This window comes from Globicephala melas, chromosome 17 (genome assembly GCF_963455315.2).
Source record: "Globicephala melas chromosome 17, mGloMel1.2, whole genome shotgun sequence".
Lineage (NCBI taxonomy): Eukaryota > Metazoa > Chordata > Mammalia > Artiodactyla > Delphinidae > Globicephala > Globicephala melas.
In genome coordinates this window covers 2,191,632-2,313,527 of record NC_083330.1, presented here as the reverse complement: position 1 = coordinate 2,313,527, position 121,896 = coordinate 2,191,632, and the positions used below count along the sequence as shown (strand labels likewise).

Here is a 121,896-nt window from a genome sequence, read left to right as displayed (position 1 = left end):
TCGCCTCCTCTCCCGGCGCCGCCCGAGGGGGTGGAAGCCGCCTGCCGTGGCGGACAGACAAGCGCCCACACGCCGCCGGGAACCGCTGAGCAGCACCAGCTCACTCGCCGGCCCAAGCTCCGGAAACAGCCGCCCCACGCGGGGAGGCGGGGGGGGGAGGGCGGTGGCGGCGGCGGCGGCTACGCGGCGGCTGCTCTCGCGGGATCTCTCTCTGCCTCCATGTTTTCGGGCTCCGTAGAGATCTCGCGTGGTTTGGGCTAGGGGCGGGGCGAGTCGAGGGGCGGAGTCGGATGGGGCGTCCCCGGGCCTTGTTGATTTCAGCGTCCTCGCGGCGGCCCTCGCGCCCGCGGCCGTCCGCGCATGCCCGGTCCCCGCCGGCTCGGAGGCCGCGGCGCTCGGGCTTCCCCAACCAGCGTCCGGGCTCCGCCCCTCCCCCCGGCGGCGGCGGCGGCGGCGGACGTGTTGTTTTGGCGGCGGCGCCGGCTGCCGCGGAGCCCGCCGAGTCCCAGCGCCTCACCTGCGCCCGCTGCGGCGGGCCCACCGACCGCCTCGCCACAGGTAAGGCAGTCGCCTCGGGCTGGGGGCGGGGTCGGGGGCCAAGGGGCCGGTAGGGCCGAAGGGGGCCGAGGGATTGAGGGAGTCAGGGGGTGGTCGGGGGCCGGGAGGGAGGGAGGTCTGGGCCGGGCGGCCGAGGGTTCGGGGGAGGCTGGGCCCGGGGTTGGAGGCGGGTCTGGGGCCTGGAGGTCGGAAGGGCCGCGGGGCCGGGGTCGGAGGCCGGGAGGTCGGAAGGGCCGAGGGGCCGGAGGTCGGGGCCGGCGGCTGAGGGTTCGAGGGGGCCTGGGTGCTGAAGGGAGGCTGGCGGCCGCGGGGTCCAAGGAGGTGGAAGGGCCGGGGGGCCGGGCCCGGGCCCCGCCGCCGCGACTTTGTTGTTGTCGGCTTCGGAGGAGGCGGACCTGCCCGCGGCGCCTCGCGCGGCTTCGGCGCTGCGGCTGGCGGGGCTCTCGGGGGCTGGAGCGGCGCCGCCTTTTCTCGTTTTCGGGTCTTGGTTGGGCGGTTACTGCTGTAGAGTGCGGGCTCGTCCACCGCCGGAGTAGAGGGGACCCAGGCGTGGAACCACACGGGGAGAAATTTTGCGAATCCAATTATTTTTTTGTTTGTTACCCGCTTCCAGAACTGTGTTTCCATCTGTCCTCTTCTTAAAATTTAGAGATCCTAACTGTGTTTTTTAAATTACACATTGGCATCCTTTGGGTACGGAGGAGGAAGTACGGTCTTCCCGATAGTTTTTGCTCTTAGTTTGTTATGTATCATTGTTGCAGAAGTACTATGTGCTCTTTAAGGAAACACAGCGCAGCCGCACAGTGACGAAGTGTGTCCTCCCGCCGCGCCGGCCTCCCACCCATCTCCCCCCCCACCCCCCGCTTACTGCCCAGGGGAACCAGTCTGCGAGTGTGGTGTTTAGCCATTAAGGATTTGTCTGTGCGTGTAATAAATACGGTTTAAAAACACAGTTGTCACGTTATTGTAAATCGACTATACTTCAATAAAACAAAAAGAATAAAATTGGGATCATATATAGTATATAGTTCTTATTGGCCAGTTCTACTCATGGTTGTTTCTCCATTTTATGACATACCTCATTCTTTTAAAAACATACAGAGCTCTGTTTTAATCGATGAACATTGTCGTCCATAGTTGTATAATCATTTAGCTTTTAGTTAGCTTTTAATAAGGTCTACAAACTAATGTTTTGAAACGTAATGTGGTAGAACTTTCAGAATGTCTGCCAGTTGGGGATAGTTACATATTAGGAAGTTGAGTAATATGTTTACATAGAGCTTAATGGTAGCTTTCAGGAGGCCTGGGTGACTTCATAATGCAGGTTACTAAAATACTTCATTTTTTGTTTTTTTAAGTGCATTTTTCAGAGTAAACTTAAATTCCATATGCTCAGTTGAAAACAGATTCAGTCTCTCAAATGTGAACTGGCCCCTGTGTGACGAAGAGGTAAAGGTAGGAGGCCAGTGGCCCGCAGGTTTGTGTCTCAGGCAGGTAAACGGTAGGGAGTAAGCTGTTAAGTGGAGGGATGAGAGCAGCTGCTTACTATTCAAGAGCACGGGGAACTAGGGGCTCTCTGCTACACTTGATATTTCTGCGTGCAGAACTGGAGGCTTCGTTGATCGAATCACCGCCTTGTATCTATTAAAAATGTGCTGTGCGTTCATCTTGGTGCTGGCTTCCAGGGAAAACAACTGAGTAAGGTCATCACAGAGAACCATCTGGTTCTCAACATGTATAGCCTGAAATCTGAGGCCCAGTCGTGTAGCATTTTATTATTCGGGAAACTGTTTAGAAGGAATAAAAAACATCCGTGGCCTTTTTAGTTATCCTTGCTGGTAGTGGAATGCGCTTTCTTATGTATTTCTCACAACATAGGTGGCAGTCTCTCCACTATATGAATTTTTAAATAGAGGCTCTGAGAGGTTAAACTGGTGAAGACCCCGCTGCCTTTTCAGTGGTGCTGACTGCATTAGACTCAGGCATGCTTCATGCTTCAGACCTGCATCCAAGAACCTGTTTTTTGCTCTTCTGTGCTGCCCCCCATTAATGAAAATTACCTCACAAAATTACCGAACTTAGAGTTTCCTTCTCTTTTTTGGCTTGGAAACGTTCCTTACAAATAGAGACATAAATATAATTGTATGTATTGAAAAATAATCTAAAGGATAATTAGTGTGAAACTCTAACAATATCTATTTATTTTTATTAATTTTTATTTTTGGCTGCTTTGGGTCTTTGTTGCTGTGCGCAGGCTTTCTCTAGTTGCGGCGAGTGGGGGCTACTCTTCGTTGCGGTGCGCAGGCTTTTCATTGCGGTGGCTTCTCTTGCTGCAGAGCACGGGCTCTAGGCACACGGGCTCAGTAGTTGTGGCACGTGGGCTCAGTAGTTGTGGCTTGCAGGCTTAATTGCTCCGCGGCATGTGAGATGTTCCCGGACCAGGGCTCGAACCCGTGTCCCCTGCACTGGCAGGTGGATTCTTAACCGCTGCGCCACCAGGGAAGTCCCTTTAATGATATCTTTTAGATGAGGTTTCTGATGGTGTATTATTAAAATATTGAATTCCTTGAGGTGATGCCATTAAGCAAGTAGATGGGGGATTGTGTTACTTTAGTTTTCAGTCACTCCATTTGATGCCATGCAAAATTTGGATGTCTTAGTGAATTGTAGCTCTTACAGATGCTTTTATTCCTTATAGACTAGTTTCATTTAGTATTTTTATGAACACCATTACACTCTTTGTAAACTAATATGATGAAAACAATACAAAGAGCATCCTAAAAAGATTAAAATTTGCTTATTTATTTTGGCCACCTAAAACTGCATCATGACAGGCAGTTTAATAGAGTGTATGTCATAATGTTATGGTTATTGATCTGTTTTGGTTTTCCAGCAGATGTGACAACTGTGTGGTTTAAAGAAATACAGCACGTACTGAAGTTAAAGTATGATCAGTTGTAATATGTATTTGAGAAGAAACCCACGTATAGGAAAATATTTGAGCTTTTTTTTCTTGGCATTTGTTAAGGATGGTAATTAGATTCACATTTAAATGGCATATCTGCCATCACTTGTCTCTTGGACAACTTACACTGGATGTGAGTGGGTTTTATAGTTGTGGGATACAAAAAAACAATTCAGCACTAGCAAGATGTCTTTAGAATACGTTAGGACTTCCAGCTGTTGGAGGATGGGGAATCCAATTCTGTGTGTGCATAGTCTCAAAAATTAATAAGAGAGATCTTATGGCTCACGGGGAGAAATACAGTTTTCCAGGTTAGCCTAAAAATTCTTTTGGGGCGGCATACATTTATGAGTAGCCGTCAATAAACTATTTAGGGCCTATGAATGGTAACAAAAGCGTCAGCTATGATCTAGAGTTTAAAATCTAGATGAGATTTAAAAGCTAAGTATGAAAGAACTCTTGTGGAATTGCCTAAAGGACCTGTTCCCTGATAGCTCTGTTTCTAGGGAGAAAATGGTTAAGATGCAAGAGAGGCCAAAGGAGAGGGGAGATAATCTGAGAGTTGGCCCTCAGAGTAGACAGAGGGAAAGGGGAGCCCTCAAAGAGTCAGCTCCGTGGTTGGAGGTCAAGGGAGATAAGAACTTAAAAGTTATAGTTCTTTGAGATACTGGAAAAAAGTCTAATTACGATTATTATCCTGTGGTAGCTGTGTCCTGCTGGGGGTTGAGTTGGAATAATTAACACTTTGCAGTAATGGGCGGGCTCTTGTAAACCTGTAATAACCACAGTGCAGTAAGTCAGTTCAGTGTATAACCTCAAGTGCAGTGAGCATCTGAGAGCTGTGGACTGTGAAGTGTCGTGAGGCCCTTGTCTTCCCTGTTCCTGCTACAGGCCAGCACCTTGGACTTACGTACAGGTGTTACCTGAGATACAGTTCCCGTCTCCCTTTTTTGGAGCTGTGTTTTCTCCTTTCTGGCCGCCTCAGGCCCCTGGATCCCCCTGTTCATTCCCTCTTTGCTGAGGTCCCAGTTTGCATCACCAGCTTCATTTTATTTCCAGAGCTTTAGACCTGCCTTCTGTTGTTTTCCTTGACAAACTCTTTAAAGTGCTGTCATTTTGTTATCTTGAATCAAATAGATTCAGAATTGAAGTGTTTTCCTTGCAAAGTTAATTCTTTTTCCTTCATTTACTTGTTTGTATTAATGATCCTCACATTTTCTTAGTCATCTAGACTCAAAATCAAAGGACACCTTTGACACTTGGCCCCTTCTTATAAATGATTTGTCATTTTATTGCATGTGGTTCCTGATTCTCCTGCCTCTTTTCCATTTTCCCAGCAGTTAAGTAGTTTTACTCCCTTTGCTTCAACTGCCATTAACCGGAGTCTACCCGAATCTCTAGGTTTTACCATCCCATCGTTTGCTGCTATCAAATTAACTGTACTAAATGCAGCCCTGATCATTTTTTTCCCCCTGCTTGCAAACAAAACAAAAGCCCAAAACTTACGGAGTGTTTCTTTTGACAGCCACTGTGCCGGGTGCTTTGTGTCATTTGGTCCTCGTAATAGTTTTATTTTGTAGGTACTATTATGCCACTTTACAGAGGAAGAAATTGAGAGTTCATGAGCCTGAGGGAGTTGCTAGTGGGTAGGTGAACTGGAGTTGGAATCCCAAGCATGTCTTCCAGTTTTGTGTTCTTGACCTTTGTGCCTGCAGCGCGTGGCTCCTGATCGACTCTGGAATACAGTCCTTGTTCTTCACCTTTGCCTTTTCAAAACTGCTTTACGTGGCCCCAGCGCTCCTCCTCCAATTGGTTCCTTGTTTTATTCAAACTTCTGGTTTCTTATGCATTTTCTTTCGGAGTTTCCTCCCTTTCCTGTCTCTGCTCTTTGAGGCCCTCCTTGTGGAAGGCTTACTGATGCGCTGTATTTCGCTAGGGCTCCTCTTCCCCGCCTGCGAGTAAGGTCTCCTCTCATTCATATTATAGTTGCTTAACCTTGTGATGAGAACTTTCTACTCTGAATTTGTTTTTGAGTACTCTTAACAGTTGTAATTGGATTAAAAAATGCTCGAAAACAGAAACCGTGTGTTGTGGACGCTCAGGAGATGGGTGTGAATGGATATGAAAATGATCTCTGGTCACCTGCCCTGTTAATGGCAATTTAAGTAGTATTTGACTTTAGTTGGTAGATGACACCCAATAGTTTATTGGAGTTTTTAATTTTGTGTATGTGACAACCAGATTTTCTTGTTGTAGGCTATCAAATGAGTTCAATTTTCAGATTCAGTTCTAGGTAATTATGATAAGTTGTTTTTTCTTAAAAATTCAGTTTTGTTTTTTCTGTATGCATGTGTCTGAGTTATTGACAATTGTACATATGTATAATATATGTATATAAATTCTTAAAATTAATGGTTTGACATTTGAATTCTTTTCGATGCGGTTAAATTAGACATATTGTCAAATGAACTACAATGTTCTCATAAACTTTTTGGCCTCACACCTTTCTCTGTGCTTATGTAGATACGGGCCTATCCTGCAGTGTCATTTATTCCTTTTTTGTGACACCAGGAAGCTCCAACGTTTTGGTCAGCTGAAATGCCCTCACACAGATTACACATAAGTCTGCTTCCTGAAGAGTTCATGTGAAATTTCAGATTATTTTGAATCTATCAAGGTTAATGGTTACCATGCAAAGGTTAAAATTTTATATTTCTCTTATATCTGCCTCTGCATTTTGTATTATAGTGTAAGTAATACAATATAAGTATTATATTAAGTAATTAGTTTCTGCTTTATCTTATAAAAATATAATCCTTTCTGTTAGGAGTTGCGAATGTAGGATATCTTGGTGATGGTGATGGGGGACACATTTGGGGTTTCTTTTTGGAATACTAAATGCATGATTATAAGAGTGAGATTGATTCTCAGACTAATTATTAGTCTTCCTGCTCTCAACTTCATAAAGGATTAAAGTAATCACAAATACTTCTCTAAAGATAAAAGTTGTAAGCAAGTTTAAAATAAATGATTTTGAAAATAGGTACTGCAGTCACATGGCTCAAGGTTTAAGTGCTGTGAGAAGTTTCTAGCCTGAAGATGACTCCTCAGGCTGCCCTTCTCCCCGCTGGGAGGTAGCCACTTATCTCTGGAATGATACAAAAGAAACTATTTGTATGCGAGTAAATTTGAATAAATACTCTTCTTCTTTCCAGTTAGGATGAGGGTCATTGCAACAGTTTCACTTGCATTTTTCACTGAGTGTTATCTCTAATATTCCATAACAGTAAAGAATTTCTTCATTCTTTAAAAAACTCTTTTTGCAGCCTCAAAGTATCTGCTATATATTGCTACATATGTAGATTGTATGTATTATCATTTATTTAACCTTATTCCCTACTGATGGACATTTAGATTGTTTCCAGTTTTATACTGTTATACCCATTGAGGCACCCGTTTGAAGGAAGAGAAATAAAAAGTAGATCTTTCTCTCTAGGGAAAAATAAAAATTGAAAACTGAAAAGGATGTTTCTTGGGGAATGAAATGGTTTCCTTTTCAGGCCTGATGATGACTGGTGAGAGAAGGACGGGCCATGTGAAGATGCTTGCTGGAGTCCCTGGTGACTGTGGGCGGAAGAGTAGGAATGGCAGTGGCAGTGGTGATTGGCCGCAGCTCCCAGGGCCAGTGTCCGCTCCGCGCGAGGCCACCTCTGCCTGCGGTTAGAAGTTCTGTACTTGGAAAGGGTTCTCCATATCTGGAAACTCGTCTCTGGGACTGTGGCCTGTAATAGTATATTTAACATAGGAAATCTGTTCAGGGAATGAACTAAGATCCTTGGGTGTCATCTAGAAGGAAATGTCATGGCCAATAATACAATATATTTTATGAGGTCATTGAATTTTTTACTGTAGTGTTATTGTATGTTCAGGTGTAAGATTTAAACTACTGAAATAAATGAAGTTTAACAAATTCCTCCATCAGCAAACCTCTGTCATCCACATCTGTTCCTCATGGGTTGTTTGGGTAATAATGGCTTTTTAACAGTGTGGTGTGAATCCTTTCAGACTTTATGTATAAACAGAAATAACATTCATGTATCTTAAAAATGTCAGTCAGAATCCTATTGAATAACAAGTCACGGTAAGAATAATGAAAAGTCAGAATTGAATGTGATAACAAGTGAATAAGGTGATGATGGGATGTCAGGTAAATAATGAATGCACTTTGATTCCTTCTGACCAAGGGTGCTATAAATACAGACTGTCATTGTATACAAGTGTAACAGCTGCTAAAGTTGTGTAGCTGGTCTATCAGGTTACTCCTAACAAGTCATTTAAGGTTTCCCAAGCTGTGCCTTTTTTTTGTTTGTTTTTTAAACATAGTAGATATGGCTTACTGAACAGGATGAGTTATCTTTTCTTTGTTATTTTTCAGTAATTCTGTCCTAAATATGGGATTTGAGTGTTTTTCTGATAGGCATCAAAAAATGAGTTTTTTAGGTGTTTGGTAGCTATGTCATTTCTCTTTATGCTGGTACTGTATATGCTGCCTGGGTCCACATGGCTCAGGTTTTTGTAACAAGGATTCGTTTGCACTGACTCATTTCTGAACACCTATGATTCTCGTTTGGTCACTTATACACAGTTTCCTGGCCATCGTAGAAATAATAGGTAAAAAGGTCATTTGTCTTTGTTCATCTCCAGATCCTGCCACATATAATAGCAGTAAGAACTCCTTGTAGAAAGACTAGAAAATATGGATAAAAAAGAAACAGATTGTCGGGAATGTAATCACCCGGGGTGAGTGTCCTCTAGTTAATTCTGAGAGATTTCTGTATTAATGAGAACACCAACTAGAAAAGCCCAGCTTTATACATCCTGCTGCCATATAAGGCAAATACATTTGGTGATAGAAGCATGGAAAATGTGAGTGCTTGAATTTTCTCTGACCTGGATGCTTTGCCAGGTGACCAAGGCTGTGGTAGGGCCTCAGCTTAGCATGTCAGGTGATTTGTGCATGAACGGCCAAGTGCCGAGTGGTTTAGCTGTTGGTGATGGGAGCCCCACGTGTGTCAGTAGGTGGGTTAGTATATCCACCTCTATTGCTGTTCCTGGTTTAATAATTCAGAGCTTTTATTCTGATTGTGTATCATTGTATTTTTGTAATCGTCTTTAAAATACTGGATCTTAAGTTTATTAGAAAGAAATATTTAGAAATACCATAGCTCAAAAACAAACACAAAATGAGCCTTTCTTTGTTTGACAGTATTTCGAAGGATGGTGTATTTTATCCCTGTGACCCTGTGAGTCCTGGTACTCTTAGTCTCCTGTTTGCATTCTAGTCTCTTTTTAAAAATTAATCAATTAATTAATTTATTTTTGGCTGCATTAGGTCTTTGTTGCTGCACGCGGGCTTTTCTTTAGTTGCAGCGAGCGGGGGCTGCTCTTCGTTGCGGTGCGCGGGCTTCTCATTACGGTGGCTTCTCTGGCTGTGGCGCATGGGCTCTAGGTGTGCCGGCTTCAGTAGTTGCAGCACAGGGGCTCAGTAGTTGTGACTCGCAGGCTCTAGAGCGCAGGCTCAGTAGTCGTGGCTCGCGGGCTTAGTTGCTCCGCGGCATGTGGCATCTTCCTGGACCAGACCTCGAACCCGTGTCCCCTGCATTGGCAGGTGGATTCTTAACCACTGTGCCACCAGGGAAGCCCCCTGCATTGTAGTCTCTTGATGACTAGAGTGGATTTTTAAATTCATGGTCACCTTGATACTCAAATATAAGAGCAGATTTTGGAACACATGAAGGTAGTTACTACAGTTTTAGTTTTAAGAAAAAGCCTGGCAGTGGTCTGTAGTGATTTAACATGTATTATAAATACCATTGTGAAAGAATTACTTCAGATACTTCTAAACCATTTTAATGGTTTAATGGACTTGACTTTTTTCCTACAAATAGAGTGATTTTGAACCTTTATTCTTTTATGAACCAGAGAAATTAGAAATGGCAAAAGAAAGATTTAGGCTTTTCTGCAGTGATTTATATAAATACCTGTATTGTAACTGTTCCTGAAATTGGTTTGATTCTGATGGAAAGGGAGAGATCACCATGGTCTTAAACTAGTTGAGCCACCTTATTGTTTATGGCAAAAAAGCTTTTTGTAAGCATTCTGTTTCTTGTTAAGGACTTGTTCAGCTGTCACTGTTTAATAATCCCTGGTTTTATTGTGCCTAGATAGTACATCCTGTATGTATTTGGGGCCACACCTGCATATGCACGTGCGCATGGACATCCGCGGCGCATGGCTCCAGGAGGCCCCATTCACACAGACACAGTGTGATTGCCATTCCCTGCGCTGCCTCAGGAAGTCTCCTGTGTGTGACGGATGCTCCCTGGAACGGTGCAGTACGAGATGCTAATATCTTGGTGCTTTAACATTTTCACACTTTTGTATAACTTTCCCTTCATTTAATCTTTACAACAGCCTTGTCAAAGAGTGTCTTGTGTGGTGAGTATCATTAGTCTCATTTTATAGATGCATGAACTGAGATTCAGAGTTAGTTCCTTTTCCTGAATCTGCTGAATCTGCTTTCTTTCCTGTGAAAGGATCTGCAGTCTTCAAGGACAGAGGGCTTGGTGCGAGAATAGACGTAGAACTCAGAGCCCATTCTGCCTCCTAAGGAAGTTAGGTCATCCCTTTGCTTGGAAGTGATACTATTGCACAGGGTTTTGTTAAGATTAAATGAATTAAAATGGCACCGCTTTACATGCAGTAAATGCTCAACTAATGAAAGTTGCACTAATGATAAAGGTAGTAATGCTTTATGAGTCACACACTGCTTTTCAAGTATCATGAGATCAGTCGTCACTCGGCAGAGCGAGGGACTCGCACAGCAGTAGTGTCCATTTAAAGGAGAGGCTAGCCTTGGGAGCGGCCTCGCGTCAGTATTGTGTGGGGGGTCAGGAGTAGCCAGGGAGCCGGGGCGCGGTCGCTGGGGAGCCACCTTAGGCTCGCTTGTCTTCCGTTCGTTTTTAGTGATAACACGCAAAGCACCACCTGTAGGGCAGTCTGTTTTTAAAAGGGTGCTCCCTCTTGAGGCCAACCTGGAATCATACTGCATTAAAGTTTGAGCAATTTTGAATCTGCTGCAAAAATCCTGACAAGTACCAACAGCTGAGAAAAGGTGCCAGCTCTCACGTACAGGGTCTTAACTCACGCTGAACTGAATTTCTGTCAGCCCTCAGAATGAATCTGTGCAGTGGCTTCCCACTGTCCTAAAAGTAAGGGCAGGAATCGAGCAGGGTTGAGCCCTAAGTGGTTTTGAGCTTAGGCACAGCTTCGCCCAGTGGTGTAGCATATTAGGGATGCTCGAGTTTTTTTGTGATACTGCTCCAGGGTTATAGGACTGGGCATACGTTTTCATTTATAAGAAAAAATGATTACATGCCTTAAGAATAACCAAATCAAGAAATTGATGGTTTTATTTGTTGCAGTGTTTCCAGTTAGTGCTTCAAATTGATTTTCAGGGTCATCTTTAAAGTCCTTTTATAGTCGTCTGCAGTATAGTCATTGTTGTTTCAGGGGACTTTAGGTTGTCTTGGTGTGGCCGTGCCTTGTCTGTAAGAGGAAATGACTTCCGTGTTCCGTCAGGACCACGAGCTCTCTTGCCGCCGATTATCCTTGTGATCTCTTATTTTGTTTCCTGTGTCTTGGTGAGTAGAATGGATTCAGGCCCCAAGTGTACAGATTTAATTCCCGGTGGAGCAGCATTTGGTTGTAGACTTCGGGCAGTGTGATAGACAGATAATGCCCTCTTCCCCAGGGTGTTCATGCTTTAATTCCTGGACCCTGTCAGTGTGTTACCCTGTATGGCTCAGGGGAATTAAGGTTGCTAATTAGCTGACTTTGATAGGGAGAGTGTCCTGTATTACTGTGATGGGCCCAGTGTGATCACAGGGTTCCTTAGAAGTGGAAGAAAAAGGCAGAGTGAGGACTCAGCCTGACGTGGCTGGCTTTGAAGATGGAGAAAAGGGTCATAAGCCAAAGAAAGCAGACGGACACTAGACTTTTGAAAATGCAAGAGTAACCCCCCTTAGAGCCTCCAGAAAGGAATGCAGCCCTGCCTGCACCCTGATCTTAGCCCAGTGAGACCTGTGTTAGACTCTGATCTCCGGGACTGTAATATAATGAACCTGTGTGGTTTTAGGCAGTTTCATTTGTGGTAATTTGTTAAGACAGTGATAGAAAATGTATACAGGTAATAATAACACATTGTGATCATTTGATTCCTTAGTGAAGTGATTGCTAAGCAACCCCTTCCCCCAACAAAATATTTAGATGACATTACAAAGCTGATAAAAAACTAGTACTGCTGTGTTTATTTTTATTAAAAAAATTTTTTTAAAGGCTTGATTTAGAGCGTTTATATTAGTGTCATTTTTATTTATTTATTTATTTTTGGCTTCGTTGCTGCGCTGGGGCTTTCTCCAGTTGCAGAGAGCGGGGGCTACTCTTTGTCGCGGTGCGCGGGCTCTAGGCGTGCGGGCTTCAGTAGTTGTGGCACACGGGCTCAGTAGTTGTGGCTCGTGGGCTCTGGAGTGCAGGCTCAGTAGTTGTGGCACGTGGGCTCAGTAGTTGTGGCTCGTGGGCTCTAGAGCGCAGGCTCAGTAGTTGTGAAGCATGGGCTTATTTGCTCCACGGCATGTGGGACCTTCCCGGACCAGGGCTCGAACCCGTGTCCACTGCATTGGCAGGCGGATTCTTAGCCACTGTGCCACCAGGGAAGTCCTACTGCTGTTTTTAAATGGGGGTGGTCTTGAGCCCTGCCAGGTGGGATTTTCTCTCATTTTTGTAGCATCCTGGAGATACCTCTTGAGTTTTTGGAGCTTCGTTCTGTTTTTAATGACAAAAGTGGTGTATTGGGTAGGTGAGTCAAAATGGTGTACAGATGGGAGAACCACAAGTATGAAGACTGTCTTGAAGTTAGTTGTAGTAATCTAGCTAAAATTGATAAGGATGGTAATAGAATGGAATTTTCACTGAGAGCGGTGGGAGTAATTGAAGCGAGTAGCTGCCCTGCAGGGTGAGGGCTGTGTAGAAGGCTTTGGGTGTATTGTGTTTGAAGTGATGGTGGGGACCCGTGGCCCTGTGAAATTAATCTAGTAATTTATTAAATGCACTGGAAAATTTGTACTGAAGAGGAGGGTGACTTTGAATCAGCAGAGCAAGAGAAAGGAGTGATACATACCTGCCCTCAAAAGCCTGAGGCAGTATGTTGGAGGAAGGCATGGACAAAATTAACAGCTGTTTAAGTCGCTTTTCTGGCAGATAGAAGCTGGGGTCCTTGTGAGTTTGCTACATGGAATCCTTCCAGTTTGGGGGAAGGAGTCTTATATTTGAAGAAGTTGTATATACTCTTTGTTCTCAGTAGGAAAGAAAGACTATCCCTCTGCATTCACTGTAAATAGACATAAGTAAATTTCTACCCTAGGCTCCCCTGCTGTAAAAAATGGAAAAATGACAGTAAGGTAGTTGGATAAGGTAAATTATTAGAGATTATTATTTTTGAAATTTTTTTTTTTTTTTTTTTGCGGTACGCGGGCCTCTCACTGCTGTGGCCTCTCCTGTTGCGGAGCAGGCTCCGGACGCGCAGGCTCAGTGGCCATGACTCACGGGCCCAGCCGCTCCGCGGCATGTGGGATCTTCCCAGACCGGGGCACGAACCCGTGTCCCCTGCATCGGCAGGCGGACTCTCAACCACTGCGCCACCAGGGAAGCCCGAAAATATTTTTGTTCTTCCAGAACACATATACCTCCCCACACAACACACATTAAAATAAAACCAAATGCTCTGTAGAAGCATAAGGATGTCTTTCTGGCTAGTCCTGCTCTTCTCTGGTGTTCAGTGTATCACATTTTTAGGGCACAGCAGCAACGTTTATATGGCTTATTTACCATTTTTTACTGTTGCTTTCTTCCAAAATTATTTTCTGCAAAATGAGTAATACAACAAATCCGTTGAATTCTTTAGGGCCTGTTTGTATATTTAGTTCTCCCTCTGTGTTCCTACAACTCTGGGACTGCATTTTCCAATAAATGTTTTTTGATGGTCTTGTCTTCTTTCGATTTGAAATGCCACTGGCTAGAAAAAGTAACCTTTACTATTGCTTATCTCTGGCATTTGTTTCAAGAATTTGGCTTTGCTGTTTCCCTGTTCCTTCATTCCTTTGTGGGTCTCTATTTTTAGGCTGCCTACCATGTCTACATGAAATTTAATGAGTTTTTCATTGGTTTTATTTTGTCCTTTTCCAGGTGTGCTAATAATTATTGAAGTCTATACAGGGGAAACAAGGGAACCAGAAAGATGTTGTGTTTCAGTTAACAAGCTCATGTTTAAGCTGACTCCCAGTAGCTGAGGCTGCCAGGCATCCTTCTGTCTAAGAGTGTGACCCAGTGATGGATCTCCTGAGAAGGAACTTTAATTAATTAATTAAGTTTTGGCTGTGTTGGGTCTTCGTTGCTGCGCCTGGGCTTTCTCTAGTTGCGGCGAGCGGGGGCTTCTCTTGTTGTGGAGCACGGGCTCTACGCCTGCGGGCTTCAGTAGTTGTGGCTCGTGGGCTCTAGAGCGCAGGCCCAGTAGTTGTGGTGCATGGGCTTCGTTGCTCTGCGGCCTGTGGGATCTTCCTGGACCAGGGCTCGAACCCGTGTCCCCTGCATTGGCAGGCAGATTCTTAGCCATGGCTCCCCCAGGAAAGTCCCCCTGAGCAAGAACTTTAAGACGGCAGAATTGGCGCCTGCTGCCCTCAGACTCCTAGTTGCTGTTGGCCGTCTAACTTCCCTTTGTGATCACGGTGGACAGCTCTCGTAGCACAGAAAAGCTGGTGACAAGTGTTTAACATTTTGCCAAGAAACTAAGATAAAACACAATCACATACTTGGAAGTTTTAAAAAAAAGGGGTGGTCATTGCAGGATATAGCAACTCACATCAGATCCATGGGACTGTGGGTGTTTTGGCTGGCATAGTATCAGGGTCTCGTGTATCCTCAGTTCATTTTACTGCCTGACTGTCTTTCGTTCTCTGATGGACCTGAATGTAGTCTTTCTGGTTTTCAGGTTTGTATGAGTCTAGTTCGTACAGGAAAGGAAAACCACACGGTACTTTGAACAGGGAAAGTTTAATGTGAAGAATTGTTAGCTGTAATGGGATTGGCTAGTAAGTAAAGAGAGCCCTAAAGAATATGGAAACGGTATGAGGAGCAGCCACTACTCCTGGGGCTGGGATTGAGCGCTCCAGGAAGAGGCCCGCCTGGCGCTGAGATCCAGGCCTTGTTGGGAGGGTGTCTGGCTCATTGGATGGCAGAGAAGTTGCTCTGGTGCCTCCTTGATGGAATTTTCTAGAAATCTGCTCTCTGGGGTATGAGGCAAAAATGCTAGAGAGGTGTTTCACCAGAGGCTGCCTTCCGCAAAGTGGCTAGGGGAGCCTCTGAGGGAGCCAGGTGCCGGGAACCCTCTTGCTCTGTGGGAGCCCGCCGAGACATGGCTACGCTGTCCAAGGTCAGGAGCCTGCAGGAGGAGTGAGGTGGAAAGCCCGGGCGAGGGGCTGAGAGGGACAGGAGGAGGGGCAGAGTAAGGGGGTGAAGACTTGTTCGTGGGACCTGTTCAGTCTGGGAAGAAGGTGGTACTGGCGGGTGTTAGCAAATTGTGGCCCGTGGGTTAAACTGGGCCTGCTGTCTGTTTTTGTGTAGCCTGCAAACTAAGAAGGGTGTTTACATTTTCAGATGGTTGGAAAAATACTAAGAGTACTGTTTCATGATGTGAAAATTCTATGTAATTCAGGTTTCGGGGGTCCATAAATAAAATTTCTGGGACATAGCCACACTATTTGATGTATAAGCTGTTTGTAGCTGTCTTTGCTCTGGAAGCACACAGTTCAGAAGTTGTGATGGAAACTATGGCTTGCAAATCCTAAAATACTTGCTCTCTGACCTTTTATAGAAAAAGTTAGCTCAAGGACTGGGGACACTGAAGGTTAAGTGTAGTGGTAGAAGGATCAGCAAATCAGATGCAAGATGTGCCTGGAGAATGAAATAAGGGTTCCCAGGGGCAGTGGGTGGGCAGGTCCTCAGACATGAGACAGTTGCTGTTGTTGGCGTTGTGGTGCTTGTTGAAGGTGCCCAGGATGATGGTGAGAGCTGGCGGCAGAGAACCTGCAGCTGAGGTGCCAGAGTCCCCACTGACACTGGGGGAGTGGACACCTCAGGGTCCTCAGTGTGCGGATGGGGAGATCAGTGTGCACAGATAGGAGAGTGGAGTGGGAGGTAGAAATGCACAATGTCTTCTGCACCTTTTCCAACAAGAGTGAAAAGCAGTCGCTGTCAATCTTCTAGGCCTTCTTAAACACGGAAGACTATGTATGTATATGTGTTTTCTCTAGCTTCTTATTTTTATATGTGTGTGTGTATATATACATGTATATGTGTACACATACACATATATATTTTATATGTATATATTTTAAACACGTATCATGAGTTCACATTGATTCCTCCAGTTCCATCCAGCTCACGAGATATATCCTCGCAGTCTTGCCCCAATCTTTCCATGCTTTGGTTTCCCTCAGAAACACCATAGGGTTTTTGAGATCTCATTGACAGTTGGCACCTAACATCCACAGTGTTTTATGTGTCTTTATTATATTTTATTGCTAGATTTCTATACATATGATGAATGTTTCTTGAAATGGAAACATGTTCTTTTGTGAGAGGACTAAGTAGATCTATATTAAATCATAAAAACAGCTGTTGAGCACATGGTGTGTGTTATGGAATGTCACAGGCAGTTTACGTAGATTATCCCATATATTTCTCACTAATCCTGAGGTAGTTATTATTATTAATATTGGGTTTACCATGTAGTAGCTGAGGCCTAGAGAGATGGATTATGTGTCCTGAGGCCGCATAGCTGGGAAGCTGTACAGTTAGGGTTCCGACACAGAACCCACACAGTATCCTATGAGCCTTTATCTAAGTATAATTTTTATTTTAAAAGAGCACTTTCTGTTAGAATATGATTCATAATGAACATACAACTTGATGTGAAGTTATGATTTGATATGCTAGTACTCATTCTACAAATGGTCCTTGTAAGGGTAGCAAAGAGTAAAGCGAAATTAAGTTACATTCCTGTTGATGTGGCTCCTGTCGAATTCTGACCAGAATCTCACGTTGCGGAGGGCTGTGACTCAGCACGTAACCTCCGTGCCTATCAGAGGTCCTGAGACTAGGTTATCAGTTTTTGTTTATTAAATGAGGAAATCATCAAGTAAAGTCTTTTTGTGCAAAACACTTAAAAATTAAAATATCCAAATGTAAGGTAATACTATTTGCTTTGAGTAACTTTTTGTTGAGGGAACGTGTAGTGTTTTAAATACGCTATGAATAAACATGATTTTACTCACCCATTTTGACTACTGTTTATAGTGTGAAGACCGGTCTAATTTCATTTTAAAATGAAACGGTTTCTTACATTACTAGAGACCTTTAGTTCTGTAAATTCATTTTAGCCAAGTTAAAAGTAAATTTTAAACATTTTTTCTGAAAATATGCTATTTAAGAGACTGATTTCCTTGAGCAGAGACTATCTGTGTGCACTGAAGCCATCCTTTGACATCCTTTCCTCAGTGTGCCTGTGTCGTGCTCATCTTGCCGGATTCGTGGTGAAGAAGTGTTCAGTGCAGGCTGGAGAGAGGTACTGAGCTATAGTTGTAAAAGCTTTTGCAAGCATTTTGATTGCTTAGTTTGGACAGTTTTCTGAAAATGAGATTTATTAACTAAAGGAACCACGGATGACAAATGAATCATTTGAACTTAAGGTGAAGCTCTTAGCACTCAATTCAGAGCCCATGTAGCATTGTTATGATTGTCTTAGGACGACAGTTCATCTCTCAGAACTTACTAAACTTTCTCTGGGTTGTGAGTAAAAATAAGGATAGAACTATTTGTCCCCATAAATGAAATGAAGCTATAGTATCAATGTGGTGTGTGTGTGTGTTTGCGTTTCTCAAGGGTCTCAGACCTGCATTTCTAGTCACTGTATTTCTGATAATGTGAATATTAGTAGTAGTGCATGACATAAGATCTATGAATAAGGCTGAAATATCTCTGTATTTAGGAAATCTAGAACAATTTACTCTTTCTCAGTTGGTTTTCTTCGTTCATATGGTGCAGGTAATACCACCTGTTCTGAAATACCCTAAGGTAATTATGATATCATGTGAGTTGGTACTGAAATATAACAAGGTGTTTCTGTTTTATGCAGCTTTTACTAGTGTCTGTCTGTAGATAAAGTGACCATCATGGACTTCAGAAAGATGCCATTTTATAGAACTACCATACGACCTAGCAATCCCACTACTGGGCATATACCCTGAGAAAACCATAATTCAAAGAGTCATGTACCACGATGTTCATTGCAGCTCTATTTACAATAGCCAGGGCATGGAAGCAACCTAAGTGTCCATCGACAGACGAATGGATAAAGAAGATGTGGCACATATACACAATGGAATATTACTCAGCCATAAAAAGAAACGAAATTGAGTTATTTGTAGTGAGGTGGATGGACCTAGAGTCTGTCATACAGAGTGAAGTAAGTCAGAAAGAGAAAAACAAATACTGTATGCTAACACATATATATGGAATCTAAGGAAGAAGAAGGAAAAAAAAGGTCATGAAGAACCTAGGGGCAAGACGGGAATAAAGACACAGACCTACTAGAGAACAGACTTGAGGATATGGGGAGGGGGAAGGGTAAGCTGTGACAAAGTGAGAGAGTGGCATGGACATATATACACTACCAAACATAAAATAGGTAGCTAGTGGGAAGCAGCCGCATAGCACAGGGAGATCAGCTCGGTGCTTTGTGACCACCTAGAGGGGTGGGATAGGGAGGGTGGGAGGGAGACGCAAGAGGGAGGGGGTATGGGGATATATGTATACGTATAGCTGATTCACTTTGTTATACAGCAGCAACTAACACACCATTGTAGAGCAATTACACTCCAATAAAGATGTTAAAAAAAAAAGATGCCATTTTATAATACTGGAAAACGGTAGTTAACCTACTTACATTCTTTATCTTTGCTTAGTCAAGTGCTTACTTAGACTTTTTGAAAGTTTTTAAAGGTGCCATCAAAATAATTTGATGTAATGACTGTGTGACAAGGCCAGTCTTTGCACTACACAGTGCGTTAATATATAGCAAGAACATCTTTGGCGTGAGCTCATCTTCGGGTTTATTTTATAACGAAATGTTGGAACAGATTAGTGGAAGGGAACAGATACAAATCATCTGAACTGATGAGTAGTTTCCAAACCATGTAGTTTTGCTTCGGAGTATTCTTTTATTTTTATTTGAATATTGTCCTGTGTGAATTCATAATTTTTCAAATAAGCCCCACTTTGAAAGCATGACCCAAGAGGAGCTGAAAATACGTATGCTTTTCTCTCATGCTTCCCCATCGATCTCATTACGTCCTAAGAACATTGTCACTTAACGGACTGAAAGCGGACAGCACAGCTGCCAGTTCAGTATTCTGACTTTTCCCGAGTTAGAGGAGGCAAACGACTTGCAGGCTGTGGCTCCTATGAGGATTGTAGTATAGCACTTCTTAATACTTCTTGAAAAATGGAAAGATGGCAAGTAAATATCCTCAAACCTGATGAGGTTATTCCCCGAGGACTGGTTTTGTTAGGTCACAGACACATGTGTATAGCGAGGGTGTTTGTGGTCTACGATTAGGGCTGTGCTCAGTGACCACGGGCTTGCGTGGCAGTGGTAGAGGTTTGACAAGGCCGTAGATTCTTTGAGTAAGAGGAGAGGAGAGACTTCTGGAGCTATATGAAGTTCTGTAATTTTCAAAATAAAAAAAATTCAGATTGAGTTGCTTCATATCTCTTCTTTTAAAAAAATGTGTATTTCTTTATCCCCTCATGTCCTGTACCTTGAACTCTTCAGCGAGCCACCACCTACTGCTTCTCTGTCCATCTGTGAGTTCATGCCGTTGTCCACTGTCCCAGGTGGGGAGGAGGGGAGAATTAGAAGAATGAGGGGCACTGTGGGGAAAGGCAGCAGGGGCAGCTCTGGAGTCGTGGGGCTGAGAAGGTAACTGAGAAGTCCACACCTGTGAATATAAGCGTCTTAGCACTTGCTGAATGTCAGAGTATCTAGTGTGGACGCTTGAACAGTGGCTTATCAGTTTGCCTTTCTTCCTGGCGCTCCAGCTTCAGGGTTCACACTCCCTCTAGAATCGTGTCTCACGGAGGCCGCTCGCTAGGTGATAACGGCGCCAGATTCCAGAACTGGTGCTTCCTTGTGTTCCCTCTTTGGTCTTCTGGATTGAAGAATGAAAGTTTGCAATGTGCATTGTGTCATAGAAGTGAAAGAAAATGAAGTATTTACTGGATTTGTGTATTACTAGGAGCTTTCTATGTAGCGTACTCTTTACTCTTCACAAATTGATGATGTGGTTATTATTTTTCCCATTTTATAGATAGGGAAACTGAAGATCACAGGTTAAACAGTTTGCCCGAGGCTGTACAGTCATTAAATGACATCAGATGCTTAATTTCCCTCGAATCCAGGGGTCCCCAGCCCCCGGGCTGCAGACCCGTTAGGAGGCGGACCGCACAGCAGGAGGTGAGAGGCGGGTAACCGAGCCAGCCTTTGTCTGCCGCTGCCCACCGCTCGCGCCCCCGCCCCCGCCGCCGTCCGTGGAAAAATTGTCTTCCATGAAACTGATCCCTGGTGCCCAAAAGGTTGGGGACCGCTGTTCTAATCCATTCTTTCTTTGGAACCAAGAGTACAAAAGGGAGGAAAAAAAGGAAATGAGAGGTTGAGGAGAGGGAAGGAGATCTGAAGTGAACATCTTTTCAGCTAAGAGAATGAAAGGTTCTTCGGAGTGAGAGGTCAGGAGCCTCTGGGTCAGCTGTTGTGTTTCAGGAGGGTCCACGGCTTGACAGACCGGATTTGCGTTGTGGCTCACCCCTGCCAGCTGTGAGCTTGTCTCGTGGTCTTTGAACTTTGTTCTCGTCAGTAAGATGAGGTTAGTGCTTCTTCGTAGGGATGCTGAAGAAACAGACTCCAGTGCCAGGTAGGTGGAGGTACACAGGGAATTGCATGTGTGTGTTATTAGTGGTAAAACAAGGGCAAGCTTTGCATTGTCCTTGGACGTGGAGTTAATTAGATGTTCTCAGCAGCTTTTGGCATGGAGTAGCGAACCTTGGCTCACCCTATTTTTTCTTTTTCTTCCTTTCATAACTCTCTATGTTTCCTCGTGTTTGTCTGTCATCATTGAGAAAGGTTCCCGTGCGGTTCTCTCTGTACTCAGAGCGGCCTTGGTCCATGACTCCCATGTCAAGATCCTTGAAGGCTTAAGGAAGAAAGAGCCTATGTTCGTGCCCTCCAGTAGTGTGTTCTCCTTTGTTTGGGTCACCAGTCTCCTTCCCCCAAAGCTGGGTGGGCTGCATCCCCACCTCTGCGGGGACAGGAGCACAAGGAGTGACTGCTGGCCACCGGTGCCAGGAAGGCAGGGGAGGGGTCAGCCTTCCGCCTGTTCTCTTCCTGCCCCGTGGCGTCTGTCTGCCACTGGCTTGCTTCCTGCCTCCTTTGACTTGGCTTTAACCTCCCATAAAACATCCCTGAGCTGCCTGAAAGACACCATGATGTTGAATGGAGCTGCCAGTAGTTCTTTCCCGCTGCCAGGTACATAAAGTCACAGACCTAATTTTGAAAGCGTAGGGCAAGCAGCTTTTGGAGCACTTGGAAATCATGTCAGGTGAGCTTATGTGAATGTGCCCTTTGCTCCTCCACCCTCAGGAGTGAAAACTGTTCTGAGGAGTAAGTACCGCAGCTTCCTTCTGGGACATAACTGCTTAAGCTGTTCAGTCCTTTATTCTGACACTTTGTCCTGTTCTACCTTTACCCTTTCTTCTTTTTCTTAGAATCCTTATTTTGCTTTTATTGTTTAATGCAGGACTTGAACACCCCTAAATTTTTTTTCCTTCTATGTTAGAGAAAATGGCAGGAGTGCGGCAGAAAAAATTGTGATTGAAGTAACAAATGCTGAGGCACAGACGCTCATTTCTAGATAACTAAAACTCAGTTGTATTCAATGCAGGTTTAACTGATGCCAAAATAGCAGGGAAATCAGAGCCCTGGGCTACCTTAGGAATCCGAGAATTAGCCTCTTCATTTCACAGGTGAGGAAGTGGTGTTCTGGAGGGTTGCCCAGAGCCATACAGCGAAGTTATCAATGGGATCAAGGCTACACCTTGGTCTCTTGACTTGTGTTTGGCACTTTTCCATGATCGAGATGGAATTATCTCAGAATTAACAACTGGCAAACACATTCCATGACCTAATGCTGTAATGGCTTTTTAAATACTGTTTGCTTTACTCATAAAAAATGAACTGAATTTCAAGGTAGGAGACGATTGTTGAATTATCAAAATATTCACTACAGATTTAACTTGCGAACTCCTCATATGTACATTGATTGTAATCAGTGTAAGTCTCACGGTCCAGTAGTCAGGGGATTGGTTACTTGGTGCATCTGTCTGATGGAATATCACGCCCCTGGATTTTGGAAGAATTTTTGATGGCATGAATAAATGCTTAAGACATTAACTGAATGTCTGAAATAATATATACAGTATAATACCAACATTATGTTAAAAAAATAAGAATATTGATGCTTAGAAAGTAAATAATAACAGTGACTCTTCAAAGGTTAGGCTTATCAATAATTTTTATTTTACTTGGTTTTCAGGTTTTCTGCAAATGCATGTACTACTTTTATAATCAAATCAGTGAATATTATAAAATGTAATTTATAATCATACATACAATTTATATGTACTATGTGATTCATTTTCACTCAGTTTTTCAGAACAATGTATATGATAAAATGACATCTTTGAAGCTCTGTAGTGTAAATTATTATTTATATTATGATCTCTTTTTTGTTCCGTGGTTTTTCTGCTGTAGACTTATTTTATTTGTTAAATGTATTTTTATTCCTTAGGAAACTATTCTCCATGTGTCTTTATTGTACTTCTTCTGGTCTAAATAAATATATATAGCTGTCTTCATTTTTACCTTGTCAGTTTTGTTCAAATAATGCAGATACGCAGTTTAGAAAGTTAAGTGATACTACGAGCCTTGCAGACAAAGCATAGCAGTTCCTGGCTTCACCTGTCCCCCCCAGGAGGCTCACACTCCAGAGGGAACTTAAAAAGGTAGCTTTTACGTCCTGCTACAGATGAAGGGATAACTCCCATACCCCCTTTACCTCCCTCTCATCCTCCCAGTGTGGTTAAATGACTATTCAAGTTAAATCAGCAATCATGTTTTCTGTTATGACTGTGTAAATATTGCCTTCCACAGACCAAATAATGTATTCGAATTCTAACAGTCCCTTTCTTTTATGGTTTTGGTTTTCCCTTAACATCCTGTTTGAGTCATTCAGTGCGCTTCTCATTGTCTGAAATCCTTCCCTGGCTTGCCCCGTCTGCAGGAGGAGGTCCAGGCTCCATGTGCTGTGGCCTGCGAGTTTGCCAGGCCCCTTGGTCCTTCTGGCCTCGGGAGCACTGCTTTCTGTCCCCGGGCTCACCTCTGCGGTGCTGTTTGCAGTGTTTGAGCGGGTGTGTTGCCCCTGTCCCTTCTACATCCCGAAATGCCTTTCCTGCTTTCTGCTGTCTCTGCTTCCCAGGCCTTCTTTAGGCAACTCGTGTGGTCCTTCCATCCCCTCCCCTGCCCCCACTGTGTCTGGTCTGGGTGCCCCCTAACACCTTGTGCAACTGCTGTGCCCTGTGCATCTGAGTTTGTAATTGTTTATGCCAGCTGCTTGCCACATGTGCTCTGGGGTCCTTGAGGTCTCCTAGGATCTTTTCAAGGGTCTGAGAGGTCAAGTACTGGGTTTTTCTACTATAACATCTGAAAACACCTAATGTTTTGCAAAACAGCAGGGCTTGTGGGAAAAATAGCGTTGGGGCATGCCACTCAAAGCCTGTGCAGCCAGCTTACCAGCAGAAACAATACCAATCCTAAGGAAATTTCTGGGACAGCTAAACCTCTGCTGGGGTTTGCAGCTGGCATCACAGCCAGTCAGTCCTTCACAGCCTTAAACCCTGGGGTTCATCGTCCTCCTTTGACATTCAGGCCCTGGAAGACCATTTGCTTATGGGTTATCATTTTATTTGCATATAGATGTCATTTTTATTAAAATTAAAAAATATGAACCTGGGTATAGCCTTCATTAGTCTGTTGTTTTAATTCAGGGAAAACGTCTTAGCATTTTTACATCTGCATCCACAGTCCCCCAGATCACTTGAAGACACTGTCCCATCATCTCATTGTCTTACATAGGAAGGTACTCTATTCTAAGCTTTTTGCTTGAAGTCTTTATGAGCTGCCACGGTATGCCTTTAGTGTGTGGAAGCTTGTGCCTTCCTGTCACTTCAGAACACGAACATGTATTGTAAACCACCACACCTTCATTATCTCCACGTCATTACCATGTATGCTGAACGTGTGAGCTCATTTGTGTTGAAGAAACATGCACTGCAGCAGGTTGTACCTCCTACTCCAGGAAGCCCTTCCTGACTTCCTCCCTCCTGCACAGCCTTTCAGCTTTCTGTTCAGATCGGTTTCTTTCCTACCAGACCAGAGAGAAAGGAGTCTGGGAAATCTGATTTTGCAGTTGGGCGCTACACCCTGTTGACAAAGGTGATGTTTTTTCCAGCCTTCTGAGTGCCTGGTCTGGTGCAGTAGATCTGAAACACAGATGCACTGCACTTTCTAAAATGGAAAAGTAATTTCCCTTGTTAATACCTGACTGACTCTGCTGCCTATAGTAGATGTTCCTAAACTAGAGTGGACTCCTGGGTCTCCAGGAACTCAGGAGCCTTCTAAAATTGTATGCAACACTTCTAATTTGTTCATTTTTTAATAGAGGGGAGTTTGTGATCAGACTCTCAAAAGGGTCCCCCCCAAAGAAATCACTGGCCTGCAGGCTGAAGTCTACCCAGCTCCGTGTAATTTCTCTGCTCTCTTGACTTAGGCTGAGCTGTTTCCTCAGCCTGTAAATTCCCTGACTCCCATTACTGTGTTGCACAGTCCATGCCCTTAGGAGAGCTTCCTTGATCCCCGGAGCCAGTTCCCTGTGGGCTCCGTGGGCTCCTTCAGCAGCGTCTGTCACGTGAGCTGTAGCTCCCCATCCTTTACGGACGGTTTCTCACTTGACAGTGGGCGTGCCAGGGCCTTCTTACCAGGCTTACGGTGGCGTTGGTGAGGCAGTACACAGATGGCGGCAAATGGCGGCAGTCCCTGCTCGCTTGGGTCTTCCCTTTGCCTTTCTCACTGAGAGTGTGAGCTCCCGTGTGGTGCGGTCCACGCGTGCGTTTTGCTGTGATGATTTTGGGTTAGAGTTAAGAAGGACCCGAGAAGGGTCAGGTCACTCTTCAGCCATAAAACAGAGCAGAAGGGAAATAATTCTTCAAGCTAGTAGATTACGGCGTTTCGGTAGAGCCGTCTGTAAAATGTCTCTGTGTAGTCAGAGTCGCTCTCGTCAGATCCTCAGCAAGTGCTGCCGGGGGTGGGGGTGGGGGGGATCTGACGGCAGCCGCCGCTGCCCAGCGTCGCCAGCTTTTCTGTCGTCTCGGGAAGACTTTGAGGACCCGCTGAGAAAGCTATAACCTGTGCTTAGAGGCCATGCTGTCAAAAACACCTCTAAATGGGGAATTCCCTGGCGGGCCAGCGGTAGGCCTCGAAGATCCCGCAAGCCTCACGGCGCGGCCCCAAATCCCACCACCCTTAAGTGCTGGAATTGCACCCCGCGCGGCGCGCGGTGCTGGAGCTGGAAAGGGTCTGTCCCCGTCCGCCTTCGTTGTGTGGCGGGCGCTCAGCTCGTGGGGAGGATGGCGCCGCGGGCCCTGGCCCTTTCCAAGGAGAGCGGGTGGGGACGTCGGAGCCAGCCATTTGTGTGTGTGAGCTTGAGCGCGCTAGGTAGGAGCGCGGCGCGAGTCTGCAGTGTTTCCCCTGCTTGGAGAGGAGGAGAGACAAGAGGGGCCCCCGGCAGTGGGGCAGGCCCTAGGGGCGCGGCCGCTCTGTCCGACTGCGGTCCGGCTGCGGTCCGGCTGCTCGCCTTCTCGCCAGTCAGGAGCGGACCAAGTGGGCTGTCAGAACTCTGGTTTTTGGCCATGTGGGTGTTTTTGTTTCTCGCTTTCCCTCTCGCCTGATTTATCAATTCAGAAATTAATTGATACATGAATTTGCTTATTAGCGCATTGAATAAAGCTTAAATTGTGTATTGAATAGTACTATTGAAATTCTTATTTTATCAAGTTGCACTTATGTTTCCGTTCAAAGATGCTGAGTTTGACTTGTTAGAAGTTCATTGTACCTACGTGTGTATAACGTATGTTCTAAGGCTTAACCTATTAAAGTTGTTAACAAAATTTGTGGTCTCATTTATCATGACAGGGTTTACCAAACACAACAATCTTAATATGTATATTTACCTATATGTATATATATTTATTTCTATACACACATTTTAAACATGTTCCATTTTGTATTCTGTGTTTAGGTAATCTATTCTTCTTTATGTTAACCTTTTGAATTTATGTGGTGCATTTAGGAATTGATAGTGGATGTTTAAGTTTAGGAACTTTAAATCCAGTACCTAGGCTTTCCACACTCTGAAGAAGGCCACGTGGCTCAGTGATGGAGGGGCGTGGTCTCTGGAATCCGGAAGGCCTGGGGCCACGCCCCAGCCGCGCCCCCTTCCAGAGCAGCCTGTCCACCATGGCAGCCACTGGCCACGTGGGGCTCTTCAGCACTTGGAGTGTGGCCAGTGTGACTGAATTTTTAATTGTATTTAATTTTAATTAATTTAGGTCTGGGTAGCCATGTGTGACTGTGGCTGCCATACTGGGCCTCACAGTATGAGGTGATTTAACTTAGTTCTGTGTCCCAGGTTTCCTGTCTGTACAGAGGAGATCAAACTTAAGCTGCCTTTTGTGGTGGTTATAAGAATAAATAAAACAATATATTTAAAGAGCTTAACTCTGTGCCTGGAACAGAATATGTCCTTGAGAAATGGTAGTTAGTTATAATGACTATTATATATTTAATAAGCTGGAATTACTTTCCTTTTGAGCATTCATTTAAACCTGTTTATTTTTATTCTTCCCTTTCAGGATTAATTTATTTTTGGAAATCAAGTGCAATATTAAAGGAAAACAAACCACACTACATTATTGGAAGCCATTTCTGCTAATTTTATTACATTTTAAAATTTATGGTTTGATTTGAATACTATCATGGGAGGAGCTGTGAGTGCTGGGGAAGATAATGATGACTTAATTGATAACTTAAAAGAAGCTCAGTATATCCGCACTGAAAGAGTGGAGCAAGCCTTCAGAGCGATTGATCGCGGAGATTACTATTTGGAAGGCTACCGAGACAATGCTTACAAAGACTTAGCCTGGAAGCATGGCAACATACACTTGTCAGCACCTTGCATTTATTCAGAAGTTATGGAAGCGTTGAAACTTCAACCAGGATTGTCTTTTCTTAACCTGGGAAGTGGAACCGGATATTTAAGTACAATGGTGGGCTTAATTTTAGGTAATTTAATTTTTGTAAAATTCTATTTTAAAAAGTAAGCTGAGTTTGTATTACTGTTTATGATTTATAGGGTTTGTAACTTTGTGTACAATGTATGTTTGAATGTATATTCTAAAAGTAGTTACCTTCCTTAAGTGTGGAAACACAAGGTCATAGTAGTAATCTTGCCTTATTTTCAGCCCTGACCCTGATAGTTAGCTTTGCGTTCAGTCCTAGACTTAAAAAGTTCTTGGAACTGTTTTTGAACCCCCAGCCATTGTCTGTACTTAGAATTGAACAGTCGGAAGGTGGGAAACTCAGGAGTATCATGTAATCTACTTCAGGTAAAGTGTCCTGACAGCTGGCATCCTGACAGCTGGCATAGAGAGTTTGATGGCTATCAGGCAGTGCCCCATGGTGAAGGGGATGGTGCTGTGCTCTTGTTAGGGTGCAGGAGTCTGTGGGGTATGGAGGGTGTGGCACTGTGGGGCAAAGCACAGGACCGGGGAGAGAAGTGTGTATGTCATTAAGTTTCAGCCATCTCGTTGAGTGTCTCTCTGCCAGGCCTTATTTCTGGAGCGAGTATGCAGCAGTGATCAAAAGGGACAAATGTCTCTGCCTTCAAGAAGCTTACTGGGTGCTTACTACGAGGGCTAGGCATTGCTGAAAGCACTTGACATACAGTAACTCATTTATGCTCCCAGTAACCCTGTGAAGTATGTATTGTCATGATTCCTGCGTATGTCGGTGAGTAAACCGAGGCACAGAGGTTCAGTAACTCGCCTAGGGTCACGTAGCTAGGAAATGACAGCTGGGGGATTGAGAAGGCGGGTGGACAAAGCATGCACGCAGGAGCGTCTGCTCTGAGACATTGTGATGTTGGATGGAGGATGAACAATCACGAGTGTCACTGAGCCGCTTAGTATACTGAGAACTGCTGTGTGACAAGCATTAAGGTAGAGCGTCAGGCCTATAACACGGACTCTTGCCCTTGGGTTGCAGACTGGCGGGAGTGGAGAGACAGGAAGATGCACGGTTCTCATCCCGTGTGCTGTGTGCCGTGGTTGGGTGTGTGCCCACGTTATAGGGATGAGACTGGTTTACAGACTACTCTACAGTGATGGGGATCATGGAAGGATTTTAAATAGAGAAATGGCTGTACTCTAGGAGGTCCTGGTGCGCTGAGGCAGTCCTGGTTTTTCCTGGTTATCCTAGCATCAATATTAATGATGTCCTTTTCTTTCCCAAAGTGTCCCAGTCTGCACGGTAAATTATGTGTTCACATCGTACGACTTTAGGCATTTTCAGGCCTGAAGTTCCCCTTTCCTAAACACTGACTAGCTCCATACTTGCTCTCCTAGTCGTGGAACCTGCAATCATTTCACTTTAAAAAAAAAAAAAAAAAAAAAAGCCCTTTCATCCCACAGCTGAGTCAGTTCCCGATACATAATAACTGGTCAAAAACGGTAACATTATTAATTTCTTCCAAGAAAGAAATTTAGCAGCTTACATTTGAATTTGGTGCTCTGCTGATCCTGAGATAGCAATTTTTCATCAGGTTGGGAATCCCAGAAACCTAGCACTTGTGTCATTAGCGCCTCTTTGAAAAAGGAATCTCTAGGGTTTGAGACGGTCTCCAAATCAAAGGAACTTAGCGGAGGGGGAGTAGGGAGAGCTGCTTTTCCAAAGCGGGAGCTGCCTTCCTTGAGCCAGTGCATTTCTTGACTAGCTGTGGCTGCTTAAGGCTCAAGTCCAGGCCTCACTCCACGTCCAAGCACCTGTTGTTCTGCCCTTCACTCTTCTAGCCGGTCAGCTGGCTCCTGCTGAGGGAGGGCAGTTTAGCCAAAGGCCTGGTGGGGGGAGAGCAGGGGTCCTAACTAGCTGCCTTACCAGCAGTGAGGTCACCCTCCTAAACTCCATTCCTTAGTACTTGTCTCCAAGAAATTAGATGACTGGGGCCGGATGCATTTGAAGGCCGACTGCAAACGTCATCATATCTTGAATGCTTCCTCCTCTATACCCGCGGGCATTGTGGGGAGACAGACCCTGGTTTGAGTGACCCACAGTGACGCCGCTTCCTCCTGTTAGCAGGCTCCAGGAGGTCGCGAGTCTTCGGTCACATGTGTGACCGCGCTGACGGGGCAGTATTCCAGCGTTTGTCTGTGTGTGGTCCTGCAGTCAAGACCAAGATAGAATACCTCTCCTTTTGCTGGTAAATAATTCATTTGATGAGAAAGATAAAGACATTTTAAAAAAGGAAAGGCAGAGAGAGCGGGGTCTGTAAGACTGTGATTACAGTTAATAAACCTTGGATCTCTCTAGCTTCTGAGGAAGCTAATCTTTTTTCCTCCTGCTCCCCTTTTTTGGTTTGTGTTTCTCCAGCATTTAATTAAAGTCAAGGAGGGGGATACATCCGTAAAAATCACTTAGAACCAGCTCCACGGGGGGCTGCTTCCGTGTTGCCTGTAATAATCTGAGAGCCGTGCGTCGGGCTTGGCCCAGTGCTTCGCAGTGGCCGTAGCAGCAGAAGCTGTCTCCTAGCTGCACTGCTCTAGCACCCTGGCCCTCAGCCCTGCTCTCCAGTCCCGAGACGGGCGGCGCGTGCTCCCTGTGGGCAGCACTCCTCGCCCGAGGACACGCTCCGTGTGATCCGGAGGCTCTGGGCCGCACCGGGAGGGCAGCGCGTCTGACGAGGCCCCTTGAGGGATCTCCCCTGGAGAGGGTGGGCTGCAGTCCTGAGAGCTCTCGTTCAGTGAGAGGTTAGGGTGATCCTGGCTGCAGGAAGTGTCTGTGATTCCACCACATTTGGAGCAGTTACTCATAAATGGAATTTAGTTTTGCCGCGCACTGAGGAAATGGACTGCTCCAGGTTCTAAATCATGCCTCCTTCTGACAACTTGTTTCGTTCCCAGTTGAAGATAAATTCTTGTTCCGCTCTCTTCTCCTTAGGAGTCTTCCTGGAGCAAAGGGTTTCCACACAGAATCTAGTCCTTAATTGACCCTCCTTTCAGTGCTGTCTTCTCCAGGGAAGCCCATTGAATAGGGTGCGGGAAAGAGGTCTCTCGTGTGTCCTCATTAAATATCAGAACCACGCAGGCACGTTACTCTGATCATCTTTCTGGTTCAGGTGGGGACGCTTCGTCTCCATTCTGGTCCTTTGTGCTGAGGGATTCACCCCCTCCCCTTATGTAACCCATAATATAAAACTTAGGTGTTGCTTATAAAACCTGTAACCTCGGGCTGAATGACTTTCTCAGTCTCTTGCCTAGGTCCTGAGTTAGCAGACGTGACTGTGGAGAGACTGCCAGAATCACCCAGCACTGCGTACGCCGCTGCCTCAGCTCTGCAGCCTTAGTTCCTACAGGTCACACGGTGGGCAGGCTTGCGTGTCTGATGGGAAGAGCACCGCCAGTGTACCTAAATGCCCTCACCTCCCAGGGGGCTGGTCAAGCTGTGCGTGGCCGTCATGTTTGGTCTCTGTGCTCTTTCTCTACCACAGGACATTAAGTGGTACTTACTTATTCAGCTACACTGACATTGCCTTTGACCTCAGACATTCATGTTTTCTCTCTCACTTTAGCCCTCTTCCTCACTTGGATGAAGTTCTAATTTACATGCCATAAAGTTCACCCATTTTAACTGTACAAGTCAGGGAGTTTAAGTCTGTTAGCAGAGTTGTACAAACATGACCATAATCCAGTTTGAGAGCACTTCCAGCACACATAAAGATCCCCTACCCCAGCCCCTGGCAGCCACTTAGCTACTTTCTGTCTCTGTAGGTTTGCCTTTTCTGTACCTTTCATGTCAGTGGAGTCATGCAGTCTGTGATCTTTTGTGTATGGTTTCTGTCCTTGACCGTTACATTTTCAGGGTTCATCTGTGCTGTAGCGTGTGTCAGTGGTCCATTCCTTCCAGTGGCTGAGTAATCCTCTGTCGTGTGGGTGTGCCACATTTTGTTTGTCCTTTCACCAGTTAACGCTGATTTTGAATGATGCTGATGTGAACATTCATGTACAGATCTTGGTGGAGACCTCCAGTTTCATTTCTCCTGGGTGGGTTCCTAGGAGTGAAATTGCTGGGCTGTATGGGGAGTTTATGTTTAACTTTCTAAGAACTTGCCGAACTGTTTTCTGGAGTGGCTTGCACCATTTTATATTCCCACCAACAGTACACGAGGTTCTAGTTTCTCCATAGCTGCACTGATGGTTTTTTTTTTTTTCTTTAATAGCCATCTTAGTGGGTATAAAGTGGTATCTTGTGGTTTTAGCTTGCACTTCCCTGATGCCTAATGATGTGGAGTATCTGTTCCTGTGCTTTTTGGTTATTCCTCTATTTTCTTTGGTGAAATGTCTATTCAGATCTTTTCTCCATTTTTAAATTAAATTGTTGCTGTACTTATTATTGAGTTGTAAGTGTTCTTTATATATTTTAGGTACAAGCCCTTTATCAGAAATAGGATTTTCAAATAATCGTTTCATATCTTTTTAAGCACCCCTTTTAGAAAACCCCCATGGCTCACTTCAGGCCTGAGAATGAGGGAGATCCAGAGTGGTCTTCTGCCTCATCTCCCCCATCTTTTTTGGTGAGACAAAACCCATTCTGCACGTTTCCAGGGTTCTCTCTAAGGTAGATTCTCTTCTCTTCTTCTCTGCATTAAGCCAAACCTCAGTTTTCCCTCTATATTTCTACCCTACTTCTTCTTTTTTAGGAGATTATTATTTTTTTTTTCTTTTTAAGAATTACAAAGACTGTCCTTGGTATGGGCTTTATTTTGGGCTCTGAGCAAATCTGTTTTGAAAAGAACCCTTGCGTTTAGGCCACTACCATTTTCTGAGATCAGTTAAGCTCCTTTACACCGTTACTTCTTAGCCCTGGTTGGGCTCCCGTGCATCTTTTTTCTGCCCATATGCCTTGCATTGAGTTGCTACCATTATTGTTTTCTTGGGGTTTTCCCCTCACTTCTGGTTGTGGAGCGGAAGTCATTACTGACAGCCATCTCCTTCATTGCTGCTCCTGTGGAAGTCCCCAGATGATTCTGTGTTTATGGGTGTTACTGCTGATTATTACAGGGCAGCTAATAGTAATAAAAATACAGTTTTAGGGAACAGTGCAAGCTGTAGAAATTTTACCAAGTTTTCATAGTAATTTCTTCTGGTTATATTTCTTCAAGCTCTTCTTCGAGGTTGAAAGGCACTTCCCTCGGTGCTGTGAAAAGTCTCAGGTGGGTCACTTTGCATCCTGAGTTTTTACCTTCAGGCTTAACGCTCCCCAGCCTGGATCGTCCATGCACCAAAACCAGTTGAACCGTATTTGCGAATTTGCCGACTTGCTGAAATGCGTCTGTAACCCTGATGTCAGTATCTGTCATTGGCGCACATGTGCGGGTGCCGGCGGGGGCGGGGTGGTGGTGGTGGGAGCTGCTCTGTGGGCGTGGCCCCAGCTGGCCTGGGTCGAGGGACGGTTCTGCTCCTGGTTTCAGCGTCTCAGAGCGGCGGCCAGAGGATCGAGTCACAGTGCGGTGCGAGCAGCTTGGGTGCTGGGCCCCTTTCTCCTGAAGCTCGCTTCTTGTGCAAAATAGAGAAAATAGACTCCACCAGGGTGAGTTTTTAGGACCGAACGTTATTATCTCTGTGAGGTACGTATGTATGTGTCTGTGTGCGTATTTCCCTAGTAGCCGTGGTGTAGCATTTGCTTCGTAAGTATTTTCTGGACTTTACAGAACATAAACGACCACAGACACCGTGTGCTGACTGTGTACTCCAGAACACTCCTCACCCTCTCTGAATTTGTGTCTCTGTGTGAAATGACTTGTGAATCTCCGTCTCCCGGCGACTCCCTCCGGAGCTGGCGCCCACGCCGTGTCTCTCCCTGGCAGTCTCCTCTAGGCTGAGCTGGGTGCCGGACTGAGCACCCGCGTCAGAGGCTCACCTGTGTCGCAGGGCTGCTCCTGGAAGCTGCCTTCACGTCGTCTGTGCGGGAGCTCCTGCAGCCTCAGCCCGTCCAGCCTCCCTCACCTTTGGTGCAAAGAATCTTCCCCCGGATTCTGCTGCTCTTTGCGTTGCCTTTACATACACTTCCTCTGTCCTTTTGTGGAAGCTTCTTTGGCTTCAGCCTATGGTGAAGGGTGGCTCTTCCTTCTGTCTTCAGGTCACCTCCCCAGGCAGAGGATTCCCAGGTTTCCAGCACCAGGTCTGTCTGCTGAGCTCTGGACACTCCGCATCCTCCAAGCTGGCCAACAAGCTGGATACTTGATTATGCGGTGCTTACTGCACGCCTCTTCTTCAGTGTGCACAAGATTCCCAAGTTCAGCCTGTCTCCAGCTCAAGTTGCCCTTCCTTACCCTCGCCCACACAAGACAGAGCAGCTCAAGTGGCTTATACCTCCTGTGTTTGCATTTTGGTGAAAGGTACTTTTTCCTACAAAAATTACTCAAGGCAGGGCCTGAACAGCAGTCTCTCTTCTCTGTCCTTAACTTTTATCTTGCGGGATAGGCAGTCTGTTCACAGGGTTAGAAACCTGAAAGAACCACCAGGCCCCTCACCTGTCTCCTCGCTTTGTCTCATCTTCCCACCTGAAGAGCAGTCAGCGCATGGAGCCCTGGGGACACCTCCGCTTCGGCACAGACTCGCAGGATGCTTAGAGGGTGGCAGTTGACTTGAAAGCAGAAGACCTTTCCTAGGTACATAAAGGAAAGTCTGTATTGCATTTTAGAAGATTTCTAGCAAACAGCTAAAATTAGTAAGAAATTTATTTTCAATGACATATACTTTTCTGTAAGATTCACTTCTGTACAATGCCTCATTCTGTGATAAAATAGATTTGACACATGAAGACGTGACAAATACACATTTTAATGCTTTGTATATATATCACTTGCCTCAGTCTTCCTTGTGAACCTTTTAAATTTGGGATGGTAGCTAAGTTTATGTACTTTATCATTCTCCCAAAGAGTATTTATTATACGTGCCATTGAGCCCGCTGCTGAGGATACAGCAGTGCAGAAGACACATCCCACACCCTTGAAATCGTGCACGTCGCTTCTGAACTAGCAATAGAAGCGTTGGGTCAGATTTATTGGCTGTTCTTCATTTAGTTCAGGAATTTTTATTGAGTATTGATGTGACTTGGTCACTGCACTGGCCCTGGAGTGTCTTCACAGGTGAATATGCAGTACAACAAAAGGGCTGATGAAATGGCTTCCGTGGAAAGTGAGTGCGTGAACAGTTGGATCAAGACCTACAGCTGTTCACGTTACCTTGTAAACCATGTCCTGTTCTGTCACAGTTGCACACACTCCTCAGTTTACTGACTGCTTTGGCGTAGTGTCTGGTGTAGGCGTGTGAGAGATGGTCGTAAACTACTCTGGCCACGTTAGACTTGGGTATTATCAGCCCACTGGGTGGAAGTACCTGAAGCAGCTGATGGTGACATGTGTTCTTGATATGTGGACATTTTAGACATAGTTTACTTAGGATCTTGGGGCCATGCTCCGTAACTGTTTAAACCGACACTTTCAGATTTCGTGTAAACATATTTTTAAGATTCACCTGTAGTAAAAGAAAACAGTACTTATATCCATAAGCTGAGAGAAGCCTGAGGGACTGGAACGTTCTGGTAAATTCCAAGGCTTGCTTCACGCGGCCTTTCCCAAACCTAGAGAGCAGAGAACAAGTCTCCAGTCTTAGGTATGTCCCACTAGCTAAAGAATTTTAAGCTTAACATGGCAAGATTCAGTAAATGTTTGACAGTGTCTTTTGTTAATATGCTTTGGTAACGTGATATAATAAGGCGCAGAACCATAAGAAAATATTTGTATCGTAAGTGGAAATGCATTCGATCAGTTTCTCTTATCTGGTTATCGGTTACTTAATCTTTTGCTGATCTCATTTTTTCTTCCCTTTTCTTCATCTACCTTTGCACTATTTTGTTTCTTGGCGTTATACCCCAGGGTGTTCACGGAAAGAAAGAATTAAACCTATTCTTGTCTGCTTTTCACCTGTTACCATCTCTGAATTCTTCTAAAGTTACTTGTAAATCTTCCCAAAGATGCCTACTTTATTCAACTAGAGTTAGTAATAAAATATCATTGTAACTTGTTTAAAGGTGTTTTTACATATACAGTTGGTCCTCTGTATCCACGGGTTCTGCATCTATGGATTCATCCACCGTGCATCAAGATATTGGGGGGGAAAAGTCCAGCAAGTCCCTAAAAGCAGAACTTGAATTTGTCACGTGCCGGCAACTATATACATAGCATTTACTCTGTATTTCCTATATGTAGCATTTATGTATTGGGTATTACAAGTAGTCAAGATGATTAGGGGAGGATGTACAGATGTGCAGGGTGCATGCGGTTACTACCATTTATATGAGGGACTTGAGTTGCACAGATTTTGGTATTTGCAGGGGGTGGTCCTGGAACCAACGCCCCCCCCCCCCCACCGCCCCAATACTGAAGGGTGACTTTTAATTCTCACTGAGAAACTTTATGCTAATTTCATGGAAACCGAATAACTGATTCACCTACTCCCTCTTGTGGTAAATATTTAGTTTTATCCCGATGCTTTTATTTGTAGTTATTAACTCTTGATTATCATTTTAGCAAGGAGAGCACAGATTTGAATAGTCCAAAGAGATTTAAAAAATCATTTAGATGGGCATGGCAATAATTAGGAGGGTGTAGCTAGGGTGCTCAACCCAAGCTGCCTTGTTAGGGTCACCTGCAGAGCCTGGGCCTCACCCTGAGAGATTCCCTCCCCCTGTTTACAGTTTAAATCAAATTAAATTTAATCGACTTTGAAATTTGATTTTAAAATTCACAGGTTATTCTAACATGGAGTCAGGGTAGAGAACCACCTATAAGCTGCAGTTTTGCTTCTACAGTTAATCAGTTCTGTATTCAAGGGGAGAGCATGTTATAATTTCTAATGATTTGTACCCATCTTGTACTTTATGGTGTGTGAAAGACTTTTACATAATTTACATGATTTTCCCACAGACCCATTCCATACAGTAGGAAAGACCTCACATGGTAAGTGACTGGTCTGATGATCCAGCTGTAGCAGGAGCCAGGATTGGAAATGAAGGCACTGGCCTTAATCCACCCGGTTTCTCAGCACCCTGCAGTGCTTCGGTCTCACACGGACTGCGCCTTGTTCATCTTCAGAGCTCCTCTGGTTATGTGCTGTGCACTGTGAGGTGCTTTTTGCTTGTGGCTGTTCCACGGATTAGTTCTCCGCACAGCACGGAGGACACCGGGCGTCCTGGGCGCTGTGCAGCTCTCAGGTGCCCGGGCCTGCACACCACGCTCAGTGCTTCAGAGGGGGCGTGGGGGTGCTGGGTGTCACACAGGGCCAGCAGCCATGTAGGTAAGAAGTAGAGGTGTTGATAGACACTTGATACCTAGACCTAATAATCAGCGACCTTTATGTATAAGCTCTCATTATTGACTAACTGGAAGATGATAAATAAGCTGGTTTAGGTCCAAATACTACAAAAGAAAAACAGTCTTTAGATTTTTTTGTTATATAGGAATTTTGTTATATTATTGCTCTTAATAAATGGACTTTTGCCAGCCTTAAAAATAATTTCTAATATAGGATACCTATGTTTTTCTAATACCTGTATTTGTCTTAATAAACTTTGACTTCTGTGTAAGTTTCTGTTTTCTCTTTAGTATTTAGCAATTAAAGATAGTGGTCAACTGTCAGTACTTTGGTTTTTTAAGAATTTATATGACAAAAGTTAAGCTTTTATTATTTCATAGAAAAATCTCTTCACATTGGCACATACAAAATAACACTGGCATCTGTTCAGCACAGTCAAATTAACATTTCATCTGTTAGATGGTGATAGGGAGTCTTAAGCTCTCGTCTTTTGGATGCCATTTCAGTTTTCTCCAGCAACAGTTTATACCTTTCTATTAGAATTATTGTACATTACTTATTTATTTGAAAATCTTGTACTTTTTTTTTAAATCTCTTTGACTAAGCTCATTATTTTTTGATCGAAAAAGTTATACATGCATGTGTTAAGACACACTTCAGACAATAGAGTGTAATGGTGAGAATGCCTCCTTCCCACCCCAGGCATCTTAGTCCCCTTCCCTAGAAGCAGCTGTGTATGCTTTTTTAGTTTTCTGTGTTTTATTCTTCCATTCTATTTAATAACAGGTGTCAAATGAGTTGTAATAAAGAGCATCGCGCTGCAATTTTATCATATGCTTGATGTGTTCTAGTTGTATATCACATTCTAAATAAATGAGATACTGGTGACATTGCCATTTAAGTTCTGCCTTCTATTAATGCATTCTTTTCAATTTATTTTTTTCAACATGTTAATTACTGTTCAGTTTATTAGTGATAATTAAAGATATATCTCCATGATATTTTAAAATTAAGCAGTTCCACCTGTTAAAAAATCATGAATGGTGTTTGTACTAGAAATTAATGATAGTATATCGTACATGTGTGTTTATGATACTATCAAACAAATCCATTGTATGTTAATGAAATTGTCTTTATTTTGTGTCAGGGTGATGTGAAAAACAACGTTAAGAAATTTTCTTAACAAACTTTGAACCTTATTTCCAAAAGGTGCCACTTTGCTTTTAGATATTGTATAAGCAGAAAGCAAGAAAAGGAAAATGAGACCAGTGGTGTCTTAAGTGACAAACAGCCTACGTAGTCCCTTTTGACTTAGAGCTCTTAAGTTCAGACGCCCTCTGTTACTAAGGCAGTCTGAAATATTGAGCAGAAGCCTTGATTTCTACATTCTCTACTTGCCGCCTTTATTATAGTGTTTATCCGTTCGGTCCTATTGGAAGCTTCAGCCCCAGCAATAGTGACCTTTTTTTATTGACCTCTCATCCATATAGCCCTCATTTTGTTTTCCAGATGGTTGATGAGTATAACTAGATTCCTAAAATGAAAAAAGTCTCCGTTATGTTTTACGTTCAGTGGATTACCTTAAAAGGGTAGAAGGAAAATTAGATTCATTTCCTAGAGCAATATTTTCCTTACTATGTATATAATGTTAAGTAACTGTAGTGTAATTTGAGTTTTTTTAAATGAGGAAAACTTTACTCAGTGTTTCCTAGCCTTTTTTGTTTCCTTACGGAAATTCAAGTTTTCAGAATAGTCAGATTCAATACTAAATTAAAAAGTGACGTTACTACGTGTACTTCTCTAAGTTTATTTTTTTTGTGCCATTTTCGTTTATTTTTTGAAAAAGGAAATTCTAGTTTTTGGCAGTTTGTCTTTGGTGATATTAAGGAATTACAAGAGATCTTAAAAGATATTGGATGGGTGTCCCAGTTAGCAGATGAAGACTAATGGTTTGACAGTAAGGAAACAAAAAATGAGAAGCAAAACATTTAAGATTTCATTGATCAGAATAACTTATTTAAAAAAGTATAAAGCATTTCAAAGGAAGGTAATGCTGTAAGTGTTGTGGTCAGATGGACCTTTTTATCTAATCTTTTTTTAATCTGAATACATTTTCCAAATAGAATCAGTTTTTTTAAAAATTAATCAAATGCAATAGAAATATAGTAGGTTTATCTGCTTTTGACCTGAAGATAGTATCTGAACATTTTGGTTTAATTTTTATAGTTAGGTAATTCCTAGATTACAAACCAGTATTTTCATGTGCCCCCCTGTACATTCAAAAATGTTAATTGAGGACTGATTTTTTTGTTATTTTAAAGTTCTTAGAGGTCGGTAGAACTCCAGTATATGTTGTATTTTTAATGGCATTCAGAAGGGGGCACATCCAGTTAAGTAGTTCCTAAGATACATACCAGATACAGAAAATAACACACACACACACTTTTTCCTGAGAGACCAATCTCAAAGTAAGACAGGAATATAACAAAAACGTAGAATGGAAAACCTGATTGGCTCAGTCTCAGAAGTTTGGGACGAATGAGATGACTAGCTCAGAACAGTGTGTTACTGTCCTGGGGTCGTGGGGCAGGCACAAGGCACAGTAGCCTTAGGAAATGGGAATCCTGTTGGTCACATTCTCGGCCAGTAGCAGGGTGGGGGAAGGAGCAGTCCCTAGATCGTTGCCCTGTACCTCGTTCCTGGACTGTCACTCATCCTTGGCTGTGTGCAAAAAGAAATGCCAAGTAAGCGGTGTAAAGTGGGCGGGAACAGGAGAGTCAAACCAGCTCCGCCCGGCGCCACACTCCCCTGGACAGTGGGAGCTCCAGAGGCAGAGGGTGTGGTCTCAGCCCTGGAAGTAGCATTCACTGGGTCGGGGGGTGCTGTGCGAGGCTTCTGTCATACCTGTGTCAGCCCGTGGATGCAGACGTTTGAGAATTACCAAATTCTTAACAAATGGTAAAGGAGAAGCTAAGGGTAATTAACTTAAACTTCATATAGAAATATGATTATCTCTTTGGCAGTATTGTCCTGACAGATAAGCTACACCCTGGAGAGAACTCTTTGTGACTTAGTTTTTTTTAAAGCGGTGTAAATAGGTTTCCATATAGCTTTTAAATCTGTGGCTAGCAGAGACATATTTCAAGCCCTCTTTAAATGCTCCTGTGATAGATAAATGAGCAGAAATTAAAAGAGCTCTATAAAGACATTCTTAATATTTTTTATAAATGCTGCTGCTACAATTGCAGGTCCTTTTGGAATAAATCATGGGATTGAGCTTCATTCAGATGTGGTGGAGTATGCCAAGGAAAAGCTGGAGAGCTTCATCAAAAATAGTGATAGCTTTGATAAGTAAGTATTCACACCTATAGTTCTGCTTCGAAAGCACTTGATAAGTAGACGCGTTGACATGTCTGTTCCTCACTACCGTTAGTTTGCTGATCCTGGGTTGTCAGTTGAGTGCAGGAACAGTCAGTGTGGTATAAAATGAGAGAAAAAATTAAGCTAGAAAACTGCTGTGATTTTTAGTCTGTGTACGTATATAGCGAATTACAAATCAATAACTTCTGTGTTTTAATTATATGCTACTGTCACTTTATTAGTGGGGTAATGTTCCATTCATCAAACATCATACAAGTACCTTTCCTGAAGATAGAATGTAACGATGTGCTTGGCATTAGAATACTTCTTGGGAACTGTGTTCACACCTTTGGGTTAGTAATTTACTAGTCTGCCCTCTTTGTTTGTAGCATAAGAGTGATACCTGTTAGAATATGGAGGACTTTCTTAAAAACATGAAGTTACTTAGTAATATAGCCAGAGGAAATTATCATCGAAGTATATTGATATATCCTGTGAGGGCTGTGTTTGAGAAATTTGCTTATAGAACCATTGTTTTGAACTCCTACTTTCCCTTAGAAGAAATACTGCACAGGCGTTGGCCCTTGCGTGGGCAAGGAAGTCTGTTTGCTGTGTGATGTCCCTAAAGTTCAGCAGTGGTAGTACTGTGGGGCAAAGGCTGCTTCTGCTGAAGTCCGTGAACTCCTGTGAAACTGGAAAATTTGGAGGGCGTTTATCTCTCTCAACTAGTCATATTTTCAAAGAGAGAAAGGCCTAAAACGGATAGGAATCAAGCTTAGAACCTAGTCCCTTTACTGTATAGCAGAGCTTTGGTCCAGGGTTCCAACCCAGCTTGTTGGGAGTGGGCCTCACTCAGCTCTGGCCTGGCCTGGCCTGGCCTTGCTTGGAGGTGGGGACCTGGGCTGGGGGTGGGTTCTGAGCTGAGGGCTGTTCCTAGGGTTCAGGCCTGGGGGACAGCGCTAAGAAGGAAGCAGGAGGGCATTTGAGGGTCTCCTGGAGCGTCTTCCCCCCTCTCCTCCCTTCTCTGCCCCTCCTCCCCTTCCTTCCCTGGCCCTTTTCTTTCCGTCCCCTTTGCCATGGCCAGTTTGTATGTGTCCCCTGGCAAGTGGCACTTGGTGGGTTGAAGAACAGAAAACCGAGGTGCCGCAGAGTCCGCAGTGCAGGAGGGAGTGTGACTGGGTACGGCTTTGGCTTTGTTCTGTGATCAAGCCAGTGGATCTGAGCAAGTCCCTTGAATTTTCTGCAGCAGTTTGCTGAACACAGTTCCTTATCTTATTTATAAAGAGTTAACATTTAATTCATGTTTTTGAATCATTTTTCAAATGCTTACCGTGTGGAATCGTATTCTGTTTCCAAGAGTAACATACTGTTTGACAGAAATAAAATAGTTTTGAGTTCAAGTTATTTGATAAGAAATTGAGTTTCAATGTTAGTATCCTTTTGTGTCTTCATCATTTCCGTCTGTCTTATAATTAGTGGTATGGTAAGTGCTTAAGATATGGGCATGGCTAGTTTTTATATTGGTTATTAGAACTATGGAACTTTGTTGAATTTATTGAATTTCTGTTGTTCTAAGTATTTGTTTTGATGTTGAAACTTAACATACACATAAGACCTTTTGAATACAAGTAAACTTGGAAAATATGATAGTAATATCACTAAAAGCAAATGTTTAAGGTCTATCTTAAGAACTGCTATATATTAGATAATATATTTCAGGTGTTAACACATAAAGGCACAGATAATTCACTTTTGGGTCATTAATCAGGCAGAACAAACTCAAGGAAGAACTTTGAATCATCGAAGTACCTCTTTACAATATCTGTGGAGTCAAGTTTCTTGCTGACAAGTGGGCATGGTCCTGGCAAACAGTAAAATATGTCAATTCTTTAAAGTATTTCTGTGTTGATGTAATTTAAATATTAAGTAATCTATAACACAGATAATTTTGAAGGTTTTATATATTTAAGTGTCTCAATTAAAATTTTTTTTTCTAAAATTGTTTTCATGTAATCGTAAGATGATCAAATGTCCTTGGCTTGTATTTCTTAAGTGTTGTTGTTACCGTGTTATACAGGTTTGTTATCCATAAAATGGTGAATCATCAAATATGGTGATATGACTGATCTAAATGTTTCTTTATAATTTTTAATGGTCTTGTTACTTTAGTTAATCAGACTTTATGATATGGTTGTTTCTGAAGTGTTACAACTTACTTTTAAAACAGATTCTTATATTAATAAACTATTCTGGAAAAAAAAAAGACAGTTCTGGAAATGTTATCTATTCTGGTTTTCAAGTCACTCCTGAAATAGTGGTTACGTACTTCAGATTATAAAGGTATCTTGCACATACAAGGGGTAGTAGGTACTGGGAAATGCTTCGTTTTGCACAAAGTCGTGAGTTGGGTGGAAGTTAAGTAATCAAAGTTGAGTCATTTAATGGGCTCCTTTAACATCATTTGGTTTTGGTGATAGAAATGATGAAGATGTAGTAGTTTTCTTCCTATCTTACTTGTGTTTTGATGATTTCTTTGATTTTTCTTGGCGTTTGTTGATAATATTCCTAGTTATTTTCAATTTTTAAATTTGAAAACCTTGCTTTGGAAAGTTATGTTTAAAATTCCGTTCCTAAGCAATTTTATTATATTTAATTGTGTACGGGTCATCAAAATACGTTTTAATTAATAAAATATAAAGTAACTCAGGAAAACAAATTGCTATTTATGTATTCCTTAGTACTTAGTATTGTTCCTTAGTACCAGGCTATCCTTGATTGTGTGTAACACGAAGACAGTAGAAAGCTAAAACCTAATACTTTTCCAATCTTATTTATCCTGTTGGTTTGGATCTTTTTTATCCTGTTGGTTTGGATCTTTTTTATCAGTTCCTTTTTCGAAAGTATTGTCATGTCACTTATGATTTAAACTGTATCTTTAAAGTTTTCTTATGTATATCTATTGGAGATCATAGTGAACTCCCAAACACAGTAGGCGGGAAAAGATTCAGTAAACTACTCAACATTAGATTATGTAATGTAAGATACATATTTAAAAAACAATATACAGATGTATGTTTCTGTGTGTGCTTTATAAAGCAAGCTTGGTTCCTGAGTCTTGAAAGTACTATTTCTTCTTTCAGAAAAAAGATCCTTAGTATAATGTATATACTTTTAAACTTTCTTTCTATGTCTTGGTTCTGTATCAGCAAATGAAATAATTTGGAGAGGCTACCCTGAATTTACTGTACTTGGAGATAGGAGGGAAGGGGGAGTTCTCTTGTGTGGTTTATTCCTTTGCTCTGCCTGTGGTATACCCACATGTACCGAAATTCCCTAATGAACTGACATTTGATTTCAAAGGTTCTCTAAAACACCGGCAAGCTTTTTCAGATGAAGGACCAGATAGTGGATGTATCTGGCTTCCTGGGCCAAGTGGGCTCTGTTGCAGCTGCTCAGCTGTGCCACTGCAGTGCAGAGGCCTCCTGGGACACCCTGTGGAGGGGTGGGCGAGGAGTTCTGGTACCACTTCATTGACAGAAACAAGTGCGGGCTGCGTTTGGCCTCTTGTCCGTGGTCTGCCGACTCCTGTTCTGCCCGTCACACACACGCTCCGCGACGTTTTTATCTTAGCCCAGTGGCTTTCGTGAGCGAAGGAGAAGTTTGGGGAAGGTGAGGTTATCTGAATCAGTGTTTGTGCAGGTAGAGTAAGCAAAATAATCTCTCCAGCTGTGTTTACTTGGAAGAGTAAGTCAGTTAAAGGAGCGTGAATTATAAACCTTTACCCTGTAAGTGCTTTGCAAGTAAGTGGTAATTGGTGTAGCATTTATTTACGGCTTCATTGATGTATTTGTATACGCTGTATACACGGAGCCGACTTGGCTCCCTAGAGGGCATGCTTTGGGGTGTGCCATTCCCTGTGAGACAATAGGTCCTGTCTCCTCTCCCCTCCAAGGAAGCTGTACCTGATTTTGGAAATACTCTACTGTCATTAGCCACATGAGTGCAGCGTAGCCTAATTGAAGATTTTCATTCTCTTTGAATGGGGGACTGTTGTTTCTACATAGTTTGTTGTAGAAATGAGTCATGAAGACAGTAATGAGATGATAAAAATAACAGCAGGTAATGTGTATTATCTGTTCCTTAAGTACCAAGTACCATTCTAAGTGCTGTACCCACAGTCCTAGAGGCAATATTGATGTCCACATTTCCCAGATGGGTAAACAGGGTTAGACAGTCCATAACTTCAGCTAGGCCAGTCTTTGTTTAGTTCTGATTTAGCTATGATGATGTAAAAACTGATTTATCAGGGGTAAGCTGTGCCAATGAATTACAGCCTAGCGACTTGGCCCCAGATACAAAAGTTGAAGCAGCACTTTTATTTCCATCATTTATTTATTTTTTCCAGATTAGAATTTAGGGACTGCTGTTAGCATGGTTACGTGCACTATAGCATTTTTATCAGAAAGCACACCTACCTGTTCATTAATGAGACTTACCTGTGGTATGGGTGATGGAGATGGGCAGGAGAGGAAGCATGTCCCTCAGGGTCAGTCAAGGTACACACTTTAAATTACCTTCAGAGCTAGTGTAGTTGTCTGCATTTTAGAAGAATTTGATTGATTTGTGGCAATGTCTAGTGTCCTAATTTTATTTTTAATTATAGACTCCTTTTCCACATTATATAGTTTGCATTGGAAAAAATTAAATGCTACTGTATTCTATGAGTTTATCACTAGAGCAGTCCTGCTTCATCTTTAAGAGAATTATGGCATACTTGAAGTAGTTTTGCTATCTTAGATATATAGTCAGTATTATTTCAAACTAGTTCTCGGATACTTGAACACTTTGGTATATTAATAATGTTCAGATGGTAGTTGTATGAGAGATATTATAGGTCGTAAACACAGTTTTTAATCATGACAAACATTGAAATGGTGGGACAGAAAAATGCTTAAAAATAGTCATCAGGGCTACCAGTTATGTATTTTAACATCGGTTAGAAATGGCATGGGTAAAAGTTTGATGGCTTCTAACACATTTTAGGAGAAGAAATTATTCTGGGAATAACATACTGTTTGACAGAAATAAAATAGTTTTTATCCCAAGTTACTTTATAAGAAATTATTGTTGAAATATATGAAGGCTCACTGTTACACGACGTACCTGTCACATTCCCTGTAAAATGTTTAGAGATTGTTTTTGGTCCTGTGGAGTCTCCTAAAGCTCTATTCAATGAGAAATCTGTGTGTTTACTCTTCACACTGTGCTTTAAATGATGCTTGAATTATTCTGGAATGAGTTTGATACAGTTGGAAGGGAAACCACTTGAAAAGGTAAAGTCTTTGATTTTTTAAATTTTTTAAATTCAGTAGCTTAATCCTTGGTTGTAGGAGTTTTTGAATGGTATAACTGTACTTGGAGATCAAGAGATTAACGTTTCCTTGGGTTTTCTTCCCAATGGAATGTTGTGAAGTTTGTTTTTTTTTTTTGCAGTATGCGGGCCTCTCTGTTGTGGCCTCTCCCTTTGCGGAGCACAGGCTCCAGACGCGCAGGCTCAGCGGCCATGGCTCACGGGCCCAGCCGCTCCGCGGCATGTGGGATCTTCCTGGACCGGGGCACGAACCTGTGTCCCATTGGCAGGCGGACTCTCAACCACTGCGCCACCAGGGAAGCCCTGAAGTTTTGTTTTAATGAAGTAGTCCTAGCTGTTAGGGTTCAAATGTATATTATGACAAAGTGTTTTAAGAAAAAGAAGTGTCTGTGATTCATTTGGCAGGTTGTTTTGGACGAAGTATGAGAACAAGATAGGATTCTTTCCTTTGTCCTTGAAGTCCTTTATTCCACGGGAATAATAGTCTGAAATTTCAATGATAGTGTCCTATGGCACATGATAAACTAGGTGTGCAAACTGTCAGCTCCCACTCCAACGGTGTATTGAAGGGGAATGTTGTTTTTTCTACTCTCAGTCAGCTCCTAGACCTAGACTATCCATCTAAGAGGGAAGCTGCAGGGCAAGGCTAGGTCACCCTGGTCTCCTAGCAGCTTATCAAAAGAATTATATGGGCAAGTTGGCAAGGTCCCTGCTGTGAATGGAATCGTCTGTCCATCTCGAGATGAAGATAATCCGGCATGCACCTGTAAAGAAAAGCACTGCTGAGGTAAGTGATTGGACTTCGGGTGCTAGTTTGGCCAAGCGCTCATGTCGTAAACCAAGCTATCTGTGCTCTCTCTTTTCCCACAAATGATTTTCCGTGCACATTTTATTTTAGTAAGGGCATGTCAAATAATTTTCCCTCTCGACGTAAGAGTCTAAAAAGCCATTAGATTTTCAGGTTTAAATCAATAAATAATTATAAGTCTAAAGTGGATGAATTTGTAGTTACTACATTTTAGAACTGTTTAACTTTTTTTTTTTTGTATACAGGTAACTAAGTTACCTAACTTGTTAGGAAGTATAATTTGGTGTAATATAGGAGTATAAGGTATCTGTATCTGGGAGATTTTGTTTTGGAAATTTTCTTCAAAGGATAAAAATGATTGCTACTTTTCACATTACTAACAGACATAGAATTTTAATGAGCTCCCCTAAATCAAGTATGAAAACTGGAAGAGAACACAAGAACCATACTTTTAGGATTAAAATGATAACCACGTAGGAAGTCTCCTTTTGGTAGGTCTCTTATCTTTCTTTTTTTTGTTTATTTTTGTTTTGCTGTTTTTTTTTTTTCCCCTTCTCAGGTTCCATTTGTGTGTGGTTGATGTGGAAAGGTGGAATTTGGATTTTTTTCTTTCACTATTTTTAAACCTAGATTTTATGTATAAATCTATAAATAATGTAGCACTATTTTATAATAAAGTGAAAACTTCTGGTTAGTTTATTACTACAGTCTTCCAGATTATACAGAATGGTATTTTTGTTGTATGTCCTTTGCCTATAGAGGTTTGTGGAAACTTGGGGAAGATGCAGCTTTCAGAATCTAGTTAAAGCTGAAGGAGGAAACTGTTCTCTTTATTTTCTTTTTTACACTGGAAGAATTAGTAGCAGTTGTAATTGACTCTAGCCACACGGTAGCTGTCATCCATGCCTCAAATCAGTCATTTGTTCTTCATACGTATACGAGTACATCCATAAACATTTGCCTGAAAAAGTTTAATCATAGACTTTTGAAAAAATATTATTAGTAGGATTTATATGAATTTATTTACTTGAAATGCTATTTTAAAAATGAGCCATAATTTCAGTATCAGAATACAGAATGTCTAAGTAAGATCCTCACTTCTGCCTCGTCAGAAATACTAACGCTCATCTCTAAATCCTTTATTAGGAAAGATAATCTATAACCCATTTGTGTATTTAAAAAAATAATGTTATAAGTACAGGCAGTTTGAGAGTTGTTTTGTTTTCTTTGATAGCGTGAAGGATTCGTGAATTATTGGTGAAGGTGAAGCCATAGCTCTAAGTGTAATGAACAGTACCCAGACGGAACGCTGTCTCTGCTAGACATGCTTCTTATAACTAGTAAATTACTATGCTAGGTGTTTTTGTGCCTACATTTAAAAACATTCACCTTTCTACCTGATGTGTCCTTGAAGCTTTACTATTTTGTGTCTAGAAATAGTCCAATCCTTCTACTCTTTTTGGAATGTTGTCTCAGGTTCAGTTAAACTTTAAATTTGAGTATGCTGGTAAAGGAAATTAATTTGTTAAATGAAAGTGTAAAGACCCATATGCATTTGTTAGAGGTATGTGGTCCATTTGCATTAGTAGAAGTTATTTATAAATTTAGAGGTCTAATTTTTCTCTATAATGATTCTTTGTAATATTCCCTAAGTGGAAGCAGTTATACTTGTTCAGATCTGCATTACAAGGGAAAAGACTTTCTTTCCTAGAATAAGGTGGCTTATTTAAGATCTTCAGGAAGGCCCCTAAAAAGTACCTTTCAGGGGCTTCCGTGGTGGCACAGTGGTTGGGAGTCCGCCTGCTGATGCGGGGGACGCGGGTTCGTGCCCTGGTCCGGGGGGATCCCACATGCCGCGGAGTGGCGGGGCCCGTGAGCCATGGCCGCTGGGCCTGCGCGTCCGGAGCCTGTGCTCCGCAACGGGAGAGGCCACAACAGTGAGAGGCCTGCGTACCTCAAAAAAAAAACAACAAAAAAGTACCTTTCAGTTAGAGGACAGTTGGTTTGGTTTATTCATTAAAGGCAAAAGTGTTTGTTTTGGTTTATTTTTACTGTTTGAGTTTTGCCTTTTTTTTAGCACTTGGGGAAAAAATCATGTATTTTGTAACATGAAGCTACAGTAACATATAGCTACAGCTATACAGTTATTTATAGTTATCCAATTTAGTAAAACAAGAACCATCATATTGATACAGAAGGTGCCATGGGCACATATTTTTTCTGTAACTGTTTCTGTGCAGGTTTCTCTTCTAGTCCTGGGGTTCTTGTGATTAACATATTTAGTTTGTCAAGTTTGGGTTCATCTTCAAAGTTGGTAGGTGGAACAGCTGACAAAACAATTGTTTCTTATGTTTCTCTCCTACTTAGTTAGTGTTTTTTGAGGCCCGTAATAGGTGATGGAGATACAATTAAAATTCAGAGGAAGTGTTCAAAGAGATATGAGGAAAACCAGGAGAATATTCCAAAGGGAAGTTTGTGTTAAGGGAAATATTTGAAGCTCCTGTTTACAGGTGATAGAGTTAGAAGGGTAGTTGTTCAGTGTTTTCAGTTTATGCGGCTGTTGAAGTATACACACACACACATACACATATACACACACACACACACATACATACGTACACATATACACACGCATATAAAGGAAATACTGAGATATTTTACATTTTCATACTGAATATTTGAGATCCTGTGTGATTTTTATCCTTTCAGCACATCTCAGTGTGGACGAGCCACACTTCAGGGGCTCGTATCCACACGTGGCTAGTGGCTGCCATCTTGGGTCGTGTGGTTTGCTTGTCCTGTCTCACCTTTCAGATCGCGGCTTAATCATTTCTCAGGGAGCCTTTCTCTCACTCCCCAGGGCTGTCCGTTTCCTTGCATCCTCAGTCTATTTATGGAGTCATATACCTTTAGAGCATTTGTCACACTTGTAAATTAATCTTCAGTTACTGAGATTGTTGTCTCTTCCACTAGATGCAGGCCTGAGTGTTTCCTGTTGTATTTCCAAGCCGACACACAACTGGTGCTCCAGAAACAGTATTTGGAATGAATTGTCCTAATCGCTAGTGTCAGGCCACTTGGCTAGAGTCACACATTTGATTTTAGAATCAGACACTAAACTCCTTCTAATTCATTTTGCTGGGATGAGAGTATATAAAAATATCACGAACATGAGAAGTGGTTTTAATTGTAAGTTGTTTACTTGTAATGGTGTTTTGCTAGATAATAGTTCTGTGAGCTTTCAAGTATTTTTAACTAGTAGGAAACTTTTAAACTATAAGCATATTTTTAAGTTGATTTAACAGACTTAATGGTAAAAGAGGTTTAATAATTCAGATTTTTAAATTTAAATTCCCTGCTCATGTTCATCCTGAAAATTTTAAGACTGGCTTAAATTATTATAAAATTAAGTTATTTAAAATGAAATTTTATAAGAATGGGATTTTTAGATTGAAAATACTGGTGTTTTTTCTTTTGAAAGGATGCTTATTTTGAGTTTGATGAGATGATTAAACCACGTGATCCACATTATTTAGTTATTTGAAAGCCAGATTGTAGACAAGCCTAGGTTGTGTTGAGTGTAAGAGAGGAATTAAACATTGTCCATTACATAGGTAAGTTCACACTTTTGTGTGTATTATGCAAGTAGAAAGAATGAGACCCGATTAAGGAGTTGGGTAAGATTTCGTTGTGTATCTCATATCTGAGCTGTGTCTCCAAGTGATGCTAGGCGTTTATCAAGAAGAGAGGGAGGGGCCTTTCAGTCAAAGGAACAGCACAGACACAGATACAGGAGACACTTTGTAATATTTCCTCTAAGTGATGAGAAGCCAACAGTTCAACCTGTGGCTGCAGTGCAGTGTGTGTGGGGTAGGGGGCAGAGCCAGGGAGTGAGTCTGGAAGTGGGGACATCCAGGTAGAACCGTAAGGAGCCCCACATGGCCCTCTAAGGGGCGTGGACCTGTGCTGAGCAGCCGTGCGGGAAGCGGTGGAGGGAGGGGAGAGCCAGAAGGCGTGAGCACCGAGGCGCAGGTGCCGCAGAAGGAGCGGTGGCGCGGGGCCGGCCCTGTGTGGAGCCCCGTGTGGAGAGGAGGGTGCAGGCTCTACACTGACCCTCGTGCCCCCAGCCCCTCCACCAAGGGGACAGGAAGTTGAGGACGGCATCATGCTGCGAAACTCTTCTTTAGATACCGATGACCATAGTGTGTCTGTACTTTAGTGAATTTTAATGGGAACTTACTGCGGAATAAGTCTGTTAATTACCAAAGGACAGGATACGTTTTACAAAATAAAAGTGATTATGATTCAGAGTCATTTTTCACCGCATGCCGAAACTTTTAATGTAAATTATTTCACCCTCAAATGATAGCCTGATTTTGCTGTGTGGTCAAATTGACATCAATCAACTTAAAAGTGAAAGGATATTTCATAAATTAATTAAAAAATATTACCGTACGTGTTTTATTAGTGAATTAGGCTTTTACTTATGTATTTTAGAGACCGTTTTCAGATTTGCCAGAACTTAAGGAATAAAGTAGAAGTCTAAATAGGATAGTTTGTAAAAGCATAACTCTGTATACAGCGAACCAACACTGTAACCAGGAACAGGCGGCCTGGATAAGATGCCTGTGCTTTGAAACCATCCATCTCTCTTCTTTTGTTGTGTAGGGAGATCATGGGGGCCAAAAAACACTTCATTCTGCTCTCTTTTCCAACCCTGTAACATAGTTCTGCCAAAATGTATTAGGAAAATCTCCCTACTCTTTAGTGATTGCAAGAGCATAGGGTAAGGGCACCGGTGTCTTCCTGACAAGCTTTGCCACTGTTAGCTGCAGCAAGGTGCCCGCAGTGGAGACTGCACAAGCCCTTCCATGTCCACTGGCCCCTGGCTTCTTTTGGAAAGAGCGGGGGGAGTGAAGCCTTTTCTCTCTTGTTTGACCTTTGGGATTCTCATCCTTATTGTATGTCCTTTGTGGGCATCGCAAGGTTGGTGTTGTGATGGCTTTTTCACTATATTCACCTTTTAAGCCTTAAGTAAGGTTTCAGTGTGGCAAAAAAAAAGGTTAATGTTTTGAAAAAATGTACACTGCATCACTGATAATAAAACAATATATTTGATCAGTGTTAAACTTCATAAATCTGATATTTCAGTCAAACTTTATAATATTTTATCCTTATAATTAATTTGATAACTTCACTATTTCAAGAAGCTAGACTCTGTTAATTTGTTTAGATCTGATCTTTTGCTTAATGAGGTAAAATGCCATCTGTTTTCCGTATAGATTCGAGTTCTGTGAGCCTGCATTTGTGGTTGGTAATTGTCTGCAGATAGCGTCAGACAGCCACCAGTATGACCGGGTCTACTGCGGGGCTGGAGTCCAGAAGGACCACGAACACTACATGAAGATACTGCTGAAAGTCGGGGGCATCCTTGTCATGCCTGTAGAAGACCAGGTAGCTTCCACTGTCCTTTCACTTGACGTAGGAGACGCACTTAGCGTAAGACGGGAAGCGTTACCTCAGTGAAAGGTACACTGTAAGTGTTAAGGAAGAAATAATTACTCTTCACAGATCTGTCTATAGAGGAGAACATTGAAACGGGCTCTTGACTATTAACCAAGGCAGGTGCGGAAAAGACCCGTTAACTAGGGTTAGGAGAGCCGCGCTGAGCTGCTCCCTGGTCCGGGTGAGGGGAGCGAGTGCCACTGAATGTGGTAACTGCTTCTAGCTGAACATATGAAAAGGAAATCCTGTTTGCGGTTTGGTTTGAACTGCTTAACTCCATTCCAGAAACGAGTAAATTTTTGGATCTTCTCTTAGTATACGTAGGCGCATTTGAAAGTATTTTTCACCTATTGTCTGCCTTTGGTTTGGAATTATTAGGTATAATAAGTGTATGAAATACTGATTTATTCAGAAAATGGGTGGCTCTTTTACTTTGAAATTTTATAAATATACATTGCAAAAAATATCTTTTATATTCATATTAACCTACATCTGAGATGTTTAAAACACCTTGTGCTTTGTAAGTAGAAGATCGATTGTCCAAGATGACTGGGACATAGTGTGGTCGTTTTGGAGTTTGTATATCTGAGGGTCCCCTAAGTTTACACATGTGATTTGCAGGTCAGAGGATTCACCATCACCATGTACTGTGTTTGTCAGTTATTAGAAAGAATATAAAGCATTCATTAAAACACATTCTTGGAAAAATGTTACTTGAATGCTTCCGGAGTGTTGAGACTCCCAGATTAATCGTCTTTTTCTGTTTTCCTTTAAAGAGACGTTTTTGAACATATAAAATATGGTTTCCCATTGGTATTTTATTGAATATTTATTATATACTATTGTACTAATGTAAAATGTAATAGGCTGATTGCTATAATATAAATTGAAGATGCTAATTCATCTTCCTTCAGTCATGTACTGAGCTAATATTTTTTCTCTAGAACTGATGGTGGGTATTTGCTGACTGGGTAGAACTTCTAATCCCCTTGTGACTAGTTACATATATCTGTGAAATGTCAAGTTGGGATTAGAATTAGAATCTGTATTTTATAACCACCATGGAAGATCATGAAGTTGATTCGTTGGTACAGTAATGAAAACGTCTTTTTACTAATACAACACTTTAACCAAACAACTGAACCTGTGTGAGACGTGTGTTTTGGGGGCCAGTGGCAGGTGTGGGTTAGAAGAGTACCCCTAGAAGCCCTCAGACCCCAGATACAACCTGCAAAGTCATGCCTTTTGCGCTCAAGTGTCTGTCTTGAACAGCAAGTATTTGTGATTCCTCCTGTATCATTTTATGGTAAATATTTAAACGAAAGTAATTTGCTTGCATTCAGATACAAGTGATTATATAGCAATCACTGCTGTTATTCTGTTAAAACAAAATTGTGACTGTAAGGTGATCACACTTCCAAGATAAAGCCGTTCTATTTCTTTTCTCCCTCTAAATAGTTAACACAAATTATGCGAACTGGACAAAACACTTGGGAAAGTAAAAACATCCTTGCTGTGTCATTTGCCCCACTGGTGCAGCCGAGCAAGAATGACAGTGGCAAACCGGACTCTGTGGGCCTCCGTAAGTAACCCCCGGGCCTTTCTGCCTGGACCGTGGCTTATGTTGCTCAGCAGCTGTGCTCGGGATTAATGGACTGTGTTAATTATGAAGAGTTAAGTAAATCATGCAGTAATACATTCCATGGATTTGCTTTTTTCAATGAAGCTCCTACCTTGCGCCAGACCCTGTTAGCTGCCTTCATGGAGGCATGAAAAGAAGGGGCAGGTCAATGAAGAGATGAGTTTGTTACTTACAGTTGTGACATGATTAATTACGGTAAATTTGTTGGCACCATTTTCCATACAGAGGGACAGCAGACACAAAAGCCTTTCTTTAGGCTGAAAAGAGCTTGCTCGTTCCAAGACCAGCAGTAACTTTCAGGGTCGCTGAAGCTCCTCGGCTGGGCTGCAGAGGACAGCTGATGGAGACTTTCCTTGTCCTCAAGGAGAGGGTCAGTGTTGATGGGGGTGGAGTTGTTTGAAGGTAGGAAAATGGTGGAGGAAAAAGAGGGCTCTCAAGTTTTACCCTGAGCCCCTCACTGAGTGATGGTACCGTTTATTGCTGTTTAGGACTGAGGGGTGAATAGCTTGGAAATCGGTGTAGGAAGATCAGAGACTTTTATTTTGGCTGGGCTTGAGTTTCCCATTAGGTAGGCATGTGGGTGTCACCCTGCTGCACGAGCTAGGAGGATGGGTGAGGAGGCGCTGGGACTGGGCCTGTGATCCACCAGCTCAGAGCTGGACCACGAGCAGAGGCAGGGCCGAGAAGTGGGGGGACAGCAGTGTGCGGTGTGCAAGACCGGACTTTGGAGAAGGCGGGAGCGCTGAGCTCCCTGAGGGCTGCCGAGACCCTGAGGAAGAGCGGTGAGCGCGGCCGTGGTTGGCCCAGCGTGTATCATGGCTTTGGAGACCAATAAGTAAAGTTCTTTGCCAAAAATGAGCTTTAGAACTTTACCATAGTAGACTTCTTGGTTTAATTTGCTTTCTAAATGAATTTATTTCATAGGAACCTGGGAGAGATTTCATTTTATTTTCAGGGTTATTTTACCCTCTTGCAACCCATGTGGTTTTGTGGTCTTTTGGGGTGTTTTTTTTTAATTGAATTTTATTTATTTACTTTTGGCTGCGTTGGGTCTTCGTTGCTGCGCGCGGGCTTTCTCGAGTTGTGTTGAGCGGGGACTACTCTTCCATGCGGTGTGCGGGCTTCTCATTGCGGTGGCTTCTCTTTGTTGCAGAGCACGGGCTCTAGGCGCGTGGGCGTTAGTAGTTGTAGCATGTGGGCTTAGTAGTTGTGGCATGCAGGCTCTAGAGCACAGGCTCAGTAGTTGCAGGCACGGGCTTAGTTGTTCCGCGGCATGTGGGATCTTCCCGAACCAGGGCTTGAACCCATGACCCCTGCATTGGCAGGAGGATTCTTAACCACTGTGCCACCAGGGAAGCCCTGGGGTGGTTTTGAGAATTAAATGAAGTAGTGTTTATAAAGTGCTTAGCAGGTAATAATGGCTTAGTAAAGAATAGTGTTGGGATTTGGGGAAGGTCAGTAAATTACACCTGTTTCCCCTGCTCAAGTTCTTAACAGTGGAGAGGTGGACTTGGGGACTAGGTAGCTAGGAATTGAAATGGAATACGATGTGTGGAGAATAAGAACACGTTCGCTTTTCTGTTAAAATAAGTTAAAATAGGTTTCTGTGTAGAGAACATTATTTCATTAATTATAGGGAATAAAAATGTGAAAGAATGTTAGCACAAAAAAACCCTAAAAAATACACGTGCAAATCCTTTGCCGAACGTATTTTGTAGCTATGAAATTGCTCATGTCAGCAGTTACTAAAATGTATTTATAACTTTTCCTCGGGTTCATCACAAATTTTTATTCAACTTAAAGTCATATTTCTTTTTCTTTCTTTGGTATAAGACATTATAAAAATAAATTTCACAGCAGGCCCTTTAGAAGGGGTGAAGGAAAAACTCTACACCAACTAAAGGAAAACTCTGTTTCCTTTATACACCACCTGCCGAATCCTCCTGTCGTCCAGACCTGTGGGTTCTCCTCCTTGAGCAATCCTGCAGTCCTCTGCGGACCCCAGCGAGCTAGACTGTGGTCTGGTGCAGTTGTGGTGCTCGCCGGTGCTAGCACAGACCCCGCAGGCTGCAGGCTCTGTCCTCCTCCAGCTTCTCACAGGCTGCTTGTGAATCAGGCCCCCATGACCCCTCCTAGAGTTCGATAATTTGCTGGAGCGGCTCCCAGAATGCAGGAGAACAGATTACTCATTAGATTAACTGGGGAACAGCCGGATGGGAGTGATGCCCAGGGCGGGGTGTGTGGGCGGATGCGGACGTCCACGCCCTCTCTGCGCGCACCACCCTCCCAGCACCTCCAGTTGTTCACCAGCCCAGAAGCTCCCCGAGCCCTTTCCATTAGGGCCTTTTATGGAGGTTCGATTGATTAAATCATCGACTCTCGGTGATTAACTCAACCTCTAGCCCCTTTCCTGTCTCTGGAGGGGTAGCCTGAAAGTTCCATTTCTCTAATCCCATGGTTGGTGTGCCCGACAGCCAGCCAAGCACCTTGAAGGGCTTAGTGAAAGTCACCCCGTAACATCAAGTCACGTGTGGTTGAAGGGAGCCTCTCATGAACACTAAAAAGCACTGCTTTTCACTTTGATGCTCTCATCACTTAGGAAATTCCACGTGTTTTAGGAGCTCTGTGTCAGGAAGGGGAAGCCAAATGTACATTTCTTATAAATCTCAGTATCACAGAGGTCAGGAGATTTCATGAACTGTTGAACTGCACCACACTGAGCCATATGAAGTTGCGGTTTTGTAGGTTAAAAATGGGGTTTGACCTAAATCCAGTGCCCTTTTCAGTCTTACTTAACAAATAAAAATGAAAGTGCTGACTGCTAGGTTCCTATAAAATCTACATAGAGACCACCTTTTGGGAAACAAATAGAGCTGACGTGTGTGTCAGAGATAACCTTCATTGTAGTTTTGGCCTGAAAGCTTCAATTCACAGTAAAATTTTATAGCAGTCAGGACTAGTGTTGTCTGTCTGGTCCATTGAATCCTTCTCGTGACTAGAAGCATTAGGAACAAGGAGGTTGCAGTACAGAAAATACTGGGATTTTTGAATAAGTAGGGCTGAGAATTGTCTAAAAGTGTTCGTATTATCAGAAAAACGTTTAAATGAGGCTCTTGTGGGTGCTACTTCAGGACCTGTGAGTGTTAGAAGCGACTGAATGGAGCCAGGTCTGAATCCTTTTCCAGTCCGGGTCCGTCGGTGCTTCTGCAGTCGGGCTGTCCCGGCGGTCGTCGTGGTGATCGTGTCCCTGGAGGAGCAGGCAGTGCTGGCAGAGGAGGAGGACAGTGGACGTGTTGGGAGAGCGCCCGGGGTGCGGGCGGGTCACACCCACAGGGACGCCCGAGAAGTCTAAGTACTCCTTCTCTTCTTTGTAGCTTCTGAAGCTCTGTCCCCGCTTGTTCTCTACCCCGCTTCCTGCAGTGGTCCCTTGACCTCCGGCCTCCCTCCCGCTGGCGCGCCCCGCGGGGGCCATCCTGGCCTTTGGGGCTGATGACCCCATGACTCCCGTCTGCAGCCGGGCCTTGCCCCCAGCCCGGCGCTGGAGGGACTGCCGCGGCTGGAAAGGGCCAGCACGTCGCGTGGCCTCTGGGCCCCGAGCACCTTGCCGGCCCCTCCCCGCTTGCCTCGCCCGGCACTGACTGGCTGCCCCATGTGAAAGGCCCACGGGGTGGCGGCAGCGCCCAGACCTCCATTTAGGACACACAGCGCGAGCAAAGCAAATCTTTATCTTCTCCTCCCCGAACTGTGCTTTCTCTTGGTCACGTGGGTAATCAGCGTTACATCTGCCTCGCCGCTCGGGCCAAAGACTCTGCGCCCAGTCCCCGTCCGTCCTGTCTTCACAGCAGAACTCAGGCTTGTCCCCTCTCTCCGCCCCAGCGTGGTCCTGTCTCATGCCGGCCCCTGGCACGCCCGCTCCTTCCCTTGCCAGCCGCCACCCCACAGAGGGGCCGGGCCGTGCTCTTCCATTTTGGGTTTCAGTAGAGAGTCTGAAGAAAAGGTTTTGTAGCAGGCCAGGAAGTATGTGCTAAGGGATCTTGGAATTGGTCTAAAATACCTCCTGCCTGGAGTTTTATGAAAGACCACATCTCCCGCTGCACGATGTGCCCAGCTTGTGACTGGGCAGAGCCCCGGGCACTAGGGCAGGAGGGAAGCACCCAGGACAGGATGTGTACCCTCAGGCCCTTTGTGGGGGGGGTGAGGAAGGGCCCCAGGCCTCTTTCCTACCCCCCGCCCCCAAGGGCTCACAGCTGAGGGCAAAGAGCGGCCACATACACATTCGGATAAGTGACATGATCACAGGAAGGTTGGGAAGGAGGTAGCTAAGAACAAGTACCAAAAGTAAGGGGAGAAGTGATGAAGGCTTTCTTGTGCTGTTGAACTGAGGAGGGCTGTGTTTTGTTTTGTTAGGTATTTGAGAAGAATCCTTGATAAGGGTTTTATTCCCACAGGGGTGGAAACTAGGAAGAACGGATTTCAGGTGGGGACCTGAGAATTTTCTTTGTCTGGGTGCAATGCACTGGAGGAGGCCACCAAGAGGGGCGTGTGGCGCTAGGTCTTAACACCTGCGCGCCGGTGGGAAGCAGGAGTGAAGCAGACAGGGCCTGTTCCGACTCTCCCCGTGCGCTAGATAGAAGCGAGCGTCAGCAGCTTAGGTCTGTGGTGTTTCGGGGCTGCTAAAGTGTGCGCCGTGATTTCTGGGGGCCCTTTACCTGTGAACCAGTTCTGCCTGTTGATTTACAGAAAGATGGAAACTGCGTGTGCATGCGTGTAACAGTCTAGAGCTCAGACTGAGGCAGCTGTTCAAACAGTGCCTTCATTTGAGGTTTTGAAACAGGTCCTTCACATACTTTTCAACATCAGAAAGTACAGAAGATGTGTAGGGTAAAAGCTCTTCTCTTCTTGTCCCCTAACTGCTTAATTCACGTGCGCTCCAGCCGTTGTAAGTTATTTATCCTCCCCGAGAGGGTTTATGCTCATACCTGGGGATGCGCACATGTCCGTACACACAGACTCCGGTGCCGTCCGCTGTCCTCAGTACTGCAGTGGTCTGGCACATAGTAGGCGCACTTCCTAAAATCTGTGTTAGATGAACGTCAGTTTTTTGTGTCCTGTCTCCTAATATTCACTAAGAAGTGAACAGTGTGTAACGTTTTACTTTTTATGTTTTCCGTGTGTTTTTAGCCCCCTGTGCTGTCAGGAATCTGCAGGACTTGGCTCGTATTTACATTCGCCGCACACTTAGAAATTTCATCAATGATGAGATGCAGGCCAAGGGCGTTCCTCAGAGGGCTCCGCCCAAAAGGAAAAGGAAGAGGGTCAAGCAGAGGATTAACACTTACGTCTTTGTGGGGAATCAGCTCATCCCTCAGCCTCTGGACAGCGAGGAGGAGGAGAAGATGGAAGAGGATAACGCGGGGGAGGAGACGGGCCGCGGCGCTGCCCGCGAGCAGGAGACGCCGCCCCAGAACTTGCTGAGGGAGAAGATCATGAGGCTCCCCCTGCCCGAGGCTCTAAAAGCGTACTTGACGTACTTTAGGGAGAAGTAACTTAGAGCAAGAAGGAAGAACGCCTACTGATAACTCCTTTAGTCTTGAAAATGTAGCATTGTTAGACGTTAAAAGAGAATTCTTTCTTTCATCAGAGTGAATTTTTAGTGGAAAAAGTATAACTTGTTTCTGTCTTGGTAATAAAAATGATGTATTCTGTGATTAAAAAGAATCCCTTTTATAAAATATATTTTTCTTTAAATCTTGTTAAAATTGCTGTTTTAACTTGGAGCGACTTCAAGAGTGGAATGTAACAGTAGTCAAGACTGGGTCCTTCAGACCCTCATCTGGTTCCTTACAGACTAGTAGTGGTGAGGGTTAGATTTAATCTTCCATAAGGGGAAATAATCAGGAAGCATATATGTAGTCTGATTCCAATTGCAGCCATTTGCATTTCCTCCATGAAACCTTTATCTAACAAGGAAATCAGAAGCTTTGTGTGTTGCAGTCACTATTGCTGAGTTGCTGTAGGTCTGTTCCGGGCAATGTATGAGTGCAATAACGATGCAGATACGGAGTAACGTAGCTTTAAAAAGCCTCCTTTCAGGGAGTTCAACAGCACTGCTACTCTTGCTCTTGAATCTGTTGCCAAGACATGGGGAAAACATCTGCTTCTCTCATAGAGATTTTAGGAGCATGTCAAGTGAATATTAAAGTAAAACGTATATACTTAATACAACTCTTAGTTTGGGTGGACCCTTTACATTTTCAGTATTTAAAAATGATGAGGTTATCTTACTCTGAAGTTTTAGAAGATAGTATATTTAGGACGGTTTTCCCTGTAGTCCACTGTATAAAGTATTTGCTTTAAGAGAGTCTGTTGTTCTACGCGACTGTTGATGGCTCATCGGTGAATCGGCCTGAGTGGGCTGGTCACAGGTGCACTTTAGCAAAGGAAACTCCTGGTTCATTGGCAGGTTCATCCTTGACAAGCAGGCTGCGCCAGCCTGCGTTTGCTTTGAAATTCATCTTTGTAGCATAGGAAGTAGTCACAGAAATTATATGTAGGTGACCTTTTCTTTGAAGATTCGGAATCATAGTGTCATCTTTGGGACCTACACCGGGCTCATTTAATTTCTTCCCATGTTTTTATTTCGTTCTTGTTTCTTGTGGTAAAGTGACAGTGATTTTCTTTTTTTGATTAATACCCCATACTACTGTATTCATTATTTGAATGTCAGTAGTGAGACAGGTGGTCAATGCCGTTATTAGTGTTTCTTTTCTTCCTACTGGGGCATGAAGAGTCATGCCTTGTTTAAGAATATACAGTGTAGCATATTTACTATCTAGTGTTCCGTGGATTATATATTTTTTAGAAGGGAAAATTTGAGAGTATCACTTATCACCACCAGCATCACTGTTACAACTGGTGAACAAGTATGCTTGAGGAAACGCAATCGATGTGTAGTGGAAGGATTATTATGTCTCTGCAAAGATTCAACCGTTAGATGAATGGTTTAAAAAAAATCTCAGCTCTGGTAATTCCACACATGTAAAAACAACTGTTTGAAATAGTCTAAGCATGAATCATCCCAGGTAAATCAGGATATTTTAGTAATGTGAAAGATAATTTCGTGGAAGCTGTTCGTTTTTTACCATTGACTGGGCTTGGGGGTATCTCCACAATTTTTCTTAGGCGATTACTAAGCTGTTATTGTTAAGAAATGCCCCATTCATTTCTAGCAAGGAAAAAAAAATAGTTTCATGCTATTGTCACGTTAGAAATGTTCCTTTTATTTTGAAATCAGTGTCCATTTTAGAAGTTTAATTTGGGGCTCCTGGTGCCCACATATTTTTTATCTAGCCGCCCCCCCACCAGCTTTGTTGTTTTCGGGGCAAGTGTTCAGATAACGTCAACACGACGTTTTCTTAAATCGTGGTGTTAACTATTCATGAGGGACGTTTTTGTTAAGGATATATTTGAAGATGGAGTTTTTCATAGCAGCTTTTATTCTGTTGGCTTTGGCAAAATGTACAGTAGCTTTTCATAATCATTGCCTATTTTTTGTCATTGAAATGTATCTTTTGTGTTTTTAAATGCATTTATTTCACAGTTGTGACTTTACTATTGACTTCAAATAAAGAAGTAGAAATAAAGAATGAAATTTTAAGCAAAAGCCCTTTTATCTATTAATGGGAATATATTAGAATGATTAAGAATATTTTGGGTGTTTATTTTTTAATGAATCATGTTATATTTGAGTGTGGATAATTGTGCTTTATAGGTGGAGAGGTAGCAAATAAAGATGAAGTAATTCAAAATGATGAGCAGTGTATTCATGGGAATTTACAGTGGGGTAATTATTTGTTTTGCGGAGAGAAAGTAGGCCTAGGGAGGGAGCACGACGACTTCCCCCCTCAGTCAGATTGCTGCTTGGAGATGGCTTGAAATAGCACCCAGGATCTGATAGAGCCCGAGAAACTGCCGGCAACACCATTAACTACCAGGAACATCGTTTAAATCTGTACTGCTTATTGGTCCATATATCTGGTTCTAGTACTAATAAAGAAAAATGTCATTAAGATAGCACACATAGTAGTTAAAATACAAAATGTGGAAGTGTTGGTTTCCAGCTGTTTGAGAGGACAAAAGTGAAGCAAAACCTGTTAATTTATGGGAAAACTTGGAAAATTATTTTAAATAGTTGCATATAATTAAGCATCGTTCTCCAGTGGCCTGCCTTTTTTCTCTTTCTAAATTTAGAAAATGTCAGTACACCTATGGATATATGCTGAATTATGGTATAGAATTGTCTGTATTTGGACATCTCATTTCCTTTTGACTGTTGCCACCGCTGAAGGGTGTAGGGTTTTAAAAAATTTATTTTTATGGGGCTTCCCTGGTGGCGCAGTGGTTGAGAGTCCGCCTGCCGATGCAGGGCACACGGGTTCGTGCCCTGGTCCGGGAAGATCCCACATGCCGCGGAGCGGCTGGGCCCCTGAGCCATGGCCGCTGAGCCTGCGCGTCCAGAGCCTGTGCTCCGCAACGGGAGAGGCCACAACAGTGAGAGGCCCGCGTACCGCAAAAAAACAAAACAACAACAACAAAAAATGTATTTTTATGAACTATTCAAGTAGATACGAAGGATATTTATAAGATGCTTGGAAAGTCCAAGGAATGAGTGTTCATGTGAGTACGAACCATGAGGCTTGACTGACAGCACTACCGTTCCTGTGTGTGCCCCTCTTCCCCGCTCATCCTAGCCCCCCTCTCAGGGTGCCCGTTTGTGACGGTCACACCTGGCTTTTTGCCGCGGTTTTACACATACGCTCGTATCTCCAGGCGGTATGAGTGGAATCACCCCTGTTCATTCCTGTGCACCTAGTTTTCACTGCACGTTGTCTTTCTGAGGCTGGTCCCTGTTGTCTGTGGTGATGCTAGATTCCCACATTCCCACTTTTTTGTTCATTATTTCTTCTTAACTCTTGGATCATCTCAATTTTCTTTTGCCTAAAGTACATCTTTTAAAATTTCTTTTGGTGAAAGACCCTGTGGTCTTAGTTTTGTCTGTCTGAAAAAAATTTATCTTCGTTCTTGAAAAATATGACTAATATAATTTTAGGATGACAGTATTTTTCTCTAAAACAATGGAGTTCTCTACATTCTGGCTTTCATTGTAGCTGTTGAGAAGTTCACTGATAGCCATTTCTCTGAAGGTTATCTTTTATCTCTGTTTTTACAGTTTTGTCCTGACATTGTTAATACTCTTGTCTTGGCATTGTTGATTTTCTGTAGTTTCATGTAATGTGCTAGGTGTTCATTTTTATCTTTAATCCTACCTGGTATTTGTTTTATAGGTGTGTGGACTGGCCTCTTTGATCAGCTCTGGAAATTCTTGGCCATTTTCTTTTCTTACAGACATTGCCTCAACTTTTTGCCTCTCAGCATTGGATTCTAAATAATTCACTCAAATATATCTTCCAACCACTAATTGTCTTCACTTGCTTTAAGTCTGCTGTTAAACCCTTACACTGAGTTTTAATGTCTGTTAAATTTTCTAGTTCTTAAAAAATTTTTTTTAAAATAATTTCCTGCTCTTTATTAATACGTTCAATTCGGTAAGCACACTGAACCTGTTTTCTATTCCATATCTGATTCCAGTATCTGAACTCTGTGGCGGGCTTCTGCTCAGGATGTCTCTGAGGGCTAGCTGTGACGACCCCGTTTCTCTTGTGCTTTGCGGGCTTTGACTGAGCTTGTGGAACTCTTATCTGTGAGGGTTTATTGGAGGCCAACTGGTCTTTGCCAGAAGCACTGCTGGCTCACGGCCTCTTTAAACTAAGTCCTGGGTTTAAGGGTTTCTCACCTCTCAGGGAGAGGGGCCTGAACATCCACGGGAAAGCTAACCTGGGGACGTTACATCTTTGGGGAGATTTTACTCCCTCCTCATAGCAAGTTTTGAAATAGGCAGTTTTCTCTGCGTTCTCTGGGGGAAGGAGGGGACAAGGTGGATTATTTCTGGTTCTCCTTAATGAACTTTATGCGGACGTGGAGATTCCAGTGAAGCCCTCCCCGGTTAGGAAAGGGCTTTTCCCCTTCTTCCTGTAAGCTTGCCGCCCCAAATCTGAAGTTAATGTCGCTAAGTTAAGCGAATACTCCCGCTGAATGAGACTCCGGTGTTCACGTACCTTGCTGGCTTCCCTTTTCACTTCGTTTTTGGACCCTTGTCTATGTCTTACTAACTTGCTCACTCAGCACACTGATGCCTTTAAAAAAAAAAGTTTCTAATGCTTTATCTAGCGCACACAGTTTTCTGCTGGAGTTTCCTAAGGCCTGCGAGGAAAGGTCCCACAGCCACGATGCGGCTGGCATTCATGTGCTCCTCTTGCAGTTCTTAGCCTTATACTCATGGAAGGTAACAGTAGGGTGTTTTTTTTCCATTGACTGTCAGGTTTTTAAAAGTAGAAAGTTTTTAGTCTTTCCTTCCAGAAAAATGCCCTACGAATACAATGTAATATTTATTATATTGAATATTTTGAACTGAAAACGACACACAAACCCGCATGTCTTGTCCAAGTTCTCCAAATTGCAAACATCACCAAGAGCATCGGAATCGTTAGCGGTGGGCCTGAAAGGACGAAGCTGGCTTTTTCGTTTATTGATATAGACAATAAGAGACACACGAACGATGTCAAGCATAGTTCAAGTTTATTTTAAAATCATTCTTGTTCATGGAGATTGAGTTTTTTCTTCTGATTTTTGTATTAAAAAACCCCCAAACCCCACATATTTAAAAGTTGGAACATTCTGCCAATAGAGGGCAGTGTTCACCTACAGTAGAATGTAAAGGAACGAAGAATTGCTGAGAGAAGGAGAATGAATCTGTTTCTTCTTTATACTCATAAGGTTGATAAAATTTGACAAAACGTTCTCCGCTCACTACCTCTGTCTCGCAGCGTGGTCATCTGGAGTTGCTGCCTAAATTAACCATCCAAGTTTCACTTTGTTTTTCTGTTTTGCATTTTTTAAAGTCCTATTTTAGGGATGAGATTTGTTTGAAAGTTTCAGTCTTTAAAGATAAAACCAAAACCTTAAATACCTGCTTACAGAGTGCCCAAAAAGTACACGTTGAACTGCAAGACATACTTGTGGCAGAAGTCTTGTTTCCAGCGGTGTCGCCGGGAGAGGGCCGCCCGCCCCCGGGCACCTAGAGGGTGAGAGGCGGGTCTGCAGCCGCCGGGGCGGCGGGTCCTGGAGGCTCATCGGTGCCACTTCACGTGCTCACACGCGTGACCGTGGGTGCGTCTGCTCCAGGGCCGGGCGTGGGCGCTAAACAGTGTTCAAGGAAGAAACCAGAAGCAGCTGGTGGGAATCTCTTATTAGTGCAGCGCTTTGGGTTTCAGGAGTGGAATAATACTGTTCGGAGTAGGGAGTATGTGCCCCCGGGTCAGCCAATTATTACTGCGCTCGCCCTTCAGGGTTTGGAAGTGTTACCGGATAAAAAGAAGAAAAGCTGTCCTGCGTGGATGCAATAAATAATGAACCAACGTGAGCTGCCGAAGCCCGGCCGGGGGCTGAGAGGCTGGGCTCACGGAAACAGTGGAGCGACGCGCCAAGAGGAGGTGCCTTGCCGGGCGGCTTTGGCGCTGACGGGCCCTCTTCCCCGCGGCGCACCCCGCCCCGCCTCCTGGCCCAGCCCCGCGCTCCTCCCCGCCCCCGCGCTCCCCCCCGCCCCCGCGGCGTGCGCCCCCGCCCCGCCGCGCCTCTGTCCCCCCAGGTCCCGCCCCCGCTCGGGTCGTCGGAGCAGGGTCCTCACTTTTCCGCAACCCCAGGCTTCGGCGCTTAGACTGGAAAGCGCGAGCCCTGAAGCGGTGAAAGGAACGGGTCTCCTAGCATCTTCCAGAACTTACCACAGAGAATTCCCATCTTCATTCCTTGGGTAATTTGCCTCCATAGAGTCCCAGTTTAACCCCTTTATCGTCGCCCCCCACCCCCAAATCTTCCCTACTCTGAATTGGGTGAAGCAGCCGCCCACGCCGCGTGCCCCCGCTCCCGGCTGGGCCTCCCCGTGCCCTGCGGTGGGCGTTGCTCCCGGGTACCCAGAGCAGCCGGGAGCGCGGGGCGGGGGCCCGGGCGAGCAGGCAGGTCGGCGCCCGGGAGACCACGCCGGAGTGGGCGGGCAGATGGGCCTGGGTGCTCACCCGCCGTCCTCGCCTTCTGTGTGGGGAGAGAAACCGCATCACTGAGCTGCCCTTCGGGTCGCACAGTGTGTGGCGTGCGCACCCTTCTCATCGTGGTGCTCAGGCTTTACGCCCCAAGAGGAGAAATGCCTCTAGGACGAGGCGGTTGGAAGGGCCCAGCGTCCCCGGTAAAGTGTCTGCCGGTCGTGGCGGGTGCGCGCGGGAGAGAGCCGCCTGCCCCGTTCGGGTGCATCCCTGGGCGGGTGAGTCTCACTCTCCCCGAGTGAGACTCCGGGGATTTTGAGCAAGAGGTAGGACGAGCAGCGCCGGGTCACTTTTCGTCATAATCGTGAAATGAGGATCTAGCTGGGTAATGAGAGTTCAAGCTGGTGGTGGTCGTTGCACATAAGCCCACTTATATTCGGCCCAGAGTAATTTTTGTTAAGCATCTTAATTTTATGTGCTCGTGAATACGAAAAACAGCCTTACTGGAAAAACCCACAAGACGCATTCTTGAGCCCGGGGCCGCTTCTCGTGTGGTGGCCAGAGGGCAGGGCGAGCGGGGCCTTTGGCCTTGAACCTTGCCTGTGTCGTGTTGCGGCGTCAGTTTCTGCAGAAGCCCCAGCGCCAGGCACAGGGCGGCCTGTCCGCCGCCCGTCAGGTGCCAAGGTCGGCGGTCGGCCCGTGCCGGACACCCTCTCCTGGAGGCCCTGAGCGGAAGGGAGAGGGCGTTGTCCTTGCAGCTGTGTAGAGCCTTCCTCGGCTGGAGAATGATGCCCAGTGGCTGGACCCTCAGGACCCCAGCCGGGCCCCCTGCGAGTTCCCAGCTTCCTGGGGTCTCGGTTTCTTAGTCTGTAAAATGGGGATGCTAGCGGTTTTCGCCTCCTGGCGTTATTCTCAGGTGACATGAGCTCGTGCGCGTTACACGCTTAGGAGAGGATCTGGTTCTGCCCAGCTGTATGGAAGGGTTTGCAGTGACTACTGTTTACGGCTCAGGGCATGAACTTTGGACTCATATACCCACAGGAAGCTGGCTGGCAGGGTCCTCTGAGGGGAGCGGGGGGGGGGGGCGCGAAAGACGACCTGCCCTTAGTAGAGTGATGGGCAGCGACTGACCTGCAGCTGGAGTCCTGGGGAGCGGGGACAGCCGGGGCCAGCCAGCTCCTGAGTGGGTGCTGCCCTCAGGGCTTGGGGCCCATTGATAATGAGCTGGCTGTAGTTTTCAAGAAAATATGGAAGTCAAAAGTGAAATTCCCTGATTTTTATTTTTTTGGCCAAGCGACGCGTCTTGCAGGTATGTTAGTTCCCCAACCAGGGATGGAACCTGGGCGCTAGGCAGTGAAAGCGTGGAGCCCTAACCACTGGACTGCCAGGAAGTTCCCTCCCTGACTTTTATTTTTATTTATTTATTCAAAAAAACATTTGTTTATTTATTTGGCTGCGCCAGGTCTTAATTGCGGCATACGGCATCTTCGTTTCTGCATGTGGGATCTAGTTCCCTGACCAGGGATCAAACCTGGGTCCCCTGCACTGAGAGCACAGAGTCTTACCCACTGGACCACCAGGGAAGTCCCCCTGACTTTTCAATATTAGCAGCTAATTACAGTTTTTCAAAGTGAAAGGCTCGACCACGTGTATTTGCAGGTTGCTTTCAGCCCAGAACCTTCAATTTTTGACCCCTATTGGAGACAGGGTATGAAAGCCGAGAGAAGTATATGCAAAGTCTGTTCAGATTGGTCCTCTACTTCTTTGGGGCCAAAAATCCTTGACATAGGATTACATTTTCATGCAAGCAATATCATGAAGGACCACAACTAACTGCTTAAGATGAAAATTCTGAAAAAGAAAAAGCAGATCTGCCTTTGAAAGCAAAAGAAAAAAGAGATAAATTGTTCTTCATCAAAATCAACAACTTTTGCACTTCAAAGGACACCATCAAAAAAGTAATAAGACAGAATGGGAGAAAAATTTCAAATCATATATGAGAACCCTTTTACCTCAACAATTTAAAAACCCACATAACCCAGTCAAAATTGAGCAAAGTATTTGAAGAGCTATTTTTTAAAAGAAGGTACACAAATGGCGAATAAAACCCATCTGGAGATGCTCAGCATCATTAGTAATTAATGAAATGCAAATCCAGAATGAGCTACAACTTTAACTCTTGAGAATGACAAAATAAAAATGTCAGACGATAACGTGTCAGCAAGGATGTGGAGAAACACTGCTGATGGAATTGTGAAGCAGAGCCCGTTGGAGGACAGCTTGGCAATTCCTCAAAACCTTAAACGTAGAATTACCGTATGACCCAGCAATTCTGGTCCAAGAAAAATGAAAACATGATACTGATTCTTCCAATCCAAGAACATGGTATATCTCTCCATCTGTTGGTGTCATCTTTGATTTCTTTCATCAATGTTTTCTTTAAAAAAATTAATTTATTAATTTTTGGCTGCGTTGGGTCTTTGTTGCTGTGCGCGGGCTTTCTCTAGTTGTGGCGAGCGGGGGCTACTCTTTGTTGCGGTCCGCGGGCTTCTCATTGCGGTGGCTTCTCTTGTTGCAGAGCACGGGCTCTAGGCGCTCGGGCTTCTCACTGTGGTGGCTTCTCTTGTTGTGGAGCACGGGCTCTAGGTGTGCGGGCTTCAGTAGTTGTGGCATGTGGGCTCAGTAGTTGTGGCTCGCGGGCTCTAGAGCGCAGGCTCAGTAGCTGTGGTACACGGGCTTAGTTGCTCCGCGGCATATGAGATCTCTCCGGACCAGGGCTCTAACTCGTGTCCCCTGCGTTGGCAGGCGGATTCTTAACCACTGCACCACCACGGAAGTCCCTTTAGCAGTATTTTTAAGTGGAGAATTGATCTATAAATAATTCCTGCCTACAGAGAATTTTCCAGTCTCTTTCCCTCTCTCCTTCCTCCAAATATTCATGGAGTGCCTATTTTATACTAATAGCTGAAAAAAAAAAAAAAAAAAAAGCTATATTTTGCTTCTTGGTCCTTCCCTCTGGCTCTTATACCAAAAATGGGAACATAGATAATAAAGAAAAAAAACCCCAACCCCCCAAATATATAGAGTGCAAATTCTGAGATGTCCTATGTAGGAAACTGTGCAGGGATGGAACATTGCCAGCAGGGGTGGGTGTGGGGAGAGCTTACTTAGAAGCATCAGGGCTGGCCTGCCTGAGAAGGGGGTTGAAACCTACAGAATGAGGAGACAGCCATTCAAAGAACTTCCAAGCAGAGGAGTGAAGTCTAAGGCTGAGTAGATTTTGGCTCTTAGAGAAGCTGAAAGAAGGGCAGTGGGGCTTCGTGGCTGGAAGGAGAGTGTCTCAAGACATCGAGTAGAGGAAGTGAGTAGAGGAGAACCTCCTTCAGCCAAGCCTGGGCAGGCGAGCAGCCCCTGGGCCTCTGTCCCTGGGAGCCAGGGCTTGGTGCTGGCAGGGTGCACCCAAAACCCGAACGTCTGCTCTCGTGGCCATCACCATCACGTGGCCATCACCATCACGTGGCCATCACCATCACGTGGCCATCACCATCACGTGGCCATCATGTGGCCATCACGAGGACCATCTTCTGTGGTCCCAGAAGATGCTTCCCCTCATCTCCTGCCCTAATGCCTCAAAACAAAAGGGGATGTTACCTCTCCAAAGGCTGCCGGGATTTATGGGAGATACTGGTGCTAACCCTGGAGCAGAGAGGCGATTTGAGCTGTAGGAACATGTAGGTAAGAGAGAACACAAATACGCTACCTTGTCACATCCCTCCATTCACAATAGCATGACAGCTATTCTCATTCATGCATAATCAATTTCCCAATCTCATTGATCATCCGTTTCCTTGATTCTCTTCATGAACCCATCCCTGGACTGGACATACTCATAAGTTAGCAAGGGATTTGCATCTTCCTCTTGAATTCACACACTCTACGTTTGTATATTTGTATGTCTAGACATAATGTGTGTGAAGTGTGATAACAGACTCTTTACGCTGGTAACTGTATAAACTTGGAATGCTTAATTAAAAATAGATTTACTTTTGTAAAAATATTTAATAAGGTTTAATTACATTTTTATAAGTAAAGATTTAATTTTAATACATTTGATTTAAAATTTGATAGATTATGATTTGCATTTCACTAGTTTAGATTAATATATTTTTTATTTTTCCAGCTTTATTGAGTATAATTGACAAAATTGTATATATTTAAAATGTACAATGTGATGATTTGATCTGTGAATACATTATAAAATGATTATCACAACCAAGTTAAATAACACATCATCACCTCACATAGTTACTCTTTTGTTTTGTTTTTGTGAGAATGCTTTAACTGTACTCGCTCAGCAAATTTCACATCGACAGTACTATAGTCACCATGGTGTACATTAGATCCTCAGAACCTCTTTTAACTGAAAGTTTGTACATTTTGACCAACAGCTCCCCATTTCCCCCACTCCCAAGGCTCTGGCAACTACCGTTTATTCTCTGATTCTGTGAGTTCAACTTTAGTTTAATTTTAGGGTTCCACATATAAGTGATACCACACAGTGTTTATCTTTCTCTATTGGGCTTATTTCATTTAGCACGAAGCCCTCCAGGTCATCCACGTTGCCAGTATCTTGGCTATTGTGAACAGTGCTGCAGTGGACCTGGGAGTGCAGGTAATCTCTTTGAGATACTGATTTTTTTTTTTTTTTTTTTTTTTTTTTTTTTTGCGGTACGCGGGCCTCTCACTGTTGTGGCCTCTCCTGTTGCGGAGCACAGGCTCTGGACGCGCAGGCTCAACGGCCATGGCTCACGGGCCCAGCCGCTCCGTGGCATGTGGGATCCTCCCGGACCGGGGCATGAACCTGTGTCCCCTGCATCGGCAGGCGGATTCCCAACCACTGCGCCACCAGGGAAGCCCCCTGAGATCCTGATTTTGTTTCCTTTGGAGATATACACAGAAGTGGGATGGCTGGTTCATACGGTAGTTCTATTTTTCATTTTTCTGAGGAACCTCCATACTGTTTTCCATAGTGACTGCACCAGTTTACATTCCACCAACAGTGCACACGGGTTCTCTTTTTCCCACATCCTTGCCAACGTTTGTCATCTCTTGTCTGTTTGTTAACAGCCATCCCATCCGAACAAGCGTGGTGATATCTTATTGTGGTTTTGAATTACATTTTCCTAATGACTAGTGATGTTGAGCATCTTTTCATCTCTCCGTTGGCCATTTGTATATCTTCTTTGGAAAAATATCTATTCAGGTCCTTTGCCCATTTTAAAATTAGATTATTTGGGGATTTTGTTATTGAGTTATATGAGTTCTTTATATATTTTGGGTATTAGCCAGGTATCAGATATATGATTTGCAGATATTTTCTCCCATTCTGTAGGTTGCTTTTTCATTTTGTGGATGATTTCCTTTGCTATGTAGAATTTTTCTAGTTTGATGTAGTCCTGTGTTTGCTTTTGTTGCCTTTGCTTTTGGGATCAAATCCAAAAAATCGCCAAGACCAATCTTAAGGAGCTTTTCCCCTGTGTTTTCTTCTAGGAGATTTAGGTCGCAGTTCTTACATTTAAATCTTTAATGTATGTTGAGTTAATTTTTGTGAGTGGTATAAATTAGTGATCCAATTTTATTCTTTTGTGGGTGGCTGTCCAGTTTTCCCAACACCATTAATTGAAGAGGTTATCTTTTCCCCATTGTGCATTCTTAGTGCCTTTGGCAAATATTAATTGACCGTATATGTGTGGGTTTAATAGTGGACTCTCTATTCAGTTCCATTGGTCTATGTGTCTTTTTAACGCCAGTATCATATTGTTTTGATTACTATAGCTTTGTAATGTAGCTTGTACTCAGAAAGTGTGATTTCTCCAGCTATGTTCTTCTTTCTGAGGATTGCTTTGTCTATTTTGGGGTATTTTGTGGTTCCATATGAATTTTAGGAGTTATAAATGTTTTTCTGTTCTCGTGAAAAATGCCGTTGTGTTTTAATAAAGATTGCGTTGCGCCTGTGTATCGCTTTGGATAGTATGGATATTTTAACAATACTAATTCTTCCAATCTGTGAACATGGGATATCTTTTCATTTGTTCGTGTCTTCAGTTTTTTTCATCATCATCTTATAGTTTTCAGCACACAGATTTTTTTACCTCCCTGGTTACATTTATTCCTAAGTATGTTATTGTTTTTGATGCAATTGTCAATGGGATTGATTTCCTAATTTCTCTTTCAGTTAGTTTGATGGAGTCTTTAGGGTTTTCTAAATCTAAGATTGTCATTTGCAAACAGAAACAATTTTACTTCTGCCTTTCTGATTTGGATGCCTTTTATTTTTTTTTCTTACCTAATTGCTCCGGCTAGGACTTCGAGTATTATGTTGATTAGAAATGGTAACAGTGGGAACTCTTGTCTTGTTCCTGATCTTAGAGGAAAAGCTTTCAGCTTTCACCACCAAGTCTGATATTAATCGTGGGCTTGCTATATATGGCTTTTATTATGTTGAGATATGTTCTTTCTAAACCCTCTTTGTTGAGAGTTTTTATCATGAAAAAATGTTGAATTTTGTCAAATGCTTTTTCTGCATCTATTGAGATAATAATTTGATTTTTATCTTTCATTCTCTTAATGTGGTGTATCACATTTATTGATTTGTGTATGTTGAACCGTTCTTGCATCCAAGGGATAAATCCCACTTGATTGTGGTGTATGATCCTTTCAATGTGCTGTTGAATTCAGTTTGCTGGTATTTTGTTGTGGATTTTTGCATGTATTTTTTGTCAGGGATATTGACCTGTGATTGTCTCTTCTCATACTATTCTTGTTATTGAGAGTAATGCTGGCCTTGTAAAATGAGTTTGGAAGTTTTCCTTCAGCTTAAAATTTTTGGAAGAGTTTGAGAAGGATTGAGGTTAATTTGTCTTTAAATGTTTGATGGTATTCACCATTGAAACCATCTGGTCCTGGACTTTTCTTTTTTGGGTGTTTTTGATCACTGACTCAATCTTCTTACTAGTTACAGATCTTCAGATTTTCCTTTTTTTTTGATCCAGTCTTGGTAGGTTGTACTTTTCTAGAAATTTATCCATTTCTTCTAGGTTATCCAGTGTGTTAGCATATAATTTTTCATAGTAGCCACTTATGAACCTTTGTATTTTTGTGCTATCAGTTGTTATGTCTCCTCTTTAATTTCTGATTTTAATTGAGTCTTCTTTTTTTCTTAGTCTACTTACAGATTTGTCAATTTTACCTGTCTGAAATCTAGCTCCTCCTTTCATTGATCTTTTTTACCGTTTTTCTAGTCTCCATATCATTTATTTCTGCTCTGATTTTTGTTATTTCCTTCCTTCTGCTAACTTCGGGCTTAGTTTGTTCTTCTTTTTCTAGTTCTTAGAAGTGTAAAACTAGATTGTTTATTTAAGGTCTTTCTTTTTTCTTATCGTGGGTGTTATGGCTATCAACTTCCCACTTAGAACTGCTTTTGCTGAATCCCATAAATTTTACTATGTTGTGTTTACATTTTCATTTGTTTCAAGATTTTTTTAAATTTCATTTTTGGTTTCTGTTTTGACCCATTGATTGTTCAGGAGTGTGCTGTTTAATTTCCACATATTTGTGAATTTTCCAGTTTTCCTCTTGTTATTAATGTATGCTTTCATCCCATTGTAGTTCAGAAAAGATATTTACCTGATATGATTTCAATCTTCTTAAATCTGTTAAGCCTTGCTTTGTGACTTAACATATGATCTATCCTGGAGAATGTTCCATGTGAGCTTGAGAAGAATGCGTATTCTGCTGTTGTTGGATGAAGTATTCTGTATATGTGTGTTAGGTCCATTTGGCTAATGTGTAGTCTAAGTTCAATACCCCTTATTTATTTTGTCTGAATGGTCTATCTATTGTTAAAAATGGGGTATTGAAGTCCCGTGTTATTATTACATTGCTGTCTATTTCTCCCTACAGATCTGTTAATATTTGTTTTATGTATTTGAGTGTACCAGTGTTGGGTAATATATATTTACAATTGTTATACTCTCTTGATGAATTGACCTCTTTATCGTTATATAATGACCTTCTCTGTTCTTGTTATAGTTTTTGACCTAAAGTTTATTTTGTCAGATATAAGTATAGCTACCCCTGCTGTCTTTTGGTTTCTATTTGTGTGGAATATCTTTTTCCACCTCTTTACTTTGAGCCTGTGTCCTTAAGGCTGAAGCAAGTCTCTTGTAGCAGTCTATAGTTGGGTCTCTCTCTTTTTCAAAAATATCCATTCAGCTACTCTGTGTCTTTTGGTTGGAGAATTTAATCCATTTACATTTAAAGTAATTATTGATAGGTAGGGACTCACTGTTATCATCTTGTTCATTGTTTTCTGGCTGTTTGGTGGTTCTTTTCTTTTTTTTCTACCTCTCTTGCTTTCTTCCTCATGATTTGATGATTTTCCGTAGTGGTGTGCTTTGATTCCTTTTTCTTTGTCTTGTGTGTATCTACTATAGGTTTTTTTGCCTTGTGGTTACCATAAGGCTTACATGAAACTTCTTGTAAATGTGACAGTCTCTTTTAAGCTGACGGCAGCTGAAGTTGTGCTCCTTTGGTGGGTCACGTTTTTCAGGTTTTTATGTTTCTTGTAGCCCTTGCTCTGCTGTCTGCGTATTTGATGCAGCAGTCACCTCTTTCATACTTGACAGACTGGTTTTGGTGTGGAAAGACCTTCACCTGTGCGTGGGTAAGAGGGTGTGGCTGGGTTGGAGTAGTGGTTCTGGCTCTGGGGATGCCTCTGTGTTAGGCTCTATGCAGCTCTGTCAGCTGGGGGCAGTGTTGGTGAAGATTGCAGGCCTTCTAGAGGACCAAGGCTGTGGGTGTCCACAGTGGTGCTGAGGGATGCTGGGGTCTTTAGTGGCAAAGCCTGCTGGGACCACCCGATATTTTTTTCTTCCATGGGGGATGTCGTGGCTGAGGGGATTTTTTTTGGTAATTGGTCCAGCTTGTGGTGGCCTTCATGGTAGTGATGTCACTGGTGTTGGATGTGTGGGTGCCCAGGCAGTAGCCGTGGAGCCGGGGTCTGGAGAGGGGGCACTTGTGGATCTGCAGCGGCTCCTGCGTCCGGGGTGCTGGCCAGCCTGCAGCAATGCTGGCTCGGGGAGCCCGAGATACCGGTGCAGAGCCATTGTCTGGGGTGCAGGTGGGCACAGAGCAAGCAGAGCAGGCTTTGGGGGCTGGGTGTGCACCGGGGTGAGGTTGCTGGCAGCTGTGCTCATGGGGCAGTGTAGCAGAGGCTCCTTTCGGTGGGGGGCATGGCAGCATCTCCCTCCCGGGGGGCCTGTGCATGTAACACTAGGGGTCCTCCACTAGGGAAGCTGCAGGAAATCTACAGCTGCCGTGCTCCCCAGTGGCAAAGGCTGCCCGGCCCCCACAGAGCAGGCCGTGGGCACCACAGGGGCACCTGCTGCTTGCCTGGTGTTGTTGGACCCCCTCTTCTTTGTTCCTCGCTGCCTCTGACGTCTCTGCTGAGCTGAGCTCCCCAGCAATCCTTTCTGTGCAGTTTTTCTCCTTCTTTTGCTCCACTGTGTTGCTGTAGGTTCTTAATTGAATTCTTTTTTGTTTGTTTGTTTTGTTTGTTTTTTTGCGGTACGCGGGACTCTCACTGCTGTGGCCTCTTCCGCTGCGGAGCACAGGTTCCGGACGCACAGGCTCAGCGGCCATGGCTCACGGGCCCAGCCACTCCGCGGCATGTGGGATCTTCCCGGACCGGGACACGAACCCGCGTCCCCTGCATCGGCAGGCGGACTCTCAACCACTGCGCCCCCAGGGAAGCCCCTTAATTGGATTCTTCAGCCCTCCTAAGGCTGTTTTCAATTGTGAATAGCTGTCTAATTGTTTTTTTGTGAGGGGAACAAGGCTGGTATCTCCTACTGTTTCATCTTGCTCAGTTTAGATTATTTTAGAAAAATAAACTTTGTCAAAATACATATGAAAATAATTTATTCAGTTTTTACATTTGATTTGGATTTTTATGAATATATATTCAAACAGCCTTTGGATACAATTATGTTTTAAAAATTCTTTAGATCTTTGAGAAATATTATAGTACATGCCAAGGAAGGGCTGGAAAAGAAGGTACAAAAATAGAGCTCAGAAAAGGGGAAAAAACAGCGGAAAAGTAGGATTTTAGAAGCAATCTGCTTAAATTTTTAAAATCTGAAGATAATGAAAGAGTAGGCTTCTGTCATGCATGACCCATATAAAATCTGCAGAGTTCATTACACATTTTTCAGGTTTAATTACTGATCAAAACAATTAAAACAAGCCAACTGGGCATTGCAAATTGTTTAGATTTTTACCACTGATCAAAATAATGAAAATGAGCAGAAAATTATTCTCATCAAATCCACAGTTTTATCAGGTCTGATAAAATTTATGAAACTACAGTCTTTAGTAAATGAAGCTTGAGTTACTGATCAAAATAATGAGAATAAGTGACAAAAGTATTTACATCAAATTTCTAACCCAGAAGCACAAAGGCGGTTCTGTCCAGTGTGAGATGACAAAGAAGACGCCTTCCCAGAATCAGCAGATCGGGGGAGAAGGTCAGGACTGGGGGCCCCGCTGGGAGCTGATCCTGGAGGGTGTGGCCCTGCTCCCGGAAAAGAAGCTGATTCGGGTTCATGGTGAGAAACCTTTTGCATTGGATGAAGAAGAAATAGAAACGAACCTTTATTTTAAGTTCGCAGACAATCTATATTTTGTTACTATTTTTCTGTTTTATAGCTAATTTTGGAGAGCAGCTTTTGTCAGTGAAGTTATTTGTGATGGAAGCATTTGGGTTCTTTATGAAGAGAATATAAAAAAGTCACTATTATGGAGAAAAGCACACATAATACAATTGCTAGAACTGAAAAAATCCTGGAGAAATAGGAAAAAATTGGTAGTATTTAACAAATAGAAGTAATAGTCAATATAAAAACATTGGCATGATGTTCTAAAAATACTTAGCCAAACATATTTAGGCAAATAAAATGACACTTTATTTATTTTTTGACAGTGTCCAATATTTACTGAAAACAATGGATAGATTCTAAGTATCGAAGAAGTAACTTTGGAATTTGAGGCTAGAATGTCTGAATATGTCAGATAAATATAAAAATAATAAAACAAATTAAAACTATCTAGAATGGGGCTTCCCTGGTGGCGCAGTGGTTGAGAGTCTGCCTGCCGATGCGGTGGACATGGGTTCGTGCCCTGGCCCGGGAAGATCCCACATGCCGCGGAGCGGCTGGGCCCATGAGCCATGGCCACTGAGCCTGTGCGTCTGGAGCCTGTGCTCCGCAACGGGAGCGGCCACAACAATGAGAGGCCTGCGTACTGCAAAAACAAACAAACAAACAAAACAAACTAGAATGATAAAATCAAGTGAAAATTTTAATATAATGGGAATATTGTTAGGATCCAGATTATTTCTTTTTTCATTTATTATTTTAAAAAATTTTTTATTGGAGTATAGTTGACTTACAGTGTTGTGTTAGTTTCAGGTGTTGCAAAGTGAATCTGTTATACATATACATATATCCACTCTTTTTTAGATATTTAAGAGATGTTGAGATCTGTAATAATGATTCATATGAAGGAAGTTAAAATATTTCATGGTATTTTCCATGATAATGATAATTTTTCATATTCAATCCGCCTTTACAATTCTATATGTAAAATCTGTTAGGTTTTTTTTCTGAGTCTAAGTATCACTTTAAGAATTTTATTAACAGTTGCTGCTGCCTCAGTGAATAAAATTTCTCCAAACTGAAAACATCTCTCCAAGAATTACAGTGACTCTAGAAATGAGGTTTAATTTGGCGTTATTCTCAACAGAGCAAGATTATGTGGACAGTCTGGATTGTAAACACATAATTAGTGATTTTTTTTGACATGAAGGCAAGAGATAAATTTTGTGGAATAAATATGTGAGTATTTATGAGTTCTCTACGTCTTCATTTTATTAGTCATCCACCACCACTGGTCCATCATCAGAACATCTCAGCACAGGTGATGATTATGATATTCAAAAGATCTTATGATTATGGAGGTATTCTTGTCAGGAGAGGGTGGCAGAATATATTTTATTTAATAGTTTGGTTTCCATTCCTTTACAGTGTAGACGCAGAGTGTGGGTCTATTTGTAGTCTTGTCCAGACTCTGCAGTGGAAGTGCTGGCCTGGGTGGACGAGCCTCCATCATTCAGTGCTGGGGCCTCTTGTGTCCTCCAGGACCTCGTGTGAAGTGATGCCCAATCAGTGTTGCCAGATGAACGCATATTACCTGGTACTCCCTCCTGCAGTTCCACTTGTCACTACGACTTGCCTTTCAGAGCCTGGATGTACTGGCTCATTCTTAGGGAAGCATTTCCCATCCCCCATCAGCCCGAGCCATCGCTTCTCCCTCTGCGCTTCTGCAGACCTTACATCTGGCTGCATCCCACAGAGGGTCATCGCAGATGCTCTCAGCATCCCCTCTATCCCTGTATCAACAGCAGCCTTAGGGCAAACACACTGGTCTTTGCAGCTTCCCACAGGACTTGGCATGGGGGTTTTCAGTACATTTTTTCTTTTACTGGCTATGATATTTTAAGAAATTAGTATACGTAAATCCTATAGTAAAATCCCTATTCCTCCACATTTATGAAATAAGTACTTGTGGTTTTGTCCTTTTGCTGCAGAATTTTTAACCTTGTATTAAATACGTACATAACAGACACTGTTCATTTTGAGACTGGTGAATGATTTTTATAATGTTTCAGGATAAATCTTTATAAGTTGTTATCAAAATAGCCAAGAGAAAAATATAAAAATAAGTTTCAGATCTCTGGTGGCTTGATCAAAGAAATACATAGTTTGAGGGTCAAAGATTCATTAATCTGTTGAGGTTAAGTGTGATTTTCTATCAAGTCAAAGAAAGGAGTGCACGCTAGTCTACTGGGTCTGAGAGGTTGTGTGGACCAGAGCTTCGGCACAGCCAGGCTTTGGGTCAGGATCTTCCTGCCCTGCTTATTTAATTGTAGATCTGCTGTTGGAACCACCTTTACTCTGCTTGCTATAGATGATCTGTTTTTAGCTGCTATAACTTTCTCAGAAAACATTATACCCCCTTAAGCGCCTTATTTCTTTTTCGTTTTTCCGTCCTTGTGAAGGAATCTTCCCAGCTTGACCTTAGCTGAATTCCGTTCTGTTCTTTTGTATTTTGCTTGCTTCAGGCAGAAGATGAACCAGATCACTGATGAACCATTTGGCATGAGACGTGCGGGTTTCAGGACTTCACTGAGGTGCTATTTTAGGATGACTGTGATATTATGGGTCAGAGTGAAAACAGAAAAAAGGTGTTCTTTTTTATTAAAAAGCAGCTCCAAATGAAATGACGTCAGTTTATAAACATTTGAAATGCGTCCTCATTTTCCACCGGTTTGGTAGAAATAGAGGGATGATTGCAGTTCCTGGGGGTCTTTACTCTTTCCTTCAGGACGTTCTCTGTTAAGGATTCTGCCTGGTATTCATTGTCTCACACCTGGGAGGTCATGTGATGGCAACTTCAAGAGGAAAACGAGTAATCAGTATTCAAAAATAGTTTTAAAAAATAGCCAATAGCAGTTTACGGCTTTGGATAATCTTTACTGAACAATGGAAAGGGGAATTAGATTTCTCTGGAAACTATTCTGTTAGATTTCACGCGAGCAAGAGAGATCTGTTTGGAGGACGGATCCGTGCCCTGAATGGTGACTGCTTTTCCCGTTTTGCTGTGTAAATGGTCACGTGCTCACTGATGAAGGGCTAGTGGTGCTGGCTGGAGGTGCCCGGGTGTTGGCTGGCACGCCCCGCCTTTCCGGGTCTTCACCTCCGTCTTGACCTGAGATACCTCAGCGACCAGCTTGGAGAGCACCTCCGCCCACACACATAGTTTGCTCATCCTTTGTGAGCAGATTTTGTCATGTGGAAAGTTTTCTTGGGGAGCTGAGATGTGACCACCAAATTCACTTCCATCTGCAAGGCCAGGATTTTCCCCACTGCCAAAGGAATTCCTGGGGCTGTTGTAACTTGGTGCTTTGTTACAATGCAAGCAGGTATCACTGATGTCATGACAGTAATTTTAAATAAGGTAAGCATCGAGGAAATGAACATTGAGGACAGAAAACCTTACTGCAGATGTGTGGGCACACCTAACCTCCCCCATCTGAACCCATTTGGCCAGAGATGGTGGGTGGTGGTCTTTAGTTTGGGTTCATGATGCTAGAATACACGATCTATATTAAAACAGCCCTAACTGGGCTTCCCTGTGGTGGTGCAGTGGTTAAGAATCCGCCTGCCAATGCAGGGGACACGGGTTCGAGCCCTGGTCTGGGAAGATCCCGCAAGCCATGGAGCAACTAAGCCCGTGTGCCACAACTACTGAGCCTGCGTGCTGCAACTAATGAAGCCCACGCGTCTAGAGCCCGTGCTCCACAACAAGAGAAGCCACCACAATGAGAAGTCTGAGCACCGCAACAAAGAGTAGCCCCTGCTCGCTGCAACTAGAGAAAGCCCGCGCGCAGCAATGAAGACCCAAGGGCAGCCAAATAAATAAATAAAATAAATTAAAAAAAACAACAACAGCCCTAACTAAGTGTGAATTGAAATTACAGAAGTATGTATCTTAAATGATAAAGAAAGGAATTTGGAGGGAGAATACACTAACTACCAAAAACTACTTACGTTTATAAACCTTGATTCTCTTTTTGAGATTATCGAGGACCAGGTAGGATGACAATAAAAGCAAACCCCTTCTGTCCCCAACCCAGCTTCTTGCGTCTGGGTTTTCTTTGCTGAATCTGGACGTGATCAGAGGGCAAGCCAGGAGGACGCAGTTGGGATTAAACCAAATATTCCAATGCAACATTCCTTTTTTTTCTTATCGGACCTTTGGAATCCATAGTGACTTGGAGTCAGACAGCATCATCTAATACATGAGCTTTAGCTCAGAGAAAACATGAGCTCGAGCATAGTGTAAAAGAAACGTGCCAATTCATTTATTCACACCTCACAGAGAAATCATTGATTGGAAATGGTGGTTAAAATTTAGAAGGAAAATAAAAAACATTTTGACAGGGACAAAATCTGCTGAGGAAGTACTCAGAAAACGAAGACTGGATAGTATTTGATCTTGAAAATACAGTCTTTAGTGGCGCTGTATGTCTATAGTGTCTCTTATGTTATTGTAAATTGTATTCTGTTAGTAATTTTAAGCTTTCAAGTAATTAAAATTAGAAGGGGTCTGCCCCATATCTAGCATGGTGTCTGAAGCATTTTGTCACCAGGTCACATATATATATGACCCACGATGAGGTCTCTCAGTTTCCCTTTGGCAAAGTAAGAGTGATGACATTTCTGTTTGAAAAATCATTGCAACTGTCTGTAAGTACTTTTCCTCTGTGGATGTACATATATTTAAATAACTGGCATTTTCTCTGGAGAGACTTTGCTTTTCCCCTGCCGTAAGCAGAACGTTGGAGACGGCCAAAGCCATAGCGGCTCTTGTCCCAAGCCAGGGAAACTTCTCTGTCTGAACTGCCTCTTTACTAGCAAAGACAATGTGTGTATTTTTGGGTTTTTTTGACAGTGTGTGTATTTAAGGCCGCTGTTTTTTAGGTTGTCTAGGTTGAGCGTTGGGTAGACAGCATAAGAAAGAAAGAAAGGATTTTGTTTTCTGTTGCCTCTTCCGTGATGTTTGCGGGGCTTGATGTGGGTGATTTAATCCACCTGTGGCCTCTGGTTCAGACTGAAACTCGGGATGAATTGTGAGTATCGATGTGGTGCATGTTCATGAAGGTGCTGACCTGTCCTCCACTTCACGTCATTTGTGCCCTTTTCTCCCTTATTATTGGAGGGGGTGTGTGTGTGTGTGTGTGTGTGTGTGTGTGTGTGTTGATGATGAGGGATTTTGGAGGCAGTGCTGTGCATCATCCTAAACCTGGCCTGGGATGCTGTTCATCAGTCAGTGCTGTGTCACCTGCCCTAACAGAAGAGTACACTCTGGGTGAGAAGCAGGGGACCATAAAGAGAGAGGCAGCGCGCATGGGGTCAGTGTGGCTCATCCCAACTTTGTGAATCACGGTTGTCTTATTGAAGGCGTTTCTAAAGTATTTTAATAGTTAAATTCAACAACATTTGTCAGCCTCCACATTCGCTACAGGGTAGATAAGTATTTCAGTTAACAGGAGAGGAAACAAAAGATGCTGAAGGTGATCTCGACGAGGGATCTGGGTGGGTTCTAGACCTGCGGTATCTCCTGAGACTCCCAATTCAGTCCACACCTTTGCTCAGACCTTCAGAAAACGCCCAGTGATCCCCGTGGCTGCTGGGTCTAGGCAGGTGGACTCTTGTAAACAGGGCTTTGAAGGCCTTACAAGGAGTGTTTGGAGGTCAGCCAGGGCTGGGACTCTGACAGGGGGGTTCCCTCCACCCCAGGAGGCTGCCTCCTGCCCAGGAAGCCGTGGGCAGCACAGGTCCCCTTGCGTCTTGATGAGACCTTGAGGGGCGGCCGAGGGGCCGTGTGTTGGGATGCTCTGCCCTCAGAGGACTGGGGTTCTGGAGCCTACGTCACGTTTCCTTAGATACCACTGGGCATTGGGACTGACTCCAAGAAAAAGGCTTTCGGGAAGCTTCGGTAACTGGAAGGGTAAATGAGCAAGAGAACTTGTCTCCTGCCCTCTAAGTAGCTCTGGCTCAGATGCTACTTTGGGTGTAAAATAATTGTCCGACCATTTAACTCAAATAGATTGCTGTCCGTTTACATCTCAAGCCTTCCTAGAGAGTCCTAGGACATAATTTGGAAGATTATTTTTATATAAACACGATCATCTGCACACACTCCTTGAGTCAGGTAATTGGTATCAATGGATTAAAGCCTACAGACAAATGCAGTGAAGACTGGTATCAAAAGGTTTAAAGCTGTTTTAAAAGAATTCATAATGATCCTTTTTTACAATTTTTTATTTATTTATTTTTTACTTTTTGGCTGCACCATGTGGCCTGTGGGATCTTAATTCCCTGTCCAGGGATCGAACCCTGCACCTTCTGCAGTGTAAGTGTGGAGTCTTAACCGCTGGGCATCCAGGAAAGTCCCTGATTCCTTTAAAATTGTTTTTTTTTCCAGGTTATTATGCGCTAAATTGATCCTCTTACACCTAGACTAGTTAAGTCTTTGAATTTATAATGAAATCTAAATAAACTTGAAAGAAACAACAGGTAGTTTTAAAGCAAATGAGGTTCTTAAATAAAATACATTCTCTGCGTAGTTTTAGTGTCCTAATTGTGAAAATGAGCACCGCCCTTCCCAGGTAATTTTTATTTTCTTTTAGTTTTTAAAAATTTATTTATTTTTCTTTATTTTTGGCTGCATTGGGTCTTTGTTGCTGTGCACGGGCTTTCTCTAGTTGCGGCGAGTGGGGGCTACTCTTCCAGGCTTCTCACTGAGATGGCTTCTCCTGTTGCAGAGCACAGGCTCTAGGCACCCAGGCTTCAGGACTTGTGGCTCGTGGGCTCTGGAGCACAGCCTCAGTAGTTGTGCATGGGCTTTAGAGTGCAGGCTCAGTAGTTGTGGCATGCGGGCTCAGTAGTTGTGGCTCGCGGGCTCTAGAGCACAGGCTCAGTAGTTGTGATGCACGGACCTAGTTGCCCCGCGGCATGTGGGATCTTCCTGCACCAGGGCTCAAACCCGTGTCCCCTGCATTGGCAGGCGGATTCTTAAGTACTGCGCCACCAGGGAAGTCCCTTGACTGAGCACTCTTGATGCAGAAGTTCATTTGCTCCTCACAGAGGATGCTGATGAAGGTACTGTTATCACTTCCAGTCCTACCCACCAGCCTGCTGGCACCACATTAAGCAAACTGAAGAATAAAAATCATGTGATCATCTCAATAATGTAGAAAAACCTGTTGACAAAATTCAACATCCATTTATGATTAAAACTCTCAACAAAGTGGGTTAGAGGGAAATACCTCAACATAGTAAAGGCCACATATGACAAAATTACAGCCAACATCATACTCAACAGTGAAAAGCTGAAAGGATTTCCTCTACAATCAGGAACAAGACAAGGATGCCCACTCACCACTTTTAGTCCACCTGGTATTGGAAATCCCAGCCATAGCAACCAGACTAAAAAATATAATAATAAAAAGAATCCAAATTGGAAAGGAAGAAGTTAAACTATCACTGTTTTTAGGTGACATGATACTATATATAGAAAATCCTAAAGACACCACCAAAAAACTATTAGAACTAATAAATGAATTCAGTAATGTTTCAGGATAGAAAATTAATATACAGAAATCTGTTACATTTTTATATACTAACAACAGACTATCAGAAAGCGAAATTAAGAAAACAATCCCATTTACAATTGCATCAAAAAGAATAAAATACCTAGGAATACATTTAACCAAGGAGGTAAAAGACATATACTCCCAAAACTATAAGACACTGATGAAAGAAATAGAAGATGACACTAACAAGTGGAAAGATATACCATATTCATGGATTGGAAGAATTAACATTGTTAAAAGATTACTAGCCAAGACAATTTACAGATTGAATGTAATCCCTAACAAAATACCAATGGCATTTTTTTTCAGAGAACAAGAACAAATAATTCTGAAACTTGTATGGAAACACAAAAGACCCCAAATATCCAAAACAATCTTGAGAAAGAAGAACAAAGCTGGAGGTATCATCCTCTCTGATTTCAAAGTCTGCTACAAAGTTACAGTAGTTAAAACAGTATGGTACTGGCCCCAAAACAGACACATAGATCAATGGAACAGAGTAGAGATCCCAGAAATGAACCCACACTTATGTGGTTATTTAATCTACAACAAAGGAGGCAAGGATATACGATGGGGAAAAGACAGCCTCTTCAATAAATGGTGTTGGGAAAACTGAACTTCTACATGCCAGAGAAACAAACTGGACTACTTTCTCACACCACATACAAAAATAAACTCAAAGTGGATTAAAGACTTAAGTGTAAGACCTGAAACCATAAAACTCCTGGAAGAAAACGTAGGCAGTATGTTCTTTGACATTGGTCTTAGCAATATTTTTATGGATCTGTCTCTATAAAAATACGCAAGGGAAACAAAAGCAAAGACAAACAAATGGGACCACATCAAACTGAAAAACTTTTGCACAGTGAAGGAAACGATCAACAAAATGAGAAGGCAGCCTGCTGAATGGGAGAAGATGTTTGCAAATGACTTGGAGATGCCCTGGCGGTAGAGTGAGCTCCCAGGATGGCTGTGCCCTGTCTGTGTCCCTGGGAAGCACAGGGTCCCCTCCTCTCCCTGTCTCTCACCCGGCCTTCTCCTTGGGAGGCCCTCCAGGACCAGCTGGTGGAGGTGCCCAGTCTCCTATTGGGCCACTGCTTCCACCCGGAGCCTGGGAGGTTTTGCACATCTTTTAGGCCTGGAGCTTCCATCCCCTTAGCCCTCTGCTCCCCTGAGAGTCAGCCCCACTGGCCTTGGCACCAGACTTTCTGGGGGCTCGTCTCCTGGTGCAGGAGCCGGGCTGGGGAGCCCCATGGGGCACAGCCCTCTGTTTCCGGCTGAACCTCTGTGGTGTGGTCACCCTCCGTCTGTTGGATGTTCATCCTGGAGTGGGGCTCAGCTAAACCGCATCTCGCCCGCCCCGTCTCATTGTGGTTCCTTCTTCGCGTCTTTAGTTCCAGAAGCTCCTTTCTGCCGGTGCTGCTTATGGAGATGCTCTGGAGAGTCGTGGCTCTGCAGGCTTTTCAGGGCCCCTGGGAGGCTGGGTCGGGGCTTCCCGAGATACTGTCCTGGTCCCTCCTGTTATTGGCTTGCTGTTTTAATTTTTATGTCTCTGATTATGAGGGTTAATAGAGTTTTGGATATCTTTATAGGTATTTATGTTTTATCTTTTGTAGCTATTTATATTTTGTCTTTAAACAGAGAGAGCAGTGTTAATATATTAACTAACAATAACTGTGTCAGTATGTCAGTAGTCTACCCACAGCATTAACTTGCCTTTAAAATATCATGGTCGTAGGTTTCTATGTTGAGTTTGGGAGGAATCATAATAATAAAATAGCAAAAATTTATAATGCACATTATGTGCTAGACACTCGTCTAAGTACCTTAAATGATTAACTCATTTAATCCTTGTAATAAACTCATGGGGCAAGTTCTATTATTGTCCCCATTATAGAAATAAGAGAACAGCAATGTGTCCAAGGAGACACAAATGACAGGGCAGAACTGAGAGCCGGGCTCCAGGGCCTGGCTGAGCCTGGACTCTACTGTGGAGAGACTTACTGAAATCCCGCCTGGCAAAGTTACGTTACAAGAAGTGTAAAAACTCCGTGTTATTACCATAAATGTACAACTTCCCAAAGAGTCGTTGAAAGAATTTAATCACGGGAGGCTTCTCTCTCAAAATACTCTTGTGATCAGTCTTTGTTTCTAATACCCGCCATCTCTTATTTAGAAAGAGACGTTCAGCTCCTTGGGTTGAGTTATTTCATTTTGGGCAACATATGTCTGGGGCCAGGAGCCTCTGTGTGGGATTTATTAATAAATCATAATAATGAAACCCACAGTGGTGGCTTTTAAAAAATAGCTTCTTTTCCCGTCAGGAATTTGCTCATGGCTGGATGTTGGGAAGCCCTCAGCTCTTTCCTGAGCCGAAGCTGAGGCCCGAAGGCCCAGGACAGGGTGACCTGTGAGTGGCTGGGTTGCCTCACCTCACACCTGGGCTCTTCCTGCCACAGAGCGTTGCTTTCTAGGTCTTCCAAGGATTGCATTAGATGATAGCTTTTTACCAAATGGTATAAAAATAAACTTAACATGAAACTTACCGGTTTTTTTTTTTTCTTTTTTTGGTACGCGGGCCTCTCACTGCTGTGGCCTCTCCCCTTGCGGAGCACAGGCTCCAGACGCACAGGCTCAGCGGCCATGGCTCACGGGCCCAGCCACTCCGCGGCATGTGGGATCTTCCCGGACCGGGGCATGAACCCGTGTCCCCTGTATCAGCAGGCAGACTCTCAACCACTGCGCCACCAGGGAAGCCCAAACTTACCGTTTTAAATGAACAATCCAGTGGCATCCACTACAGGCACCTGCTGTGGAACCAGCGTCACATCCATCTCCAAAATTTTTTTTCATCTTCCCAAACTGGAACTCTGTACCCATTAAATAACATCCCCCCCCACCCCGGTCCCTGGTACCCTCCATCCTACTTTCTGTCTTGGTAAATTTGATGCTCTAGGGACCTCATATAAGAATCGTACAGTATTTGTCCTCTTGGGACTGGACGATTTCACCTAGCATAATGTCTTCAAGGTTTATCCGTGTAGCAATAGGGTTGCTTTGAGAAATTATGTATGTAAAGCAGTTAAGACAATGCCTGGCATACAGTGAGCTCTTTATAAACTGTTACTGTTGGTATCCGTTGTATTGGTTTCCTGTTGCTGCTGGAACGAACTCCCACAAACTTTGTGGCTCAGAACAACACACACTTATTCTCTTACAGTTGTGGAGGCCAGAAGTTTGGACGCAGTTCCACTGACGTCCAGGTGAGGGCAGAGCTGGCTCCTTCTGGAGGCTGCAGGGGAGAGTCTGTTTCCGGACCTTCTGCAGCTTCTAGAGGCGCCTGCGTGTCTGGGCTCAGGGCCCCTTCCTCAGCTTCAAAGTCAGCAGCATGGCGTCCTCTCTTCTGTCCGATCTCTGCCTCTGACCTTCCATCTTCCCTAACTTTCACCGTCCTGCCTCTTTCTTACCTCTGACCCTTGTGGTTACCCTGGGCCTGCCTGGATAATTCAGGGTCATCTCCCCATTGCAAGATCATTAATTTAATCACATCTGCAAAGTTCTTTTCGTCATATAAGTTAACATATTCATGGGTTCCAGGGATTAGGACGTAGAGCTTTTGGGGAAAACTTCATTCAGCCTACAACACCAATAATGCAGCAGCTGCTGATGGTAATAATAACATAGTATTTAGTAATGGACGGAATGTTTTTATACCTGAACAACTCATCGCAACAACAGTGGTACCACCTGGGAGGTGGTTACGTCTCAGCAGTAACCCAGACCTTCTGACGCAGAATGTGCATTTCAGCCAGATCCCCTGAAGAGCTGAATGCACGTTGCTGTTGGAAATGGTGTCTGCCCTTCATCGGGTGCCTTAATGAGGACAGTATGCACAGGTGAAGATAGAGCCTCGATTCTCTGTTCTCTGCTCGATCTTCCTGACTAATGACATCACCACGACACTGCAGACTCCGAGTCTGCACCAGAGTGTTGCAGACTTACGCCGCATATGAGAACTGGAGGTGGTTGTAGGATGTAAGGGCGTTTGCTCTGTGAGGATTGCTGACTCTGATTTTACCTGAAGGGAGTGTGTGACAGGGGACCCCGTCTGCTCTCTGCCTTCAGGTAAGGCCTGTGCCTCAGGGCGGTAGGTATCGATTTATGACCCTGGGAGCAGAGTAGCGATTTGCCTTCTGGGTTAGATTAAATAGTCTGGAGGTGAATAAAATCTGCTACTCTAGCACATGCTTCCTTTAGATTATCTGTCTTTTTTATGAATATATATTTGAAGATAACTTATTTTAAAGCCTTGCTAGAGAGGTGGCCAGCTTTTAAATGAAGCATGGGAGACCAGCTGGGCTAACAGAATCAGGGGTTTTGTTGATTTTCTTCCTCTTATTTGGTTATTTTGTTTTGTATTATTTTGTTTTGACTAGTGATTGAGGTTTTTTTGAAAGCTGGAAGCTTTACCTTGACAGACACGTAGGGAGAAAGACAACAGTTCTTGGGAGGAGCCTCCAAACCTGTCCAGAGATGCAGCCTTTATCACGGAACTGTCCCGCTGCCTCAGCATCTCTTTCTAGAACATCAGGGTGAAGGACTGGTCGTGACTATTCTAATTCGGTGTTCCGTGCGGGAGACTTCCAGGAGGGTCACGGGACTCACCTCTCGTGTTCTCAGGTTTCTGCCATGCTAATAGTGCCAAGCAATGTAATTTTTTTTTTTTAAACATCTTTATTGGAGCATAATTGCTTTACAATGGTATGTTAGTTTCAGCTTCACAACAAAATGAATCAGTTATATATATACATATGTTCCCATATCTCTTCCCGCTTGCGTCACCCTCCCTCCCACCCTCCCTATCCCACCCCTCCAGGCGGTCACACAGCACCGAGCTGATCTCCCTGTGCTATGCGGCTGCTTCCCACTAGCTATCTACCTTACGTTTGGTAGTGTATACATGTCCATGCCTCTTTATTGCTTTGTCACCGTTTACCCTTCCCCCTCCCCATAGCCTCAAGTCCATTCTCTAGTAAGTCTGTGTCTTTATTCCTGTTTCACCCCTAGGTTTTTCATGACATTATTTTTTTCTTAAATTCCATATATATATGTTAGCATACGGTATTTGTCTCTCTCTTTCTGACTTACTTCACTCTGTATGACAGACTCTAGGTCTGTCCACCTCATTACAAATAGCTCAATTTCATCTCTTTTTATGGCTGAGTAATACTCCATTGTATATATGTGCCACATCTTCTTTATCCATTCATCCGATGATGGACACTTAGGTTGTTTCCATCTCTGGGCTATTGTAAATAGAGCTGCAATGAACATTTTGGTACATGACTCTTTTTGAATTATGGTTTTCTCAGGGTATATGCCCAGTAGTGGGATTGCTGGGTCATATGGTAGTTCTATTTGTAGCTTTTTAAGGAACCTCCATACTGTTCTCCACAGTGGCTGTATCAATTTACATTCCCACCAACAGTGTAAGAGGGTTCCCTTTTCTCCACACCCTCTCCAGCATTTATTGTTTCTAGATTTTTTGATGATGGCCATTCTGACTGGTGTGAGATGATATCTCATTGTAGTTTTGATTTGCATTTCTCTAATGATTAGTGATGTTGAGCATTCTTTCATGTGTTTGTTGGCACTCTGTATATCTTCTTTGGAGAAATGTCTATTTAGGTCTTCTGCCCATTTTTGGATTGGGTTGTTTGTTCTTTTGTTATTAAGCTGCATGAGCTGCTTATAAATTTTGGAGATTAATCCTTTGTCAGTTGCTTCATTTGCAAATATTTTCTCCCATTCTGAGGGTTGTCTTTTGGTCTTCTTTATGGTTTCCTTTGCTGCGCAAAAGCTTTTAAGTTTCATTAGCTCCCATTTGTTTACTTTTGTTTTTATTTCCATTTCTCTAGGAGGTGGGTCAAAAAGGATCTTGCTGTGATTTACCAAGTAATGTAATTTTGAGTCTCAGTGACTCCACGCTTGAGTTAACACTGTCTTTTAATGTTCCTTGGAGGTTTGAAAGAGCAGAGCAGGAAACACTGCCTACACTTGATTTATTAAGTGTCAACCTAGAAGGTAGTGGATGGTTTGGTCTGTTTTCCTCTGCCTTATATATAGAGGCATGCATGCCTGAAATTGCTGGGCAGAATGACTGTTTGTATTGTCTATGTCGTTTATCTCTTTCCTATTAAAACGTTAAGATTCTCATACAAACACTGTGTCTTGATACTGATGAGCTGTGAATTCCTGAAGGGCTGGAGACGATTCACTCTCCTTCCGAGATTCCCTTTTTCAGGCCTGAGCTATCATAACCAAATAGTTTCCATCATTTTGAAAGAACAACTGGAACTCAAATAGACCAGTTTATCTAGGCCATACACAGAAAGGAATTTAGGGTACTGGAAAAATAGGGTATTTTCAGATATGTCCTCTATTTTTGTTTTAGTTCTCTTCAGTTCTTATTCCCAGTAAATGATGTAAAAACTAGTTAGTCTGAACTCATTGTTTATCTCTATTCTCCCCTAACAGACTCATAAAAAAAATTCTTGGAGCTGTAAGTTCTAAAATAATTTCCAAAATAATAAACTTAGAAAGATGCTATCCTATTGACCAAAGCTCCGTAATATACTGAAAGTGAAGTTTCTTTGCTGATACGATGAGACCATTGTTCCTCAGCTTGAAAGATACACTTTCCCAGTGTTCATAGCAGCACTATTTACAGTAAGTCAAGACACAGAAGCCGCCTAAATGTCCATCAACAGAGGAATGGATAGAGAAGATGTGGTGCATATACAATGGAATATTACGCAACCATAAAAAAGAATGAAATAATGCCATTTGCAGCAACATGGATGGACCTAGAGATTATCATACTAAGTGAAGTAAGTCAGACAGAGAAAGACAAATACCATATGATATCACTTCTATGTGGAGTCTAAAATATGACACAAATGAACTTATCTACTAAACAGAAAGAGACTCACAGACACAGAGAACAGACTTGCGGTTGCTAAGGGGGAGGGTGGTGGGGGAGGGATGGACTGAGAGTTTGGAGTTAGCAGATGCAAACTTTATATAGAGAGAATGGATAAACAACAAGGTCCTACTGTAGAGCACAGGGAACTATATTCAATATCCTGTGATAAACCATAATGGGAAAGAATATGAAAAAGAATGTGTGTATATGTATAACTGAATCACTTTGCTGTACAGCAGAAATTAACACAGTATTGCAAACCAACTATACTTCAATAAATAAAAGAAAAGAAAGATACACTTTTAGACAAGGATGTTTGGTGTTAATGACAAAGTAGGTATTCAAGATGTTTGTTAACATGAAATGAAATACTCTTGTGCAGGTGTGTTACTTAAAATGCACTCTGGGCCGGGCAGACCTCCCTGTATCTCTTCTTTCGTTTTTTTCCTTTCTTTATATTCCACCCTCTTCTGTTCCTTTCTCCTTCATGTATTCTCCTTTTCCAAAAATGCATCATCAATAAACTTGATTTCTGTTCGTGGTAACATGGTGTGCAGATCTTCGACTCCTCTAGTTTTCCAAAACCAAAATCTGCCCGTCTGAGTATGCTTGAGTACGCTTGAGTTTCCTAGAGGTCTGCCAGCCCCGGGGCAGCCCCTTGGGCACAGTGGGAGCTGTGGTCGCCCCTTTGGGGATGGAAAGAGAGAAGAGGGAAGCAAACACTGTGCTGCTTATCTGGTTTCTTCCAGATGCTCGTGAAATAAGTGTTACCATCCCAGGCACGGCCAAGGCAGGGTTTTCCCTTTCCCCTCGGCCTTAGCTTTACTCCCAGATCGGATTCTAAGGTGACTGTTCCCAGGGTTGTGCTCGTGCCCCAGACAGCTGCTGAGCACTGACCACACGATGGGCACCGTTCAGAAAGAACACACAACTCAGACTGTCATTAGGACTGTTAGGAAAGGACCTGCTCCAGAAGCAGCCGCAGGCATTGAGTGTTTGTAGTGAACAGAAAACAGTGCATCGGTGGAACACACGTGGGATCCCATGTCGGTATTTCTTTATGTATAAACACCTCTTATGAGTGTTTACTTTGACCATAGGGTCAGAGCTTTCCTCTTAATTATCTTTGTATCCACAGCATATAGACAGTCACCGGCATAGTAGACAATTGGTAACCTGCTCATAGACTAGAGATTTCCCCCTTATCACTGCAAAACAAGGACTGTGGTTTGATCAAAGCCAGACTGTGAAAATAAAGCTATGATTTATTCACAGAATGTGCTGTAATTAAAAACTGGTTCTGAAATATGGGATGTATGAAGGAAAGAGAAACAAAATTCAGGAAAGGTTATTTGATTGTGTTGACTTAAAAAAATAGACTTTATATTTTAGAACAGTTTTGAGTTCACAGCAGAACTGAGTGGCAAATGCAGAGATTTCCCATATACCCCGTGTCCGCCCACCCGGACAGACACAGCCTCTCCCAAGCTCAGGTTCCCGCCATCAACATCCTCCTCCAGATGGTACATTTGTTACAATCAATGAACCTACACTGACACCTCAGTGTCACCCAGAGCCCATAGTTTACATTAGGGTTCATTCTTGGTTTTGGACATTCTGTGAGCTTTGACAAATGTATACGGGCATTATACTATCATACAGAGTGTTTTCACTGCCCTAAACATCCTCTGTGCTTCACCTGTTCATCCCTCTCTTCCCTCTAACCCCTGGCAACACTTATGTTTTTATTGTCTCCGTAGCTTCGCTTTTTCAGAATGTCTTAGAGCTGGAATCGCACAGTGTGCAGCCTGTTCAGATGAGCCGCTTTCACTTAGTCACGTGCATCTAAGGTTCCTCCCTGTCTTTTCATGGCTTGATGGCTCGTTTCTTTTTTAATAGTCCAGTGTCTGGATGGACCACAGTTTATTTTTTTTATTTATTTATTTATTTTTGGCGGTACGCGGGCCTCTCACTGTTGTGGCCTCTCCCGTTGTGGAGCACAGGCTCCGGACGCGCAGGCTCAGCAGCCATGGCTCACGGGCCCAGCCGCTCCGCGGCATGTGGGATCTTCCCGAACCGGGGCACGAACCCGTGTGCCCTGCATCGGCAGGCGGACTCTCAACCACTGCGCCACCAGGGAAGCCCAGACCACAGTTTATTTATCCATTCATCTGCTGAAGGATATCTTGGTTGCCTCCAAGTTTTGGCAATGGCGAATAAACATTCTATAAATATCTGTGTGCAGGTTATACTGAGGATATACGTTTTCAACTCATTGGGGTAAATCCCAAGGAGCACAATTATTAGATGATAGCAAGAGTATGAGAGCAGTAAGAGTATAGTAAGAGTATGTTTACTTTGGTAGTAACTGTCTTCCAAAGTGGCCGCACCATTCTGCACTCCACCCACAGCGGATGAGAGTTCCTGTTGCTTCACGTCCTCAGCAGCATTTGGCGTTGTCAGTGCTCTGATTCTGGTCCCTTCTAACAGGTGTGTAGTGGTAGCTCATTGTTTTAATTTGCATTTCCCAAATGATGTATTATATGTATGTATATATACATATATATATATGTATATGTATTATATGCGGAGCGTCTCCGCATATGCTGATTTGCCATATGTTTTTACCTTCTTTGGTGAGGTGTCCATTGAGGTCTTTTGTTCAGTTTTTTAGTTGGATTGTTTGTTTTCTTATTGTTGAGTCTTAAGAGCACTTTTTATATTTTGGCTAGCAATCTTTTATCAGATATGTCTTTTGTAAATATTTTTGCCCAGTCTGTGGCTTGTCTTCTGATTCTTTTGACCTACCTTTTGCAGAGCAGAACTTTCTAATTTTTATGAAGTCCAGCTTATCAATTTTCTTTCATGGATTGCGTTTTTAGTGTTGTACCTAAAAAGGCATCACCAAATCCGAAGTCCTCTAGACCTTCTTCTATGTTAACTTCTAGGAGTTTTATAGTTTTACTTTTTTTTTTTTTTTTGCGGTTCGCGGGCCTCTCACTGCTGTGGCCTCTCCTGTTGCGGAGCACAGGCTCCGGACGCGCAGGCTCAGCGGCCATGGCTCACGGGCCCAGCCGCTCCATGGAATGTGGGATCTTCCCGGACCAGGGCACGAACCCGTGTCCCCTGCATCGGCAGGCGGACTCTCAACCACTGTGCCACCAGGGAAGCCCCCTGTGCTGACTTTTAAAGGAAAGTTGAAAAGCTTTCCTGCTTGCATAGGGAACTTGATTTTTAATTAATTAAGTGCTTCTCCACTGAAAACTGTTCTACAAACCTGATTATTGTAGAGTACAGTGCATAGCTTTTATATACGTCCCTTAGGAATACCAAATCCCCCTCACTAAGGCTCTTTCCTAACCCAGTTCTACTAAGATTGGTACTACATTTTGAAAAGGTTATAAAATACAAAATCCTTATATTTATATCTGATATTATATGTACAAGGTAATTTATCTGAGCTGACTACATCATAGATCTTTTGCAGCGGCCAAATAAAATACTACACAATATCACACAGGGGGATCTTTTTAAGACACAACTTGTGTTGTCACACTCTCTTGCTTAAGACTTTCCAGGCAGTGTCCATGGTCCTTGGGATGGACTCAGACCGCCCTCAGGGGCCAGGGCTTGTCCATCTGAGCTGGTCCTGCCCCCTCCCAGCTGCTCTCTGTTCTCCCAGGACCCACCCCTTGTTCTCAGTTTGCTGAGTCAGTGCTGGGAAAAGCTCAAACTTCTGGTTTTCAGATGCTCGTCCTGGCTCACGGGACCCCTGCAGTGTCCCTTTCTCCGAGAGGCACCCCTGACGCCATCGCCAGCCTGCACGGCTGCCCCTTGTCTCTGGGTGTCACGTCCATTGCTGTTACGCTGTCCTCTGCACGTATCTTCCCATCTCCTCTCAGTGCCGCCTGTGGTCTTCTCAAGTCTTCCTTTTCCGTCTCTGTTACCCATACCTGTGCACCCACCACCGCGTGTGTTCCAGGAACGCTGGGACTCTGGGGGGTCGTGTTCCTGCTCATTCCCCATCAAGGTGCCCGGTGTCCAGCCTCGCAGTGAATGTTTGCCTCGTAGGCAGTCACTACAAAAGTGATAAATATATTAAACCTCGCAAGTGTGAAGTGTAGTATTGTTATAAAAGGTAGGAGGTGTAAAGGGGGAGATATACACAGATACATGGCGCAGGAGTAATTCTTGGAAGAGAAACTATTTTCCTCTGTTCTTTCCTTCGGGTGGCTTCTGCTGCCCTTTTGCTTTGGTTCGTAATATTCACGTGGCCACCCCCCATCCCTGCTGTTGGTTAGGCGTTGAGGCCGGAGCAGCCTTTGAAGGGGTCCCCGCAGGCTCCACTGGGACCTGCACGGCTTCTTCCTTACCGCGTGGAGAATCTCCTCTTTCCAACTTTAAACGATTTCTTAGGCGTAAATGGTAATTTAATTTAATTTAATTTCATGCCTTAAATGGTAATTTGTGAGATTTGTTTCTTCAACTTTTTACCTTAATCTAATTCTAATTCTAAATCTAATTCTAAGGACCTAAATCTAACTTTTTACATTAACCTAATTATAAATATGATAAACTCACATGAGAAAATAGCCGTTGGATTGGCAACAACCCCGAGAATAATTAAAATCACATACCCGGCATTTGCACCAGGAAAGCTTTTAGTGTCGATGTGACTACCTTGCGGTTTTGTACTGATGGATGGCTGGATGGCTGGAAAACCAGGTGGGCGGCGCTGATGAGCCGCACTCTTGCAGATGCACTGGTATCGCGGTACAGCAGCTACAGAGGGTCGCCTGCCACAGGGCGGGCGCTGCACGCACGGCGCACTTACAGGCTTTATTAGACCGGACTTTTGCCACAAATCTGTCTAAGAAAAACAAAATACGCAAGCTTGTTTGAGATCTAGAATCTGGTTTTGTTTATGATCTGTATTTGTTTTGTAATTACTTGGGTGAGATGTAGGCTTTTTAGCAAACAGATGGGAATTAAAAAGAGGAAGACAAAATGATATTTGGAATTTAGTACTGTTTTTGTGTCTTCTCCAGCTGTTTGGTAGTCATGATATTAGTTCTACCGCATAATCCGACTTCAGATGAAAATAGAAGATCAGTGACTGTGGAGGTCACTTGTGCTTCTGTTGACCTGGAACAAATATTAGCCTGCCAGATATCTCTCCAGCAAAGTTGGGTTTATTCAGAGCTGCAGAGAATTGCCATTCGGAGTCTGCAACCATGGCAACCACAGCAAGTCCCCGCAGGGCAAGGAAAGGAGAATCTTTTATAGAGGGGAAAGGAACTGAGGAGGGATGTAGTACACAAAGGGTCCCTGGCTTGTCACTGGCCGAGTCCTGGCCAGGAGAGAGGAGTCTGTCTTCTTCCTGGTGGGGTCTGCTATCGGCACAGGCATGAGAGCTCCCCCTTCCGGCCTCCCGGCTCTGTTTAATTGAGGTTTCTGTTTATTAAGTTTTTACACTTCAGATTGTGCAGTTATGGGATGTTAGCAGGGGCTATGCGTCCTAAGTGAAAGGCTTGTTCTAATCTAAAAGTAGGACAAAACAGATATTTTTGCTGACTGACTATTTGGAATTTGTTGCTAATAAGAAATCGGCCAAAAGCATTTAGCATTTAAAATATTTAAAATATATATTTTTAATTAATTGATTAATTAATTTTTGGTTGCATTGGGTCTTCGTTGCTGCGTGCGGGCTTTCTCTAGTTGCGGCGAGCAGTGGCTTCTCTTGTTGCGGAGCACAGGCTCTAGGCACGCGGGCTTCAGTAGCTGTGGCATGTGGGCTCAGTAGTTGTGGCTTGTAGGCTCTAGAGCGCAGGCTCAGTAGTTGTGGCGCAGGGGCTTAGTTGCTCCGTGGCATATAGGATCTTCCCAGACCAGGGCTCGAACCCGTGTCCCCTGCATTGGCAGGCGGACTCTCAACCACTGCGCCACCAGGGAAGCCCCTCAAATGGAATATTCTAAAAGGTTGATGAACGAAATCAGTCTTTTCAATAGAGTTGACTCTGTTTTCAAATATTACTTTCTTTTAATGGCTCAATGTAATGAAAATGTTAGAAGAATTCACACCAGATTCATAACCGTTGTAAATTACTTTGTTTCGCTGGTCTTAGGTTAAGTGTATGCTGTTTTAAGTGCTGTTTAACGTTCCATGAAGCTGTTATAACTTAGACTTTGAGTGAAAGAGAGGTCCAGATAAATAATAAAGAACGCTGATTAATAAAGAAGCCTCATGGGCAGGTGTGAAGGCCCGGCTTCTTCACTTTCTGTCTCTGTTTGCAGAGTCATGAATGCTGTTTCTTGTGGTTTCCCTGAGAACGAAAGGGCATACGAGTGGCAGGCGAGGGCAGATGTGCAGGCATGTGTGTGAATGCCATTTTTCTGGGCTGCCCCAGCCCTGGCAGGGGCAGGGTGCCCACGGGGTAGAGGAGGGGCACAGGGGCTCCACTCAGTGGGGGACCTGGACCCAAGGCACCGAGAGTGGTTGACCCTGCCCCAGGGCTGCAGGGACGGTGGATGGAACCAGCCCTGCTCCCCCAGCTCTCTCTGTGGGAGAACTGGACCATGAAAACACCGGTGTGATCAGGGTGAGGGTAGAGCTGCAACGGAGATGCACACAGCGGGTCGGGATCTGTCTTGTTCCCATCACAGAATCACTGTTAGAATGTCTGGAGATTCATGGTGATTGTAGACAACCCCTATTTTACAGTTAAGAGAGCTGAGGCTCAGAGGACGGAGCGATTTAGTTGGGGCTCCATCGTTAGTCACTGGCTGAGCCAAAACATCTGTGCAGTGTTGTTCACATGGCCAGTGATCCCATCTAAACCGAGTGGAGGAAATCTTAAAAAGCCCATAACACCGGCCTACACTTCAGGGGTGATCTTTTGAATATTTGCCTGTTGACTAGTTATGTCTGGGTATTTGCAATCCATATTCACAAAAAGCGAAAACGATAACGTGTATTAAGGAAAACCGGACCTTCCCCACCAAATTGTTCCTCAGGTGTCCCCTCCCAGGATTATGACTCTGGCCTGGGAGCGCTCGCTCATCCCGATATTGCAACACCTGGCAGCTGGTGGAGCCGGAGGTGGCCAGCGCCCCGTCCCCCCGACGGCTCCCAGGAAGGAAAGAGTACGCTGCCCTTGAGCACGTCCTCAGAACCTCACCTGGTGGAGGTGCTGCCTGAAGCTTTGTAGCTCAGTTTATCAAAGAACAATAAAATAAGTGGTGTTAGAAACGCACGTTTACACAAACTGTTAGGATTTGCACTCGGTTTATTTAATCTGTTTCCTGCATTTCACGTGTTAGTAAGAGCACACAGCTTTCATTTCTAATTCTCGTGCTTCTCGCTGATGAGGAAGGGGCAGATGTGGACCCGCTAACGTGGCCAATGTCTTGGCCTGCCTGTGACCCATCGGCAGAGCACGGTGTGACGCCGACGTGCCAGGGCCCGGGTGACAAGCCTTGGTGGAAAGCTTGATATTTTCGAGGCGTGGCTGTGAGCACCACGGGGGGAGGGGACAACCATGAAAAGGCCTTTGTCCTCAGGACCTTCCTATGTGGTTGACTGGGAAAGACACCACGTGCCCCGGAGTGAGTCTCTTCTGGGCCGACTCCTCGGACAGAGCCAGGGGAGCCCCCGACGACCTCCTGGGGACAGTGCTGGCGCTGCCCCTGGGTGGCACCTTATCGCCTAAGAACGGACCTGGCGTCTCCACCGGGGGCCGACCCCAACGGCAGACGCCCTGGAAGCCACGGATGAACACAAGTTCAGGTTCTCTCGAGAAGGCTCTGCCTCCCGACGCGCCTTTCTCCTGTCTCCTGCGGTGCCCTTTGCTGACTGGTGGAACAGACACCTAGGTTGTGGCCATCACGGCTCGGAGACACCAGGGTATGATGGGCCAAACACGTGGGGCTCTGTTCCCCGGAAGGTCTGGACGCCCCTCCCAGGCTCCTTCGACGACAGCCTTACCCTGGCGAGTCCCGAAACAGCCCTTTGTAGCCCCAGACTCCCTTCCGAACGCTGGTCAAGTGCATCCACCAGCCCCTGGACACCGTGGCTCAGATGTCCTCAGCAGAGCCCAGGCCGCAGTCTTCCCGCGCTGGCCCCAGGCCCGCCCCTTCCGAGATGCCCCTCGCGCGGCCAGCAGCCCCAGGACCCAGCGGCGGGCCGAGAGGGCTCGTGGTGCTCGGCCCTGCCGCCCCGGACTCCCCACCGGCCGGACAGGCACACAGACGTTCCGTTCCGCCCCTGAGCACGTCTCCGCCGCGTCCGCACTGCTGTTCCCCGGGTCACCCCTCCGCCTTCATTTTCCCCAGTCTAGCGCCCTGGGCGCCCGACGCAGACTGCCTTTCAAAACAGGTGCGATGAGGACACGGCCCTATCTGATGTCCGCCGTGGCTTCCCGTCGCCCCCAGGGAGGGGTCCAGACACGGTTCGGGCGGCCCTTGCTGTCCGGAGGGAGGCCGCCAGCTTCCCCGTGGCCCTCCCACCAGCGCCCCGTCGGGAGCCTTGCTGTCCCTGCGGCCGAGGCTCGGCGCGCCAGCCCTTTGCTTCCTCCGCGTGGGGCTCAGGGCAGCCTTTCCTGATGCTCCGCGCCAGGTACCGGCGCCCGGGCGGCCCTGAGGCTGAGCCCATCTCAGCAGCTGCCGTCCGGCTGTGGGCTTGCCTGCAGCACCGGGAGCTCTGTGAAGGCAGTTCTGCGTCTGGGTTCCGTTGTGCCTGTTTCTTTCTTTTCACTTTTCTCCCTTGTCTCTGCAAGGCATCGAGGCATTAGGAATGCTAAATTCAAGGGTCTGGATTCGAATCCGCGTCAGCTGGACTCGAATTGTGTTCTCTCCACCACATGCCTCTGCCTTCCCTAAGTGAGCTGCACACTAATCAGGAAAGTTAAGACTTTTGGGAATGCTGTTGTTGACTGAAAGGAAAACGCACAGTGTCAGGTCTGTGAGGTGGTCTTATTCAGGGTCTCACTGGGCACTGCAGCCCCCGGGGGAGCCCCTCTGAACTGAAGAGGCATTGGAGGGGCGGGCGAGCGTGCGATCTCGGCTGAGGGCTGCGAGCCGTCCGGGACGCGTCTCGGGCCAGGTTCCTGCTACTCACGGGGAGCAGACATGTCAGTTAATGTTTTCAGTGCTTTGCTAAGTGTGGGAAGATACAGGTGTTCGGGTTCCTGAAATATATCTGTCTAAGGGCCTATCTTGCCTATTTCCCCAGAGCACAGAGTACCTCATCCTCTTCTGCGTCCTGAACTCCTTTCAGGGTGCACAGCGACTGCGGTGGCTGATGACACGGTCCTCGTAGAACTGGATGGGGGGCAACTTTAGTTTACACTGCTCAGAAGGGAGAATAATTGCTTTTTATAGATTTTTCCAAGAAGCTTTGCTTACAGACATTGAGGAACTCTGTCTTTCTTTCCTTCCCTCCTTCTTTGCTTTCTTTCATTTCTTTTCTTCTTTCTTTCATTCCTTCTTTCTCTCTCTTTCTCCCTTTCTTTCTTTCATTCCTTCTTTCTCTTTCTTCCTTCCTTCCTTCCTTTCTTTCTTTCTTTCTCTCTTTCCTTCCTTCCTTCCTTCCCTCCTTCTTTCTTTCTTTATTCCTCTTTCTCTCTCTTTTTCGGTATATGGTATTTTTTAAAGTAAAAACTCCTGTGTTTCACATCTACGTCTCATCTACATTACTCTCAACACTTCTGACACTTCAGGTCACCAAATATGTGGGGTTTTCCCCACACCAGGCAATTCTGTGACACCAGCTGGGCGTCCTACAATTCAGCTGACTTCTGACACTGTTTACCTGGAGACAGCGTCAGATCCACAGTCAAGGGCTCAGTCCCACAGCCCTGCCCGTCCCCCCGGAGACACCACTTACAAGTCCAGGGTGTCACATGTGGACCAACTAGCCACAAATTGTAGGTTCCCATGACCTCTTACTTGAATTCCATTAATTTGCTAGAGCAGCTCACAGAATTTAGGGAAGCAGTTTACTTACCAGATTACCTCTTTATTCTAAAGGGTATATGTAACTCAAGAACAGCCGGATGGGAGTGATGCCCAGGGCGAGGTGTGTGGGCGGATGCGGACGTCCACGCCCTCTCTGTGCGCACCACCCTCCCAGCGCCTCCAGCTCTTCACCAGCCCAGAAGCTCCCCGAGCCCCTCCTTTTGGGCTTCTATGGAGGTTCCATTACATAAGCATGATTGATCAAGTCATTGGTCACTGGTAATTAATTCAACCTCCAGCCCCTGTGTCCTACCAGTATGTTGGGGGTGGGAAGACAAAGGAGCGGGGCTGAAAATTCCAAACCTCAGATGGATGGTTGGTTCCCCTGGCAACCAGCCCCCATCCTTAGGTGCTTCCAGTAGTTGCCTAATTAACATAAACCCTGGTGGGGTTGGAAGGGGTCCATTAGGAATAACAAGACACTTCTTTCTCCTTTATCACTCGGGGCTATTTGAGAACAAAAGATTCTCTCTCCTCGCTCTTATTCCTTAGGAAATTCCAAGGCTTTAGGAGCCGTGTGCTAGGACCAGATGTGTATCTATCTCTTAGAAATGACAGTAGCACAGCTATAGAAATAAATTCTTGAATGTCAACAGCGATTCTAGTCTTCAGTGCCAGGTAAAACGCGTCCGACTGCAGTTCTGAGGCCTCGTCCGCCACGTGAAGGCTGTCAGCCGATGACAGCTCCACCTTTGGCGGGACCTCTGTTTCGGGGCTTCTTTCTGCCTGTGAACGTTGGCCCAGCGAGGAGGCTCTGCTGGGTTTTTCTCTGGCTTTGTAACCTCTGAGAGATCAGCCTTGGCTCTCTCTGTCCCCACCTAGGAGCTTCCTTTAGTGCCTAGATACCCTGGGGCCATGATGGGACAGGCTTTGGGAAGAGGATGGGATTTGCCCTTGTGTGTGAGTGCAGGTGCCCTAGTTTTATGGTATTTGTCAGAATTTAACATCCGGTCTCATCTGCGTGTCCATGGGCCCTTGGTCTGAAATTATTTAAGGCCGGCGGGGAGCTGGTGGCAAGAGGAAAAAGTGCCATGACAAATATCCTACTCTTGTTACCGAACCGAACTTGGGTCCGCGGGCCTGCCCGCAGTAAAGGCAATCTACTGACACCAGGGCTTGGTGGAGGAAAGAGCAGCATTTATTGTTAAGGGACTGAGCAAGGAGTCCAGGACAGCTAGTGCTCAAAAGCCCGAGCTCCCCGATGGGATTCAGGAAAGCCAGGTGATGGAGGGGGTCACAGGGTATGTGATCAGCTCGCCAGTTCTCTGATTGGTAGATGGTGAGGTCACAGGCTGGTGCCACTCAGATAAAGCTTATCTTTAGTCTGTGAGCATTTTAACACAGTGACAAGTTCGGGATCCCGAAGAGTTAAAAACACCCAGCTGTGATGGTTATAAAAGTAGCGGAGGCGCTCGTGCCGGTAACCTGTGTAAGAATTTCCAGATCTGTTTACAAAGAAGGGGAAACCTCCAGTCCTCGGAGAGTCAGAAGACTTGTCACAGGAAACTGTAAAACGAGATACCTCAAGCGGATGTGTTCATCTTTGAGTTTCATAGCACTTGAAAAGACAAATTACAACATTCTTAAAAAAATTTCTATTAAAAAGAAAATGACCAAAGCAAATGTGACCGGTAAGCAATGAAAAGTACCCTTTTAGGGCACCATAGGAAAATGCAGGTAAAGGCAAACTGTTAAGGTTTAGCTGTGCTTGGTATTTCTTGGTTCCCTGTGGGTGGCTGCCACCTTTTTCGAAAAGAAAAACAGTTATAATGCTGGAAAGTAGGTCGTTGGATTACAGGTAACTTACACCTCAGTCGCCCAGCCTCCAATGCAGCCAGTGACGCTGGTGGTCCTGGACCCGGGGCACTCACGACAGGAGGGTGAGACGTCCCTACCCCTGCTGGGTCCAGGGACATTCAGCCGCAGGTCTCTTCTGTCTCACTCCTGGTAGCAAGAAAATAAGCCACTGTTATAATGAGGAGTAAGAAGCCCACGTGCCGAGGGTGGAAATGTAAAAGCTTGTCGCAGACGACACGCTGGGGGCTGCAGCCCGACAGCCCCCCAGGTCTTCTGGGATGTGTCTGTTTGAGCCTGGTTCAGACTTTGTTATTTGCAGCCTAAGTTATGCCTAACGGATACAATAGGAAAGACAAACAAACAAAAAAACCCCCAAAAAACACTTGGATTTGCACATCCTTGGATGGTGGCTAAAGCCTTGCTTTTCTAAGCCCCAGTCTCCCCACAACGGGTGCTGGGGGGTCTGGGGAAGCGTCTCCACCTTCTCCCTGGTGGCTGCAGGAGCTGCACACACAGTGGCTTCCTGCCTGCCCTGGGGACTGTCCAAAGCTACTGTTTTCATCTTTCTCATGTTACCATTTACTTTCTGCTAGGAATTAGACCCAGACAATAATCTGGAAGGGATCATGGCGCGCGTTCAGGCTCCTAGACCATTGTCCTTAAGGATTCGTTTTTGTTTTTTTTTTAAATGAATATTTAGATCTATGAATCAGCAGATTACTTCAGTTCTTTGTGATTATTTTATTTTATTTTTTTATTTTTGCTGTGTTGGGTCTTCGTTTCTGTGCGAGGGCTTTCTCTAGTTGTGGCAAGCGGGGGCCACTCTTCATCGCGGTGCGCGGGCCTCTCACTATCGCGGCCTCTCCCGTTGCGGAGCACAGGCTCCAGACGCGCAGGCTCAGTAGTTGTGGCTCACGGGCCTAGTTGCTCCGCAGCATGTGGGATCCTCCCGGACCGGGGCTCGAACCCGTGTCCCCTGCATTAGCAGGAGGACTCCCAACCACTGCGCCCCCAGGGAAGCCCCTGTCCTTAAGGATTCGGAACTGTCTTCTTTTTCGTGGGGCTTTTTCCTAACGACCAGTGTGTTTGCCTTTCGCTGATCCAGCTGCATTTTGCAGCCCGAGCGCTGTAGCTTATAAAAATACGCAGCACGAGGACAAATTCGGTAACTACACCTCAGTTTAACTGTCCTCTCAGATTGAAAGTCAGTCCCGTTCCATGGAGTAGCAAGGGGTAGAGGAGCGTTTTGGTTCTGTGTGTGCGCATTTGAAGCCGAGCTTGCTTTAGGGTTTTATGGTTTCCAAGGGGCGCTGCTGAAGCCGGAGCTGCAGTGGCCCCAGGGCCCAGCTGCCAATAAACAGGGCCCCAAAGGGAGCTGCTTCACTAAGCACAGAGCTTTCCTTTGCCGTTGGGATCTTGCCGGATGGGAATTTAGTGTTTTGAAGGCAGGCGTCCCTGTGGATGCCTTTTGTTCCTGACCTTGGTGAAGGAGATGGCGGCCTCACCGCAGGTGTCGAGGAATGCTGGTCCAGGTGGGACCCCACCTTCGGATGCTGGAGGGATCTGTGAGTGCCCCATCAGCCTGTGGTTGAGGCCCGCAGAGAGAATCAGTATCTAGGAATCAGAAAGGTGAAAGTAAACTCTTGAATTTAAATTTTCATATTGGAACTGTTGGGACTCAGGGTGGGCCACCTCCAACTATGCCTCGAAATAATCAATGTTGATTATTTTGATTGATTTTTTTAAACATCTTTTTGGGAGTATAATTGCTTTACAATGGTGTGTTAGTTTCTGCTTGACTGATTATTTTGAATTAAAGTTACTTAAGAAATAGCCAAGGCAAGGGGGACACTCTGACCCTCCTCTCTGTCTCCCTGAAAGCAGGAAATCAGTCTCTCATGTGAAGGTGCTTCTCCCTGCGTCCAGAGGTAGAAGGACGTCCTTATCTCTGGAGACAGGGAATTCGGCCAAGCAGGCTGGGTGAACAAAACTTGTGACTCCTCTCGTTGACTCCCCAGGCCCAAGGTCTGTTTAGATTCTTCACTAATTGAGCACCCAAACCCAAGTTTCTTTGTCCTGTCAATTCCTCACCAATGTATTGTTTCTTTGTCTAAAAAGTATAAAAGCTGCCTGCTTTGACCACTTCTTGGGTCCCATTTCTGTGAGACCTCCATGTGCACGAATTAAAATTTGTTTCTTTTTCTCCTGTTCATCTGTCTTGTATCAACTTTATTATTAGTCCAGCCCGAAGAACTCAAGAAGGGTAGAGGTGGAAATTTCACCCTCCCCAAAACAAGAGTCTTCCAAGTGGACCAAATGCCAATTTTTTGACAACACTTCCGTTGAACCAGATGTGTAGGAAGAACCACCACATTCACTAATTAGATTCTCACGTCTGTATAAAAGTGAAGAGTAAACACGTTACGTTTAACAAACCTAATGTTCTGACATTGATAGATACGTGAAGATAACGGCTAAGCCACTAGCAGTTGTGGAGAAAGTTGAAGGTTCGCGTGTTACGACACTGATGGTTTCAGTTGTTCAGAAAGTTGAAGATTTGTGTGTGATGGTGCTGAAGGTTTCTTAAGGTCCTTATTTATTCAGACACTAAGGACTTGTAAAGTAGAGAAGATTAGCCTAAGAAGGCATTTGACAATATGCAAATGATTAGACATGCTAACTTGGCTCCTTTTTTATGAGCTAAATAATTCCATATACCGTACGGTTCCGTAGACCTGAATGGTTCTGTGTTTCTTGAGGAATGTTGCTGAAATCTGTGATTCTGGAGCACGGTGGGGTCGTCAGGTGACATGGGACTCGCCTTTCCTTCCACCTGTTAGACATGAAGCTTCAGACCAAGCTCCTCAAGGATGCAACTCCCTCGTCCATAAAATTAGAAAACCAAGCAACAAGCAAACAAACCAGGATCCTTCGGGCCTCTTCCTGCTGAGCCTGGCGTTATTCTCCCCCTTATCCTGCATGAGTGTGTTAGGGGGCCGTTGCCTCTGTATCACCAACAAATGCCCCGTTTCAAGACCACTGAAGATTAAAATCATATTTTTATCTGTAGTTTTCATGATGACACCAGAGCCCTGACATACCATTTTATAGACCACGGCATGAGGGGTATCAGGAAAGTAGAGCAGAGCATCCAAGTCGGAAAATTTGAAAAAGAGTCAAAAACAAGAGGATGATGTGGAAGAAATAACGGTGAGGGACACAGGAGAGGGGAACAGACAAGAGGATGATATGGAAGAAATAACGGTGAGGGACACAGGAGAGGGGAACAGACAAGAGGATGATATGGAAGAAATAAAGGTGAGGGACACAGGAGAGGGGAACAGACAAGAGGATGATATGGAAGAAATAAAGGTGAGGGACACAGGAGAGGGGAACAGACCACACAGGGGACCTCGTGTGCTGGCCCGGGGAGCAGAGGCAGCAAAGACGAGGGGGCCCTGGAGAGCAGGGCCACGGCGGAAGATGCCCACCGAGGAAACCAAACACCACTGCACTTACTGACGTCGTCGTGATGCCGGGTGTAAAAGTCTGGAAAGGAAGTCTTCCCTTCTCATCCGTGTCAGCGAGGCGTGTCTGTGTTTAGTGTTCATCTTTGAACCGAACTCAGTTCATCAGTTGTTGGCTGCTCACCACTCAAAAGCCAATAATTCGAGAGACAAGTGTCAGTAGAGAGGAAAGGTGCTTTTGTCAGAGAAGCCGGCGGTCCGGGGAGAAGGTGGACTCGTGCTGAGAGACCAACTCTGAAGATTCTGCTCAGCCAGGACGGTGTTGAAAGGGGAAAGTGGGATTTAAGAATCTCGGTGAATCATCGAGGCAGAAGGTTGATTCTTCATCCTTCTCCATTATGTGCAGACTGGCTGACTCTTCTCAGGTGTTCTCTTGCCCACGTGGTCTGCCTGCAGGATTGCTAAGGGGGCCGCTGGGGGGTAGAGAGCTAGCCATTCTTTAACTACTTAATTCTTCATCTTACTTCTTTTTATCTAGGAAAAGAACAGGTCAGGCAAGGCATGGTGTGCATTCAGGAGAGCCCAAGTCAAGAGTTAGCTTCAATTGCTTAGTGATCTCATTCCTGTAATCAGGTTTTTAAGGTTAGAGGGGGACAGAAATGGGGAAACAGGAAAGGGACGAAAGAGCTGCTTTCAGAAGCAACGGAAACCTTAGGAAGAGTTGAGGGAAACGGCAAGGATGTGGGCAGGTAACGCTGCCTGGTGATGTCTGAGTAGTGGACACTTGGGGAGGTTGGAAGTGCTTTATGGCTCTGCACTTTCTTTCTTTACAGAAGGAGGAATATCAATACCTCCTTGACGCTTTCGCTCTTTCCTTGACAAAAGAAAACTGAACTTTTTTTTTCTTAACATCTTTATTGGAGTATAATTGCTTTACAGTGGTGTGTTAGTTTCTGCTGTATAACAAAATGAATCAGCTATACATATACATATATCCCCCTATCCCCTCCCTCTTGCGTCTCCCTCCCACCCTCCCTATCCCACCCCTCTAGGTGGTCACAAAGCACCGAGCTGATCTCCCTGTGCTATGCGGCTGCTTCCCACTAGCTATCTATTTTACATTTGGTAGTGTATATATGTCCATGCCACTCTCTCACTTCATCCCAGCTTACCCTTCCCCCTCCCCATGTCCTCAAGGCCATTCTCTTCATCTGCGTCTTTATTCCTGTCCTGCCCCTAGGTTCTTCAGAACCTTTTTTTTTTTTTTAAGATTCCATATATATGTGTTAGCATACGGTATTTGTTTTTCTCTTTCTGACTTACTTCACTCTGTATGACAGACTCTAGGTCCATCCACCTCACTACAAATAGCTCAATTTCGTTTCTTTTTATGGCTAATATTCCACTATATATATGTGCTACATCTTCTTTATCCATTCATCTGTTGATGGACTTTGAATTTGTAAATTGAGTGGGAAAATAGCAGACAGTGCAAAGAAAAAAAAGCATCTGGAAATATATTTCATTTGTTCAATCAGATTCATTTTAGTTTGCAGAATGGCACATTGGGAAAAACACCTTATGTCATCATTTTCCCCCCCTTCTTGTCAATTATTTTTCTCTCTGGACGATTCTCTTCTCTGGACAATTCTCCCTTGAATTGTTCTGTGAAAATTGCTGACACTTTATTCCTTCTAGATTTTCAAGTGCTTTCAGAATTGGATTATTGTGGTAATAGGATCTCAATATTTAACAATCTCAGTGTTTAAAATAGAATGTTTTCCTGAATATTATACTCGGAAAAGCTTTTTTTGTTCCCTTGAGCCGTTCAAAGAAAGTGCAGACAGCTCTCCAGAATGACTGCAGTGTCTGTTCACTAGAGATATGTTTAGACAGTCTAGTGGGGATGGAACGCTTCTGAGATTTCCTCAGTGCCATAACAGGATGGTGCTGGGTGAGAGCGCTGCAGTATTACCAGATCAGCAAAATGATGTCTTGGATTCATTAACGGTGCGATGTAGTCAGTGATTAGCAGTCAGTCTGTGCAGCAGAAAAGGGATCTGGAGGCCCAAAGAAAGTACAGACATATTTGTTAACTCAAAAATATGAGGCCTAGAGGAAAACATTCCATAAAATGTGACCAATTTATGCAATAGTCATTAGGGATGACAGTTTCACTCATTACAATAGTCTAATCTTAACAAGAGGTTGAAATCACAATGTACCCTCTATTTTAAATAGCTTTAAAGGGTGTTTTGGGGTGATTATCGGATCTTATTTTTGCAGTTTCCTTCATTGAAAGCGCTGACAAAACAATTTACATTTTTATTGCACGGATTTCGCAAATATAATTGTGTAGAGAATTAGAGTGACACAGAGGAAAGGCTTTTTTTTTTTTAATAATAGTCCACTTTTATTTTAATAAAGCTAGTGACTATTTTGCTTGGATCTGACATCTAATATACTTTGGGAATACTTTCAGCCCTAATTAAGATAAATGGCCCACGATGGTAAATTCAGATTTTGTTAACCAGCTCTTCTGTATTAGCAATGATTTCTCAGAAAAATGTATGTTTCTTTGTGGCAAGCACTTCATTTTCTCATTGCATTTTTTTTCTACTTTGATGACAAAAGGGTAAAACCCATTTCACTAAATGGGCCTTGCAGCATGTGAGCTTACACCTCGTGGAGCTTCCGTGGCTGAGCAGTTGGTTCTCAGCGTCCATATGCTGGTGGCTCGATCTTCAGCTCAGCGGTTTGAACTGGTTCCACGGAGTGGGAGCTGGGTTGGCCAAGTCTCGTCGGAGGACCAGGCTGATGCGAGGCTGCTCTCGGGGTCAAGGCGTCCTTTTCCACCCTCAAGGGCCCCTGTTTGGATGCCAGGCCACACCGTCACTTTACAGTCAGCCAGCTGCTGCTTTCCAGAAGGCTGCTCTAGGGATGTAAAGTTTCTTCGTTAAAAAAGCACAGGCAGGGGCTTCCCTGGTGGCGCAGTGGTTAAGAATCCGCCTGCCAATGCTGGGGATACGGGTTCGAGCGGAGCAACTAAGCCCTCGTGCTACAGCTACTGAGCCTGCGCTCTAGAGCCTGTGCGCCACAACTACTGAGCCTGTGCACTGGAGCCCGTGCTCTGCAACAAGAGAAGCCACCGCAATGAGAAGCCCACGCGCCGCAATTAGAGAAAGCCCGCGCACAGCAACGAAGACCCAACGCAGCCAAAAATAAATAAATTTATAAGAAAAAATAATACTAAAGACCCCCCCCCCACTTAAAATAATAATTTAAAAAAGCACAGGCATATCAAACCTCAGAGGTGCCCTGGGTGGTATTTCAAGTGAGATCTTGTATGTTTTAGCCTCGCCTCTGCCTTAGGACAGCTCAGCTGATATTATAAATTCTTGGTAATGTTTAAGTACATCTGTCTCACGAGATTTTCTAAAGAGAAGGGATGTAAACCAGTTTCAGGTAACGCTTTCCTTATTAAGTCATTAAGAAAAATTCAGCTGGATTAAACCCCAAGTATTGGTTAACCTGATTCTTTATTCACTCACATTTTAGGAGAAAGATAAAAATGACCTTAAAATTAGTTCACATGAAGGATTTAATTGTGGTCAGTACCCTTTTGGCTCAGTCTTCCATACTTTTTCTTTGTGTGGTTTATTGTTGCATAATGTGAAATAGTGTTCAGAATTAGAGCTCCGAAACATTGCAAAATTGTAAATGAAGAAATGTATTTTATTACCCATTAATCATAGGATATTAAAACATTTCCAAAACAGGTTTGAAAGGAATATTTTATTTATTTATTTAAGTATAGTTGATTTACAATGCTCTGTTTAGTTCCTGCTGTACAGCAAATTGACTCAGCTGTACATACATATATTTTTTTTCATATTCTTTTCTATTATGGTTTATCACAGGATAGTGAATATAGTTCCCTGTGCTATACAGTAAGACCTTGTTTATCCATCCTGTATGTAATAGTTTGCATCTGCTAACCCCAGACTCCCAATGCATCCCTCCCCCATCCCCTCCCCCTTAGCAACCACAAGTCTGTTCTCTTTGTCTGTGGGTCTGTTTCTGTTTCATAGATAAGGTCATTTGTGTCATATTTTAGATGCTCCGTATAAGTGATATCATATGGTATTTGTCTCTTTCTGACTTATTAATTCTTCACTTAGTATGATAATCTCTGTGTCCATCCATGTTGCTGAAAATGGCATTATCTCACTCCTTTTTATGGCTGAGTAGTATTCCATTGTATATCTATATCTATATATGTGTACACCACGTCTTCTTTATCCACTCATCTGTCGCGGGACACTGAGGCTGCTTCCATGTCCTGGCCATTGTAAATAGAGCTGCTGTGAACATGGGGGTGCGTGTGTCCTACACTGTTGGTGGGAATGTAAATTGGTGCAACCACTGTGGAGAAAGGAATATTTTAACAGTTAGCAGAATTTAATAAACCAAATTGTACAATCTCCTGAGCATTGCGTCTAATCTAGATGTGTCTGTATGGAACATGTGTCTAACATTCAAACTTTGCCATACAAGGCAAATTATTTTTTTTCTTCTGCTATAGAGGCTAAAGTCATTACGTTTTTCTTGTACTAGAAGAGCTAAAGTCATCTATTTTGTTTATATTAACTTTGATACACGTGATAAATGTCTAAACACTTATTCAAGAAACGTTTATTCAGTGACTGCTATGTCCCAGGCACTGTTCTACGTGCTTGCCACAGATGGGCGAACTAAACAGAACCAAGCCTCATGGCCTTACATTTTAGCAGAGAGATGGAGAAAATAAGTGAGAAACATGGTACATAAACATAGTTTGTATGGTAACAAATGCTACATAAAATTAGAGCAGGGTAAAGACAAGCAGGTGTGCTAAGGAAAATCACATAGACACAGTGTTGTTTACGGACACATGATTAAAATCAACTGTATACCACCAAGACGTGCTATACTTTTGGAAATGCTGGTCTAGACCAGCACCTCCATTTGGAAATTGTGGAAAGTCCCCTTCACAAAACAAAGACACTTGAAAGTAAATTGACCAAAGCGGTTGGATTTGAGAAAATGGCTTTGTAACCTTAGCGTTATAGATACACATTTTAGAAGAAAACATCATCAGGGCAATTGCAAAGCAGGCAGTTAGCAAGGCAAAAATTTAGGTACAAGGGTGGTATTTCCCTGAGTTTAAACATCAGTATTATAATGACCTAGAATAAAAAGATACAAAAAAAAGTGGTTGGAATCTAGAGGTCATAGTTCTCTGGTTCCCAGACATGTACTGTTTCTTTTTCATAATTCTGGAGTGTCATGTCATGGTAGACTCTTAACTCTATTACATCTTTGTAATTTTTATAATCAGAGGACAAACTGTATGTGTAATTCTGAAACAAAAGACCACAGTGCATCTATGTGGTCAAGAGACAACGTCAGGTTCGCTTGAAATGGAAGGAGGAAGTTGCTTCTACACAAATTTTATTATTTAAAATCTGGAATGTGATGAATTTTGTCTTTTTTTTATTCGGAATTTCAGAAAAGGGCTGGGACGCAGGGGGACATTATAAAAAAAAAATCCATTGCTTACTGTAGAAAGCTGAAAGGAAAAAAAGTTAAGTGCTGTCTAGCATCAAGTTTTTAAAGCTCACAGAGTTGTAGCTTTGGTAAAGTTCAAACAGTAAATTCAATTAGTAAAGCAATAACTATCATCTGAATAAACATGACATTTAATGTATTAAATTCTTATCATAAGCTAGTCACAGGCTGAAAAGGGGCAGACACGTGGGACTTCAATATCACGAGTATGGGTGTTTGTAGTGGATTTTGTGATTTTTTTTTTAAGTAGGAAAGACTTCTGACAGATTGTTTTTTCCTTACGAGAAAAAAAGTGAAAGCTCGAAGACAATTTTATATTACTTTGCTCTGGAAAACATTAGAAGAAACAAAAGCAAATACTCTAAACTAGTTGTCCAAGAAAACATCTTAGCACAACATAAACGAAAGCAGAATATTTGCCACTCAAGTTCACGAGAGGGCTTCTTAAACATGGTGCATGTAAATTGCTTATTCTTTTTAAATGTCTACTAGAATTAACAAGATTATGAGCTGGACGAACAAATTAAATAGAAAATCCTTCAGAGGGTGATTCTGTGTGGACATTAGAAGTTTCTCTTGGGACTCGGCAGTATTTCTTACCTGCAGTTTCTTTCTCTCTCTCTCTCTCTCTCTCTCTAGATGTGGTGTGCAGGCTCAGTAGTTGTGTCACGTGGGCTTAGTTGCCCTGCGGCATGTGGGATCCTAGTTCCTGGACGAGGGATTGAACCCGCGTCCCCTGCATTGGAAGGCGGATTCTTTCCCACTGGACCACCAGGGAAGTCCCCCATTACCTGCAGCTTCTGATCAGGTGGCTCAGAGGGACTGGGTCTGGGTTCCAGGAACCTGTGTTCCGGGGACCACGTTGTGAGAAACGCTGGGTTAAGGTCAGAGTTCACAGTTTGCAAGTTTGGGCAAAAATAAAAGCTGGAGAAGCAAAAACCAAAACTAGCCAAATCCTCAAATTTTGGCAAAGATACAATTATGCTTGTTCATTTGAAAAAAAATGCAATGAAATTGACAGATAAGTTAATGATCAATTTTTAATAAATAAAGAGCCTATAAGGAAAACACCCAGAAAGTTTCCTTTGGCTGCTTTTTGTGGTCAGCTGTTAATGGGAAACACCGCATCTCTTTTGCTATGAAAAAAGTCCTCAAAATGAAAAATTTATGCTGTACTATGAAATTACACCTGTGTAAAATCAGTTTGATTAATGTATTCAATTCGAGTTACTTAGCACAGAAAAGGAAAGAAGTTCACTGAGCAGTGAAGGATGAATGCAGTGGTTTTCCCCACAGTACATCTGGTGCTTCAGGTACATTTAACCGCAGCTGATTAGCAAAGATTCCAGAGAGTGGGCACAGTTTACAGTGTAGAGAAGAATGTTTCTGAAGAGTTATTCTGAATACAGAGGAAATGTGGTGATGAGAATGAGATCATGAAAAGTGTCGAAGCTACCTGGGTGTTCAGATTCCATGGTCCCTCCTTGTGACCAAAGAGATTGTGTTGACATAGAAAACAGTCAGGAAGTTTAGTTTTGCTGCTGCATTTCAGTGTAGTTCTGGAATGGTTGGATAGATTTGAAAACGATGGAACCATTTTGAAGCCGTGATAGTCCAAGTGCAGTTCTGGGAACATGGTACCAGTTCCCACTGCCTCTTATTTACTCTTCCTAAACTCCAGCCTATTCCTCTGCCCACCTGGCAGATGCAGAGAATTGGGCAAGCGAGTTTCAGTGTCTTTCATGTAGGATGAAGGGAGGGTGTGAGTTGATTCTGATCTGCAAGTTCTAGTGAGAGCTGCAGAGTTCTCTGCATGGCTGTGTCCTGGCTTTCCCCACCAGCGTCCACAAGTTTCTCAAACACCCACCGCTATTGGCATTCACTTTCCACGCTGACTTCCCAGGACTGATGCCCGAGGGTCGTGTTTCTGCGTCACCTGGGGGCCACGGCATCCCAGTGGGTACGTCAGTAGAGAGCCTGCCGCCAATAGCAAGTCAGTCGTTCGGAAGTTGTTCTAGAGGTCCGTGCCCTTTGTCCAGCTTGTTACAGACCGATGGATAAAGTAACAGGAGATGCTTCTGCAGTGTGAGAGCTGTTATGCAAAGTGAACATCCTCTACTGAAAAACTGTGGAAAAATAGTGGAGTAAATGGTCATGCTTCTTAAAGTGAGCCTGGATGGGAAACATGTATTTTTCTAACGTAAAAATATTTAAAGGAGTATTCTGGATTCCTACAGTGTTTTTTATTGAATACTTTGAACATTCTAACAAAAAATAAATTGATTAATGGCCTATTTCAGTATTCATCTAAAGTCCAAACTTTGGACTAGCGGGTCTCTACCTGGCCTACACACAAGACTCACATGGGCCCTTTTAAATTGTACTCAGGACCAGGTCTGTCCCACATCACTTACAGCAGCATCTCTGGGGAGGGGCTCAGGCATCAGGATTTCAAAACTTTCTTCAGGTGAATCTAGCTGGCAGTCAGGGCTGAGAACCACTGTCTTAAGATGTTTCCCGTCTACGTGCCGTTCGAGTTGCTTCTAAGTAATTAAGGAATGTGTTTTCTTTGTTCCTGTATCTGAAAAATCTTGCCTTTATCTTTTAAGAAAATTATTTATTTTTGGCTGCGTTGGGTCTTCATTGCTGCGCGTGGGCTTTCTCTAGTTGCTTCCTTGCAGTGTGCGGGCTTCTAATTGCGGTGGCTTCTCTTGTTGCAGAGCACGGGCTTTAGGCGCACGGTCTTCAGTAGTTGTGGCACGCGGGCTCAGTAGTTGTGGCTCACGGGTTCTAGAGCACAGGCTCAGTAGTTGTGGCGCACGGGCTTAGTTGCTCCACGGCATGTGGGATCTTCCCGGACCAGGGCTCGAACCCGTGTCCCCTGCATTGGCAGGCGGATCCTTAACCGCTGCACCACCAGGGAAGTCCAGCCTTTATCTTTTTTTAAAACTTTTTATTTTGGAGTATAGTTTATTAACACTGTTGTGATAGTTTCAGGTGTACAGCAGAGTGAATCTGTTTTACATATACATATATCCACTCTTCTTTAGATTCTTTTCCCATATAGGCCATTACAGAGTATTGAGCAGAGTTCCCTGTGCTCTACAGTAGGTCCTTGTTGGGTATCCATTTTAAATAGAGCAGTGTGTACATGCCAATCCCAAACTCCCTAACTATCCCTTCCCCCCATCCTTCCCTCTTGGTAACCATAAGTGAGTTCTCTACGTCTGTGAGTCTGTTTCCGTTTTGTAAATATGTTCATTTGTATCATTTCTTTTTAGATTCCACATATAAGCAGTATCATATGATATTTGTCTTTCTCTGTCTGGCTTACTTCACTCAGTATGAGAATCTCTAGGTCTGTCCATATTGTTGCAAATGGCACTCTTTTGTTCTTTTTATTCGCCTTTATCTTTTAATCGAGTACCTAAACCTCCCTCGATGGAAACGCAGCCAGACATTCAGAGTTGGTTTTGCTAGGATTAGAGAAATGGGCAGTGGAGAGATGCTCGTGTACATCAATCATGCTGGAATCTGTTTAATTACAGCAATGTAGAGAGGGGTGGGAAATACATCACCGAGGTGATGCTAATTGCTTTAATGAGCCGCCAGGGACTGAAAGGAAGGGATCCCTCAGCTTGGCCAAGTGGAACGGAGACGGTTCCATCGGTTCCAGCCTGAAAGCGAAACCTTAGAATTTCTAACTCTTCTTCTAAAACAAGGGGAAAATGAATTATCATTGAATAATGCATTACATCTGCTCTGGAATGATAGTCACCGCAAATTATTCAAAGCAGTGTCTGGAGACCCGCTGAACGTGAAAGAGGAGATTTTAATGCAGACTTTGGGTGAAGGAGCCAGGGGCGGGGGCTCGCTAGTCCACAGCCACCTGCATTCCTGCATTTCTGTTTTATTTCATCTGTGATATAAACATAATGATCTAAACAGGATGAAGATAAACAGTGTTTATATAAATACATGTGAAGTACTAATAACGCAATTGCTAATGTATGTAATTTATGTCATCTAAGTAGAATGTGCTTTCCTGAAAGTACTTGTAATTATATAATTTTGAGTAAAAGACTTACCAACCAGTAGTCATTAGGAAGCTTTCTAGAGGAAACTCTTCCGGATAGCAAGCACCTTGAAGGCCTACATCATTTTACAATCCACCCCTCCCTCAAATGTATACTGCCTAGCAGAATAGATTGCTTTTCTTATGCACCATTAAGTACATTTAAGCCAATAAGCTCTTCATTAAATCTTTTTAGAACAAGAGTAATCACCTTTTCTGTTTCCTTATTTAGTTTTGAGTGTATTCCTCCGTGTTTTTTTTTTTTTTTTTTTTTGCGGTACGCGGGCCTCTCACTGCTGTGGCCTCTCCCGTTGCAGAGCACAGGCTCCGGACGCGCAGGCTCAGCGGCCACGGCTCACGGGCCCAGCCGCTCCGCAGCATGTGGGATATTCCCCGACCGGGGCACGAACCCGCGTCCCCTGCATCGGCAGGCGGACTCTCAACCACTGCGCCACCAGGGAAGCCCTATTCCTCCACGCTTAAATGAAAATCTAAAGAACTGTTCTGTTCTTTATAACTTTCCTCATATATGCATCTATTTTGTCTGCTGGTTTCTGCTTTGAAAAGGCAGCACCACGACCAACAAAGACTGTTCCAAAGTAGCACGTGTGTGTGTGTGTGTGTGTGTATGTGTGTGTGTGTGTATGTGTGTGTGTGTATGTGTGTGTATGTGTGTGTGTATGTGTGTGTGTATGTGTGTGTATGTGTGTGTATGTGTGTGTGTATGTGTGTGTGTATGTGTGTGTGTATGTGTGTGTGTATGTGTGTGTATGTGTGTGTATGTGTGTGTGTGTATGTGTGTGTGTGTGTATGTGTGTGTGTGTGCATATGTGTTTATGTATTTGTATGCATCTGTATGTGCCTGTGTGCACGTGTGTGAATGTGTATATGTGATGTGTGTGTTTTTGTGTGTATGTGCGCATGTGTGCTTCCCTCAGCCTCGAGTCCTGTCCCGCGAGGAGCAGCCTCCTGCCTTCTCTGTCCACATGCTCCTCTGAGTTGAACCAGTGTCTTAGTCAGCTTGGCTGCATAACAAATACCACAGACTGGGTGGTGAACAGCAGACATAAATTTCTCACAGCTCTGGAGGCTGGGGGTCCAAGACTAAGGTGCCGGGGTGGTCAGATTCTGGAGAGGGCCCTTTCCCTGGCTTGCAGATGGCCGCCTCCCCCTGTGTCCTCACCTGGTGGAGAAAGGGCTCTGCTGTTTCTTCTCTCACAAGGGCACCAGCTCTATGGGATTAGGTGTGTCAGGGGCACGGGCATTGGTGAAGCATTTTTCTCCAGGAGACCAGGCTGGCACTCTTTGTTCCCGTTGGTGGGATGGAGGGTGGTGAAGAGAAAGCTGCTGTGTTTTCCCCAAAAGAATTATGTTTGGGAGCAAAACAGAACTGTGATTTAGTAACTCTGAGTATATTATCATCTTTTTTAAGATAAATTCTTGTTTCTAGCTTTTTTCTCTAAACAGTATGTACACTGTGATCACATTTCTGTTGACAGTGAAAGATGTTCTTCTGTGTCATTTATAGCCTGTGTGTTAAGAGCCTGAACTGAAGAGATATTAGCCTTGGTTTCAAATTCTCTTAGTAGATGGGTGACGTTGACCAGAAAACTGAACCTCGGTCTCTGTTTATCTTCTGTGAAATAAGGATAGTAATGCAGAGCCCGAACCCAGTGTTTGGCATGAAGTGAATAACTCGTTCTCATCCTAACACAAGCACAGTCCAGGGCAGCAGTCATGATCCAGAAAACACAAACCTTCAACATATTCTTTTTTTTTTTTTTTTTGCGGTATGCGGGCCTCTCACTGTTGTGGCCTCTCCCATTGCAGAGCACAGGCTCTGGACGTGCAGGCTCAGCGGCCATGGCTCACGGGCCCAGCCGCTCCGCGGCATGTGGGATCTTCCCGGACCGGGGCACGAACCCGTGTCCCCTGCATCGGCAGGCGGACTCTCAACCACTGCGCCACCAGGGAAGCCCCAACATATTCTTTATGACATTGAGCCTGACCAGTGTTTGGACTGTTTGCTACTTTGTGCTCATCTCTGCCGGTAAATGCAAAGATGTTATTATTGCCTGCAACTTTCATGGCATTTATTTTTATGTTAGAAGGGACATAATTTGTTATTTCTAGCATAGTGGGCTCATTGAGTAGTATTCTTGAAATGGATAGAGGCTCCATGGTTTTTAGAAGACATAGATTGTGTTTAAATCCAGGGAACCTGCCTGAAAATACGTTTGAAAATTCCCCCGAAAATAGTTATTAAAGGCACAAAATTGTGACTCTCCCTCTTTTCTTGGGCTCTTGCTAAGACTCTGTACAGCTTCAAAGCGTGGTCCGTGATGATGCTTTTTTTTTTTTTTTTTTTGCGGTACGCAGGCCTCTCACTGCTGTGGCCTCTCCCGTTGCGGAGCACAGGCTCCGGACGTGCAGGCTCAGCGGCCATGGCTCACGGGCCCAGCCGCTCCGCGGCACGTGGGATCTTCCCGGACTGGGGCACGAACCCACGTCCCCTGCATCGGCAGGCGAACTCTCAACCACTGCGCCACCAGGGAAGCCCTTGTGATGATGCTTTTTGTTTGGAAGATTTAGAGGAGAGGCTGGGAGCATGTCCTCTGCTTTGCTCCTGTGTCTTACTTATTTCATCTTGTTGATCTGTCTATGCATAATGTGTTAATTAATATTTCTGGATCTTTTTGATTGATCTCAGTGTTTTATATAAGCTGTGATCTGGCTTTGACCTAGGTCACTACTCATCTGTGATTTGTGGTACCCGTGGTTTGGAGCAAGGGCAGCGCCCACGGCTCCTGGAGTGTGAACAGCGTCAGCATCATCTGCCGGTGTGTGAGGATGGACCTCCTCAGGGCCCACCCCACACCTGCTCACCAAAGCCCTGGCGGGCCAGGGAGTGGGTGGTGCGTCCAGCCGTCGGTGTTCAACAAGCCCTGCAGGGGAGTCTGGTCAACTCTAGTTTGAGACCCATCAAGTCATACAACCTCCTGTCTGTCTTGAATACCTATGTCTCTATCATCTCTCTATCCCTGAACTTTTTATTGAAAGACTGGAGACAATAAATGCTATTTTATACAGTTACGGAAGTTAGAATGCTTAGTTAACGAGGTAAGCTTGGGTAACGAGGAGGTGGGTGGGGAGGAGGTCGGTGGTCCGAGGCCATCATGCTGCTTAGGGGCCGACAGCCGAGGCTGGAGCTGTGTGTGAACAGAGAGGCTGGGGCTCTCTGTCCTCGAGGTCACGTGAACCCTGTGCCAGGAGGAGGACCCCAGGGCCCCATCACCAAGGTCAAAGGGCAAGGGCCTTTTTTATTATGTGGGCAAGGGCTCTCTGGCACTGAGCTGGGTGATGTACAGCGACGAGAGAACACAAACGTGAGCCTGTCCTCACAGGCTTAGAACTAATTAGATGGAAGAGATAAGGCCTCTGCCCAGAAGCACATCATCCCCACATGGTTGGAAATTCTAAGCCAAGTGGGAGGGTCTAGTTGACTTTGGATGGGGGACTGGAAGCTTCTGGAACATGGCATGTCTCCTCTGCTGGAGAACAAATGGGAAAGGAGGGCTAGCGGTCAAAGGCCATTCTGTGCTGAGAGGACCACAGAGAACAGACGCTTGGCCAGGACAGAGGAAGGAACCGATGTGTGTGAAGACGCAGGCGGGGCGTCGGGGGAGGTGAAGAGAATAGTACCCGCAGCTCAGCCAGCAGGAACCTGAGCCACCAGGATTGCTCACTGGGGACTCAGCTCTCACATCCTTCCTTCTACTGAAGGATGGCGCAGAGGCTTGGAACTCTTAGTGACTTCCCCAAACAGCACCGATTACTGACTGTTACACTTGAGGTGAGTAGGGGAGAAAACTGTAAGAGATGTACTGGATTAAGAATCTACACAAGTGACTTTCAGAAGGTTTCCATGTTGACTTTGCAGCAGGAAGGCCGTAGAAGGGAGCAGTCTTCCACTGGACAGAGACGAGCGTTTGTAAGGGCAGGCGGGTTCCGAGCGTGAAGTGAGCGCCCCGGAGAAGCAGGGCGGCGTTCAGCAGACGAGGGGCTGTGCGGTTGCGGGGTGGCCAGGTACCAGGAGCTGCTCTCAGTTTCCCACGGACTCGGGATGTCATCACGACAGAGGCGGCCGGGTCACTGAGCGACAGCATCACAGCCCAGGAAAGTGAGACCCAAGGAGGGAACGAGGTTTGTCTACAATCTAAGGAAGCGTTGCAGGGCTGCTAAGTGAGTACTTCGGAAAGTGACAGCTCTGGATTGAAACTGGCTGTGCTGCCCACTACCTGAGCAGGTTGGTGGCCCCTGGGCAAGTTGCTTAGGTGCTCACGTGTCATGCCGAGGTGGCCTGCCAGTGCAGCCGGGTCGTGGTGAAGTGTGAGCAGGCTCTTGCTGTCGTGTCCATCACAGCCAGGACGGGAACCCAGACTCCTGACTCAGGTCCAAGCCCCTCCCATGTTAGTGCCGAGTACCACCTGGAATCTCAGAAGAAGGACTTAACCAGATGAAGTTCATGCTGTGACCCGCCTCACCGTGCCGCTTGCCCTGGGGAATGTGTCATTCAACAACAGTCACGTTAAGTGAACAACAGAACCCCCCATGTCTGAGGTTATCTGCAAAGAGCAACCTATAGGAAGGTTCTCTTTCCAGAGTCGTGGCATCCACTTATTTTAGGGGTTTTCCTTGACGCTCAATTCAAGACGCCGATTTGCCATTATTACCTTCACATTTCAGTTCACCAGCGTGGAGAGAGTCCAGGGCCCAGGGCGATCCGGACTCGGTCCTTGAATCCATCTGGGCACCAGGCAGCCTGAGGTTCCTGCGTCACTGGGCAGGTGCACGACGCTGCACTGCGATCCCTTCTTCTTTTCAGGATCCAGAATCAAGGGCCTTCTCAGTAGCCGTAGAGAAAAACAGGCAGTGACTTGGATTCTGCTCCTTATACGCAGAAAACGGGAGAAAAATGTACGTTAATTCAGAGACACTGAATCTACTTTATAAACTTCAAAGAGATGAAAAGGCATTTTTGAAATTTAATGGTTGAAAATACTGGATTAATAAATTGGTCATGGAATTTAGCGCGGCTTCAAGCTTTGGGTCAATTGTTTTAACGAGTACATTTAAATATAACTTCTTAGTTCTTATTTGTGTCTCAGAGATTTTTAAAAAGACAATTATTTAGCATCTGTGATCTGTTGGCATTTCCTAATTAAATATTGAACAAGTTATACCCACATCTAGAAACCTAGAAAAGCCTAAACTTCTCCTAAGTCTGAGTCGCTGGAGGGCTAAGGTCTTTCTGTACATCAGCTCCGGGTTTAACCAGACTGTTCACACAGGCCGGCTTTGTGACTCTTGGGTTTTCACATTTAAGGGATCATAGATTCTCTGCATTGAAAGGATTGTAAACGTTGAAAACACCTTCTGCTTGATTCTTCTTTATGAGGTACTAGTTGGGTTGTCCTTCTAGCCTTTGTCGAAATGTCTGAGGTCCTGAGCACTGATTGTTTCCCAGGGCTGTTCATCTCGCTGGACAAACCTGACTTAGAAACTGAGAACGTTTCCTTAAAGCCAAAATCTGTCTCCCTCCCTACGGCTGCTGGTCTTTGTTGCTGTCTTTTGGGAGGAGAGCCGTAAGCAAATTTTTATTATAATAATATTGCTCACATTCAGAAAAGAAGTCTTTGTTCATTTTAGAAACTTTGGAAAACATAAAAAAGAATGAAAAATAAAATGAAATTCCCCTACACTGTACCCTGCAGACACAGTCACTGTTAGCATGTGGTATCTTTTTTCACAGGTTTTCCCATGTGTGCTTGTAAACACATTCAGGTGTGAAATTGGAATGGAACTCTGGCCCCTCACGTTATTTTCAGAACTACATCTTGCGTGGGAAACATTTCTCCACGTCATCAAATAGTCTTCAAAAGTATGGTTTCAAATAGTCCAAAATTGGGATGTGCCGTAATTTACTTACCATTCCCTGAGTTTGTGGGTCACTCAGGTCACATAAACATGCATGTATAAAACTCGGAATTTCTTTCAAATATTTGAAGAGGGTATTCGGGTCTCCTCTGTGTCTTTTCAAAGTTAAAAAACCCGGGCTTCCCTGGTGGCGCAGTGGTTGAGAGTCCGCCTGCCGATGCAGGGGACACGGGTTCGTGCCCCGGTCCAGGAAGATCCCACATGC

General features: G+C 44.1%; 1 protein-coding gene across 6 annotated transcripts; it reads left to right on the top strand.

Moving 5' to 3' along the window:
- The first annotated feature begins 353 nt into the window (after nucleotides 1-353).
- On the top strand, nucleotides 354-61,056 carry PCMTD1 (protein-L-isoaspartate (D-aspartate) O-methyltransferase domain containing 1). 6 transcript variants are annotated; one of them, XM_030859778.2, is made up of 6 exons: nucleotides 425-558; nucleotides 26,774-27,203; nucleotides 39,817-39,919; nucleotides 51,390-51,561; nucleotides 53,071-53,194; nucleotides 58,436-61,056. In XM_030859778.2, the coding sequence occupies exons 2-6, from the start codon at nucleotides 26,897-26,899 to the stop codon at nucleotides 58,798-58,800; spliced, it is 1,071 nt and encodes a 356-aa protein (XP_030715638.1). In that variant the 5' UTR covers nucleotides 425-558; nucleotides 26,774-26,896; the 3' UTR covers nucleotides 58,801-61,056. The 6 variants fall into 6 exon arrangements, with proteins under 6 accessions (XP_030715645.1, XP_030715640.1, XP_030715638.1 ...); XM_030859780.3 differs by lacking the exon at nucleotides 26,774-27,203 and having other exon boundaries at nucleotides 355-558; XM_060287599.1 differs by lacking the exon at nucleotides 26,774-27,203 and having other exon boundaries at nucleotides 445-558; nucleotides 33,330-39,919.
- The last annotated feature ends 60,840 nt before the right edge of the window (nucleotides 61,057-121,896 follow it).

Coding starts and splice junctions, on each gene's coding strand:
- PCMTD1 (XM_030859778.2), top strand. CDS start 26,897: ATGGGAGGAGCTGTGAGTGCTGGGGAAGATAATGATGACTTAATTGAT. Junction 39,920..51,389: donor AATAGTGATAGCTTTGATAA/GTAAGTATTCAC, acceptor TTTTCCGTATAG/ATTCGAGTTCTGTGAGCCTG. Junction 53,195..58,435: donor ACCGGACTCTGTGGGCCTCC/GTAAGTAACCCC, acceptor GTGTGTTTTTAG/CCCCCTGTGCTGTCAGGAAT.